Source organism: Tauraco erythrolophus, chromosome 12 (assembly GCF_009769465.1).
Source record: "Tauraco erythrolophus isolate bTauEry1 chromosome 12, bTauEry1.pri, whole genome shotgun sequence".
Classification (NCBI taxonomy): Eukaryota; Metazoa; Chordata; class Aves; order Musophagiformes; family Musophagidae; genus Tauraco; species Tauraco erythrolophus.
In genome coordinates, this window is record NC_141476.1 from 16,540,857 (window position 1) to 16,681,805 (window position 140,949).

The window sequence follows — 140,949 nt, forward strand, 5'->3', positions numbered from 1 at the left end:
AGGTGGTGGCCCCAGCACAGTTTTGAGGGGGCTGCACCCCACCTTGGATGTGTTTCTGGTGGCTGGTGGCCCTGCAGGGCTGGGTGGGACCAGGCTGGTTTGGAGGGGCTTGATGCTGGCTGGTGGAGCTGAACCAGCACCCAGGGCCTCCCCAAACGCCAGGGTCGGGAGTTGGTTGTGGAGAGCACCCGCGGGCTGCCGGCACTGTCCCAGGCTGCCGGCAAGGTGCTCGCTAGCTTTCCTCGCCTGACATGAGCTCACTCGCCTGTTCGGTCTGGGGCGATAAGGATCTCCCCCTTCCTGAGGCAGGGCGGCCCCACACAATGGTGTGAACCGCAGCCCTGCCGGGACGGGCATTGTTTGAAGGCAGAGGAACGGGAAAGTAAAATAATAATAATTAAACCCCCTAAATAGCTCGAGCAAAGCCAGGTCATGATATCATCGCTCCTGCCTGTGTGTGTGTGTTTGTGCTGCTGCAGTGGAGCACCACAGCTCGCCACGGTGCCTTTGATGGGAGCAAAGTCCCCCGGCAGTGCTGCCCTGTCCCACAGTGCCCCTGTGGAGATGAGCTGTGGGTCCCAACTCCCTTCTCCCCGTCCCACCTCTCCTGCAAACTCAGGCTCTGGGAGCACTGATTTACAGGCCAGACTGGAGCCAACTATGGGGATTAAGTTAATGGCAGGCCTGGGGGGCACAGGAGAACGATATGCAAGTAGAGACAAGGACATGGATGTAAAGCCAGAAAAAACGGACAAAAGTCTAATTCCTCAGGGCCTGGATTTAATGGCTCTGAAGTGCCTGCAATCAATCAGCCATGCTGCTGAAATGCCTGCGCCCCGTTGGCTCCAAGGGAGCCCCAGTGCTCAGCAGAGCAGGGGCTGGGCTGCCCATCCCGGGACGGGCAGCAAGAGGGGACCCCTGGGGTGCGTGGGGCCTGGCCCTGAGGTGAGCTGCGGCAGAGGCTGGAGGTGGCACCGGGGCCAGCAATGTTTCAACTGAGCAGGAACAAAGACCAGAAGAAACCAGTGCCTGAAAGGGCTTCCTCCTCCTGGTAAATCTCCTTAAATCTTTGCAGCAGCTGAGCTGGCCCTCCTGAGTGGATTTACATCAGGAAGGCTGGAGTAGGAGAGCATTTGTCGGGTGCAAGCAGGGTTCTGCACGGCTCACGTTGCAGCTTGTCTCTCATGACAACCAGCCAAGAGGCAACCTGGGCCCCTGATCTCCAGGGGCTGAATGACACCTCCTCAGCCACCCTGCGGGGTGGAAGGAGACGGCTTCGGTGGGCAGCTACAGCGCTGCTGCCCCTGGTCTCCTCTGCGTCAGGGGAACAAACCCCACCTGGGTCCTGGCGCTGCCAGCCAAACCCTGTCCCAGGGGCAGGAGCTGGACGAGGGGAGCGCCGGGGGACGGGGCGTGCGTGGGAACAACGGCTGAACAAAGCCACGGCGGGGGGACGGGCGCAGCCGCGGATCCAGCTCCTATTTTTAGCCCACTTCCTAAGGAAGCGCAGCGCAGGGGCGCCCGCTCGCACTGGGAGCCTTCCCGCCTCTGGGGCGGTACGAGGGGGGCCGCTGGCAGGGCCGGGGCTGGCACGGCGGGCCCCAGCCTCGCCGGGAGCCCCCGCACGTCAGCGCGGGGCGCCCAGCCGCTGGCGGCGGGGACACGGACGGGGACGGGGACACGGACCCGTCCCTCGCCACGGGCCGCTCGGGGCGGCCCAGCCTCTCGAGCCCCAGCCCCGGCCCGAGGCCCTGCTGCCCTCCGGTACGGGGGACAAAGCCCCGGAGCCCCCCCAGGCCTCTGCCGCCGCCGTCGTCACCCACAACCGGCGCGGTGCGGCGCGCGATAACGTCACGCGGCGTCGCGCCGCGATGACGCGCAGGGGCGGGCGAGGACGACGACGACAGCAGCGGTGGTGGCGGCGGCGGGGCCCGGAGTCGCGGCCGGACATGGCGGCGCGGCCCGGCCCGCGGGAAGATGAATAAAGGCTGGCTGGAGCTGGAGAGCGACCCCGGTGAGCGGCGGGGGGCTCGGCTCGGCTCTGAGGGGCGGGCCGGGGGTCGGGCCTGGGCCGGCGGGCTCCGGGAGGCGGGCCGGGGGTGTGGGGGAAGCTTTCGGGGGGTGGCGTGGCAGGGTTACGGGGTCCGGGGCTAGAGCAGGGGGGCGGGGGGTGTGGGGGTGCGTGGGGCGGGAGCAAGGGAGGGGAGGGGGCGCGGGAGAAGGGGGCCTGGGGAAGGAGAGCTGACGAGGGAGCCCGGGGGGTGCCTGGGGGTGCAGGCGGAGGGGCGGGAGGGCAGGCGGGCAGGCGCGGGGGTAGAGGTGTGTGGGGTGGGAGTAGCGTGGGTCCTGGGGGGCAAACGAGGCGGTGCAGGGTTGTGGTGCCTGGGGTATAGCCCCTGGGGGGTAGGGAGAGGTTGCGGGGTGTAGGGCAGGCAGAAGAGGGAATGGCAGGAGGTTGGACATAGGGGCGCTGGTGAGGAATGAGGGCAGGGATGGGGTGAACAGGGCTGCAGGAGCATCGTGATGGCTCAGAACGAGGCCGGGGCTCTGGTAGCAGCCCCAGGCAGCTGTGTGTGAGTGGTCTGATAAACCCAGGGGTCTCTGTGTAAAACATCTGAAATGCCACGATGGTGTAGCATGAAGCGTTCCTGTCGTTTGCAAATGCACCCCAAAATACCACGGAAATATAGGGAGAGGTGTGCGTATGGGATGTCCTTTGCTACAGAAACAGTTCTGGCTGGTGGTTGCCCCAGAGCTTAGCACGCAGTTGAGGAGAACCTGTGTCACTTGGGAGCATGCAAGGGTGATGTCTGTCCCTGGGTGTCAGATCCTGTCATCACTTTGCAGCTGAGCAGGTGGATCAGACCCTCTCCCCCGGGTAGCCCACGAAAGGTGCTGAAGAACCTGGTGTGGTGCCTGAGCAGCTGGGAGCAGGACAGTCATGGGCGTCCCCTTACCGCTGCATCGGAGAAGGTGGTTTCTGTGATGGGGTCCTGAGTTTGTTTTGTGAGTTAGGATTTGGGGACCAAAGCTGGCATCAGCTGGGGCACTAGCTGAGCGCTGTTTTAACATCTCCGAGTTGCTGTAGTGTGATGTGGGGTTGTCCTCTGAGAGACTGAGAGCTGATCTTTAGGATGTGGTGGTGTGTTTTTGAGGCTGTGGGTGAGGAAATTGGACTCGTGGCATTATACTTGTCTTCCTGCGCTCAGCAAAGGATTCTGTCTGCTGTTGGTCTCCCAGTCAGTCCAGGTTTTGCCACTCTTTATCTTCCTTTTACTGGTGCTTGGGAATTGCTGAAATTGTTAAGGTCCTTCCCCTTCTTCTTCACCATGGCCACGCTGAAGACAGGACATGGTTTGGATTCTCAGTCCTGGGAGGGAAGGTTATTTACTTGGAAGATAATCTGTCTGGGCAGAGGCACCGCAGCTGCGCTCCTTTGGATGTGTGGAGGTTCGGATGCAGAGGTGGCAGCTGGGACAGCGGCTAGGAATGGCCCGTGTGCTGCCCTTGGCCTTCAGCATATCACATGAGCTGCCCGGCCCTCACCACGGGGCTTGGGATTGAAAGCTCTCAGTGCTTTACTGGTCATGAAAGGTTGGTAATCCAGACTTGGGCTGTCCACTGCGGCTGCTGGGCCAAGAGGGGAGCCTTGGGGTCTCCAGGCTGCTGGCGTAGTGTTGCATATGCTTGGGGATACCAGAGTGTTTCCTCCAGCTGACATAAATAATTTGGGATGAGGGTTTTGGGTGTCCCAGGAGTGACGGCAGCAGCAGGACTACGCGTTTTGTGGATGCTGAAGAAATACAAAATATTGACTTGAACTGTAGAAAAAAACACAGTTGGAAGGGACCTCTGGAAGTCTTTGGCCCAAAGCAGAGCTAACTTCAGAGGCAGTTCAGGTCGCTTGTGGCTGTGTTCCGTTGAGTATGACCAGGAAGCAGATTTCTGCACCCCGGTCCCAGGGCCGACCACACTGATAGCGAAGGGTTGTTTTTGATCCAGGTCTGTAGTCAGAATTTCTCTTGCTGCGGGTTGTTACCATCACTTCTTGTCCTTTCACGTTGCTCTTGGAGAAGTTTGGCTTCTGAGTTCTCTGGGTGCCCAGCAATGTTGATCAGATGGGAGGAGAACACACGTCGGCTGACTTCCCATCTCCTTTGGCAGAGCCCTGCTGGTCTGATGCACGCTCCTGGAGAGCTGCTGCGGAGACATCGGAGTGCTCTGGGCTGAGCCACAGTGAGCTCAGAAGTGCTGCTTGGTCGTGTCCGCTGGTGGTACATGCGGGAGCAGCGCTGCTTTTGGTGTTCATGGTGGGTCGTGTTTGCGAAGCCTTGCTCTGATGCGAGGCAGAGCTCGTGATACGGTTCGCATCTCGCGTCGCACGTGTTCTGCTGTGGTCAGTAGACTGGAACTGTTGAAATTGGAGAGTCAGTGAGGCGTTCGACTTTTGCGGAAGCTTTTACAGTTGAAAGACTCTATGTGTAAACAGCTGCCACTCCGGCTTCCGTAACGGACCCTGTCTGAAGAGGGAACAAGGAGCGTGGCTGTAATGAGCATCTGAAGACCCCGATGGTCTGCAGGGACCGCTTGCCCTAAGGGGGTGGCTGCAGAGAAGGCAGCGAGGCAGCGGCGCTGCCTGAAGTCCCTGTGGATGTCACCCGTATGACGCAGCCCTCCGCGACGTCGAGCGTTCTGAGCAAAAACTTCTCTGCCAGAAAGGTGCCGGGGTTTGGTGTCATGGCGTTGCGCGGCAAGGAGGCCGGGGTTTGGCCGTCATGGTTCGAAGCATGTTATTTTCATTGTCTGTTTCTTCCCACTGGCAATTTTGTAAGAAATAAGATGTTTTCTGCTAAATTAATGAAGACTTTTTGCTCCCAGAAGTTTCCTCCCTGTTTTAGTCATTTTAACTTTGGTGTGGAAGCCCCATGGGCTCTTCCCTTCTTGATTGAGCCACTGACATTGGGTTCCTTAAATCCGTTGCTTACAGGGATGTTTCTCGGGATAGAATCCTTCTTATTGATGTTCCCTGGCCTTCCTCCCAGGCTTTCAGCAGCCTTTACAGGGGAGCGAAAGAAGCAGATTTGTTATTCCAGTCTTGAGCTCACTAACTCCCCATGCAGGGGGCCCGCCTGAAACTTGGGCCGACTGCCTTTGCTACAGCATTGTAGTGGGAGCTGCTGCTCAGTTGCCGATGTCTAAAAATCCTTCAGTCTCTTTGCTGTTGTCTCTGTATCCCTGATTATGGCCTTCTGTAATGGGAATTTTGTAGCCACTGAAGACAGGCTCTTGGATTTGGTCCCCCAGGAGAGACGGCGATGAAGATGAGCCTTTTGCCCCTCAGACTTCCCACAGCTCTGCTGCTGTGAGCTGGTTTTCTCCTCACTGGTTGTCTTTCACTAACAAGAACATAAATTATCTTCTTTTAAAATATCCTGTGATCTATTCAGCAGCGTTTCCCTCCAGTTAGAAGCATTAGTGCGTGTGGTTTAGGTGCTCCCTGCTGCTGTTCATCCCTGTGGGGATATGTTTCTTGGCAGGTCATCTGCAGTGGGTCAGGATGCTGAAGGTGGGTCCAGCTTCATCGAGCTCTGACAAAAGAGGGTTGGTTCAGGTCCTCTTGAGGAAGAGGATGATGAATGGGGATGAAGGGAGCCAGAGCACCTGTCGCAAGCCAGGGCTCAACAGCTCTGCTGCTGGGGAGTCAGCGTGATCCCAGTGCCACTCTGCTGTGGTTTTCTGGCTGCACCTTGGCCTGGAACCACATGGGACCTTCAGGGGCCAGTGGCAGCAGGTTTCCTCTGCTCTCTTCAGTCAGAAGTAACCTGTTGGTTTTCTTCCTTTCCAGGTCTCTTCACACTCCTGGTCGAAGATTTTGGTGAGTGCCAGAAACCTTCCTGGGAAGTCGGTTTCGTGCTTGATGTCACCCCTAGTCCTTTCTGGTGGGCTTTACACCAGCTTCTGCCCTTTGTTTGCAGGGGTCAAGGGAGTGCAGGTTGAAGAGATTTATGATCTGCAGAGCAAGTGCCAAGGGTAAGTCACAGGCGTGAAAGTATGAGTTTTATTAAGCAGAATGCCTCTGCGGGCCTGGGAACTCATCGCCAGGCGTTCAGAAAGGCCCGTGTGAGCTCATGGTTGTGGAGGTCAGCATTATAAGTGGTGAACCAGGAGTTTTTTCATCAGGTTTGGGGCAGATGGGCAGTCTCGTGCCTTGAGAAAGACCTCCTGGAGCAGGTGGAGGTCATACTTAGAGGGATTCATCTCCCTTTCCCCAGGGAGAGGGGCAGTGCCAAACAGCATGCGTGCAGTGTGGGCTTTCTCCCTGTCTCTGTTTTGAAATGGCTTTGAGGCTGTTGCTTTCCTAAAAGCCGTTTTCCGAACTCTTCCTGAAAATGAGTGCAACGTATATGTAAAAGGAGGGGTCGTTTGGTGGTCAGGTACTATTCTGCAGGTCAGTCAGTGTCCAGAGGTGAATTTCACCTCCTGTTTCCTTGTCTTGAGTCTCTTAAGACCTGTCAAACCCCAAAGTTTTCAAGCTTGATTGTTGTCTGAGCCTAGAGCATCAGTGCAGGAGAGTGTCCTTGGTAATGTGGGGCCGGGAGGACTTGTGGCAGGGATGGCCACTTCCAGAAAGATGGGGCTGGTGGTTCTGCTTTTCCTCTCTATCTTCGCTCTGCTTGTGGTTTGAAACGGAAGGTTTCTGGTGCTGGGCAGAGCAGCCCCACTGGTGTGGTCCATCCGAAACGACGCAACTGCTGACTTCTCTCCACAGCCCTGTGTATGGGTTCATCTTCCTGTCAAGTGGATTGAGGAGCGCAGATCACGCCGGAAGGTCTCTACCCTGGTGGATGAAACATCGGTGATCGATGATGACATCGTTAATAACATGTTCTTTGCTCACCAGGTAGGCTGGAGGTGAGGGGAAAGAGGGGGATGTCTCATGTGACACCTCAGGGAAGCAACAGGGAACTGAGAGGCTGCACTGCTCTTGCTGGTCCTGAGGCCAGCTCCTCTTTCCTGGGAGTCTCTGCCCTGAGCTCCAGGTTGGAGGGAATCCATTGAGGGCTGTGAGCCTGTCCATGGCCTGCACTGTGAGCAGATGCTCACGGGGCCATGGTGTGGCTCACTAAACGAGACTGACTTCCTCCCTCCTTTGAGAGCTGAGGTCAAGTCGCTGCTCTCACAAGTGCTTCTTGCGTCAGTGCTTTTCAACTGATTATTGTCAACTCAGAGGTTGTTGAAGGGTTGCCTTGTTCCTGCTGGTTAAGATGGTCCTTGTGTCACCCTCCAGCTGATCCCCAATTCCTGTGCCACCCATGCTCTGCTGAGCGTCCTCCTGAACTGCAACAATGTTGATCTGGGCCCCACGCTGAGCCGCATGAAGGATTTCACCAAAGGATTCAGCCCTGAGGTAGGGGTGGGGGCGTGCGGGGCTCTGCATGCGTGGCGTGTGTCCATCTGCCTCTCGCTTCTTGCTCAAGATGATGCTCTCATGAGCTGGCTCCTTTCTGGTCCTTTGTGGCTTCTGGCTACATCAGCGTTGCTTCTTCTCTCTCATCTTCCACCTTGCCTTGCTCAGCGCCTCAGTCCCCTTCCACAGCACAGCTCTGGGCCTTCTGTCATGCTATTCCCTAGCCCAGATGCATTCTAAGTCTGTGATCAAGAGTCTTCTCTCCTGCCTTCAGACCTGTCTTGAAGTCTGTGTTTCTGACTGTAATTTCTTTAGCAGAAATTGTGTGTTCTTTTCATCCTGGCTTTTACCTGAAACTTGGCAGAGCAGAGGGCGTGCCTGAAGGTTGCTCTCCTGGTCCTGTGTATGGATGGAGGGAGCGGGGAGCTGGTGGGTGAAGCATTTTGTTTGTTTCCTGTCACTTCTCAGTTGTTTTGCTCTTTGCTGCAGAGTAAAGGCTATGCCATCGGCAATGCCCCCGAGCTGGCCAAGGCCCACAACAGCCATGCCAGGTGGGTGAGGGGGTCTGTCGCAGCTCGCTCGTGCCGAAGGAGGCAGGCTCTCTGCTGACCTCTCGCCTCTCTTGCCCTCGCAGGCCGGAGCCACGGCACTTGCCGGAGAAGCAGAACGGTATCAGCGCCGTGCGAACCATGGAGGCTTTTCATTTTGTCAGTTATGTCCCCATCAAGGGACGGCTCTTTGAGCTGGACGGGCTCAAGGTCTATCCCATTGACCATGGTAAGAGCCTACCTGCCCCTGCTCATTGGCACAGTCGGATAGACACCCTGGTATGGCTGAATGTATGTGTTATTTTTCATCGCCACTGAGCGTTAGCTGATGTTTGTGGAGAATCACTCCAGTGCTTTTTCTAGCCTTGCCATTTTCCTCCCCAGTTGCTCAGGGTCATGAGAGCCCTCTGCAGCTCTGAAATAACTCGTTATCACAAGCAGAATTTTGTCTCCTTACCCTCTCCTTGCACCAAATAACTGCTGCGTGTTGAGGCACAAGATCCTAACGTAGATCCCAGCAGGCTGCTCACATTACTCCCTTCTCTTACAACTTGAGCGCTAGTTCTGTCTTTCAGACACTTTTTTTATCCCCACTAGGACTTTGCTTCTGTCTGTCAGGCCTTTGGTAAGGTACCCACTTCATGTACTTGGGTTTCGTAAGCATGGCACCAGATCCAGTGGCAGGTGGATCCCTTGGACTTTGTGAGCCCAGAGCCTGTGAATTGCTTGTGGTCCGTAGAATTCAAACCTCACCTTTCCACCTAGCAGATAACTCATGTTTTCCATTTGGAAGGCCGGGGCAGGGGGTTCCACGTATGGGCTGAGAGTGTGGGCCTTCTGCGTCCTGGCCCCTTTCTTGACTTGCTCCCTGGTATGTAAGGGAGCTGTGAAATTGCCTCTCGTGGGGATGGCAGGATCCCCTCTGTGAGTCTGAAGCAGGAGCCTTGGCCTGCTTTGCTAATTCCAGCTTGTATCGTTATCACAGGGCCATGGGCTGACGATGAGGAATGGACGGACAAAGCCAGGAGAGTAATCATGGAGCGCATCGGCCTGGCCACTGCAGGGTAATGTCCCAGGCCATGGTGCAGGCGCTGGCCTCCTCGCCGTTCTTCTCTGGATTACTTCTACTGTGGTCTCTGTGTGAAGTTGTGGAAGTGGGGGTGGAGAATGTTGCTTGGGAGGGATGCAGGTGCACTACTTCCTTGCCTTCTACTTGCGTGCACTTTGCCTGTCTTCAGAGCACGTGGAGAAGCTGTGCTCTCTGTGCAATGCAGAGTCCCTGCAAATGGCTGCACAGGATAAGAGCGGCCAAACTAGGTCCCTGTTAGCTCGAGTCCGTAGGAGAAGGAATGGTGCTTCTGGTCCTAAGCTGGGTCTTTTGGATGCTTGGGCATGAAGGTGACCAAACAGTGGCACAGGTTGCCCAAAGAGGTTTTGGAGTCTTCATCCTTGGAGATAATCGAAAGCCATCTGGATGTGGTCCTGGGCAACCAGCTCTGGGTGACCCTGCTGGAGCAGGGGCTTGGAGCAGATGACCTCTGCAGGTCTCTTCCCACCTCAACCAACCTGTGACTCTTGTGAAGGGTATTTTGTGTTGTGGCTGAAGTAACTTTGCTCTGCTTGTTCGGCCAGTGTGAGGTTGATGAGATTTTTGGGAGAAAAGCCTCCTGTGTTTTGGTGTTAACCACCAGGGCAGGGGAGGTGCTGCCTGGAAAGAGCCTGCAGGAGGTGTTCGGGGTATGGCGGGCAGCCTGCTGACCCCCCCTGCTGGGAGATGGGCTTTCCACTGCCACCGCCACACATCCCCTGTCCCTTCCTGCAGGGAGCCGTACCATGATATCCGCTTCAACCTGATGGCGGTGGTGCCTGATCGGAGGATGAAGTACGAGTCCAAACTGCACATCCTGAAGATGAACCGCCAGACTGTGCTGGAGGCCTTGCAGCAGGTAGGACAGCCCAAGCCCTGAGGGAGCATGAGCCTGGGGTGGGAATAGGCTCTGTTTTCAGGGCATCTCTCTTTGCTGTGAGGGCCCTGGATTTTGAGGGTTTTTTTTGGTCTTGAGAAATATCTTCTGGGAAGAGGAGATAAGCAGCCTCCCTTGGCCTTTTGCTGCTCACCTGGGAGGTTGTCAGTGGCATTGTCAGTTGCTTGTGCACATGGATGCTTGGCAGTTGGCTCAGCCTCACGAGTTCTGCAGTGCTTGAATGGGAGGGATGTGGTTTGGGTCACACCGGTCCAGCACTCAGTTTCTATCTGTCGTTGGCCTTCAAGCTTATCCGAGTAACTCAGCCTGAGCTGATCCAGACCCAGAAGTCTCAGGAGTCTCAGCCTTCCGAAGAGGCAAAGCCAGCCAGCAGCAGACCGTGACCCCAGAGAGCACCCATCCAGGTAGACCCTGTACCAGTGGTGTTGCCAGCCAGCCACCCTGGCCTACCGTGGAGTGAACACAGGCTGATGACAAGAGCTGACTGACCTGGAGCTTGAGGCAGTTTTATGGTCAGCTTTGCTTTGTTTTCTCCAAGCCCAGCTCTGTGTGCACTGTGCTGGGGTGTGGTAGATGCCTCTGTGCCTGGGAGGAGTGTTGGAGGGATGCAGAGCTTGAAAATGGGAAGGCTTAAGCTTGGGGACACTGGTGACAGCTGGAGGTGAAATGGGAGGTGGGTGGGATGTTCTGGTGGGGCGTAAGATCTCTCCTCTTATGTGGGGTGGGCAAGAAGTGGCAGAAGACATTGAGTAAAAAGCGTGGTGGTGCTGGTCATGAAAGGCTGTGCTGTGCTTTATGGCAGATGACACCGATGAGCCCACCAGCCAGGGCCACCCTGCAGCCACGCAGAGCCCGCCCAACAAATCCAAACCGGTGGCAAAGATGTCAGCGAGCGGTATCAATGGGGCGCCTCCAACAAACCCCAACCCCATCGTGCAGAGGTTGCCAGCCTTCCTGGATAATCACAACTACGCCAAATCCCCCATGCAGGTAGGCTGGAGCCTCAGGCCAGCAGCACACCTGACTCGAGCTGAGCTTTTCCCTTCCAGTCCCTCACCTCCTTGGGAGTCTCTTGGTCAGCCAGTCTAAGCCCTTCCCCTGCCTCGCAGCCTGCCCACCCTTGTGCTGACCCAGGCTGGAAGGTGAGAGGGTAAAGACTGACCTGGCAAAAGTGGTCAGTGTTAACGTGGGTCAGCTGAGCCAGCGTAGGGAAGAGTCCCCTGTCCCCTCTTGAAGGGGCAAGCCCTGGTGCTTGGCTGGACGGAGGATGTGTCCGCTGAGTTCTTCCTCCTTGCCCGCTGCCAGCAGGCCATCAGCAGTGGTGTTTTGCAGGAGGAGGAAGACCTCGCGGCAGGAGTGGGTCGCAGCCGGGTCCCAGTCCGACAACACCAGCAGTACTCGGACGATGAGGATGACTACGATGATGATGAGGAGGAGGAAGTTCGTAACACCAACTCTGCCATCAGGTGACAGCTTGAGCCGAGGGTAGAGCACAGGGAACAGACATTTACAGAGCTGCCAGCAGGGACTCCCAGATCTCTTTCCTGAGCACCGTTAGCTGTGTTAGAGCCTGCACCTGTGCATGCAATTAGGGCTGTTTTCCTCTTCCCCTGCTGTTTTGCTGTTCATTCACTGGATTTTGTAAAGCCCTTCTGTAGCTCTTCACAATCAACCCTGAATTTTGGCTGTCCTGAGTATAACTGTATTGGCAGCAGGCTTCGGGGAACCTCAGTTCCCCAGTGCTGACTGCCACATCAGCTCCTGGTGACAGTGTTGGTGTGCTTGGACTGCTGTGAAGGTCGGGAAGGTGGGGTCACAGCAAGGCTGCTTTTGGGGCTTCTGGAAGAAGAGCAGGGGTACACAGCACCCCTGGCTGCATAGGGGTACCTGCAGCTGAGCGGTTCAGTGGGGTGGGATGCTGCCAGAGAAGCTGCTGGCAGTGAGGGTGACCTAGAAATGTTTCAGGCCTTGCTTCATCCCAGCAGACAGCCTGGAGTGCTGAGTGCGGAGCCGGCAGTGCCTGCGCTGGGCCCCCACCTCCTTCCACCAGATACTCACCTTCCCTGCTGTGTTCCTGGGCAGGTACAAAAGGAAAGGGCAGGTAAAGCAAGAGCACGTGGCGGGGACTGCGGACGGCCAGCTCTCTGTCCTCCAGCCCAACACCATCAACGTCCTGGCTGAGAAACTGAAGGAATCACAAAAGGATCTTTCCATTCCCCTGTCCATCAAGACGAGCAGCGGGGGTGCCGCCGTGGCAGTGGTCACCCACTCCCAGCCCTCCCCCACCCCCAGCAACGAGAGCACAGACACCGCCTCCGAGATCGCAGCGCCTTCAACTCCCCGCTGCGCTCTCCCATCCGCTCGGCCAACCCCACCCGCCCCTCCAGCCCCGTCACGTCCCACATCTCCAAGGTGCTCTTCGGCGAGGAGGACGGCCTGCTGCGCGTTGACTGCATGCGCTACAACCGGGCCGTCAGGGACCTGGGGCCCGTCATCAGCACCGGGCTGCTGCACCTCTCGGAGGACGGTGTCTTCTGCCCGCTGGCTGTTGCAGGTAGGTGCCTGCCAGCTTTTGAGAGGGTGGCACCTCTCCTGCAGTGACAGGACAGTGTCCTTTGGCTTCGGGAGTGGATATCGGTCCTTTGCGATGGCTCCTAATAATGCTTCCTTCCCCTGTGCGCAGATGGGGGGAAAAGCTCCCCCCTTCCATCAAACCCGGTGAAGAGGCCCCGGTCGCAATCAAACTGGACGAGAAGGAGGGCAGTGAGGCCAGTGACAGCAAAGAGAAGGTGGGACTTGGCAGGACCAGTGATCACCCTGGGGGGGAAAAGTATTCTCCCAAGGTGAGTTTTGTGCTGCGGCAGCCCTGGGAACGTGGAGCTCCCTGCTCTCGCCCAGAGACGCAGCAGCGCTGGCAGCGACTGAACCGCATGTGCACGCTGTCCCGCGCGCGTCGCCGCAGCCGTCCCTCGAGGCACAGGGCAGCGCAGGTTTTGTGCTGTGCATCATCTCAGGACCTTTGCCTCGGCAGTGGGCAGAGCCGGGACGTTCGGTGTGCTGCGCTCTCCTTTGGGCCAGAGGCTGGTGGCACCCTGCACCCCTAAATCCCAGCCTGCTCTTCACCGCCTGTGTCGGCCCTCCAGCCAGAGACAGGACCAGGCTCAGGCAGCGCAAGGACATCAAGGGCTCCCTGGAGGAGAGCTGGCTAGAAACTTTTACTCAAAAGGGAAGTCTTCAAATTTTGAGAAGAACCAGGCCCTGGGGTGTTTCTCAGGCCTGCATGCAACACTTCCCCCTGTCCCAGAGAACCAGGTACACGGGGCTGCGCCAGGCTCGGGCAGAACCCAGCTCCCCTGGGGCTGACCGTAGTGCTCGCTGATTGATCACCCTTTGACTCAGAAATTGCCTACAATGAACTGACCTTTTTTTCCCCTGGCAAGTGTTTTTTGCTTTGATGATCATCCCTTTCCCAGCACAGAGAGGAACACCCATCAGCTCACCCTGCTGGCTCCTGGGCTGTGACAGGGGTTCGTCTGCTCACGTTTGCGTTTGCTCTGCTTGATCCTGGCAGGAGCTGCTGGCACTGCTGAAGTGCGTGGAGGCAGAGATTGCGAACTATGAGGCCTGTCTGAAGGAAGAGGTGGAGAAGAGGAAGAAATTCAAGGTGTGTTTGTTGAAGGCTTGTTTGCGTTGCTGATTGAGCTTTCTGAAGGCTTCTGTCTGGGTTGTCTTTATGTCAAAAGTGGAGGGAGAGTGGTGCAGCTGAGAACGGTGATGGGGAGTGTTTGGGGTCCCTTTCCCGCTACCGAACAGCCCTACAAGGCAGAGCTCCCGGCGGGACAGACTGAGTCCCCTGGGCAGCAGTAACTAGCTTGAGGAGGATGGTGACCACTGTAACAGATGAATATCAGCACTGCCAGGAGTCCTTCCCTCCCCACCCTCGCCTCTTTCCATCTGCTCTTTGTGGAAAATGCTGGCATCTGAACTGGGACGGAGACTGTCCCAGTTGTGCACTGGCCTGAGCTGTGCTGGGAAGTGGGTTCCTTCCTGCTCGGGTCTCCTTGGCCTGTGGGTTGGGCCAGGCATGCTGGTTCTTTGCCTCCTGTTAGCTTTGGGCTCTCCTTTCTCCCTGCCACCCATTTGTGGATTATTTATGGATTTGTCACCTCTTTGTAGATTGATGATCAGAGGAGAACCCACAACTACGACGAGTTCATCTGTACCTTCATCTCCATGCTGGCCCAGGAAGGTGAGCTGTGCTGTGCGGCCCAGGGGACGGAGCGTGGGGTTCAGATTCAGCTGCGGGAGCTGCACCGAGCATGGCAGAGCAGCAGCTGGGAGCCTGGGAAGCTCACCCTGCCCTGCCTCCTGTTTCTGCCAGGCCTGGGGCACGAGGTAGCGCTCTGTCTGGGGAGCCACACATCTCTGCTCCATGTCCTTCTCATTTATAGTCCCAGGAGGAGCCCACTGATGGGTTTGGGGCGAGGGAGGGAGGGCTGCGCTCTGGCATGAACAATACCAGCACTCCAGCACGGGATGTGTCTGTGCCTCTTCCCATGCAGGCATGCTGGCCAGCCTCGTGGAGCAGAACATCTCCGTCCGCAGGCGGCAAGGAGTCAGCATCGGCCGTCTGCACAAGCAGAGGAAGCCGGACCGCCGGAAACGCTCCCGCCCGTACAAAGCCAAGCGGCAGTAGCCTAAGGGTCAAGACTGTGAGAAGCAGCAGCTGGGCTTTGTGGCTTCGGGCAGTGGCACTTGGAGCTATGTTACCCTTTGCCCGAGGAAGAGGGACCACAGCGACAAGCCCTTGGCCGAGGTAGAGCCTGGGGACAAAGAGATACCAGGTTTTCCTCTGAGCCCGAGCTGTGAAAGGCGGGAACATGTCTTGAGGGGAGTCCCTGCAGCTGCAGCAGAAGGCAAGCGACTGCCCAGCTGCCTGACTGTGCCACAGCAGCACCCACATGCCGTGGGCCCGTGTCTCGACACTGTGGCTGAAGACTGCAGCAGGAGATGGAGAGCCCACCCGGATGGTGACGGGTCTGGCGTTGGGAGAACGCCAGCGATGCTGATGCGAGACTGTGCTGGCCACAGCTGGGTGTGGCTTGTGTCCTGTGTCCAGGCCTTCAGCTCTGTGCTTCCCCAGGGCATTAGTGTCTGTGTTTTGTATCCCTCTCCCTCCCTTCCCTAAATTTTTGGTTCTGACCTATGCTTTGGCCGTTGCTGAGCGAGGTGGCTCCAGGACAGAGCCTGTCCTCCTGCATCCACCCCTGCTGCACTGCCCAGCTCCCAGACCTAGCCAACACTTGGCCAGGCAGGTCCTGCCTTGCCCTGCTCTGGGGATGGCAGCACCCCCTGCCAGCACAGCTGGGCTCCCTGGTGGGCCTTGGCAGCTCTGTTGCTGGGTGAGGACAGGGGGGCTCGTCCCTGGAGTTGGGCCTTGTGCCCAGTGCTCCACAGTGGTGCTAGGGGTGGTGCGTGGCTCTTTTGCCACGGCTGCTCTCCTAGGGACCAGCTTTGTGGCCCTGGCAGTTCCTGTGGCTCACATGGGGTTGCTCCAGGCCCAGTCCTCAGCAACCCCATTGATTACGAACAAACCAAGTTTGTAGGGTGGCCTCAGTGCTGCTGGGCACCACGCAGGGGCAGGCGGTGGATGGGCAGTCACTGGGTGCCCTTGGAAAAGCCTTTCAGTGTGGGGAGAGGCGACTGGTTGCTGTAACGCTCAAGGTGGGACAAGGGCTGCAGGGGGGGGTGGAAGCAGTGAAAGGAGCCCAAAGCTGCTGCTCCTGACCACACTGTCCACTAGGCCAGAGCTGGCTGGTGCGGGCAGCAGCCTGATCCCTGCTGAGAGCCGGCCTTGTGCCTGCTGCCTCCGACTAGCCCTGCCATGCTCCTGCACACGGTCCGCTGCCTGTCCCCAGCAGCCTGGCAGAAATCTCAGAAGCCAGAGGCCAGCACCTTTCTCCCGAGGTGTCCTAAGGTGCAGCTGGGCCAGGGGAAGCTGCCACAGGAGAGGACTCGAGTTTTGCAAATGTGCAAATTTGTACAGATCTTGACTATGGAATGAAACTGTTCTTTTGGTATTTGTTGAAGAGAAGAAAATCCTTCTGTCTCTTGCTGTGTCTGATAACAAGTTCTGTAAATAATGGATCTGTCTGAAGGAATAAAGCTATCCTGTAACAGCCAGCCACGGGAGAGGGCGGCTGTGTGGCTGGGAGCACCGAGCGCCTGCGCTGGGTCATACTGTCCTCGCCGGCAGCTCTTCTGTGGTGCTAAAAACTTGAGGTGATTGTGGGGATTGCAACAACACGAGGTGAATGTGGTGCTGTGGAGTTGAGCTCAATTTATTGACACAGCTCCGAGGGCAGGAGGAGAGGGGGAGCAGCTCCCTGCCTGTGCTGCCTACCTCTGTGCACCGCGGAGGCCCCGGCTCAGGCCCTCAGCTGGGATGGTTTCCTGGGCTGGGTGGGTTTTTCTGGCTAGAAGTCCAGGGCACAGATCAAGGCTGTGCCCCGTTTGATCCAGTGCTTCTGCGGCTTGTCCGTAGGGATCTCCACAGCCATCACGTAGTTTGTGGAGTGGCCTGTTGTTGATAGCGTGCCTGGCATGGGGGAAGCAAGGGTGAGAGGGTGGTACTGCAGCCCTGGCTGCTGCATGCTGACCGGGCAGTCCCATACAAGTGACCCCATGTGAGAGCTCCTGTCCCATCCCCATGCCAAGTGACAGGTTGAGTGGGGCTAGGGGAAACAGGCTTGTTTATTTTGGGGTGTGGGCCTGAGGAGAGCTTGGCCAGGGGCACTGCTCCATCTCCATGACCACAGCAGGAGAAACCTTTTTCTCCCTGGATGGTCTCAGCTAACAGTGCCTCGCTCCACACCAGTATGTGGCAGGAGGAACTTCTGCAGCCTCTCCTGGGCTGCCCTTCCTAGCTGCTTCTACAGTATACCTTGCTCCTGGGGACCTGTCTTGAGAGCACCTACCTGCACGACTGAGAGTCTTATAGATGGGGCACAGGTAGGTGCCGGTGGCTGGAGGCTTGTGGTGGGGGACAGGAAGCAGCCAGATGATGGCCATCTCTGTGTAAAGCTCCTTGGGGCGCGACTCTGCCAGCTGAAACGCAGCAGGGTCCCAGCGAGCGCCTTCCAGAAACAAGCCGTGGATATAGCAGCCTTCGTCGGGATGGCGAGTGAGCTCGCTCACCGACTCCTTCATTACCTGTGGAGGAGAGCGGGTCGAGGCATGTCCCTGGAGGCTCAGCCCCAAGGACCCCCTTAAGCTGCTCTTAGTGAAGTCAACGCTGCCCAAGGGGAGCCTGCCCCAGCTCTCAGATGTGCTGGGATGGGTTTTCTGGCATCTCACATCTTGAGGCTGTGGGGCAGCCTGTGGCAAAGCCTGGGGAGGGGGATGTGAGCAGGTCTGGTGAGGCAGAGAAGCCTCCGCTTGCCTTGAGGAGGTGTCCGGCAGCGTGGGTGGGTGTATTGGAGCGCAAAGTGGATGATGGGGTCCATGGGCAGCTGTGCAGCTAGTGGCTTCAGCTCTTGGGCAGGTCAGGGCTAGAACTGCTGCCTTTGTGGCCTTCTAGCAGCAGATTCAAAAAAAAATCCAGAAAAATCCAGCTGACTTACTGACCTTGAAGCTGAATGAGATGGTGTCGATGGAGATGACAGACTTCCTGGCGAAGTTCTGCAGAGTCCCGGTGAGGAAGGCCTGGGGGAAGAAGAACCCGCTGATCCAGAACACGGAGGGGATCCCGTGGCTGATCCATTTCTGCAGGAATTCAATCCGCTGCACCAAGTCATTCACCCAGGATGCCAGGGGCTTCAGTGATGGGTAGGCCTGTAGGGCACCCACAGAAGAAGGTGTTGAACACAATCGAGGTCACCTTAGACCTTGTGCCCCAGTTGCTGACAGCTGCCCAGAGTCCAGCGATTCATCCAGGCTGGGGCTGGGAACAACTGTGAGCTGCACTAGGCAGGAGACATTTCCATGCCAGAGGAGCAAGAGCTCCATGTCGGACAGCCCAGTCCAGCTGCGGTGGCTGACGACCTGTTCCCCTGATTTGAGTGCGCTCCTGTGGGCAGGTGGACTGGCCGGGGCACGCACCTTGGCATTCCACATCTCGGGGACAGTGTTGTTGTACAAGCTGCTGGCCATCAGCTCCAGCTGAGAGGACATCACGACCAGGCCCTTGAGCGCTTTCAGCAAATCCTTCAGTGTCTGAGCAATCACCTCCAGGAGCTTGTTGTACCTACGGAGAAAGAGCAGAGGGATCAGAGCGACTCGGTGCAGTGGTTTGTCGCCTGCGTCTGTCCACAGAGGGTCTGGATCTCTGCACAAAGCTCCTCCATGTAACCCCCAGCCCCATTCCTCTTTAACAGGGTCTCATAGGTGCCTGCTGCCCGCCCTGGATTGCTGGCAGCAGACGGAGACACTGATCAGTCTGGGCAGGACAGGCAACAGCTGAGGGCTCTGGCTGGGACAACACAGTTGTTACTGTGGCTGCCAACTCCACTGCCACGCTCAGCAATGAGGTTCTTCAAGAGTGGGTGGGAGCAGGGGCCTGCACATCTCAGCTGCTCCCCAAAGGACCAGCCGGTCACTGGCCCGGGACCCCCCGCAGGGCTTTTACCTGATCACCTCCTGCACCAGCACTGTGTTCATGGACTCTTCGTAGAGCAGCGGGTATTTGTGCATCACCTCCTGCAGGTTCATGGGGGCAGGCAGCTTTGCCAGGATGTCTTTGGAGGTCTCTTCCACAAGCTGGAAGGAAGATAGCAAGTGGGTGAGGATCCTCCTGGCAATGGCTGATGAGAAAGGGGAGAGCTAACACCTGGATGGCAGTGCCATTGCTGGCACCTGGCAGGCAAGGTGGCACAAGCATTGGTGACACCCGCTGAGAACTGGTGTTTGTGCTCGCTGCCCATGCCAGGCACTGGCTGCCAGAGCACTGACAGGATTGGGGCACCGATGGGATGTGGGTACCCACCTCTTCCCTGCTGCGTCCTCCCACCGTGAAGGTCTTGGGTTGCAGCTGCAGAATGGCCCCCAGCAGAGCAAAGGTCTCGTTCTGAGCGAAGGTGATGTTGGCATTGTCGTGTAAACCAAAGAACTCTGGGCTGTCGTTGAGTGGCAGGCTCTGGATGTACTGGAGGTAACCCTGGAGAGGAATCCACAGAGGTTGTGAGACCAAGAGCACAGCCATAAAGCTGTGGTGCCCCTTCGGGCTGCTGTGGGCCTTGCCTGAAAGAAGTGCCCAAGTCAGGGTTGCTGGATAAGCTAAACCCAGCAGATCGCAGATCTGCAGGTCGGTTGGGAGGGATTCCTTGTCTTGGTGTTTGAAATTCCTTCATCTGAGTTTTACACAGCTCCTTGTCTCCTGTCACAGCCAGGAGACCTAACTCGCAGCTTTGACTTAGGGGCAGCTTCTGTGTGCCCTGAGCAATGCTGGCTGACGCAGGACGGGCTGCTGGGGGGGCTGAGGGGGTGGCAGCTCCTCTGAGCCAGGTTTGGTGGCTGAGCAGAGGCCATGCCTATGGTTTGTGCTCTGCCTGAGGAGTGAAATTGCGTTTGTGTGGAAGCAAGCACGTGCTGCGAGAACAGGCAGCTTGGCAGTGAGCTTCCTGCTGTGTCTCCTGCAGAGCTCCTCGGGTACTTTAGGGATGTGATATTAGAACAATTCAGAGTACAAAAGCTTTCAGCTGTGGAATTCGATGATAGCTGCTACCACCTCCCGTGCACAGGGACAAGACTTCCCTCCCGTTGCTTGAAACAGGTGCAGCTTCCTGAAAGCAGCTGAACATCCCCAGGTTCTTACCAACTTATATTCCCCCAGTGAACTGGAAATGCAGTGGGTTTCAGGGAGGAGTAGATCCCCTTTGCTCTATAATGATCCCCCTGAATCTGTGAACTGCAGTTCGGTACTTGAGCACTTACGTTGAGGTCAGAAGAGGTACTGATCTGCTTGTAGATCCCCGATTCAGAATAAGCAAACTCAGGAATCAGAACCTCAGGCTTGTAGAAATCTTCCAAAATGCTCAGGATGCAGCGCCTGTCCCAGTCGTCAGTCACGCGGCCGCCGTAGTTGATGTCCCCAGCGGTGTACTGCAGAACCTGGGAGGGACCCAGCCATGGCTTTCTGATCCACACGCGCGTAAGGAGCCTGTTCCTTCCGCGGGAGGGGCTGGCTCATGCACTTACCTTGTACGGAACGTCTGTGTATTCACTCAAGAACATCTGTAGCTGACTGATGCAGATGCGGAGGTCTCCATCTGTGAACTCATAGGGGATGTTGAACCCCAGAGGCCCAAACTTTCTCCTCTCCAGCATGTTCGCATGGAAGAAGCAAAGCGACAGCAACAAGGATTTAAACTCTGTGACCTGTGGGTGGGGGAGCAGGGAGAAGAGGCGCTCAGTTTGGGAGAAGACATCCTTGGATGGGGTAAGTTCCTGCTGGGACCTGGCAGAGAGGTGCCAATTCAGCAGTGCCAACAGGAGCCTGGAGAGGTGGAAACCTTCATCAGGCTGCTGTGCTGGGGTAGACTGCAGCCCGCTCCCTTCCTTAAAGAGAGCTGCAAGTGTCTTACACCAGGCCTCTGCAATCCTGTTGCTTCTGTTTGTCAAAGTGAAACTTCTAATTCGCTCATCACAGCGTAGATGTAAGGTTATGAGAAACACCAGCCCACCTCTAGCACGTGAGAGCTCTAGCAGAGAGGAAGATCTATGCCTGGAGAGGAGCAACATCCAGGTGGAGAGAGTACCTTGGAGCAGGCACAGGCTGGGGACAGCAAACCAAAGCATGACTTAGGTCTTACCTTGGGGCAAGAATTCAAGAAGTCATCACTGAAACTAGTGTAGGATTTGAGCAGGTTGGCCTTGACCCCATGGGGGGCTCTATAGTCATCTTGGAGCCATTCTGGAGGATGGACACAGGGAAGTGGTTGCTTGGTAGACTGGTGAGCCAGAGGCGAAAGTCCTGATGCACCTGGAAATACAGAAGGCAGCAAGTGCTCAGAGGGTGCAGGCACAGCCACTGCAGCTGCTCCTGCACTGTTTTTACAGGGAACTTGTGGATGGAACGGAACTAGATCTGGGCTCCTCCCAGGGCTCCAGCCTCCTGCCTGTCCTCCTCCAAGCAGGCAGGCTGTTCAGCAAAATAGCTCACCTTGCTGGGGTCAATGCCCTCGACGAGTCTCTCCAGCAAAGGCATCCAACTGGGGGCCAGGTGGCAATTCTGGAAGAAGATCCAGTTGCCCTGCTCCATGGCACTGTGCATCATGGCCTCAGCACGGGGGCCCTGAGGAAGTAGATGAGAAGAGCTCAGAGACCCTGGTCCATTGTGGGTTTTGCCCTGCTGAGCTGGACAGCGAGACAGCTGCTGGGTGGAAGGACCACTTCCCAGAGCTACAGCCTGGCTTGGTCCCCATGGCTCAACTGGATCTTCACTGTCTGATGGCACAGCAAGGGTCTGTGCGGCTTTTCAAGCCTATGGGTCACAGTGTGGGAGGGTTGAGGGAACAGAAGAAATAGGGATGGATTCGGGAGAGGGTCCTGAGGCAAGAGGGTGTTTGACCTCCTTGGAGCTAGGTGGGATCGCTGGGAGTGCCAGCAGGACAGTCCTGCCCCAGGTCAGCACCGGCAGCTTACCTGGCCCTGGCCCAGAGAAATGGCAGAGAGTTTTTGGGAGAACTTCATTTCTTCAGCAAACTTGTAGAGGTCAGCAGCTGGGTCAGTGCCCGGGGACAGCACAAACACCAGGGGGGTGGTGGCAGTGGACTCCCTGAAGACGAGTGAGAGGTCAGTGGTCTGCAACACAGAAAGTTGATCAGAGTGGAGGGGCCACAGTGGCACTACGCACAGCCCCACCTCACCCCGCCTGGCCTCAGCTCCTCTCCAAGGCACCAGCGTGCTCTTGAGTGCTGAGGCCGGAAAACATGTTCAACAGGGCCTAGTACAGCTCTCCTCTGGCAGAATTGGGATCAGGGCTGTAATCACTATCCCATTTGTCATTCAAACTCTTCCCTCACATGCCTGCACTATCTGCCCCCTCCCAGTGTGGTTTAACTGGTGGACATTATGTAGGATATCCCTCATTTGAGACGTGAGTGTTTCCCCAGCAGTGGGAGCACAGCCGTTGCAGAGGCAGGAGCACTCCCACTGCACTTGGAAAATGCTGACTGCCCATTTGCAGCAAGCTCCAGGCCTCCTGCTCCACTCCTGACCCCACCAGAGCCTTCTTTTGGCTGGTTACCTGCGGCTCAATGAAGCGCCGGTCCAGGTTCAGTGCCACAAAGTCCTGCATGGCGTTGGTCATCTTATCTCCCCGCAGACACCGCAGAACCAGCAGCTTCTGGAAGGCATCAAGCTCAGCCTCCCACTTCCCAGGCAGGGGCTCTCTGCAAAGCAATTAGGTGCATTTTGAAGGGATGTGCCAGATCCTGCAGATCCCCAAGAAGCCCCCAAGTTTCCTGCAGGCAGCCACTGGGGTTTCAGACGGGTCAGGGACCTTTCAGTCACTTGGCTGAGGTTGTTGTCTGTAGCTTGGAAACCATTAGCAGGCAAGCCAGAGCTGCTTCCACTGGGGAAGCACCAAATACTGCTGGGCTAAGGCATCATGTGTCTCTGCATTGGGCAAGCAACGGGCACAGGCAAGGGCCACCCTTGAGAAGACAAGGCAATGCCTCATCCTCTCCCTTGCGTGGTACTACACTGGGAGCAGAGCTGGCACTGTAGCTTTATCAACTCCTCTTGCTCTCCCAGAGATGCCGTTACCTGCCAGGTGCAGTTCAGCTAAGAGGACAAAGCAGAGGGCACTTGCCTGTGAGGTTTGGGGCTGTCAAAAATGGCCCTGAAAGCTTCAAGGTTGGCTGCAAAATCATCAGCGAAGCCAGAGAAGTTCTTCAGGCTGCTCAAGGCCAGGATGTCTCCCCATGCTCTCTCGTACAGCCAGGCCGGAGCTGGGTTCTCCCTCATCTCCTTTATGGTCCCTCCTGACAGCAGGTACTGCCACTCGTCCTGGGAACACGATAGGACATGGTGATGGATTATAGCCTACCTGCCTAGGCCTGAGGCACGTGGGTTTGTGCCACATCCAGGCAAAAGCCTGTAGTAACTTTGCGGCTGCCTCTCCTGGCAGGTGTGTGTGTCGAGGAGTAAGTGAACTGGAGGGTTTGGTGAGATCAACATCAGTGTTCAGCTGCCACTAGCTTTTCTCTGTCTTCTAATCCCTACTCCTCCCTCTGAACTTGCTAACCTTTGCAGCAGTCTGGCGGCAAAGTCACAAAAGCTGCAGGTGATTCAGGCTAGGCAGCGCTGCACAGGCACAGGGAAAGGTCTGAGAGGCCCTGGATTTCACCGACAAGCCTGCCCCCATCCCCAGGGAACACTATTCTAGGGGGCTGAACAGGCTAGGCTTGAGTTGCCCTGATGGGATTCCATCAAAACCAAGGTGACTTGCTCACCGTATCGATCTGCCCATCATTCATCAGAATCCGGATGCAAACCAGGAAGGCAAACATGAGCTTGTGCTTCTCAAAGAGGCTACGGCACACGTTGCTGTAGAGACTGAAGGTGATGTAGTTGTTGATGTTCACGATCCGGTCCTTCAGGGTGTCTGAAAAAAAGGCAACAACCAGACAAGGGTGGTGGGTGCTATGGGTGACATGGAGGGTGCTCTGCACGTCAGCTGTTGGTTCCTGGTCACAGGGGCACGCCTGCACCCTGCCCAGGAAGAACAGACGCTGCTCTCAGGTAGAGACTTGGCACAGAAACCCCTGTGAAAGCACCAGGCTGCGAGACTCAGCACAGAGAAGAAAACATTGCCCCAGCACCCCAGGAGCCCACACTGCACCAGGGCAGCATCCACAGCTCCAGCCACCACCCTCCTGGCTAACACACACCACTGGGTGGGAAGAGCTGCCCCAGCCTGGCGGCAGCAGCCAGAACCCATGCGTGGGGGTGGCTCTGTGAGGAGCAGAGCCACACCATTACCAGGATGGCATGTTCCTTGCCTGTGCCCTGGCACTCACATGCCTCCCGCCTGGTCAGACAGGGCAGCAGAGAAGTAGCAGGGAAGAGAACGGAGGGCAGGCTGCCCTGTGTGGACCCAACCAGGGGCAGCTCTGGACCATGCCGAGAGCCAACGCAAGTGGCCATGTTTGCCTTGACTCTGCAGGTGTCCTTGCTTCTGCTGCCGCTAGACCAGGAATGTGGGGTGAGGAAGAGGGCAGGAGGGGGCTGTTCTGGGCAGGCACCTGATCTCTCGGAGTTACTGATCCCCATTAGGAAGATGTTGAGGAACCACTCAAGTGAGTACTGGTACATGGGGTCCACGTTGCACAGGTCTGAGACGCAGAAGTAGAGGATCTGCGAGCGGATGGCCACAGGCACGTACTGCAAGCGGGTGATGTTGATGTCCTTCTCTGTCTGCTCTGCTACCTTTACCTTGGCCTGGAGGGCAGCAGAGATGTCATGGTTAGTGCAGTGCTGGCAGGGGATGCCCAGCTGCAGGGGAGAGAGCACCTCCATGTCTGACCTGGATCTCTCCTGCCTTGAGCTTGGACGCCTCCAGCGCTTTGATGAGCTCCAAGTCATCTACAGGGTTTCCTTCAGAAGTGCTGAGCCGATACAGGATCTGGTCTTCTATCTCCTTCAGCTCCTGATGCATTTTGGCGTTGCTAACAATCAGCTGGTTTCTAGCTGCTTCTAAGTCAGGCCGCTCCACAGCCACCACTTCTCCCAGCAGTTGGTCTTCCAAGCCACTACAACAAAAGCCATGGAGGTGAAGGTGGGGACAACAGGCCCCAGGGTTTGAGGACTGTGAGGAATGAGGCTGCATGGGCAGCTAATGGGGTAAGCAGGTACCTGGGTGAGAGGGTGAAGTTGATGAGGGTGAGCTTTGTGGAGACCTCGGGGCTGTAGTGAGGGTTGGGCAGGTTGGTGGTGATGTACATCTTGAAATCCTCATGGTAGGGGATCACCGCATCCCCCAGCTTCAGCATGGTGTTGCCTTGCTGTTTGTAGGTCTGTACCAGAGAGGGACAAATACAGGAAGGCTGGGACAGCTGCCTCTTGTGCGGGAAGGCATCCTGCTATGCCCTGGGCTCTGCAGTGAGAAGACAGTCTCAAGGCTCTCTCAAAGCTGCCCAGCAGACCTGAAGGCCTGAACCTGGGTAGAGCAGCTGTATTCCACGGCCCTGCCTCCCAGGCAAAGCTGTCTGCTAGCAGGAGACTGGGGTGTGCAGGAAGCTGCCAACATGTTGGAGCCCTGGCCGAGACACGTGAGCACAGAACGGGCAGCATCCATATGAGTGCTGCCTGCCCAGAGACCTACAAACCCACCACGTCCCACTACATCCCAGCCAGATGCCCCCTTACAGCCCAGCCAGGTACCCGCTGCCCCTCCTTGCCAAGGACCTGTTTCAGCAGGACAGGCTCGAGGGCCGGATCCAGCTCCTCGCCTACATTCTCCAGCAGGAATGGCTTCCCGAAGGTAATGGCATTTTCCAGACTGCAGAGGAAGTCCCGGTCGCTCTGCTTGGCCACCTCCAGACTGTTCACCCTCTCCTGAAAGGCAGCAGGGGAGAGCAGAGTCCCTGCAGTGTCCTGCCCACCTCCACACCTCTCACTGCACCGATTTAGCTCCCCAGAGCAGCAGAAATAATCTATTTTCTTGCTTGGCTAGTTTTTGGCTATTTTGGCAAGCTTAGTCCATGTCACCAGGTACTAGAGACAGTTCAATGAGGCAACAGGAAAGGAGAGCAACAGGGAGAATCTCCTTCAAAGAGCAGGAGTATCCCTGCAGAGCCCCACACTGGTAACTGAGCTCGTGTTCCTGCGAAGTGAGAGCAGGTGGGTGGGAAAAGCCCTCGGGGAGCAAAGCAGGAGCAGCTGCCTGAGCCTCCCACCTGACCCTTCAAAAGGGCAGGGGGTGGCTCTCTTGGAGGAAGAGAAGAGGTGGTGGTTTGTTTGCCCAGTGCTCTGGCAGCAGGGACTGTGCTTACTAGCCAGGTAGCGCTACCCTGATCCCTTCGGTTCTAGGGACCCTAAAGGCAGTTATGGAAGATGCCAGGTGGTGTGTGAGTTTTAGGGTGTGGTGAAGGATGTAAAGCCTCCAGAACATTGGTGGAGAGCCAGACTGGGAATCTGATGCCTTGCTTCCTTACAGCAGGGCCCCTCCTGTCCCGATTTCCCCAAGCAGGGAAATCTACCTGGGATGAATATGGATGTAGGGTCTGTGTGGTGCTGGGGAGGCTGGGCTGGGACAGTGTGGGGTCTTGCAGCTCTGGAGCCCAAAGCCTTAGGCTGCTCTGCACTGCTCCTAACAGAAAGCTGCTTCCCCTATCCCAGCAGACCTGGCTTTCCTCCCCACAGCTCTTACCAGATTCTTGATCCACTTGTTTGCTTGTCCTTGGGGATCTATATAGTGAGTCCAGCGCTGGGAGAATTGTGTTATTACACCGTTCTCCACAGACAGGGTGTCGTTGGGTAACCCAGCAACCTAAGGGGGTACAAAAAGCTGTTTGGAACACCTGGTAGCACTTGCTGCCCTGGTCCCTGTGTGGTCCTGGTGTGGTGGGCAGGGCACATCTAACAGCAGCTGAGCCCAGAGCTGCAGCTCTGCCTGGAACAGCTGAGCCATGGGACAGAACTGTGCTGGCAGAGCTCGGCTCGGGCAGGCTATGGCCAGGGCTTTGCTCTGAGCCTGTGGTTTGTAAAGGGGAAGGCTGATGCCCTCAGTGCTGCCGCCCTGGCTGCTGCCAAGTCTTCTCTTGCTCATTGAGCAAGAAGGCTTGGCAGCAATTCCAGCTCTGCAGTGCTTGGCTGCTACTGAGCTGTTTGGTCTGGGGCCTGTCCCTCACTACAGGTGACCTTAGTGAGCGGTGAGCTGAGTGTTTTAGCCTTTGCCTGAGGCACCTTCAGCCTGAAGTGTTGGGTTTTTCTGCAACTTGCCTGCCAGGAGCGGATTTTCACAGGGTCTCCAAGGGTGCTGATGAGATTCGGCTCCTTGGTGTGAGGAATGTTGTTCTCTGACAGCTGCCTCAGCCACTCCTTGCACAGCGCTACACGGTAGTGTCCCTGCCATGAGAAGCACCATCATAGCCTTTCTTTTGGTTGCAGCTAGTCTGCTCTGAGTGTCTAAACCCTCCTGTTTCCATTCAAATGGGACCCTGTGCAGCCTCTGGCACAAACAGAGAGATCCAGGAGGGATCTTGCACCCTTTTGCCCTATCCCTTTCTCCCAGTGGATCCAGCCAGCAACAGCAAGAGGCCAGGAAAGCAGAGCAGCTACCCGAGCCCCTCACAGGGAGCACTGCACGCTTACCGTGAAAGGGCCCAGGTAGGCTACAAAGCCAGCTGCAACCAGCATGTCCCCAGTGATGTTGCTGATCTTGTAATCCAGGTTCTCCACAGTGTCCTGCCAGCGCACCTTCTCATCAGCCAAGCTGTTAATGAGCTGTGGGATAAGTTGAACATGTGAGAGCTGCTGTGTGGGCTGACTTTGTAGCCTGGACCTGCTGCTCTATGGGTAATGCTGCAGGTGACCAGAGGTTGCAGGGTAGTCCCTGCCATATCCTGAATTCTGTCCCCAGCATTGAGCACTTTAATATTGGGATTACTGGGCTGCCCTCAGCTGTCCTGGAGACCCATTGCTGGCTGAAGAAGCTGTGTGCAGGAGGACAGCAGCTTTTCACACCAGTGCCTGGCTAGCTTAGCTTTGCCAGTCCTGTTGTGCTGCTGAGATCTGGCCAGGCAGCTTCAACCCAGGGTTGTCGTGGGTTGCAGACCCATAGAAGCTTTCACCACTGTGCTCCTTGACCTGAAATCAGGTTGTCTCATGTGAGCACGCAGAACCCATCTTCGTCCCTTACCGTATCAGCACGGCCCAGTCTCTGCTGACACTGCTCACACTTCATCTCCAACTCTTCCTTCTTGGCTATGCAGAACTTGTACTTGGCTTGCAGCGTGGCAATGCCACCTTCAACCTCCTTCAGGCGTTCCTTAGCTTCCTCAAGGACCTGCTGAGTGGCACGCAGGTCCTGTTCTGCCTCCCGCCAGGCTTGCTGGGGAGATGCACAAGGAAATGGTGGGTATGTTGGGCATGTAGCAAGGCTCTTCCCCAAAAAGCCAGAGACCTTAGAGCAAGAGTTGGTTGTCCATAAAAGCACTAGCTGATACTGAGATCCTTCCCTGTATGACAAAGGTTGACCTGCCTAACTCCAGGAGGGACATTCTGCAAACTCAGGAATAAAGTTAAGGGTAAGGAAGGCATTTTTGCACAGCTCCAAAAAGCCAAGAGCCTGTGTCAGCTTACCCAAGCTCAGGATGTTGCCCACTGGTGAAGAGGAAGAGAAGCTCCTCTGCTTGCCCCAAAATAATAAAAAGAAACAGCAAGGCTTGGAGAGGATTAAGGCTGAAACGCTAGTGAGATATGGGAATGCTTCTGTAAGTACTGTTTCTGCTAAGGTTCCTACAAGATATCACTTCTGTCCCAGCATATTTAAGGCTGATTTTTTCTACTTTATTAGGTTAATGGGTTTTGGGGCTTTGGCTCTGCTAAGACTTGGTCTGAAAGTTACATCCTGCCCTGCGGATGTGACTCAGCATCTCCTGCAGAAGGGGGCTGCTAATACTGTCTTCCCTAACACGTAGAGCAACCGGGTCACGCTGCCTCTTACCCGCTTGGGCTCCACAACCTTGGCCACAAAGTGGTACTTGTGCATGGCACGCACCCACTGGCAGATGGAGGTGCAAGCTTTCGAGACCTTGGAGATGGCAGCTGGCTGAAACTCCTCACTGTCAATGTAGGGCTGGATGGCCCTGATCACGGTGTCTGCAATATTGTCCTGCAAGGAATGGTGGGAGAGAAAGGAGATCGGTGTTGAGGGTGCTAGAGATCTGACTGAGGAGGGTCTCAAAGGGCTTCCCCCAGTGGCTGCAGCCTGCCCCAGGACCTGGCAGGGTGGTTAAGGCATCGCACTGGAGCGAGAGGAATCCAATTGCTGCATGGTGAGGCCTGGGAGGCATGGCTGTGGGATTGGGAAAATCCTTCCCCATACCACTTCCATCCAGCTCCATGGAAAGAGCACAGAAACAGAAGGGGAAGACCTGTGCATCTGAGTCCCACTGCCCAAGGCAATGGAGTGCTGCCAGCTGACATGAGGACTTCCAGGCCAAGTATGTCCTCGTCTTCCATGCTGCTGAAGGGTATTGACCACAAAGAGCTTTAAGCTTTATTGCTGCCGGAAGGATCTCTATGAGGCAATACCTGATTTCTGGTCACAGCCTCCCCCTGCCACCGCTTACCTTATCGTACTTAAACAGGCTGTCCAGGAACTTCCCTGGGTCCTGGAGAAGGCCCCTGCCTGGCTCCCAGTAGTCATCCACCTTGGAGCCTAGCTTTTCTCCTGCCACCTTTTTGGGCTTGATTCCTTTCATAATGCAGACGGCTTCAATCACCATCTTCACACCGAGGGGAGGCCGCTGCATTGCTCGTACCTTCAAAACCCAAATCGAGACTGCAGGTTGGCCTGGTTAGTGAGATGGGGTGCTCGTCCCTCAGCGGGACCAGAAGCAGGATGTTTAGAGGATGCAATGCACAGGATAAAGGACAGAGGCATTTGAAGGGAAAGCTGTTTATCAGAAAGGGCATGGAGCAAACTGTAGGTAGGCTGAAAAGCCTGTCCAGATGCTATGATAGGTGTATCTTACAGGCTGAAGATGTCTTAGGAAAGGAGCTAGATCTGTATGGCCCTGGGGAGGAGGCCATATGGAAATGGGGCATGGGCAGACTTTCTCCCCTGACCTGCGGGCTCTTGTTTGTCTTGTACTCCACTGCAGCAATGCTGCACCCCCATGAGCTGGTCTGCAGCACTTGTGGAGGGACTGCTTGAGTCTCTCCTCAAGAAAGCAGCTAGGAGTGCTGCTGTGGCACCCTTGAGATGGCTGTGGGTGTCAGGGCCCTTAAGGATGACTCTTGCTTTTTCCCTTCTAGAGCTGACCATCCTTGCCATGTTCAGCCAGAGCTACTCCCAGGTTTTCCCACTGGACACAATCAACAGAGGAGCACAGTTTATGGCAACACTGAGGCTGGTCTACCCCCATGCACAGAGCCTTTGCAAGAAGGATTTTGACTGGCTCTTTGACTGCCCTCAGACAAAGCAGTTCCTTGAGTGCTTCTGCAGCATGGTGGGTGAAGAGTGTGCTGAGACCAGCTGAGTTGGAGGCCTACGATGCCCTGCTGGCTGCAGGCAAGCCCATCCTGGAAGGCGATGCCCTTGAGCAGGCATTGCAGATGTGCCACCAGGTTCTGAAGCTCTCAAGCACAATATCGGATGATGAGGGTCCTTCTCTGGAGGCCCTGCAGCAGGAGCTTCAGGAGCTGAAGGACTATCATGACCGTCAGCTCTGGCAGTACAGAAAGCTGCAGGTTTGGGCAGCCAATCTGCAGTAGGAGCTGAAGTATTTGGAGGAAGAGGAGGAAGCAGTGAAGTGAGACTTGAGGAAGGCTCAGATGGACTTGGAAGCGGAGATCATCCAAACCAGCGCTGTCCTGAGCCAGATCAGCAAGGCTGCGAAACAGCTAGCAGAGTGGCATGGGGACATGGGGAAAGACAGGCCGCTGGCACTGCTGTGTGAGATGGATCTTGGCCCTTACATGGAGCTAGAACAACAGGCCACTGACGTGTTTGAGAGGTTCATCCAGCAGGTCCTACCAGGGAGTGTCCAGGCTCCTGTCTCAGGGAGCAAGTGTACAGACAGCGAGAAGCCTGAAGGAAAGGCTGGAGGCCAGGACACAGATGGACTCAGACTGGGAAATACCAGAAAGAAGAAAAAGAGTTCCTTATCAAGACTGTGCAAAGACACCATAGAGGGTGGCACCAGCAAGTCAGGGAATACTGGCCCAAGGCTCAAGGGCAGAGCTGCTGGTGGAGAGGAGGAATGAGAGAGAGGTGTTGAGCAGGGAGGATGAAGAGGAGAGAGATGGCAGCCAGGAAGCCACACAGAGAATGGATGTCAAGCAAACAACAATGCTGAAAAGTCTTGGGCCTGATGGAGATGAGCTACTGGAGGACCAAGACAGCTACTAGAAGGAGCTGAGCCGAATAGAAAAAGCACATATCTGTGCCCAGAGGGAGGTTATAGTCATGTCAGCAAAAGTGGGAGGCAACTGTGCTGCACTGGAGTGGGCCCAGAGGGCTCCGGAAGCTCTCGAGAAGAACCAGGTAGGGCCAGTGCTCCCTTTCCTTCACCCCACTTTGTGGCGGGGTCTGCCTGTGCTGTAGGCAGTTCCTCCTGCTGAAGGCTGGAGCACAGCTGGCCTGTCAGGAGGGGCTGGCAGAGCCTGACACCAGCCTGTCTTGTCTTCCCCCTGCACAGCACGTAGTCAAGGTGGAGCTCCAGAGTCAGGCTGTCACGTATCAAAGATGCCAGCTCCTCTCAGAAGTGTCATCCACGCACATGGACAGACCCCAAAGACCTCTCTGCTATGTGGTAAGGGCCCTGGGGGTGTGTGTGCACAAGGAACAGGCTAGGTATGGAGTAGGTGGCATGGGAATGGGAGAGGCATGTGGCAGACCCAAGCTACCAGGCAGTCTAGCAGTGCTCTTCTGCCAGTGCAAAGCCACGCTGATTCCATGGTGGTGTGAAATTTCCCAGATGATGACATCTGCTTCTTCCTGGCTAGCTAGGGCTGATGCAGCAAGGCATGAGGTTGGAGAAGGGAATAAGTAGGGGGAATAGAGGTTTTTCTAGGATGTGAAGGTGGAGAGTGTAGAGGCAAGTCTTTAGCCATGGAGAAAGAGAGCTGGGCCAGAAAGAAGCACAAGCTGCTTGGAGCAAGAACTTTCTCTAGTTGGGTGTTCTGCATTAACGGGCTTCTCAGTCCTCCCTGCACAGCTCTGGAGTATCTGGTGCTGGTGTTTGCCAGCAAGGAGTCCCTGTCTGGCTCTTGAGCCAGCTGCCTGGTCCTTTATGGTGCTCTTCCCAAACCTCCAGGCCATGGCCTGCTCACCAGAAGGTGGCTGCCCTCTCATCGCTGCCCCACAGCTGCTTGCATCCCAGTCCCACAGTGCACAATGCCCCGAGATCTATTCTTCCTCAGCGCTGGCACACTGCTCACACCTGTGGCTGGCTGTCCCCTCTTGCAGGCTCTGGGACATGTTGGCAGGGCAAGATCAGGAGGAGCAGCTCTTCTGCAGCTATGAGGCCATAGCAGCTCAGTGCTCCCAGTTGGTTCAGGACCAGAGGGTGCTGGAAGCACAGATGGCAGCTCCTCTGTCCCAGCTCCCTGCCCTGGAGTCCTCCATAGAAGTGCTCTACAAGCTGCTGTACAACAGCTCCAACCATCTGCAGCTCTTCTCTCCAGTAAGCAAGCACTCCTGCTTTGCCAGGCCTCACTGGGTGGCACAGGGCTGTGAGTCAGAGCCCTCTGCCATCATCCCTGGGGGCAGAGGGGAGAAGTTACTGCCTCTCAGCCCACAGAGGGAGAGGAAGTTGGCCTGATACTTGCCTTGTCCCAAAAGCTATCTGAGGAGGCAGTGGCTAGCTGAGGGGCCAAGGTGGTTCTCACTGTGCTTCTCATGTGTTGTTAAGTATAGAGGCTGGGGTGTCTTAGCCAAGGTAGCCCAGTAAGCCACCTCTGTCCTTGGACTGGATGTGTTGGAGGCCAGAGCCAGGTGGGTAGTTTGTTTCTAGTGGGCTGAGCCATTTCATTGGTGGGAGGAAACTCCCCTCTTTGTGCATGTTCACATGTGTTTGGGCTCTGCCCCTCAGGAGATGACTGAGCTGATGGAGGAACTGATCACCATGAAGGACAACCTCTACCAAATGCTGACAGACCTCCTGAATGACTTGAAGGTCAAGCGCAGATCTCTAGAGAGCCCTATCCTGCACACAGAGTGCAACCTTTATGTGTATTTTTACTGCAATGAGGATTGGCTGAGAGAGGTGGTGGAGAAGCTGGAGAAGCAGGTGCCAGTTTTCTCCAAGGGACCACTGATAGAGCCACCCTATGCAAAGGAGTAGGTGGAAGAGATGCTTGCTCCCTGCTATAGAATGCGGTGTCCTCTTTTGGTTGGGCTGAGTCACTAATCCTCGTCTGGGAGAGAACTCTGGTGGTCCTGGTTGCAGTGACAGGTTACTTGGGTCATGGCCCAGCAGCTGGGCTTAAAAGAAGCAGAGAGTTTATTCCTTACATGAAGAGTTTCCCAAAGCTGGTGGGTGGGTTAGATGATGTATAAGAAATTGATGCATCTTGTGAGTTGGCATTGGAAGCCTGGTATAGAAAGGAGATTTTTCATGCCAACTCGACAAGAGGATGGGTGCTGGGGGCAAGTGGACTGATACTGTCTGTGTATTTCCCTGCCTTCTGGGGAAAGGAGTCTTGTATGTTTCTTTGAGAATAAAAAGGTCTGTTATTCACGATTGCAGAGCAATAAGCCTGTCCCTCCCCTCCACAGCTGTTACACCCTGTGTGGTGAAATCTTGTACTTGCTGAGTTTCCTCTCTGGGCTACAGGCTGTGACACTTGCCAGGCCCAGGATCCTTTCTCTGACCATCCTATTTTAAGCCAGTATTTCTTGAAGTCAGCCCACCAGCCATTGCCTCTTCCTCCTCTCTGCCTGTGGTGGATCCCCTCTCAAAAGAGCCTGCTGGTTCAGACAGTGCTGCCAGATCTGTCCCTGTGCTGGCTGCTCAATACTCGAGGTCACATTGTGGTACTGCTGCTGCTCATGGTGCACAGGCACCATGGGGTGAGCCCTCCTCACTGGCACTCTCTCTGGCACAAGTTGGAAACAACATGCAAGAACATGCAGGAGCCAGTTGCTGCCTCTCTGCCCTTCAAAACTTTTTGCTTCTGAAGGAGTGAAGCTGAAGCTGCATGCGCAGCTGCCCAGACTGCGAGCCCAGGGAGATGGATGGAGATGCTGGAAAAGGCTGGAGATGTTGCAAGTCTACAAAAGGGGAATTGCTGCGAAACGAGAGGCTGCCTAGGACCAGACCCAGCTCTGTCACCCTCCCCCTTGATACAGTTACCTCTGTAACATCGCTTTTGTTGAGGTTCCTCAGGCTGGCAAGAGCAGCGTCCAAGGCTGGGAGTGCTTCAGCCAAGTCTTTCTGAGCATCATCAGCAATGGCTTGGGCTGTCTGAGCTTTCACTTTGGCCTTCATCTCCTCGGCCTGCACAGCACTTCTTGTTTCTTCAGCCACAGCTGTGTCCACCTGCAACACCAGAGATGGCCTCAGAAGCATGCTGGAGCCAGAGCACCCCTTTGGCTTGGCTCAGCACTTCTAGGTAAGGATCAGAGCTGTCCTGGCAGGTCATGTGTTTTCTTCCAGCAGGGACATGCTGGAGCCTAACTTCCCACATCACACTGGCACGAGGTTTCTGTCAGCCTGTAGAGATCATCCACAAGCTCCAGCTCTGGCTGTGCCTGCAATGGTGTTAGTCCTGCAGGAATTAGCTGCTCTACCCCTTTTTCCTATTGGTATAGAGAGAGGATGCACAGGGATGTAAACGTGTAGGGAGATGGAGGAATAAGAAGATAAGCTGAGGGTTTTGTTTCTCAAACTGTCACTTCTGCCTACTTGCAGGGTTAAAACACTACCAGCAGGTGTAAAGGGAATGTGGAATACAGCCAAATCTTTATCTGCTATGTGGAAACATGGGAGACTGTAGACTCTTTCCCCTTTGCATGCAGAGCTGTGTGACGTTAATGTCTCTGTTCCCTGTCTCAGTCTGGCATTCCACAGCAGGAGGCAGGCAAGGAGGAACACAAGGAGGAGGGAAGGTAGTGACAGCCAATACAGGGCAGTTCCCTCTTCTGCAGTGGCATGAGTGACTGTGTGTCATGGTCCCGGAGGTTTGGGCTAGCAGGGGCAGGCTGCTGCTGGATCAGTTCCCTGGGGATGCGATGTGGGAGAACGATCCCTTTCAGCAATAACTGTGTGGGCTTAGAGCTGCTCAGGCCACCTGAGGATTGTGTTAGTAGTGTTGCTTGTCTCTGCGTGCAAGGATCTAAACCAGTGAGGAAAGGGAGCTGATAACTTTGGCCGTCTGACCCCTGGGTTGTGGTTTCAGACAGGGACATGTGAGCCATCACTTCTCCTAGCACCTGGCTAGCAGGTTGTGAGTGGTCCCCACGAACAACAGAGCAGGCACCCCAGCAGAAGGCCATTCTTGCTGGCAGCGCTGCTCTGCATAAATACCTGCTGTGCTAATCTGAGGCCTTTTTACTTTCAGATCAAGCAGGATTTCATACAATTCCTACAAGGCTTCCCCAAGCCCTGTCTCTGGTCTGATCAGACTTGGAAAGCGCAGGGCTGTCCAGCAGCGGTACCTGCAGTTGCTCCATGGTTGCCAGCGTGTCCTTGGCTGCCTGTGCCAGGAGAGGGCGGGCAGACTCCAGCTCCTCCTGCATCCTTGCTACATCGTCTGCTGTTTGCAGGAGCTGTGGGAGCAGAGCAGAGTGAGAGCACAGGCAGCAGGCACGGAAATTCCCAGGAAAGGGCTGTGCTGTCCTGGTGGGTGCTCCCTGTCCAGTGTCAGGCTCTACAAAGCAGGTCTTGCCCTGGTCCCTGTGGTGTGTTTATAAACAGTAGTGCCTAACAGTGCCTGCACATGATGGGCATTACTTCACAAGCTCCTGGCAAGCAGTCAGCAGAACAATGTTGCTGTTATAGCACTTTCAATTAAAAGGTCAATAAGGAGCATCTTGAGACAGGATGAGCTACAGGGAGGTCTGTGGTCCCCAAAGACTGGGGAGCATCATTCTTTTAGAGCTGTTACAGACTCAGACCTTCAGAAAGACTAGCTCTGGCAGAAGGCATAGTTCTTATTTGCTTTAGCATGAGTTTTATCCTGTTACACAGGTGATGCATAGGGCATCTCACTGCATCTCTGCAGCTATAAATACATTGCTCAGAGCAGGTAAGGGGGACCCAAAATTCTCCTGAGTGTGAGGGACCAACCTTGTCCAGGCCACTTTTCATCCTGATCTTGGCTGTCTTCAGTTCCTGCTGCTTCTTTCCAATGAGGGAACTGAAGATGCTGAGAAACTCGAGGTAGCTCTTGGGAGTGACATAATTATGTCTGGCCAGCTCTGCCAGGTACACTTGGCACTTCTTTGCTACGCTCTGATGGATTTCTACACACACTTGAATCTACCAGGAGAAAGGAAAGAAACAATTTATTCAGTATTGAACATGTAGTCCATGTGATGCCCACAGAGAGCATAAGGGGCTTACAAAGAGCCTAAGTACCCGGTCACAGCAGAGCTTATATAGGCATTTAGGCTTCAGTGCCGTAGACAGGGTGACAAATGGATACGCCTGTTTCAAGGCACACAAAAGCTAACCAGTTCTGTATTTGAATGACCCTGTCATGAAACATTCCTGCTTCAGAGTAGGACCTTTCTGCAGGTGTATCCTGCACCCAGTGTCTATGTGTATCTAGAGACAGGGCATGCTGAGCATACAGGACCTGTGTTTTGTGTGTAGCACCTACCATCCCATCGACATCTTCAGTACTGGCACCAAGATGTGGGATCTCATGCAAGAAGGAGGAGGCAACACACTGAAGGGCTTCAGCAGGCCACTCATTAAACCAGTTGATGGTACAGCAGTTCACAAGAGAGGGGAACTGTCTTAAGCGTGCGCGGAAGACTTCTCCAATAGGGCTGAAGGAAAGATATGCGGAAAAGAGATGTTACAACTAGCTATAAATACATGGATAAAATAGCTTTCCTACTTCCCTAGAACCATCCTGAACTCTTATAAAGGAGGAAGGGAATATACTCAAGGAAGAAGGAGGGAGGGAAGTAGGGAATGAAAGTTCAGTGAGCTGCGTGTCCTAAGGTGCATGTCACAGCTCACTCCTTGGAAGTCCTGGCTATGTTCTAGAAGTTTTAAGATGGTAGTGGGGTCATGTTTTATGGGACCCTCCCTAGGGAGAACACTTAAGGGGTAAGAAAGAAATGTGATCCGAAATCTATTTCAAGCAGGTAAGTGCAGAGATTACATCACCAGACCAAAATCACAGCCCCGAATCTTCCACTTGTATTTGCACTGAGAATGCCTTCTACCTTCTGGCAGCTCTCCTGCAAGCAAGCAAGCTGCTCATGGACTATGCACTAGATTAATGAATAAACATGGTGCAACTGAGCCCCAAATTCAAGCATGATATTTTTGTAACAAACAGCTCAATGGTGCATGAAGGAGAAGGAAGCTTATATTTAATCTGGATCACATATAATCATATTTTTAAACTTTTCAAACTTCATCTTAAAGCCAAAGTGTAAAAAAAGAAAAAAAAAAAAAAAGAGTATCCAGTCATATGGGAAGGTGGTACGCAAACCTCATCCTCCTCCAAAGTCAGGGGCTTGGAAACAAAGGTCTCATCACAAAGTGATGCAAGGCAAAGGACAAGAAGGGAATAATTAACATTGACAGCATGGAATCCTACCCCTGAACTGTACCTCATGCACAGGACCATGTGGATATTGCTGCGGACCCGTCCTGTGTACGCAGCCATCAAATTGGCCTTGGTGGGCTGCTGCCCTAGATCTCGAACAACAGGCTTCATAGCCGTCATGATCTGTTGTTCATCATCGAGGCTGTAAATGTTGGGAACGTCACCTGAGTTGAGCAGGTTGTTGATATCCTCAAGGAAGGATTCATTTTTAATCTAAGCAGAGGATAGGGGAAAAAAAAAAGCAGTTTCCTAAGTCATAAGACAGTCATGTCTCCACATGCCACAGAGATCACTTCAGGATAAATGTAGCTCTCAGCCTCTGTTATAAGAAATCATTTCTGTGATCACTGGGCTCCAGTAAAGCATACTCTGACCCTTGTCCGGCACTTCCAATTGAACAGTCATGTTCAGCCATTTCAGGGGTGGGAGAGTGTGCCTGAGAACAAACCTCCTTCTGCCCATTCACTGTCTCCTTACAGACAAGCTGAGCTCAGGGCCTTGCTCCTTGCCTCACAGTGACTGCAACCAGACTCCAGACCCCAGGCTGCTCCGAGTCTCTGTTCCTCCAGCACAGAACACCTCACTATTAGGATAAAGCTCATTGATGTGGGAGACAGAGTAACTGCAGGGATGTGTCACAGTCTGTGGGACGATCTCCCTCCAGAGCTTACACTCACCTTTCCACCTTTGCTAAATCAGACATACACAGCATCCATATACCCGACTAAATGCACCCTCCCGTGCCCCCTTTTCTCCCACATGTTTCCCCCTGCAGGCAAAAGGATGCAGGAACAAGCAGCATTTGAAAGATACTCATCTCACTGCTTAGGGCACTGCCAGAAGGGACTTGGTTCCTATGATAATGAAGGCAGTAGAAAAGCCTATGAGGAACATAACAGTGAATTCCAGAATTTGGCCTAGTCATTAGCAAGTTGCAGATTACAGTAACAAGCCAACATTATCCTATGGAACCAGCAGGCATAAGGCCTTAAATCTACTGGTATCTTTGAAAAGAAAGAGAATGATGTTACTTAGGACTTCTAGTTTCAGTGACCAGCATAGTGCTTAGCTTCAGGCAGCGGGGTCTAAAATCCTTGATCCCACAAATCCTTGGCTGAAAGAGGCTTTCCTGAGCAACAGAAGAATCAGCCTACTCACACACAGCTCTACAGTCCCTCTAGCAACAAACACTCCACCTTTAGTTTTCCTGGGGCTTTTTTGTAAGACAAAAAAGGTGGGCTACTTAAGAAGGACAAGTTGTACTTTGTTTCTATCAAGTTCCTCTATCCTCTTTAGGGGGATTTATTGAGCTTAGAGATGTGTTTCTGACTCCTTCTGAGATGGAGTCCACCATGCTAATACTCCTGTACCTGTGTGTCTACGAACAGGAATGTCTTGGGTAGACTTTGAAGGCCTGCCTTCATCATGATTTTCCTCACGTCATCTCGCCATTCAGTCATGCCATAATTTTTTGACAGTTCAATCTGGAAACACTCATAGTCTGCCCTAAAGGAAAGAGAAGCCTGTGGAGTTACATCCAATTAAATTACAATCCTCTTTTGTCAGTCCTGAGTATGTGTTGTGGACTCAGTGGGACAGGATTCAAGCAAGTTGTTTTCCTGCAATGAGTCCTGAGCACACGCCTGTCCTTGTGCATGTTCAGCTACCAACCCAAAAGCATGTTTTGCTCAAAGCAGAGATACCCGAGCAAGCTAGAAACCAGGAGAAGTACAACTCCATGAGCTAACAGAAACACCACTTCTTGGGCCCAGTGCCTCAGAGTGCAGAGGGAGCAACTCAATGTGGATTTTTTTTGTGCTGCTGCCCTCAGAGGCTGGTGACCCTGGGAACCATGGCTGTGTTCCCCTAAGATCACACCCTGTATTCAGAGCTGGAAGAATTTGCTTCACCAGCCTAGTTCTCTGGCTCTTCATGTTTCTCCCTTGAGGACCCTTTGCTCCCAAGGCTCATGGGTCCTCCTTGCCAGGCTACCAGTGTCACTTGATCACTTGTCACTAGTAACTCCTGTCTTTGTACTCCTCCTACCCAGCTCCCAGGAAGGATATTTTTAGTGTAGATGTGCATGTTAACTAAGCCCTAGCTCTTGAATGTTAAATTTGAAGAGTCAGCGACCAGAAAAATGTGTAGCCAGTAGCAGGAAGGGTAGGAAAAGAGATTGTCTGGAGGCAGCCCTGATGGATCTGCTCCACATTGTATGCATAAGAGAGCATTACTTACATATGAGATGCCAGTCTGGTGAGAGACTGTCTCCCACTTCCCCCAACACCCAGGAGAAGAGCGTTCCCCGGAGCCTGCCGCAGGATCCGGCTGATTCGGCAGATGTGCTGTATCGCATCCCCGAAAAGCACAAGCTTCAGCTCTGGGGTGTTGGTTTGATTATACTCCTCCAGGTAATCCTCAATCACAACCTTCAGCTGTGGGCAGAAACAGTCAATTGTGGCTACCAGATAAATGCAATCGTGAGGGGGTGGGTGGGTGTCTGTAAGCACAGCCAGGGCTCTGGGAGGGCAGAGCCTGGTGCTCGGCAGGGTCCGGGAGCAACTGCTTCCCTAGGAGCTGCTCGTGGGGAGGTGATGGCTCTCTGCTCCACGCTCCTAGGGGAACTTCCATTGGACTGGCCTGAATTTAGCTAGTGGTGGTGGGAGCAACTGCTGAATGGTCGCCTTAAACTAAGGTCTGCCCTTCCCAATGGTGCTGTTTGCTGGAGAAATAACAAGGCACATTTCGAAATAAAATAGCTTATGGCTGTCTGACCCATACTGTTCCAGGGCCTCTCTCTGGGAGAGCTTCCTTGCTTTATAGCTGACCACTGCCTGCTGCTGCATCCTGTGGTTAGGGATCCTAGCTGGAAAGGGCAGATGCTGGAAGAAAATACCACTGTACAAAGACGGGTAGAGAAGCACGCTCCTCTCCCAGTCCAGCCATCGGCACAGAACAGCTGCAGGAGCTGCCTCTCCTGCCCTTTCCAGGGCTCTCTTCAACGGCACCCTCAGGCCAGAGCAGGAGATGAAGCATGAAGACATCTGGGATTTGGTTCTACCCCCTCAGCAATTTCACTGTGAGCCTCGGCGAGCAACGTCAGCTGGAATTCACAGGGTGCTGAGATCCCTGCCTAGATGCCAGAGCCCTGTGCACATTGGTGGACTGTGCGGCAGCTCGGGAAGTGTGTGTCTGTCTCAGCTGCACTCACCTCGGTGGGGGACAGTTCTACCTACTTTGCAAAAGAGACTGGAAAGCTCAGTTAATTACCAGTCCTTGTCACACAGCTTTCACAAGAGGAGAGACGACAGGATAATCATCTGTTTCTGATAATGAGTGCAAAATGCACTGCTCATTGCCTGCGCTTAATTATCACTACCAAAGTACTCGCAGTATCTTCTCCAACAGGGAATCTGGCAGTAACATTAATTACTTGTAAAGGTCAATTGTGAAGTCTTTAATGGCAAAAGTAGTATTGTTTGGGGGTAATGTGCCATTTCTTTCCAGCAAATTTCACTTTTGAGTCCCAAGTGCAGCTCATTTGGGAGATCTGGCATAGCAGGCTGCCCCCAGGATGGCAATACAGAGACAGCTTGTTCCACCTCAACTTCCTGTCACACCAAAAGCAGCCACTATCCATATCTGGGGCAGGATTTCACAGGAGAGCCCTGGAAGGGTTTGTGATTCCAGACACCTTCAATTCAAGCAGCCCCATGGTTACTACTACTTGTTTTCTTTTGTTTCCAGAAGACTTGGAAGATGTGATCATAGTTCACATCATCATAATTCCCAGGGTCCTTACCTTTTCCTGGCTGTCGATTGCTTTGTACAGTTTGATGTTGGCATCTGGCTCCATGAAGTCCCCAAAAAGAACTGGCTGGGAGGGGACGACCTCCTCAAAAGTGGTGCCTAACTCCTCCATCATACTCTTCATCAGGCTGTCAAACCAGGTCTGGTCCTCTTTGTTAACCAGGCGATCGCAGAAGACTCGGCAGCTCTCATGGTACCACAGTCTCAGCAGGTGCACTTTATTCTGGTGGGAAATCCCAGTAAAACACCCCCATGAGAGAAGCAGAGAAATATTAAGAGCCTTGCTGTCAGGAAAGCTGTTTCCTGCCCGGCATGTGACCAGCTCCACTCCTGCTAGAAGGCAGCTGGAGTGGAGAATGAACTGGGTGGAGGAAGCTGCCTTCCCTTCTCCTCTCAAAATCAACTCTTGTCAAGACAGCTGCTTTGCAGAGAGCTCGTTACAGCTCGTTACAGCTAATCCACCCTGTTTGTCCATGTATCAGCCTTTCTTTGAGAGATTTAAATTTTGTGTTGTTTGTCCTTATCTTTCCCCCAGTTTAATTTTTACTGTTTTCAGAAGTTCTTGTGGGTTTTGGAAAGATCCTTTTAATTGGGTATAGCACAGAACCAGGGTCCCAAGTGCTTCCTGTGATACATCAATCTCTATGGGCTAGGCTGGAGCCACAGCAAGGTCCTCAGGAGAGCTGAAGGGGCAGAAGCCTCCACTGCTACAAGCTGGTGACAGGACAATACCTCTGCCCCTGTGTGGTCCCTGTCTGGTCCCCTATGGCTCCATCCAGCCTTGAATGGCTGGGCTGTGTCGTGCTGACTCCCTGTGGCCACCCACCTACTTCTACACCAAGGAAGGGCTCTGGGATGGCAGGGAGGGGTCTGTTTACTACTGGTACCAGGCAAAGGGAAGGTCATCACGTTCATGGAACAGTACCAAAATGCAGCTTTAACAAGAAATCAAGGACTGTTTCAGGCCTGTCAATGACCATTTCTGGTCCTCCCCTGGGTGGTATGGCTGTGCTGATGAGAGGACTCACCTCAATCTTGCTGGGCTCAGCCATGAGCATGCCCTGGAACACCTTGGAGAGGTCTCTCAGGTTGAAGGTGTAATGAGACTTTGCTGGTGTGGGGAGCAGCTGGGATGTGATGGTCAAATACACGCAGATAGTGGCATCAACCAAGGGCTCGTTCAAGTCTTTGACTGCAAGTGCTCCTGCTGCAGGGACAGAGGAAGGTGGAGATGATGCCAAGGTGGTGATTCCGGGTTGAGAAGGTCCTATCACTGCAGACAGGTGGCACTGAGTGGCAGAGGTGTTGCTAGGACTTTGCCAGGAGCATGTTTCCTCTGCTTTTTTATGCAGAGAGTGCATGAGGACCTGACCAAGCACCTGCTCACTGCAGTGGACAGGTGTCAATGAGTTTCCCAACCAAAGGGAATCAGGTTTGAGGAGAGAAGAATGCACCACAACAATTCTGTGGTGTTAAGGCTTCATGCACCCCAGGGAGAGAGGAGACACTGCCAGAGAGGTAATTGGTGCCTACCTGAAATACTCCAGACAGGTTTTCCTTATCCCTCCTTGTACTCCCACAGCAGAATCTCAGTTACTTTTAAGCTCAAAGGTGTGAGTGCCCTCTTGGCTAAACCGCCTTGCAATTTGTTTTGCTTAGCAAATGCAAAGCCACTGAGGAATAATTTCTTATGCAACAGTCTAGCAAGACTTAAACACAGCTACCAGTTTTAGAGCACAGAATGCTTTTTTTTTATTCCTAATTAAGTTCTTTACAAACAGTCCTGAGGAAGTAGAGCCCTGTGACACCCTACTATTTTGTACTTTTTGCATTATTTCCAAAATTCTTTAATTTCTTTTAAATCACAGCTAGACGCTTCAGTGTGCTCCTGAGCCCATAGTCAGGTACTGACACTTGTGAATATTGCAAGCACTGGAAAGCTCTGCTTTGCTTCTCTCATAGCTCACTATTCTCACTCCTTCCTACTGGCAGATTTGCAGATGAGGGCACATTTGCAAGGACGATCCCAAATTCCCACCCTGTCAAATATAAGAGGACTCATTTCACTTCAAATGAACCCTTTTTTCTGGTGGCTGTAGCTCCATGCTTAGATCCACCCTGCTCAGCTGTCCACAGGCTGCAGCAGATGGAGAGTAACAGAAGGCTCTGCTTCCACAGAAGGCTGTTGTCTGGGCAAGTGTCTGTCTGCCGAAAGCACAGGTAAGCTATGCCATGCTGTGCCCATCAGCTTGTTTGTTCACAGTCTCTCTCTCTCTCATCTTTCTGCTCTTACTTACGCACTGGATCTCTGTAACTTCTTTCTCCTAGGAGTCCAGCTAGAAAAAGACAAAGAAACCTGAGTTACCACTTTACCTGCTGAGGTGAAATCACCCATCACAAACAAAACCCTCTTTGAACGGTCTAGGCCATAGGATACCTTATGAAACTGTGAGAGCCAAACTTGAAGTTTGCTGATTTGCACCAGCAGAGTTTGGCCCTGAGACTAAACAGTGTATGAGCTCTCTGTTTGCTAAGATTCAAGCAACGCTTTCCCAAAAGCATCTTCAAGCAACTAACGCAAGTTCCAGCTTCCAACACTTAGATCAGATCATCGATATCAATTCCTCCCCCTCCAACCTCCATTATCATCGGGTTGACTTGCAACATGAGAAGGTGGCAGTTGTCTGCAGAACTTACCCATCCAGCTGCCAAGGATGGTGGAAAAGATAGTCTTCTTGCTGCTTTCCTCCATCTCAGTGAAGGAGAGGTAGTTGAAATGGCGAGTGAGGCGTGGAGTGACAGCATTCCTTCCCCCTCCAGGAGGTCCCATGGCACAGACAAAATTAATATCTACCAGCTTCTTAAAAGTACCTTGAAGAGTGCAAAACCAGGAATGAATGCTAAGTTGTCTCCACCGCAGGTACGCACACCTATCAACAGGCCAACCTGTGCCAAGAGTACTGGGCAAAGGATCTGGGTCGTACCGATCTGTTTCCTGTCGTACCAGCCCTGGTGGTCCATCCACTGCCGCAGCAGCTCGATGGGTGGCTGAGCACCATACTTCTCCAACATGGGCATGTTCAAGTCATCAATAAAAAATATGAAGTACCGCCCAACTGGAGGCCCGAACACACCCTTCCGCCTGCAAGGACAGATGCCATGTAAGGCCACAGAACAACTCCTATTGGAAAGGGACTCCTAACTTGATCCAAAAGCAGTTTTTCTCTAGAGATGTTCTGGATCAGCAGTTTCAGCTATCCTTATATTTACATTCCATACGGGCCTTTGCATGGAAAAGAACTGGAGCAATGTTTGAGGCACCTTCCAAACACAAGTGAAATTTTGTCTATTTATGCACAATGTCGATGAATAAATGGGTGCAAATAAAAATAAAGCTTGAACCCATGAATCTGTTAGAAACGTCAAACCAGTAGCTGACCAGGGAGGCAAAAGGGAAGCTGTTAACCATGGGAGTGGGATTGGAGGTCAGCAGCCACGTTTTCTACTCTCATCAGTTTCTATAAAGATCCCACACAAGAGTTTGCATATACCTGTGCTGTGAAACATAGTATTTCTGGAATAACTAGAATTGGAGCAACTTTTACCAACCCTCACCAATCCTCGCTTTCTTGCCCTTGTATCAAGTTATAACTGGCTCTCACAATCCCAGCTCAGATGTGCTGTGTGTCCTATTTGTTATCCACAGCTGTATGTGCTTGGGGCCCCTTCAGGTCTTGGGATGAAAATAAATGGCCAAATTGTTAGAAACACTGAGCTCAGGGATTCTGCCTTTGCAAACACAGAAAGGAAACTTGCCTCTTCTCCAGTTTGCTGTCAATGAGATCCTGGGTTTGGTTAGCAGAGGTGCGTGCTGAAAAGATCAGGAAGTGGGTGATGTATCTGAGAGGCAAGTTCTTCAAAAGCTTGTCCATAATTGTGAGAGTCTTTCCTGAGCCAGTGGGACCAATGCAGAGAACCTAGAAGTACAATCAGTGATGCAACATAATTGTAGGCAGATGGGCTGTGTTTCCCAGCTCTCTGACCTTTGCTGGAGGAAACGCAGGTTACTGCTCACTTAGGCATTCGAAGGCTGGGAGAGGACGGAAGGCTCACTTCAGTAACGAGAGCTGTTCAACACACTTCTTGGTGTGGAAGGAATCCAGCCAGAGAAGTGTGGAACGGAACTATAGGAAATAGGTAAAGAGGGATGGTGATGGTCTATCTAGCTATTGCTGCATTTTGATTGAACAGCTGAGTGTTGATATTCCTTTGGGGCACTGGCATGGTGCCTGCAGACTAAACGGAGAACTCTCGTTGCTTAGGCACAGCTTTTGAGCAGAGAAACGCAAATCCACGAGAGTGGGAAATAATCTCAAAGTATCAGGTAGCTGTTAGGTTCCGACTGCACAGGGAAAGGAAAAGGTGCCCCTGTTGATGAGAACAAGGTTGAATCAAAAAATCAAAGACAAGGCTGGGCACGTACTGGCTTATGGTTAGTGAGCAACAGGTCCAGCAGATAGGCCGTTCGGACTGTGTTCATCGTGGGCACAATAACGTCACAGAAGTTGGTATCAGGAACCATAGTGAACCTTGCTGTAGTGTCCAGCCACTTCTCCCAGCGCACCTGAAAGGTATGGGTGTGTTTAGAGGGGGCAATTGCATCTATCCCCTACAGGAATAGAAAAACTATTTCTGCTGTGTTTTCCCTGTCACAGCTCCTTGTGTAGTAGCTCAGATTCCGACAAGGAATTTGGGTTTCCAGCCCCTCTGTCTAGTCTTGCCATCTATACCTTTCTTTATGGCAATGCTGTGAGCACCTAACTCATTTCCTTTGGGAGGGAGGTAGCCCAAGCAGCAACACATTTGCCCCCTGTTCTGAAAACTGGGATCACAGGGTGATGGAACACTTGTGATACTTGCAAGAATGGAAATTTTGTCCAAAGCTGACCTACCCTGTCGTGCCCCCACAGCAGAGGGCCAAAGAGGGCTTAGCTGGGATCCTCTCTTTACGTTTGATGCTATTGCCTGTGTTGCACTTAGAGGCACATGGAGGTTTTGCACTTGTATAAGACATAAACGACTTGTGCTAGAATCAAGTAACAGACTAACCTCCCAGAGGCCACTATATGAGTGAGATAGAGGTTTTATCAGGGGTGTGCCAGAGAACACCGAGAAAATGTGCATTCCTGACCACTCCAGGTGGCCTTCCCACAGAGATTACACCGGCAGCTTCTGCTAAGCATCTGATGCTTGTGTAGGGCTCTTTAATTTGCTTTGATTTCAGAAAGGGGAAGCATTTTTCCTCTTTTTATTTTTTTTAAATTTTCTTTCAGCCTAAGGGCTGGTGACCGTCAGTCAGATGGGCCTTACATGCCCTACTGTTTTACTGTCTCCCGTGAAAAAGATGGCGTATTTGTCTGACTTGCTCCTCCTCCAGAGTCAGCTGCACACAGCTCTTCTGCTGTTGTACACTGCTGTCTAACACAGACAGACCTTTCCATCCAAGCTCCTCCCTGTCCTCCTCCAGCAGCCACACTTGTAGAGCCCTCTCACTTTCCTGAGCACTGGCAGAGGTACTCAGGTCTGAAATGACCACCCCTTGGCTCAGATTCCAAAGATCTGCTCCACAACCCTGAGGGCAAGAAACTGCCTTCTTCCTTTAATGAAAAGCTTCATTTCACTTTAAACATTCTCACTTGGTTCCTACAGGCCTTTCTTATTTGCTTTTGATGAGAAAATCCTACCAAATCCAGCAAGACTGTGTTGCTTCCTGCTCCCTCCCTCCACATTTCCTAGCTTGGAGTTGAAAGTGAAACATTTTACCTCTCTAATGACCTCCTCATCCAGACCATCTTCAGCACTGCTAAGCCCAGCATCATACAGTTTATAGTCATAAACCAGCCCTTCTTCTGGGAAAAGTAACTGGATCTGTGGGAATAAAGCTGGGGTGAACCTGGCTGCCACTCAGCTGAATTCACACGAGGATCTACGCTACTGCAAGGAAGACTTTACTAATGGGGTGCTGCCCCGGCCAGGGGGGTCAGGTCTCTCTCCCAGATCTTCCAGCTCCAGGGATCCCTTGGAGTTTGAGGCAGATGTGGTATACCAGATCCCAAGAGGAAGACCATCCGAAGCAGTTCAGACCTCCATTCCTCATTACCTGTTCCTCTATAATGAGAGAGGATCTGCTTTTCCTTTACTCACCTTTTCCTTTGCCATCTTCTCCCTCAGCCACAAGCTGAAGGCCATGCGACCTTGGGAATCTCCAGTAGCACCCACACTCCAGATCAAGGCAAATATAAACCAAGGTTCAATCAGTTCTTCAATATGAGCTGCCTTCTCTTTGGGAATCATCCTAATTCCCTGAGAACCAGAGGACAGCAGAAGTAAAATTCTCAGGCACGGTTAAGGTACACAAAAGCCAAACTCTTCTTCATATGTTTGTAATTCTATTCAGCTTCTATGCAGCTTTTTCTAGCTAGCTTTTCACAGGCCTCGTTAACGTATTCTGTGGATTAAAACTTGTGGTTTCATTGGTGTACTTGAGAGACTTCCCTTGCTGAACTAATGTCACTCAACAGCAGCTTGGAGAAGAATTTAGTCTTTGTTTTTTAATTGAAAGTTGTCCAGCCTTCTTCAATACTAATTCTCAAAGGATCTGCAATGTGAAGTGCCTTGCTGCTTAGCTCTGATCTCTGCTTTCCACTCATTCTCCAATTCCCTCTGCTATAAATAAAGGTGAACCTCTTCCCTCCAGCCTGGCAGGCATGGAGCTTGTCTTTTGCTATTTCAGTAGGCAAAGCATAATCCTTCCAGGTTTACCTGTGCTTTGCAGGATGTTGTATTACCTTCTGCCACGTAGATGAGCTACATCATGACCTTTCTGCACCAACACTGCGTTCTCTGGCGACTAACTCTCTGCATGACTAGCACCCGTAGGAATTACAGGCACACACAATGATAGCGATAGAGGCAGCAAAATCCTACCTCAGTGGGAATGAAAGGCTGAAACAAACATTCCAAGAGCACGAGGAGGCTCCTTGTGAGGTTACTGTCTGTTGAGGCAATTATCTCCTTCACAAACCTCCGGACAAAACCGATGGCCTCCTGTAAGGAGAGGCAGGTACAGCTCACTGTCACCACCCAACACATTTGGCTTTGCTTTTACCTTCTAAGGTTCTAGTTTCTCCTCGCCTCAACGCAGTCATACCCAGGGAGGGTATGGCTGAGAATGCTGCCGTTTCCCATTGTGTCCCAAGTACCGCCGTTTTGACTGGAGAGAAACAAGCCAAACCCCTTGGTTCAGTCTTAATCCCAAGAAACCTCTGGGCCTGCCTTTTGTTTATGTGCAACAATGCCATCACTGCTGTTAAATGTTTTGCTCCCCTTCAGAGCTTTCTTTTGCAGCTCCAGGTTATTCATTAAAATTGTGGCTTAGGAGCAGAGCAAAAATAACAAGAACTTGCTCTTACAACTTTCTCCCTGGAGTTACTCCACTGTAAGCAATGGAGCTGCACCAGGGATGATTTTGTCCAGAAGATAATTTTAAAATGAAATAAAACAAATGATAGTGACCAATAAGACTAAGTCATATCTAGAGAGATCAGCGAATAACCTCTATTAAACCCAGGAAATTCACAGAGCAGTTTATATACTGGTAGTCTGAAGTGTTCCCACAACAGCATTTGAATCCAGGTCTTGACAAGTCTGGGCTGGCTGATATCTGAGCTGACAAGCTCAAAGCCATGGAAAGGCTGGAATGGCATGGTAGCTTACCTTGAGGAATCTCCTGAAGAGAGATGCTAGCTGCTGTGAGAAAGGCTGCATGATGCCTGGGATTTTTTGCAGCCAGCACTTGATGAAGGGCTCAAGCCCCAAGATGCTGGGTTCCAGGTAAACCATTCCACACCGGGAGACAGTGGCAGGGGAAGCAACAGCCAGATCTTGGACTTCAAACATCAAGGTCATGTTCTGGCAATTGCAAAAGGAAAGAAAGGAGGATAAGGATTTGATCACTTCTGATATATCTTCAGCATAATTTGGTGAAGCTGAACTCTTTCCCTTTGTTGCAGAAGCCCTCTTTTTGTTGTGTTTGTGCAGGACAGCAGAGGTCTGGCCAACACAGGGCTGCTACTGAGACATCAATTTCCATACAAGTCCATCGCAGACATCACGTGGAAAGTAAAAGGCAAGTCTGTTCCAAGAGGGAGGAAGGAAAACACACAACAAGCAGCAAAAGCGAGAGGGATGTTACCTCTGTCAGCTTGATGATTTCCCCTGAGCTGAGACACAGCTTCTTATTGTCATCTAGCACCGTGTTCATGTTCTCAATCCACAAAGCATCAACTGGCCCATCAAACATGTACCACTTCTTGTTGCTGTCGGTGGCCGCGGCTCCCTGACGGATGAGTGAGGAAAGGATCCCATCTGTCCTGAAAGGAGGAAGGCAGGGCTTGGTCCATTCTGCTTTTGCTGAAATCAATGGCAAAGCTTCCACCATATAAGGCAACAGAGCCAGAATCTTACCCCGATTCATGTGCACAAGGATACCTGTGCCTCACTTGTTGATGAGCTGCATAAAGGTCCATCTCATTCTTTCTTTTACTGAGACATACATCTCAGCCTGAGTGGCACCACGAGACAATTTCTTTGGGCATTAGGATCTGGACTTCATGTCATTTAACTACAAAATGACAAGTTTCTCTTTCACATTTCTGTCCTCAGTGAAAAGCAGAGGCCTTGCTAGCATCCATTCATCTATACTTCATAGGCGCATTATCTGCTCTCTGGAGGTGCCTCTTTCTCCACCAAGTGTAAAGGGAGACTCAGGACAGCTACCCTGCTAATTCGGATGTTTCGGCTGGTAACTATAGGTTAGGAGGATGAATCCAGGCTAAAGTGCATGACTCTACCCTCCTTATAACTGAAGTTCCCCATTCTCAGCTGCCTGTGAACCCAGGTGGTGCTGAAGCTGGTGAACAGGAGAGTAGACACACAAGGAACGCTGGCTGTTGACAGCGGGAACTTAATCTGTACATGGAAACCTGGAGAGCAATTTCTGCTCAGGCCCTGGACTCTACTCCCATTATTAAATAATTATTTGTTATTTTTATAGTGCTAGTGATTTCCAGGGTATTGTTACTCAGATCAAGGGAAAACAGTCTGTTCTAAAGCTCAGCTGATTAAAACAGATGGATTTGTCTGCAAATACATTTTACACGGCTGCTGTATTTTTCTTTTTGTCATGTTGACGTGTCTGTGTGCTGCCCTTGGGTAAAGTCACATCATAAATAAACTGTCAAGCTTAACTGGAATATCCTATAAAATGTCCTTCAGTAAAGATGCGCCAGAGTCCAGGTTGGGAAGCTCTGGGTCTCAGCATCAGTAATACTTGCTGCTTGCACTTCTGTTTTGTTAGTTTTGTATTTATTTAGTTTCCCTTGTTTTACAGAACAGAGTCTTTAGCTTTGCCCCTAAGCAAGCGGTGGATGACAGGGCCAAAGGGAGATTCACACTGCTTCTAACACCTTAGTTTCTGGACAAAGTGAGCTGCAAAGTCAATCTCAGGTCACATATGGAACATAAGCAAATGTCAAAAGGGCAAACGGGCTATGGGTTCTTGCCTCCAAACCATGTAAGCACGCAGGAGCCCTGGTAACGGGAATGAAATGCCCCTTTATGTCTGAAAGTCATCCCTCATCATTCAAGGCCACCAGCGTATTTATACAGAACAATTCAAGTGCGCAGTACAGAGGTCACTTTTCTTCTGAAGCAAAGCAAGTGTTTTTAAGCTGCTGTATCTTAGAGAAGGGCATGTGCTCCAAAGCAATTGAACTGTTCCTTGTTATGCAGTTAATGCTGCGAGCTGAGCTGCAGTAACTGTCTGGGCATGTGCTGGCAGCCAGGCCAAGCGCACAATAAAAGATGTCAGCTTAAATCGCCGTGACTGGCTATTGTAGCTTGGTGAGGATAAGGACTTGATCGCTTCTGGTTTTATGCCACTACCCTAAATAGTTCTCAGCCTTGAAGAGAAGACGCTCAAGACCAGAAGAAAAGCGTTTCCCGTCTGGAAGGAAGGAAAGCGGGTTTTGTACTTTACCACTCATGCGTTAGCAAGTTGAACTCTCCGTAAAGCTGGCCCATTGTGATGGATTTGGGATTCAGTACAAAGTAGCTGACTGCTTCGTAATCCCCACCACTGGCTGCAGGCTGACCTTTCAGTGATGTCATTGCAGCTGCCAGGACTTCATAACTCTGCAAAAGCAGGAGAGTAAGAGAGTTAACTGCCATGGCTCCACAACAACAAAGCCACTTGCTGTCACAGCAACTGCATTCAAAAGGCAGTGAGAAAGGAGACAGTGAAGGATAGTATCACAGTAAGGAGATGCCTAGCTGTATTCACAGAAATAAAGCATTCCAGATGCAGGGAAGGAGACGTTAGATCTGTGCAAGAGGCCTGAAGCATCTCAAGATGTCAGAGTATGTCTCAGCCTAGGAAATCTGCAGTAGAGCTATTAAGCCTCAATCTAATTTCCCAACTCAAAAGAGTGAGGTACTAATATATTACCCCATGGCTATAAATCAATACTAAAAGGTAGCATCTTGGTCTCCTGACTTGTATCTGAGAGAAGCTGTAAATGCTGGAGAGTCAGCCTTCTGTGAAGCTTAACTCTCTGCATCCCTAGGTAGACGATGGTGTGCTGGGGCCAGTACAGTGTCTAAACCATACCTTTGTCTTCCCAGAGCCTGTTGGCCCCACTAGCATAAGGCCATGACGAACCACAGTGGTTTCATAGAGCTGGATGCACTTGGTCACAAAACCTGTAGAGGAAGATGATGCAGAGTGGGTCTGGGACCAGCTGTCTCTTTCCTTGGACAGAACACTAAACTAAAAGCCCAGGCCCAGAGGGAGCTTGTGAAGAGCCTTTCCCCTCACCGTCAACATCCATCAGATTCTTTTTGATGCAGGATTTGCGGATGGCTTCTTCCAGGATGCCATAATCAACAGGCTCTTCTCTGATCTTGGGAAATAAATCTGAGACAATACCATTGAAAAGCTTGAGGTCGTCCTGCAGGAATTTGGGTATGTTGGCATCCCTGACAGCCCGCAGGGAGATCAGCTCCTGCAAAGATTTAAGAACTCAAAGACCCTGCCTCTCTTGTGTGGCTAGAGAAAAGGCCACACAAGTCTATGACAGTGCAAAGTATAAGCACATTTACCTCATTCATAGTGGGATTCTCTCTTTTGAGGTTGCCAGCTGTTGAGATGACAGTCTTCACAGCTCTCATCCCAAAGTCATAGTGATCCTGGAAAAGGTACAGAGGAGACAATGTCATCAGATACAGGAGCATCACCTAAAAGAGTGAACCTATGCATACATTCAGTTAGCAGGTAAGAAAAGCGAGGGAGTTATGCCTTCAGAACAACTGCTCCTTCATCCAAGTCTGCTCTCAGAATCCTTCAAACAACTAACTAGTTCTCAGCTGTACAGACTATACGTGAGGAAGATGAGAATAATTGGATGATGAAAAATCCTAGACTGAGGGAGAAGTAGGCAGGGCTGCTTGACTCAACTGTCCCGCCACTGCAATCCTAACGAGGACTGAAGGTGAATGCAAGCCCAGCCACAGAAGAAGAAACAAGAATTAGAAAGAAGGAAGGTAGATGCAGAATGGGTATTGTGACCTTTTTGTAATATGCTATCGCAAGGCACCAAGAGAACCATCCAGGTACTTTATGCCTAGGCTGAGAAAGCCTCACATTTAAAAAGCATTCATGGACATTAAGGCATCTACCTGGGTGCTGAGCTGCTCTGACAATAGTTTGAACGTTGTGGTGATCTTCTTTGCAAGGACTTTGGCTTCATTAAACCCAAAGGAGTAGAGTGAGATCTCAGCAATCATGGAGTAATCTGGGACCATCATAGCCACAGGACGAAAGAGAGCCTGAAACATACAGGTCCAACACAAGATCAAAACACTGTTGTTTCTTGCTTTTTCCAGAAAACCGAAAAGGCTGAGTTTAGAGGACACAGCATGAGCAGGCCTGGCCCCTGTCAGGGTGGCATCTCTGCAGACTGCAATCTGAGGAGGACCATTTGCTTGCAGATGTGATTCAAATTTCAAAATAATCCTAGAAACTTTCCAAAAGCATGACATCCTAATCCTTGTCATAAAGACACTAGTGGTCTGAGTAGCATCCAGCACCTGTATCGCATCTCTTCGTTCCATCTATGCAGTCTGCCCTCCTTACCTTCAGGTTATCGGGCAGTTCAGTACGCCCAGCATACCCTGGGTTCATTGTGATGAAGGACTGCGCAGGACGGGACCAGTGGGATCTCCGTGCCTTCAAACATGAAGTGATCCACCTAGAAAATTAAAAATATGATCATCCTCAGAGATCAAAGCCTGACCTGCAAATTAAATAATGTAGCAGAATCTTCCAAGAGGAAAACAATGGCTTTCGGTAGCTAAATTATCGAGCACAGACACACACAGCTGCTCACAACTACAGTGACTAAATCTGGTCCCACTGCAGGAATCCAGTATTAACAGCAATATTTTTCCCTGTTTAAGAAACTGGGCTTATAGAAGATTTACTGATAAGGATACAATTTTTTTTTTGGCTCTTGAACAGACTTCTATTCCTCCAGCTGTAAACAAACATCTTTCCATTATTCTGCAGTAGAGTTTCGACCTGAATTAATTCGTGGCAGAGAGGGCAAAGCGAAACCTAATCCTTTTTAAAGCTGTGTAGGTAGTAATTTCAGATGGGGGATAAAGTAATGCAGAAGAATTCACAGAGAGCAAGTTTCTAATTCCAAGCCAAAGTCAAGGAGATTCAGGTCTTAACCCTTCTGAGTCTCCAGAGAACAAAGCAGAGGTTGGCTGCTAGACTGGCTGACAGCTGAGTCTCCACATAGAGCAAACAATTCACTTTATGTTGCAACTCTGTGTGTGCATGAGTACGCATTTTTCTGCACATATCAGGTTTTGTGAATCCACTAAAGCTCGGATAACGCGTTTAGACAAATGTGGTGCTGAGCAACTCAAGGCAGAACACTGGCTGCCTTTATCACAGCTCCTGTTTGTATCAGCTCTGTAGATCCGTATCGGAGTGTCTTGCACACCAAAGTCTGCTGGCACTGCAGCTCAAGCTGAGGCATACTTCAGCCTGTGAGGGTGTGGGCAACTGTGGCAGCACAGACTAGGGTGAAGTTACAAAACCCATCCAGGACGCTGACTGTGTAATGGCCTGATACGATGGCCACAGCTAGGGCATTACTCATGCCTCTTTGGGCCCAAGTATGTCTGTCTGAGTTGCCCCTGAGCAGTGAAGCTGGTTCACCATGAAGAAGCATGCAAAGACAAGGACTTGCCTAGGCTAGCTCAAGTGGGAATTTTTTTGTCTGCTTTTGCATCCACGTGTTCATTACGTACCCTCTGCTGCTGTGCTTTCTGAATGGTTGTGATCTGCTGGGCCACCACAGACAGCACCTCGATATCAATGCGGTTGAACTCATCGAAGCAAGCCCATGCACCAGAGCTGGGCAAGGAAGGGAAAACGAGGAGAGTCAGAAGCATCACACAGGAGCAAACTTGCAGTCAAAAGTTCAGCTAGATCTAGAAATTATAAACCTACATTCTGGGGAGTCAGCACAGAGATCAAAATGTCCCTAACGTCCCACGGCAGGCAGTGACACAGCCATAGCATACTGACATAGTGGAAGGGGCTGTAGCCCCTCACCCTGACTATGCATCCCAGGCCATGTGATAAGTAAGAAGGTGCACGGTCCCTGCAAGACCATGGCAATGTCTGTTACTACAGCCTGGGACAAATTCTGCATGTTGCAGATTTGGGCTTGAAGGAGAAGTCATATTGAATTTAGGCATCTCTGAAGTCCGTTTTTCAGAGCTTGGAAGACTATGTATCAAGCTGGAAGCATGTGTATGAGGAAGGTGACCTTCCCACACGGCATGGTTTAAGAAAGAAGTTAAATTACTTACAAAGAAAACATCTGAGCAAAAAGTATCAGCTTTTGTTGGAGTAACTAATTCAGATTCACCAGTGTGCAACAGACTAATTGGACCAGCTCTGTTTGAAATGTAGAGAAAAGGGTAGCTTCTCTGAGAGGATCCCTCAGAGCTTAGAGCAGTCTTCTCTTGGCTGCTCAGTTTTGGATACACTCAGCAGATTCTCTCCTTAAGATTAAGCAGCTTGCGTGCTGAATCTCAGTTCAATGTGTATGATATTAAAACAAAGGCCAGAGCTGCAAACATTTGCACAGGTGTCTAATAGTGGATTGGTGCAAAGCATTTTAATTTTGCCTTAAATGAACAGAATCTTTTTTTTTTTTTTTTTTTTTTAATTAGCTCAACTGTCCTTTCCTTCCTTCCTTCCTTCCAGCAAGAATTTGCAACTTTGCCCATTCTGGAACACAGTAACCCCTTAACTAGGGCTTTGCTTGTTCTTCTGGGCTGCTATGAAAAATACCCACCAATTCCCAGTGGCCAGCATCCTGTATCCTACCCACTCCTCAATAATGACACCCAGCATTTCATTGTACCTGGCTAGTCCCTTGAAAAACTTTCCCATTGCCATAAAGTCAAGCTGGTCGGAGCAGTTGAACACAACAGTTTGGATTGCTAGGGCTTTCCCCAGGTCTTTTGTTGTTTCTGTTTTGCCTGTTCCTGCTGGTCCTGCAGGTGCTCCTCCAAATTTCAGGTGCAGAGCTCCTGTAAGCGTCAGATAACACCTACAACAAAGAAGAGACCAGATGATGAAAGGCATTTCTGCTACTGATTCCAGAAAGGAAGATACATGATCTGTCCAGCTGGAGACAGGTAGGAATTCATCCTTTATTATTCTGCAGAACTGCTTAGATATGCAGCAAAGGAGGTAGCTATGTGGCCTTGATTAGTATCCATGGGGGCCTGCATGGATAAATCCTTCTGCCACTGGCTACAGATTCACATCTCCAGAAAAACGACAGTTATAAAAGGGTACAACTATTATTGCTGCTGCATATTCTAGAGCATTAGATGTCCCTATCTACTGGTTTGTAGAAGAGCTCCTTAGCTATCAGGTAAGCATTTATATGAGTCAGAATTAAGAATCACGAGGGGGAAAGCAATCAGTCTGAGCACTGGTCACTAGGACAGCAGAACCAATGTTCCTATGCCCTCGTCTCAGGTAGTACTTTACTGTACAAATGTTTTCTATTTACATACATTAAGCAGTAAGACCAGCATGGTCAGATCCTTGGTTTAATCCCCAATGAGGCTTGTTCATCCAGGAAAAAAAACCCAAACAAAACCACGCTTATTACCCAGAAAACAATCTCCTTACCTGTCAGTGAGGGGTGTGATAACCAGACGGCCACTGTTCCCCAGATATTCATAGCCATAGATAAATTCAGCGTTGACAGCTCTGATGTACAGGTCTCCCCTTGTCCAGTAGTATCTAATCATGAGTGAACATGACTTTAGAAAGATAAACACTGGCTGGCAGACAATACAGCAGCTCATAAGACTAGAGCCTGCAGGTTTGGAGACCTGCATGTTATGGGGTTTCCCTCTCAAGAGAAGAAAGGATAAAGTAACACAACAGGGAGTTCTCACAGGACCTGAAATTAGGTGTTGTATACATCACACTCCTTCTTGGGCAGGAGCACGCCCTTTCACAGTGAGGCTGTGAAACACCACGGTATGTCTTAGTCTATATTGCCAAAGCGGATGTAATCAAACTACGTCTGTCTCAGATGCCCTAGAACTGGCTTCTTTAGCAGAATTCAACTTCACTCCTCACAGGGATGTTAGAGGCAACTCGGGAATACTGCCTGCAGACCATGCGAACTCATGTTTCCATTTGTCACAGATATGGCGGAAGGGTAAAGAGAATGAAGACTGGCCAGGGAGGCCAGATGAGGTTCAACAGCTGTGGTCTCTACCTGAGCTGGGAGATCCACTCGAAATCATTCATGCTTGTCACATTCTCTTCAATCAGCTTTGCTGCAACATCCTTGGCATGGACCTCAATCACAATAAGAGCTGACAACACTGCTCGCTGCATCTTAGACAATTCTCCACGGACCAGGGCAACCAGATTGCCCAGCTGGTTAAGGAAAAGAAAGTACTCTGAAGCAATGCATATCCCAAAGACTCAAGCTGTATTAACACAATGCAATAAAAGTTATGGCATGCTAAGCCCAGATCACAGGCTGCATCTAGGCAACTTCTGCCTCTTCTATTGTCAGAGATACAAATGACTGCTCAGAAAGCAAATACTGCTCAGGGCCGGCTCAGAGCTGACTTTTGCCTATACCATTACCACGTTCAGCTGAAAAGAGTTAGAGCTGCCATGAGGCCCAGGGCTGAGGACACCATATCTCCCAGGTATCAGGTGTGATTAGATGCACGAACAGATATGAAGAATGCAGTTTCATCTTGCTATCTATTGTCCATCACTTCAATTCTCCCCCACCTTGACTTCTTGGGTGGCCCTGGAGAAGTTAGATATCTTTCACCTTCTTTCTGTCTTCAGGTAATGATCATATTATCAGTCCCTGTACATTATTTGAGGCTTATGATGATAAATATCCTAATGATTAGATGATAAGAACCTGATTTTTACCTGATTTTGAGCTATGCTATGCAGGACTGTGTCTGTTTCTCCTACAGGATTGTCCTCGCTGTATGTGTAAGTTATCTAAGGTCTGATGATTGAAAAGTCTCCATCTGGCAAATCTAACCCTTACATTCATTTTCATACCTGAGTACTCAGCTGTGGGAAAATCCTGCTGGACAAATCTCCAGCTTCCAGAGCTTCAGATACTTCCTTTGTCCAGAAGATCTGGCAGCCAGCAATGACTACTTGGCCAGGCCATTGCAAGACCCATGTAGTACGTGGAGTCTTAAAAAAGGAAAGAAAAAAATGAGTGCTAAGACAATGATTTTTTTTTTTATCTCTCTGCTTTGAGATGAATCTGTGAGACCCAAAAGTATGTTTCCCCTTCTCTAGCCTGTTCTAACTTTCCTAGTTTCAAATGTCAGACTCAGTAGAAAACAGTAACAGAAATATGAGGCCTTTTCTTTTTGCAGCCTTTCTCCCTCCCCAGTTCCAAACAACCCAAAACTTAGATTTTCTACCAGCATAGCTTTTACACAGAAATCAGAGCCAAGATACGTCTCCTGATACATTGACTGGAACCAATTAGCTCACAGTGTCTTGGTTGCCTTTACCAGCCCCCAGCATACTGTGTGAGACATGAGAGCTGAAGAAGACAAAAGAGGGTAGATCCTTAAAAAGAGGAAGTTGCCTGGAGAGAAGAATAGAAATGGATTCATACAGGATTAATCTATGATATTGGGAAGTGTTCTGTGGCTGATAAGTGAGTGTTCAGGGTTTGCATTCTTCTGGACCATTAGCTTCTTGCTCAACTGCACATTCTGCACTTGACCAACAGACAGTTGGATTAAAGTTGTATTTTAAAACTAGCAGAACATCACAAATTCATCAGCCCCATCGCTGGTGACTTCCATGGCCAGCCTGGAACGAAGACATCAGAGACCTGCCAGTCTGTGGTAAAACTCTTACCTCTGGATAAACCCGAATTGATCTTTCTATGTTATCCCGTACACTGGCCTTCATGGATTTCTCAACTTCCAGCAGCCAGTCCTCCACATTGTCAGTGGGATAGATGGGAACAAACAGCTTCACCTCCTCTCCTTCAGCAGAGTACATGTGTGTGATCTGTAGGTCCTCCTGGAACAGCAGCTAATGGAAGAAGCACAACAGGAGATGTGAGCAGATTTCCTTTCTATCCCTGCCTTCCTGCCACTGGGGGACAGGCAGGCTGGTTGTCAACGGTGTTAAGGTGTGCGACAGATGTGCAAAATAGCCTCTTCAAAAATGGAGGATGATCGTATGGAAACAAGAGATTCACATTGTTGGTTTCACTCGAGTGAAGCAAATCAAGCTATAGGTAAGATGAACGTTTCTCATTGCCTGTCTAGAATTCAAACCCTTGATTTCTGTTCAATTCTGTAGATTCAAACGATTTCCCTTGAGGTCACAGCGCCTGCTTTTAAGAGTAAAATTTTAACAGCTTCTCCAATGCCCTCTTATTTATTCCAATGGCTTTGCACCAGGCTTCAAGTTCAATTTCCTTTCTATTTTCCCAAGCTAATGACTAGGAGATTGGTTTAGTGTCTGAGTATTGTGGTGGTGTGAGCTGTGACTAGTCATGGAATCTGAAGTCTATTAGGCATACTAAAGAGGAAAAATAGCCAGCTTAACCCCAGCTCCTAAGTAGGGATGAAGGCAGAAACTCAGCTCAGTTCAGGCTTGTTCTCTCCTTGTCCCTCCTGAGGCTGTCAGCAAGAGTGGAACTCCATCCTAATCAAGTGCCTTCGAGTAGACAGCTACACCTGACCTACTTTCTCTTAGCCTCCATGGTGGGACAGACAGACGCCTCCAGAGGGAGTGTCCTCTTCTCCTAAGGTGGGTATCTAAGTGAATTTCTGTAAGTTGCCCTTTCCAGACACCTATTTCCCCCTCATTGTCTGAAAGGCAATTGAGGGTGCCACCTCGCAATGCCTACGTACAGTTACAGGTTCCTAGGAGAACATGAACACTCCTCCACATCTCGACATGCCTCCAAGTTCCCACGACACGAGCTTTCCAAAGGTGGGCCAAGCCACTTAAGTACTTGCTTTGCCTACCTGTGCAATGTTCTCAAAGCATTTGCGGAGGTGAGGTTGTACAGCAGTGGGGTCTTTTGTCTGAGACAGTATTTCCAGCAGCTCATCATCTGAAAGGAAATAGAACCTAGAAACACAGAGGGAGGCATGAGGGGAGACTCTCTTTACTGCAGCATCAGGGGTTAAGTCCTAGCAAGATGAGGAACAAGGCTATTGCTAGAGACACTGTTTCTGACTGCTCACTGATCTCTTTGTATTTGCACAGGAAAGTAGCAGCCACGGTCCAGCCATCTACCTTTCTGTAGAGACAGACTTCTCCATCTGCAGAAGTCAGTTATTCCCATGGAAAGCGGGTTTAAGTGAGTATCAAATAATATAAGCATTCCTTCAGGAATAAGGCATGGAGTTACATGGAGGTTTTCATTTCACCCCATCCTTTCTAGCCAAATCACGAGGCACAGATATGCAGTGATCCTACCAGACTGCCCTTAACTCACATTTGTGTTTGCTGTTTTCTCCCCATCAGATGGCAGCATCGAAAGGCGCAGCCTTGCTTATGTTTGCAGTCTCATGACAATATCGTAAGCTTAGATTGTTTTGCTCTTTCTTGGCAGAGTGAACTGGAGTGAGCCTCGCCTTTCATGATTTCCGAACCAGAGAGTGTGATCCAGCTCACTGAAATTTGTGGTTACCTGGGAAAAGCGCCTCTCTTGGTCTCCAGATATTCACTCAGCCCTTTCTGCACAAGTTGAAGTAATTTGTTACATTTTCGCAGGTTCTCTAGTAGCGTAGGATCAGGGCACAAAGAAATCACCTATAAACAGAATGGAGAACGGAGGAAGCATCAGTATTCTGAGCATGTGGGAGACAGGCAGTGGAGATAATTGGGTTGCCCAGTGATGTTACTGATAGGATTTAAATGACTCATTCAGAGGAGTACTTTCACAGGGATCTGGAGAGGTGTGAGCTTTGTGGGCAAGGAGGGGAAACTGTGCTTAGGGACGTGACAAGCACATTTCTGGGTTCCCCTAGATACCAACATTGTAGTATGGAACACCAGTGGCGATGAAGGCCTAGGAAGTGGAGACTGGAGAACAGAGGAGTGCAGAGCACTGCTACCAGGACACAGAAACAGGTGAAGGGCAGCAGAATGGCTCTAAACACTTCAGAGAGTCAGTCTTGAGGAACTGAAGGAGTTATCTTATGGATTAGGGTTATAGCAGGCCTGGTTTCAAGAGTCATAACAGGCAGGGAGTCTGTGTGCTGGAGAGAAGGTATGTGGTGGGGTAGACAGCTTGGTGCAAGTCATCGTGGGGAATGACTGTCCGTTTTGACACTAGAATGAAAGGCCACATTCCAAGAGAAGAAAGCTAGCACACCACACTGGGAAAGGTCGCATGGCTTATGCAGCACTGCTCGTGCCCACACCATTACAAAAGCAACAACTGAAATGCAGTCCTTGTGTGAGCACAGCTCCAAGGAATTTTGGATACCTGCATCGGCTTTCATCAAGGCACACACCTCAGGGTTTTCATTAGCATTCTTCATGATGTTTCTCCAGTCCCTATCCATGGCCTGGTAGCACTGGCTTTCCAATGGGAGCTGTCTTTTGATGTCCTCTGACCTAAAGATGGGCTCCAAGTAAAGCCAAGAGCGCTGGCAGTTCAGCCATTCCTCTAGGACATCCTAGTGGGAAGCAAGAACAACATATCAGGACGCCATGCTACAAACCTGTTTTATCAAACCATTCAAACTGTGCACCAGAACAGGTTTTAAAAAAAGAGAACAAAAACAAAAAGGAAAAAAAAAAAAGAAAAAAAGAGGTGATGCTGCACTTAGACCTTCCAGAATTCTAAATCTACCTGCAGCATCAGGAGCTGGAATTTCCCTCCCAAATAATTAACAATTTCCTAGTAATCCCTTTTGCTGATTGTTGTCAGCAAGCACCTGAACCAACACCCGCTAGTTTAATGGGGTGTAGTTTAGAAATATGAATTATTTAGAATTCAGAATATTGAAGCTCAAACGGACTTTGTGGTGCTAGGCTGAATTTCTGTGGCAACGTTTCTGTATTTTACAGAAGATAGCACTATGTGAGCACACAGTAAGATGGAGATTTATTTGTGAAGAGAGATTTTCTGAGGAAGAAGAATGACAAATAAAATACGCCAGACTCTGCAATTCTGTCATATCCTCTCTCCTGCCTGATATACCTCAGCCCCAGCCTTGCCTACAGAATAATCCATGCAAGTATCTTTGAACAACACCCTGAATTAAGAGAATGAAAGAAAAGCTCAACATTTCAATTAGACACCAGAAGGAAACCCTGTTTGTCAGGCATTCAAAGGAGCAAGAATAAGTAAGTAACCAGATTTCCCCACGTCACCTACCGCCTTAGGGCTTAGAGTAGCATTCTGTATCCTCATGAGACAAGGCTAGCACTCTGGGAGCCCATGGCCCAAGCACACCCACCAATAAATAGGATAAGGTAGTTATGAATAACAGATAACAATGCTGCCAACATATCAAACAACAGCATTTACACAGAGTTCTCCAGATATTTGTATTGGAATTTTTCTCCTGCAGCAAAATGCTGTTCTGCTGGCTGAGTCCTGCTGGGTGCTATGCATTCAGGCTATGGTTTGATGAAGTGCTGGCACAGTTTGCCAGATACTGCTCTAAATAGCAGTCTTCCACATGCTTTTGTACACTGAGATGTGAATGATTAGCATGGATTTCACAGGGCCTGTAAGAATCCGTGAGGTCCACTTAGTATAATATGATTAGAGATGCCGGTAGGACTATTCACAGCAACGGGAGAGTCCTGGCCCCACCAAAAAGTGTTGCAATAGGCAGCAAAAGAGCTGTAATTTCATCACTGCTGTTTACAGAATAAAGCTCTGAGTTCATCCCCTCTTGCTACAGTCAGAGGCTTTGACAAGCCCTCTTCTTCCCTGAAGACTGATATTCTCTTAATAGTTGTTCTCCCAGGTCCCTCGCAGCATCTACACTGTGTCCATGTTCAAGCATGACACCACAGCTCAGCTGTCTGCCTTCATCACATGTCTGTGGGTAAGAAACCAATACCTGTGTCATCTTCAGCTTATTTTCCCATGTGTTCATCCTTTCCTCAAAAGGTTTCTTGAATGGTGAGAAGGACATGCTCTGAATCATGACAATGTGATCATCTAGGAGCTGAGAAGCTTCATCGGTGTTTTTCAGAATAAAGGTATCTGTGTCTTTGTAAAGCATCACAGTAAATAAAACAGAGTTCCATTCACTCTCCATCTTATTGAGTGCCTGGAACAGAGGGACAAGCAATTTAACTTTCAGATACAACCTGTGCAATGGTTATCTCAGCTTCCACTTAATGCCCCTCTCTGGAGAAAGTGACAGAATTTTGCTTTTGGGTTCCACTGCAAACTGCAGCTGTGTATTTAACACGACACACTCAGCAATGGCACATTTTCTCTGCATTGCCCAGTGCTTCAACACCTCGACTGTCCTGAAAGGAACACCTTGAGGGGGCAAAAAGGACAATTTCATCTCCAGGCCCATTTAAGCTACTAGCTGCACAGAGGCTGTCAGCAAAGTGCCTGTTAATGATTATAGTTAATGATGGCTTTGTGAAAGGGGTAGCTCTCCATTGGGAACTCACCTGCGATTTCAGAGAACAAAAGCTGCCAGAAGGTAATGACATTCAGTCAAGACCATCTTAGGTCACATCAGAAACTGGTGAACTGAAGCTGAAAGACTATCTAACCCATGAATCTCCAGAGCCAGCAAGTCTTCCCTGCACCTTTACTGCTTAAAGGATTTGCCACCTTCTTTTCAAGTCACGGCTAATCTCCCTGACATAACATTTGAATGGCAGAATGCAGACAATCAACTTATTTTATCTTAAACAGTCACTAACCCACAGTGAGGTGTGAGACCCAACCAGTGGACCAGCATAACCATCAGGCAGCGCTGTTATGTTACAGCTGAAATTCTACGCCCGGCAAATGACTTCTGATGTGTGAGCTCAGTTGCGTGGCCATTGCTCCCCTCTCTAAGGGCAGCAGCCTTTTTATTTGTGCTGCAGAATGTGTATAATGCTCTGGGAAAACAGGAACGTCACCCAAGGCAATGACTGCCTGCTAACAGAAATGTATTTGAGAAGCAACCAAAGACACAGCAAGTCTCCCTCTCCTCACATTCTCAATGGCGTATTCCTTGCCAGCTATCTCAGCTACTTTGGTAATGCTCTCGATATGGTCCAGCAGGTGCATGTCCAAGCAGCGACCAACTGTCAGACTGGGTTCTAGCTTGATATCGATGTTAATATCTTCTGACAGCATCTCCCAGTGCCGGTTTCTCATACCGGGATTGTTCAGCCCTTGAATTAAGGGGACGTATAGTCTGAATTCGTCAATCCTGTCTCGAAACTCCATTGCCACACCCTGGCAGGCTGTTGGGGAGAAAAATAGAACAACATCAGCAACAACACTGTGCGATGAAGTTGCCTTAAGGATCTTCCTAGAAGTTGTCTAAAGCCTGCTGTGCTTGTGGACACACGGTATGAGGTAGGTAAGCAGAAGGACAGCGCACTGGAAAATGCAGGTTGAAGTAATGAGGATACAAAGGCTCTCTCTACATGGCCACTAAGCAAGGATTCAAGCCCAATTCCAGAAGCAGACCTATTAGCCAAAAATCTGTTACAGGCCAGTCCATGCTAAGCAGAAGCATGCCTTTGTCTAGAGCTCACCAGAACATGAGAAGTAAACAAATTAATTCCTTAATATGGGACCAAGCACGACAAAGCCCCATCTGCCAATAGGTATTTTAGAAGCTCTGGTCATTGTTCCAAGATCTTCACTTCCTTAACAAGACCAGATTGCACGTTATCCCACACCTCAGCTCAGGCCATCCTAAATAGAAGTTGGGCACTACATATACAAGCTAGAAGTAGGCTAGGATCACAGCCAGCTATGGAAACGGAAAGCATGCAGGAGAGGCCAAAGGTATTTCTGCCTCATAGGAGGGACAAAGTCAAGGAAAGGGTTTTACCCTCTGGGGCCATCCTGGAAGCCCACGTCTCTGCACTATTCACATCCTGCCCTTTTTCAGCTTGTGCTATTGAGAGTAAAGCAATGGACAGGCAAAGAACATGGGACTTACTTCCTTTCCAAAATCTGGCTACGGCATGTGCCTCCTTTTATTGCACCCTGCATGGCTGCACTGCACCCTCACAGCAAGGATGTGACCCATCTCAAAACTCCCTGCTGGGTGGTAGGCAAAGACAAGGCAGACTCAAGGACGAAGCCTATATCTTACCAGGTGCCAGGGAATATTGCAATGAACATGAGCAGGTATTCTTAGTATTTCTGTTTACCATAATGATTCATAGTTACTCACGCATCCACTCATCACCTCCTCCATTGGGGCTGATTCATGGCATTGTTTAAGAGTGAGTTCAAGTTAAAAAGGATGAATCAAAAATCTCCCACTGCAAATATATTTCAATCTAAGCCATCTGGCAGGAGATTTTAGAATTAGCTCTAAAGAATGACCAACACATCTCTGAGAATCATGGAATGGGAAGTTAAGCTACAACTGAAGTCTCAATTCCAGCTTTACTAGGAGACATGATTAAAAGACCTTCACGTGAATTGTAAGGGCTGGATGCGATCATCTAAACTTCATACACACTCAGGCAGCAAGGAAAACTGTTATTACATTCCACAGATCGTTTCCAGATCTTGCAATTTTGTTTTATTCATAAAAAAAATCAAGATCTCTTCTGGCTTTCCATTAAGTTCATTGGCCAATAGAGAAAACAAGATTGGTCAAGAAAACAGCATCTGGAAGACCCAGATTCAAGCTCCCTTGCTGCCTGACTTGAGTAAGAGCTTAAACCCACACGTCTAGCCACTGGGCTATATAGGAATTCTCTATGACTAGTCTGGATTATTTTACTTCATATAAATGAGTAAATATTAACTACAACATAAGAGGGTGGCTTTTATTTCAGTAGTCTCTTGGGAATCAGGTATAAAAAGGATTTGCAGCCTGGTTGTTTCCATGCCAAACTGGTACTTCAAGCAGCAAACTAGCATCTAGATGTGAATCATCATAGTTCCAGAAAAAAAGTAGAAAATAACTTTGCTAGCATTTTCTCCGCTGGCTCTAATACACACAACACATCCACATGACATCCTGACAATCCCTGTTGAGAGCACTCTGTGACATGCCTCACATCAAAATGCTGATATGCACCAACCTACTTTCCCCAGACTGCTTATCTACCTGGTGAATCTTTGAAGTGCTTCACGCATCTCTGCATTTTCTTAAAAGAGTCACTGACATTCTTTTCCAGCTGCTCAGCCTCGACTTCCACGAGAGGATCGTTCATCCATCTCTCATGCCACTGCATCCAGTCTGACACTGTAGTCCAGAGATCACAGTACGGCTGGAAGTCCTTAACCATCCTGGATAGCTTACTGTACTTTGGAAAGAGAGAAAAAGCAAGTATAAGCAACAAGTGTGCTTTCCTCTGGGTGACAGCTTGGGTGTTAAAAGGCAAAAAAAGGCGCATTTTTTTTGCATCTCAAGCAAGCAATGAGAAAACACGTACTTCAAGAGGATGTATCAGACTACCTTCTCCTGGGACTATAGATTCCACGGGAGAGCAGCCAGCAGAGCTGGGCTTTACACAGAGGCCAAAACACATCCAGTGGAGCTGTGCCTGCACCATGTGTCTGGCATGGAGGGCACTCTCTCCACTTGCCTCTACAAATGCTCTGCTGCAGAACGAGAAGATTTTGATGGGCGGTCCACACACAATTGGTGAAAGCACACGCTGCACATTGTATCAAAACTTGGCTCCTTACCGTGAAGGAGAAGTAACCATAGACTGAGAGGTAGGAAAGGATCACACGAATTCCACTTTTACTCTGCAACCAGACTAGGCTGGACGTGGATGACAATGATTCATTGGCAGCTGAACAGCTACAGGCAAAACGAGCGTTTGCAACTATATAAACTGTTGTCTTAGGAGAACATGCTACCCTCTGAGCCCAGTCAGCTGCCTGCACACCACTATGCAGCCATTGTCAATCACGTCTATATAACTGCAGTAACAGCCCTACAGAAACTGATGCATCTTAACTGCTGCTTCAAGACCTTCTTCGTCCAATTCCTCCTCAGACCTGAGCGTGGGCACCCAGTCTCTCACAGAAGTGGCAATATCAGGCACATGAACAGCCTACCACATTCGCCTGGGATCAGCTCTTCTGCAGCATAGTGGAGTGATGGAGCAGTGTGGTCACTCTACAGGACCGCAGAGCAGTTCATCAGATAAACCAGAAGAGCATGAAGGATTCCTTCCTGAGGAACCGTGTCTCATTATGTGCTCTACACACCACCTAGAAGGCCCAACAAAGATTAGGGACCTGTAGGTACAGGACCTGACACTTACATTTGTAACTTTCATCCCAAACATTCTTTCCCTGTTGTTGTAGAGAATTGCCAAGTTCTGAAGCTCCTTCAGTTGCTTCCTGACCTCTCTTGCATTGTTAGCCAACTCATGAGCTTGGTTAACGTCTGCCTGGATGGAAAATCCACCTACAGTCAGCTGGAAGAGAAAAGGCAGGCGTGAGGTGTGACTCTGAAGCTGAGTGCTGCCTCTGGAGATCTCAGCTTCCTGGTGTGCAATTTGTTACATTCGAGAATAAGATTTTTGTGCCCACAATTTCACCTCCCCTAATCCAATTCCACCTCTGTTTAGGACCACAATGAAAGCAGCGAGGAGAAGCAACAACCACTGGTCAGGTGGTTGAAAGTGCAAATGTGATAACCAGCTGCTTTTTGTCTTTGTGACAAGAGTTAATCCCTGAGGAGTAGGAGCAATGAGTGTGTGCCCAAATTTCCTGCTACTGAATTTATACTGTCATTAGTTACAGAATCAGTGAAGTGAAAACGATAGCTCTACTAGGTCACTCAGCTTCCAAGAATTGTTTAACAACACATATCCAGAGCTTCCCTAATAACTTCTCTGTTTTGTTTTGGTGGTTTGGTTTTGTTTTGTTTGTTTTCCATTTTGGTGTTTGTTTTGTTTTGGTTGTGTGTTTGTTTTTTTTTTTTTGGTGGTGTTTTTGTTTTGTTTTTTTTTTAATCCCGTGTTGAGGCATTATCATTTTGGGAGGCTATTTCCAAGACAATCTAGGTCACTGACTACAGTCTTTCCCAGATGGTGTTTTTTTTTCTGTATTTAAGAGTTTCTGGTGAAAAATAAATTCAAACTGTTTCAGCAGAAACCAAAGGCATCTCAGCTCCAAAACTCTGCTACTGTTTCAGGGTTTTTCAAGAGAAGTAAGTTCCATGACCGAATGCTGTATTTTCCCCCTTGATAGCAGCACATCATGGGAGATGCTCTGCAGGGAACTGAGTACACAAGAAGGAAAAAGGAGGTGCATGAGTTGCCCGAGCACCAAGAATCATAATATTGTATCTTGATGAACACCTTCCCAGTGAAAAATCTGTATTTCTGCAAAGAGTATTCTCTTTCACACGAAAATGAAACTCATAATCAAAAGCTCAACTTCCAGTAAAAAAAAAAAAAAACAGAAGGCTGTGATAATTTTTGGTCCAACAGTACATTGACCTAAAAACTCATTTGACTAAAATCTCATCTGAAAGCTTCCCATCTGGATGACCACGAGACCTTCAAGGCCACCTTCTCTGGACAGTTTATCATCAGGGGCTTAATACCTGCATCTCCTCCAGTTTGTCTTGAAAACCATTCTGGTCTATGAGCTGGATTTTTCGAAATTTGTCTTCATGCTCCAGGTGCTGGAGTTGAATGGACTCAGCTTGCATAGTTATTTTCAGCGGCCAGTGACTTGCAGCCCACCTGCATTCACATGATATAACAAAACAAACAACAGAAAGAAAAAAAAGAGGAGAGAGAGAAAAGCTTTTTGAGCATATGTTTGAAATGCTGAAAATAACAGAATGAGAAAGCCAAATCCCACCAAACAAGGAAGCTTTACAACAACAGAAACACATGCGGTTTCAACAAAACATTTTTTTCCAGCTTGTCTTGTTGATATGCAGTCCTTGTGACTAGGCTATTCAATTAGAGAGGGCTGGGGAGAAGTGGAGGGCCTTTTTAAAAGGAACAAATCCACTACGTTACTGAAAAGCTAGGAGACAGCAAAATAACAGTTGGCATCCAAAAGGAATGTCTGTCTTTGAACGTACCCATAAGGAACTGAAAAAAAAAAATGGGGTCAGAGTCTTGGCTTGTGGCTTTTCAGGGCTACTGAAAAAGCCAGTCTCCTGGTAAGCAGGGCAGTGAGGGGCCAGGGTAACCCAGCTACAGTGAAGCCCCGGGGAGCTGGGCTGCTGCAGAGCGCCCTGGGGAGCACAACGCAGATACAGTGAAGGCTGCACAAAGCGGCTGCTTGTGCCAAGGCAGGTTTCTTGGCTCTCGCTCAGCCGTAGCCCACCCATTACTCCTTTTGGACTTGTTAGCTTGTGTGCAATGCCAGACACAAGCTTTGCAGCATTATGCTCGAGGTCACACCCCTCCCAGCGCCTGGGGATGCAGCAATCTCCTACTAGCTCTGCATATGCCAGGTCTGGTCAGTGGGCATAGAGCTACGTCTGTGCTAAGCTGTTCTAGAGCTGAGCTGCTTTCCTGCAGTTTCTGTGGGATTTTTGCACTGTGCATCCCATGTTTCTAGTTTTAGGAGCGCTCTGCAGAGACTCGCTCAGGTTGCGGACACATTGGACCAAGTCCACATCATATGAGAGGTGCTTCCAGGGCTGAGCTGACTTTAGCAGCTGTGTAGCTGTATCTGTCAGCTGGTCCCACTACTGGGCATAGTCAAGCCCCAATCTGAACAATATACCCAAAGACAAAACTAAGAGGAGATTGCATGGAAAAAAAAATGCAGTAATAATACAGGGTTCATGTTCCTTCCTAGTCCTAAGAAAACCCTGGGAGTGTTGCTACTTCAGAAGCGTTCATTCAGTTTCAGACACAGACTAAACTGTGCACTTTGAGACCTTGCAAAGTCTCCAAAAAAACATGAGAAAAGAGCTTTAATATGTTGAACAGGTTAATAGCTATCTGTTTGCCTTGCCCCAGGCCAGAAGGCAGCATGAGCCCACGCTTCTCTATAAACTTCAAGAATTCAGTGCTCATATAGCCTCAGAGGCACTTAAAAGTTCTGCTGGAGCCCTTGATAGACACATAGCCCCTGAAGCACTGAGAATGGTAATTGCTGCAAAGTGTCCCACTTTGACAGTGGAAGAAATGCCTTGTGCTCACTTGTCATCAAAATCTTCATCGGTAAGATTATAAAGGAATTCCTCCATGACCTTGTAATCTTCCATGACTTCGCAAATCAGTTCCTGCACAGGGTGAGAGAAAGAGACAAAAAAATAGACACCTTAAGACCATACTGATTCCAGCTCTCTGGTGTATGCCTCATTTTCATGAAGTGCCTTTGAAGGGCGTTAGTCACACAAGCTTAATGTGATGTAGGCTGCTTCTCTGCTGTGTGAACAGTGGGAATGGATTTACAAGCCCTTGTTCTGCAAATGATCACGCCAGCATCGCCCTCTGTTCTATATGAATGAAAAGAAGTGTGACCTAGTGGATAAAGTGCTGGACAGAAATTGAGTGCTTTGAGTTATCCTGCAGGTTCTTTCCTTGGCATGGACAAGGCAGCTTACAGCTTGATGCCTTTGTTCAGCTAGGAGAAGATCTACACTTCAACTAACTTTGAAATAACTCAGCACTAGAATGTCCTATTAGAAGACATACATTAACAGCAATATGAGCATTTGGTAGCAGAAATATTTTCCTGAAAACAACATTCATTTTTAGAAGACAGCTATTCAGTACACAAATGCAGAATGGATCATAATGGTAGCAAAAAGTATACATAAGTCTTTTAGGCAAGATTTTTAACTGCTATTTTTTTTGCATAGATATTTAAATTCACAATACGTGTATTTAAAAATACAAATCTTAGGAATTACAAAAATACAAAGCCAGGAAATTTATGGCATTGCATGCAAAGACATCCAAGCAAAGAAAAAAAACGAGAGTTCTGCTTCTGAGACACCACACATTGCATTGACAAATTTCCTTCTCACTTGCCCTGGTGTCCCCTGTCAATAAGGAGAGCATGCCCTACCTCCTGCACAGCCAGCTGCTCGGGGACTCCCTTCATCCACTCCCGCAGCTCAGTCAGCTCCTCGATGCTGTTTGGTTCCTCATGCATTTTGCAGCTGACAGCTTTATACGCATCACAGATCTGCAGGAGGATGAAGCAGAGAACAGACCATCAAAAAGTCATCAATTGCTAATGGGCAAACTGGAAAACCTGCCATGATCCACCCACTTCCCATTCTGAAGGTGGTCTGAAGTGATGAGTACATAGTTCTATTCTGCCTTTTTCTTTCCACAGTCTTTCCCTATCCATCTCATTTGAGCTCAAATGGAATGAGACTGACAAAAAAGAGGATGAGGAACTGTAGGTATGTGGCTGAAATGATGACAATAACAGATTCAGACAACCCTCTGGCAGATGCAACTGTCTATATTTCAGTTATCCTCACAGCAAGCAGAAGGACCTTCCAGTTGTCTGTTAGGTGTATCTTTTCAATCCACTAACACGTTTTTATAAGAAGGCAGGGTCTTGAAGAATTTAATATCCCAAGGGATACAGCTTCCAGGCCCATAATTTATTAAGCATATTTAATAGTTGATTTGGTTGAGTCTGCATATTTCCCCTCTAGTCATTTTTTAAAATAATCACTGCAATGCAATCTTTAAAATGTCCTCATTAATATGGCCTCAGTTGCTGCCTTTTGGCCATCTCACAAACACTGTTACTTCAAAAGCAGAAGGACAAGACAAGACACTGAAAGACAATGTATTGAATCAGGTAACTTACATTCTCCACCCGCAAATGGAGGTTTTTAGCCAGTATGTCCAACATGGAAGTGGCTAGTGCTTTGTATTTTTCAGACAGATTTTGCTTAACACCTTCTATGTTGACATGGAAGGGACCAATGACAATAGAACTAGGTAGAGTGTTGTTCATGTTCTCCTTTTCAGACAAGTGCATGTTTACTATATTCATCACCTCCTGGGCAGATGGACATTGCTCATCGTAGTCTCTGTAAATAAAAATACCAACAAAAAAAGGCAACATAGACCGTAAGATTATTTGAGCATCCAGGCTGTTTGTAGGATGTCCAGACACGTCCGCCCAAAGGATCAAGACATTAAATTAATAATGAGCATGTTTACTGTTATTAAAACATGCATCTATTCAAACGTATACAACCTTCTGCAAGCACAGACTGAGGAGGTATCAATACCTTCTAGACCTTACAACCAAGGATATGCCTATATAGGACGCGGGGAATGTTTGTATCACAGTCAAGTACATAAGTGCTAGCTTTAAGTGAGCATGGGAAGCTATAGTAGCAAAGATGACCCGTGTGAAGTCCATCTACTTGAGTGACCAGCCTGCACTAAAGGCTCTGCTCGAGTGCCGTCACTGCTATGGTTACCAACACCAAGCAGAGGAAGCCAGGCTGCCTACGCCTACCTGCACTGCAGCTACACCTGCAGAGCGATGTAGACAGGCTGCCGGTTTCAGACGTGTATACGAGAAGACATGGAACTGTACATATGGTATATCATTGGAGAGCAAGGGAAGGGACAGACTCAAATATATAATGAGTTTTAGAACACAATAGGTGTGGAGTGGAATAAGAGCACAAAATATTTCAGCTGCAGGAAAGGAGTGGAAGAGAGAGATGAAAGAGGTAATAAGGCAAGAGGAGAGGGAGAGACGAAAGCACTAGTGTAAACAGGGCAAGATCAGGAGGCACCCTGGGGTAGTGCAGGCACTTCAATGCGTTCTGGGAAGAGACAGGAATTTGTCAGATGGGATTTGTAAATTGCTTAAGCTGGAATAACAAAAGAGAAAAAGGGCTTCATTCCCACTGTTTGGAGAAAACATGAGGTCTAAAAAGACCATTAAAGTAACAGAGGCTAAAGGACAGCACAGGTGCAAAGAGTTTTGGCAGTGAAAACAATGAGGCTGAAACAGAAGAAACCATTACTTCCTACAGAACTTATCAACCTGAACAGACGCTGTTTGAAGGAGGACAGAGTCAAGTATGCTAACTGGATTTTCAAACAGGATGAGTCATTTCTAGGGCCATTAGTATCTCCAATTACACTTGCAAACATGACAGGAATGTGACTGCTGTCAGACACAGGAAGAAATTGTCACTGCCACCACCAACGTCCTCTAAAAGCACGGACCATTGCCCATGGCTGAAGGCTGCCTCTGATGGATGCCTGATCACACATCTGAAGCATGTCACACACATTCGTGGTCTCAGAACAGGTCCCGCATTCTCATGCATATCCACACAACAGCTTCTGAAAAAGCTTGCTGTTTTGGTTAGAGGTGTCTGTCAGAAGCCACTCACCTTAGGAAGTACTGGATGTCATTGTTATTTAGCTCTAAGAACTTCTCGTATGTCTTGGCGTAGGCTTGGAGAGGGATCAGCGCCTTTTGAACAGCAGACCGCATAGCCCTGCGTAGTTCTTCCACTTCTGGTTCGTGCAAGCCCACTGAGTCCAGCAAGGGCGTGCCTGTGATAAGTATGTTCTCCAGCACATACTGGAAGAGGAAGGAGAGGTCTTTCAGGACTAGCAGAGCTAACCACACCTCCTCAGGAGAGGGGCGAGACAATCACTAGTGGCACCTTTGGGAAGTCATGCAGTCCATCCTTCTACATTGTGTCAGGAATTGCTTTATCAGTTTTACATCACCTCCGCAGAGGATCTAGGGAGACAGGTCTTTCACAGTAACAGGCAGAAGGATGCATAGGCAGAAGAGATCTGCACCAGATTGATAGCACTGGAAAAGGTGCTATTTCCTTTACGAGTGCTTTTACCAGCTGCCATGCACTTAGGGCAACCAGACCACATAGGACATGTCTCCATAGAACCTGCAGCACCAAAGTAGAGATAGCAACCAGATAAAATAGCTAGAGGGTTGGGGAGCTTGAAGAAATTCTGTCTGAACAGAACTGCATTAACACAGTGCTGTGCCCAAACTAATTTAACTGGAGTCCTAACTACCTACTTCTGCAATTCTCTCCCTCAGTACAAGCTCAGGGGTGTCTATGCCAAGCTGCAGTGCACTGAGACTTGTGTAGCTATATCATTGTTGGTGCAGAAGAGTTCACCTTCTCCAGCTGTGGGACAGTGTGAGTCACCAGGATTCCCTTGTCGAACAGGGAAATGAGGGACTTCTCAAAGCTCTCCACAGGGGGGTTGAAGTGGACGCCACTGCTGTCTAGCACAAGGTCTGTTACAAAGAGTGGGTGCCTTTGAGGCCTGCAGTGGGACGAGATAAGGAAGAACAGGGATGCTTTTTGAGACAGTGGCACACAATCATATTGCTCTGGTGCTGATACTAAAATGCCTACTGGGCAGGAAAGGAAAGCAGAGGAGAGGAGGACTGTTTCATGCAGCTGAAGATAGGAAACACTATGTTCTGAATTTACCAGTAAAAACATTGAGAAATCTCGTCTATTAAAGGCAAAGGAAGTGTCAGGCATGACATACCAGGATCCCCAAAAGTCATAACCTTATGTGGAGAATTGGAGCTGCTTTACAGAAAAACTGTGGGTGCTCTTCAAACCAGGCATTCAGCATCTCCAATATACTCCAAAAACGCACCTTCCAGAAGTCATCTTCAGTATCTCCCAATCCTGTATGTTACCAGCATGGCTCAGGATCAGCTGAAGTCAGAGTCAAGACTTCCACTGACTTGAAGGTAAAAGGCCTCATGGGAGTGGCAGGGTTTTTTTCTTCTCTTCCTGTTCTCAATTTCTAAACCTTCCTTTTTTAATACCATGAAGGAAGAAATCCTTAAATCAATACCCAATGAAAGACAATTCTAGGAACTGCGACAACCCGAATTTGGTATTCTTTAGAGATCCCAGGCCAGATCCTACTCCTGAGGTTTAATTCAAGAATGGAATTAAGCAGCCATGCCTCCTGGTATTCTTCCTCCTGACCTCCAGAAAAAAGCTAGTAGTAATTATTTGCTCCCCCGCGAATGCTGGAAGTGGCTAACCTTTAGAACAGTATGTCGAACTAGCAGATCTTGGTTCTGATGGGCTGCCTCACATCACTAATAGCAACTCGAAATCTGTATGTACCTACAGAGCAGCCAGCTCTGCACCATTCTTCCATTCTCAGGTAAATGTGTCAAGTGGAGGACTGGGGAAAACAGCCCAGACTAAAGCCCCCATGAAGTGCAAAGCCTCCTTGAAAAAATAGTTAGAAAGACAATGGCACTACACTTTTCTGCTCTTTCCACTCTTTTTTCTCTCCCTTCCTTACCTGTAGGGACTATTGATGAGGTCATCTCCCCATTCCATGTCCTCTGAGCAATTCAGAATACCATGGCAAGCATCCAGAAAAAGCTGGGTGAAGCTGATCAGCGAGTTCTGGACCAGATATCGCACAGAGTCCTGAAGCATGAATTTGATGCGCTTCATCAGCTTACACAGTTTGGATGTCTGGTAGACATCCCAGTGGCTCTCTTCCAGGTTACACCAGTCTTTGCCTGCATCTGTCAGGTTGCTCTTTACTGCAGTCTTTAGAGTATCGATCCAAGTATCCTTGAGAAACATCTGAACCTAGGGCAAAAAAAAAAAAGCAAGCTGTGTAATCCTCCAAGGGCAGATGGGAAAGCAGTAAGGCGATGTTAGCTGCTAGCTGGGAAGGCTGGACCCTCCTCTGCTGTGAAATGCAACTGTTCTCTCAGAGTTGTGGCAGCTAAAGAGTAGCTCTCAAATCCATGCACACACACGTGGCATCTGAACCTGGTCATACATCTCCTTCACTGACAAAAGACCTACAAAAAGAAAGCCTGATCATAAAATAAAAGCACACATAAATAGAGTGCTCTTTTCTTCCTTTTTATACAGAGTTTCCTTTTTGTTCTCTTTTCTATGCAGTATCCCTGGAGCTGCCCATGTCAGGGTCCCTCATAAAAAGTTGTGTAGACACTATGAGGAACATGTAAAGGACAGAATGTTGTCTTCTCTTGACAAGCAAGGAGAAAGAAGGGGAAGAAGCCAAGGGCAGCAGCACTCTGCAGTGTTTTAATTTATTAAAATACCACCAAGTGTCACTTCTGCTCCACAGGCAGCTGCTGTTTGTGTGCAATAAAACAAACTCAGCCACTGAGTGGATGACAGCACTGCCTAACTGAAACAGCATGGGACTGGGAAGGACCAGCACATGCCCTCTGCCACTGATTTACTGTGTAACCCTGTGCAAGCTACTCCGTGTGGCCACATCCAGGGTGCAATGTGCTACCCCCATTTAGAGGGTATGAAGATCTTCTGGCGAGAGTTACCGTGGAATTGCAAATTTTTGTCCTAGCCTGTCTGCTGGCATTGCAAGCGGAGTAATTCAATCAAGTACACAAAGAACACAGAATGTAGAAAAGCATCATCCATGAGCACTTCAGGAGGAAGCAAAGCTCTTGTACGTTGCAGTTGGAGGGATGGGGAAACAAAAACACTGGAAACTTTTGAGTGCTAACCAGGACTGTTCTTTGCATGGAGACCAGGAGGAGGAAAGAAGGGCTGTAGCCCTATGTGGCCACTTGTTCAACACATGACGAAGAGCACGGTCATGTGTTAGCTGATGCTAACTAGGGGTCATGTGTTAGCTGATGCTAACTAGGGGGGCTAGGAATCTTTCAGCCCATTCTCCCCATATCCCAGTGAATTTGACACACACATGCAAATTCCCCCCTGCCCCACCCACAACGTCTCCTTTGAAAGTTCATCTATTCCCAGGGAATCGACCTGCAGCTGCTGCATCTGTCTAATACACACTGACAGCTGGGCTGGCTGCTCCATGTGCTCACCTCCTGCGCTTCCTTCGCTCACCTGAGTGAAGGTCTGGGTCTGGATCTGTTCAAACTCCTCCAAGCAGACAGGCTTGGCTACAGCTGAGTTAAACAGAGACATGGTGGCTGCCTTGTTGCACTCATCTTGCACCTGTGTAAGGAGAAGGACGACTTCTGGCCTGGTCAGGAGTGAGACAAAGTTGAAATCTGCTCGTCGTTCATCAAAAGGATAGTCTGGGATCCGGATGAGCCCTGGCACCAAAAAAAACCAAGTTATTGCCTGCAAAGGCCATCCCAGGTTCTGGTTTAGAGGAAGAGTACAGTTCCCTTTGGGACAGTGCTTGTGAAGAGGACTCTCCTCTGATGCACTGGCCTTATCACGCAGCAGTGTCAGCAGATGGCTGGATGAGAGTCTCTGCTCTGCAGCAGAGACTTTCTGCAGCCTCCCATTAGAGCCTGAGGGACTGTCTTGGTGCCTGACTTTCCTGAGGGTTTGGCTCACGACATTTCCATGAGAAAGAACATTGGACTTGAAAAACCTTCCCACTGAGGCTTCAAGGCACAGCTGAGTCATCTCATCTGTGAGAGGCCCCTTGTGAACACCTCAAGATATTCCAACCTTTGGAAGACTGAAGTGCACAAAATACGCTCCTCCATCTTCTACTGTGGTCATTTTCCTCCAGTTCAGGACTCTAAAAGAGCTGGAGCCCTCTTTCACACTTGAGGTATGCCACAGCTGAGCACAACAAACTGAAGGCAGCCAGCCCCAGCTCAGTGCAGAGCAGAAGGCAGTTAAGCTAATTACACTGCCATGCATTTGGTGCCATTAAGGGTATACTTGCAATCGCTGCGGCTTAGCTGATGGATGGTAATGTGTTATACCAAAGTAACATGAACATGCAAATACACCCTAAAAAAGAGCAGACATACTCAAAAGTCTCATATAATCTCCTGCTGCTGCCCCTTATGAGCCCTAATCATTAACATGAACCTGAGAGTTTCTACAACAAAGCATGAATCCTGTCAAAGACAAGAGGTCCTATAATCATGCCAAATTCAAACTGCTTCACTGTGTCTCGTACCTTTCTCTGGTACTTTCTTCTCCTCTTTATCTGGAAGGGTGACATAAAAAAACGTCTGAGGTTTGGAAGTGACGACTCTGTCAAAGCTGATCCTGTTCATGGTGCGCTCGTAGTCTAATGTCACTTCTTTCTCCAGGCAGCACATATGGTCTAATACCCTGTTACAACACACAGAAACAATGATAATCCATGGTGTTTGAGCAGAAGCATGTCTGTAGCTTTACTGCAAAACCCACCGTTCACTCCCTCCCTCCCGGATTCGCTAAGCCAGAAGCTCACCTACTACTGAATGCATTAGGAGAGCTGTGCAGAGAATGGAGCAGCCAGCAAAGCTATCGACTGGACATTTAAGGACAGAAGCAAGTGGGGACCTGGGACTAGTACTGCAGACTTCTCAAGTGTCTTTTCAGATCAAAGCAAAATCTCCACTGGGGAGAAGCATTACAGAAGGAAGGGGAAAAACCAAGAAAAGAGGAAGCTAGCTGGCAGTTCTGGAAAAGTTGGGCTAACCAAGCTGTCCTCCCAGCTGCCTGCTGCTGAACACCACTTGACATTAGTTTCCTCAGCCAGAACATGCATATAAGTGCTGAAACCTTGTTCTGTTTGCCCTAGGAAATCATCGTTCTTCACCTCAAGCAGGCATAATACTTTTCTTCATGCCTATATTTCTGCTCACAAACAGAGACCAATTACTCTCCTGCTCTCTAGTTCAGGCTGGCAGACCCTGCAGCCCTTCACACCTTCCTGTCTCTGAGCAGGGCAATCAGTCATGGCTGATTCCCAGTGACACCACCAATGGCTCATGATTCATCAGCCCAGGGACTCTTAAAAGGCCTTCCTGATATGAACTGCATCTCCAAGAGACACTCGATTATATCCAGGCAGAGATATCCTGTTCTGTTTGCTGCACCCTGCGCAGATCTTCTTTTGATTTGTTTTAGCAGCTGTTACTAGGTAGAATAGTCACTAGCAGACAACAGCCAACTCTCTGGGGACAGCTGGTTGTCTGCAGATCAACTCAGCAATGTCTGATCTGTTCCATGAAAGCACCAGGGAAACAGCAAGGTCAGCCATGCCATTTCTGTCCAACCTTCCTGCTGTTGAAGGCCATTTAACTGCAGGTGTAAGCATGTCTCAGAAGATCTGCATATGAAGAACATCTGCTTCATCTGGGAACACTGACAGATCACCCATCCTGTACATGTGTCCCTAGGGCTCTTGTCCTACCTGCTTCTGATGACACTCTGGCAACAGCACAGTGTGCATGTGCACAGGCTGGAAGGCAGATGAGAGCCACGGTCCATGAGTTGGATGCTCAAGATCTACCTCCATTGCCACCTGTTTTGTAACCCAATGAAGTCCTACAACGTTAATGAACTGAAAGCTGAGACCCCAGACATATACTTGATGCTTTACCTCTGCTCATTCTTCAGTTTGGGAGTATGCATAGCCAACAGCTTCATTCTCTGCAGGCTCTTCTCGCTGATGCTATTTAGTCCATCTGTGGGCATGCAGTCCACATACAGGTGATACAGGAGCAGCGCCTGTGTCTTCTTACGCAAGCTGTTGGCAGAAGCTACCCGCTGTGCAAACACCTGGGGATCTTCGGCCAGGAACAGTAGGCAAATTCGTGGCACCCAGTACTGACATGACAACAATAGGGCTCTTCCTGGGAAATGAAAATAAAGCTTACCAAAGTCTACAGAGAAAACAAATCTCAGAGCAGCCTGCAAAGCTGACAGCAGCTTTTTGATGGACAATATAATTGGGCTGGCTTACTGGAAATCAAAATGAAGGACCAAAGCTGAGGACTGCAAGAGACAAGGAGCATAGAATTAGCAGCATCTCCAAACCTTTCAAGAGAGGGGTACTTCATTTTAATCTGTCCACGTTCCCCCTCAAAATGTCATTGGCCCAGCAAGTACATCAGTTAACTTTTCTTGAAGGCAGGGAAGACGGAAGATAAAGAAAGAAGAAAGGTATCTCCAAAAGGGAAGCCTCAAATAGCTTGTCAAATTAAGGTGTGGAGTTCTCTCCCTTGGAGGTTTTCCCAAACAGGTTAAACAGACATGTGTCAAGGGTGACAACAGGGAGAGGAACTAAATGACTTTGCGACGTCCTTCTCATCTCTACCTAGGACCAGCATGGGTAATGAACTGGCTCTCAGAGTATATGCCAGGTGCCAAAAAAGGCCCTACTCAAAACACACCTTCTGGAGTTATTCCTCCATTGAGGATGAGTCTCCCTTCTTCATCCCGCACCAGCCCATTCTGATCTGCTTTATGGACCAAGTAGAGCTCTGTCTCCTTGTCATAATCCAGAACACCAACATCAATCCACTTGTAGATTAACTTCTGGCTTTTGGGGTCCTCTGAGGGAAATAAGGATTAAAACAGGGTTAGTCCATTGTCTTAGAGGCTATAGCAAAGAGACTTGCCTGATCAGAATAATGATGCTATGGTCAAATCCATTTACTAGTTTGAATTTCAGTCAATCTCACATAATTTCTGCCGTGATCAACAAAATAATGAACTCAGGTTTTACAGCTTAGCATTGCCAACTGTTCACACACACCAGAGCCCTCCATTTTCCTCCTCTTACCTCTGTGGGTTCCCTGGGGACCACCTTCACACCTCCTGCTTCAAGCACTCCCACTCACTCTTTGCAGCCATAGTCTCATATTTGGGTCCCATATGCCCCTATATCCTCTTTCAGCCCATCCCTGGGGACCCCTCTGTCTCCCAATTCCTTCACCCCTTGATCCAGGACCCCTGTACCCACATGGGCTCTGTGGGGATCCCAGTCTCCTTTCCCATGTGAGGCTCTAGCTCTATGCTGCCCTCCACATGCATCCTCATTTTTTTAATTGGGAGTGGGCATAAAACCCTGTGCCTCCAATCTATTATTTCTCTAGGCCATTCCCAGGGCATCTAACTCTTAAATGTTCGGATCCTCTTAAATGCTGGGAAGTGCTACCCAGATAGATATATATTCATATTGCTATCAATATAGATACAGGTCAGGACAGCGTTATACTGAAGTTGAGAACAGATGCTGTTAACCATGGGTCTGAGCTATAGGAATTTGCAAGAGTGCTGGCACTATATGGATGCCAGTGGTCTCACTTCCCCCAGGGCCCAAAGAGGCTGACTACTTGCGTGCAGATCAGTCCATTCAACCTGGGCAGTGATCAGGTGTGGTGTTCCCCACACCAGCTGCAATCAGAACTCAGCCATCACATGCTAGCTGCTGGAGGATTCACGCAGCTTTCGTTTTATGCTTAGGTTTTGCAGACAGCCAGGCCTCTGGAGGCTGCCCCAAAGCTGCAGTCAGTATGCATGCCAGTTCCTACGCTTTAAAGCTAGTGCAGATGTGTTGATACGAGCTGCAGTCACAAATGGACACCAGTACAGCTGTACCTAGTGACGTCTTCTCATTGGGAAGGCTCTGAGTGACAGGAAAAAAACAGACATCCACATCACTTAATTAGCCCCAGGTTTACTACTTGGATTTCACTGCAGTCTGAACTTGACTTCTGATCCCGCACTCACAGGGAAATCCAGGCAGAACATACTGTGCTCAAGCTAGCTAACTGACTTCATGATGATACCTACATATCAATAAATCAAAATTTTGACTGTACTGAATTCCAGGCACAGAAAGGAGGACAAAAAGCAGAGGCTACTTCTAAAAAAGTGGAAACAGTCAGTCCAGGGCAGGACTGACAGCCGTTGAGATCTCTGGTCTTTTGCTCTGTCTGCCTGAGCCTGGTCAGAATAAGTTATCACTTTTCTGCTATTCAGAGCTGCATTTATCAGAATCTACATGCTCCCTTCTTCTGAATGGGCCTGTAATTGTTAGCGTTGCCTCACTTGAGCAGTAACTCATTCAAGTTTTACCGTGTCCCAGTATATCATCTGTAGGTAAAAGTGCTTTTCCAGGCACTGGCTTTCTGTCATGAGATCCTGGCTCCAAGCCCAGTGAGATCCACTCTTCTGGAGTTCGACAGTCATACTCGTCATTGTCAAATATCTAAAAAGCCAGGACATGAGTGAAATAAAGTCTTACTTCAGAGAGAAGAAAACACTTGAAACAAAATTCCATGTGAGGAAAATTAACATGCGGTTCCTAAATGGGCTACAAAACCAGAAAACAGTCCAGGTGCAAAAGCTGTGCTGATCTTTGGTCAATAATCTTCTCCCAAACAGCAATATCCGTACCTCTCGCCCTTTCCTAGGGAGCAGACACTTGGAGAGGTCTCACGCAGTAATACTGCTGACTACTGCATTCAGAAAGAAACATGAAACAACACTTTTTCTTTGGACACACAAATGACAGTGAGGAGCACCCTCAAGGACTATTAGTTCTAATGGAAGTTGCAGGCACCCTGTAGAAGATGCTCAGCATCTTGTAGAGATCCTTCAGGGCCCAAATCTGCTCTAAAGCATTTCCTTGTTTTATCACTTGTTGAATCAACAATGGCTAAGTGTCCTGCAATTCTCAGAAATGTCCTGTGGTATAAGCAATGAGATAGATCACAAGTGCCAAATACTCTCTCTTACCTCTAATGGGAGGTAGATGGGAAAGAAAGGATCTTTCTTCTCCTCAATGGTTGGCATATTGTTAGGATCGTGGTGCCTTGGAATCAGCTCATTGGACTCTATCCCCTTGCTGGCTAAGAGCTGAGCAATATCGAAGGTGAGATATAGCCGCCTTCTCCTGTTTTGAATCAGAGGGGGAAATAAACACTTAATATGCCTAGAAGGGCTCCCATGCTTGTAAATCCACTTTTTGATCAGGCACCTCTATCAGTTTTTGAGCACACACCACAGACATGTATATTTCTTCATCTGTAGAATAGAATAGTTGAGTTGGAAGGAACCTACAATGATCACCTAGTCCAATTTACAAATTTTATGCAGGTACTACTCTACTATTATGTACATTATAGAGCATATACAAGAATAGAAATCAAAAAGCATGAGAAAAAGATGAAATAAACAATATTTAAAAAAAATATTTCTTCCCACATCCCAGGGAATTGTCTTGTGCACTCCCTACACTACGCACACCCCAGTTTGGAGATCACTGCCTTACAGCATAGTATTTTCCCAAGATTTTTGACATGTCCTGTCTTGAAAGCAAAAATCAACACCCTAATCTGCTGTGACCATTCTGTAATGATTTCTCTAGCCACCTTCTGGTTACTTACCGCTCTACCTCAACCCTCCGAGGGCACTGCCCTGGAAGCCCTCGGAAGGCAATCTGCACTTTAGGCTTAAACGATTGTACTGGGAAATCTGACTTGATGAGGTTCTCAGTGGTTGGTCCAATCACTTGCTTATCCAGGACACTTCCAAAGTCCTCAGGCATCTTGAAGGTTGTGACTAAGAGACAAAGAGAAACACACGCCTGAAACCACCAGACATTACTCTGCTTTACGTTCACACATACAGGAGGACTGTGCTGTCTCCTGGGTTGTCTGCAGAAGTCACTTCACTAAGATTTGTGAGAGAGATCAAGCAGACATCAAATGGGAAACAGAAAGGAAGACCTTTTCTCCTGCTGCAATATGTCATTACAGTTTTCCAGTATCAAAGTGATGGCATAGAAGAAGCCTCCACTGAGAATTACTGTTGTGCACTTTATTAGGAGGTAGGGCACTGACCTGGCTCTAAGGAACTCTGTTCTGTTCCCACTTTTGCTACAGACTCTCTACAGGATCGTGGGCAAGTTACTGTCTCTAGTATGCAGCTTCCCTCACTGTCAGAAAAGGGTGGGATTCCTCTGCCTCCCTGGAGTACTGTCTCTAGTGCACAGCCTCCCTCGCTCTCAGAAAAGGGTGGGATTCTCCTGGGATGGAGTTCTCCTGCTTCCCTGGGGTGCCCTGAGACCAAGAATCAGTCGTAGATGAGAGGAACTCGGTCAAGATGGTGATACAGGACTTATGAATACTGCAGGAGAGAACAAGCCGCTCAGGTCATCTTTATGTGCTGAAGTCCCTATTCACACCGTACTTGGGACAAACCTCTCCTCAGTTTTTGCTCAAGCAAACCTCCCACTCATATCAGCAGTGGTGTGAGAAAAAAACTGAGTTAAACAGCTAACAATCTCACAATTTGGTCAAATGTTTTCAATGGAAATCTGGACTGAGCAAAAAGTATGCATTTACAAGAACCATCTGAAATTAAACCATGTCATTTACTCCATAAATAAACTAAACTGTTTATATTGCTAAACAAGCCACAAATAATAGAACAGCAGCAAACTGGGAATTTGAAGCTTAATCTAAATTAAGTAATTGCATGCAAGCTTTAAAAAGCACTATTCCCTAGATAGAGCTAAGCATTGAGCTAAAAATAGATTTTAGTGGAGTGAAAGCTCTTCTTTTGATAAACTTTCACACTTTACCAAGGGGAAACTTGAGGTTCTAGCTTGTAAGTAGGTATTTTGGACATCAAGCTTTGGACCCAATCCTTCACCCTGCTCCATGTGCTTCTGCTTGTGTCATGGATGTGACCCCCTGATTTCAAAGCAATTGTGCAGAGCAGATAATAATGCTGAAGCCAGACACGTTTCAGGATGATCAGGTATAGAAAGAGTCCTCTAAGAGGTCACTCCCTCACCCTTCTTAAATGGCCCTGACAGAACCCCTGTAGTTCTACCTTGTCTGCTTAGGGACTAAAGGAAACAGCCTCTGAACTGGATACTCTCTCTCTACTCTCCTGTCTTAGGAAGGGCGCCTAGCCTGGAATAAATATGATCTTAAACATCCCCATTGTCCATACCAACAAGCATGCTTACAATAGTTTCGAGGAATCCCTAAAATGCAGAGGGTTTACTACAGCTCCTTTAGCCTCATGCATATGTCTTGCTTGGGGTCTTTACAGAACAGCCCTGATTTATATTTGTTGTCAGGGAGCACAGCTGTTTCAATTTTGTCACTTCATTGTTGCAAAATCCATGGCGCCATCCATTATGGCACTTTGTGCACTATCAACTATTTATGTCAATACTTAGCATTTCATTTGCATTTACATTTCCAGCTTGATAGCTTCTTCCCCCTTGAAGCAGCAGCAGATCATAAATAGAGATCTGTCTCCACTTGTTAGGGCTGAGTCTAGCTTGTCAAGATTCACTTGAGGATGCAGTCATTTGTCCTCACTCATGAAAATAAATGTCACTTCTAAGCACAGGAAGGTGGTATATATAGTTACCATCTTTCTTTAAGAGTAAAATCCTCTCACATGCACACTTTCTCCCTACCCACTGCCAGCCTATGATCCATATCCCCAAGAGTACTCCAGGGGCCAGGAGAGTGCTGGCAAACCTTCCAACCATGCTCTGTTCCTATATTTCAGCATCCATGATACAACAACCTCTTGTAAGCAGGTGGGACCAGTAGCTCTGTATACATGAAGACCTCTTCCATCTAGGGAGAAGAAGCTGCTCCAAGGCACAGCTGGATGCAGAATGAATAAATGACAGAACCATGACTTTGGCTATGGGTACTTAGATCCTGAATATAGCTCTCACGAGCAGGTTCCATTTTCACAGGAAAGGGGCACCGCTGGCTCCATCCACAATGATAACCCATGTGCTCTCCTGGCACATGGCCCATGGAACTGAACTCCCAAAGGCAGCAGCGCGGTCTACCCTGAACCCTGGGGGGATATATCCAGGAGAAAAGGCAGCATGGTTCTACCACCCAGTCACATCACTTTGCTCCACCTCTAAATGAAATTCGCTTTTCACAGGACATTCAAGCAGCTCAGCACCATTCCTGGCACTGACAGGAGAATGAAAGCAGAGCACTAACCTAGAGCCATCAGCCTAGTTCCCGGCATGCTCACTGTAAGCAACCATGAGTTATGGCCCCATTTTTACCACGTCACGTTTCCTCTCACAGTATTTACCTTCAGGGGTGTGCTGCTCCAGGTCCGCCTGTCTTAGCAAAGAGTGGTACATACGGGGGCCAGAACAAACATCCTGAAATGCAGCATGTGAGGGAAGCGTCAGAGATAACAAGGCACAGTTGTAGCACAGTGGGAGGGTGGGAGATAGAGGTCCAGAGAGAAAGTGAGACTGTAAGACTGACTTTACCAGAGCTTTAGGGACAATTGAGACTGTGAGTAACAGTCAGCAAAGGCTCAAAGAGGCACAAATACCTGGAAACTTCAACCCAATGCACAGAGAGGCAGGGGATTTGACAGCAGAGCGCAGCCTGATATCAGATTAAGATGTGGATTGGGGGCTGATTAGGCAGGCAATCATTAGGGTTTTACTTCCAAACATCATCTGCAGTCACAACCACATGCCTGCCCTGCCACGCTGGCATCCTGAACCCAGGCAACGTGACCGTGACAGCACTGGCCACTGAGGAAGGCAGCACAACTATGATCAGGGAGAGCCTTATGGCTTCACTTTGTAAGGGTCAAGGTCTTGCACGAAGACCTCTGACCAAAATGAAGGGCTAGGACCTGGGCTGAAAGCTGTATTTCTCCATACCAGGCGTACTATAGGTCTTCCCATTTTAGAAAGATAGTAGTAGGAAAAGTATTGGTCTTTCTACTTACCCCCGAGATGCTGGAGGCTCCTGGAGTGAGGACATCAGTATAAAATGTCTTTTGTCTAAAGACTGAGTATTTTTTTGGCCCCTGGTTGTAGCTATCGGGAAACAACAAACTCGCTCCTGGACTGTAGTCCCAGCATGAAGCCTCATTGCCAGTATCGGGAGGGTTGGAGCTCCTACCCAGAGAATTCGTCAAATCCTCCTTTGCTTTATCCATCTTCTTAGGAGAGCAATGCCGTGATGCAAACCTGAGCTTTGCTAGAGTGGAAAGACATTTTGCCTGTTAAAGACCATATCCTTGGCACTCCTCCACACCCTCCCACCACGCTGGATATCGTTGACTTGCAAAGATGAGTGGGTAACAAGGTAGGTACGATCCCCTGCTTCGATACCAAGCGCTGCCTTCATAACCTGGGAGCCATTGGTCTCACGTGGCTGACTCGATGGCTCACTAACCCTAGGGAAAGAGACTGCTTTGTTATTCCAGATGGATTTTGGGGAGGGAAAAGCAGAAGCATACACATGAAAAACTGCTTTCCCGAAGCAGCAGGGGCTTCCCGGATCTGTGGCAGCATTCAAAAGGCTGCCAGGAGAATTTGAGTAAACTGGGACTACAAGAGAAGCGTGACTTTTGCGGTACCCAAATCCCCTGAAAACCTTGTCACATTTGACTCCAGTGGGAGGAAGCTACAGCCTAGATAGCAACACAGCTACTCCCAGGTGTAAAGTCTGACTCTTTCATTTAAATAATTCAGGAGAGATGTTTAAGCATCGCCTAACGAATATTAAAATATAGCCAGAAGCTCCCCTGTCTCTCCTCCTGCAGGGGATATTTTTGCTGGTGATCTCAGCTCAGCTCACAAATAATTTCTACTTTTCCACCTTGGGAGACGCAAGCCCAGGCAAATATCGCAGCTGTACAGCTTTATTTTATAAAAACCTTGGCACACTGAGAGTTACTAATTAAGAGCAACCCTTGGACTTCTGGGACGATGATAATGCAACCCTTGATTTTAGGCTTGTCTAAACACAGAGATGACTACTGTAACTAATTAGTACAGCTAAAGTGACACAAGCCCCTCCAGCCTGCACACACATGCGTCGATATAACGATGTACACATACCCGCATAGTTTATTCCTATAAATTATGAGACAAAGCTCTCCATGATGTCTCCTAAGGCTACTCCGAGTGCAATATGGCTTATTTATGAGTTTCTGCTCAGGGCTAGACCCAGGACTCCTCACCCAGCCCTACCTGACTTAACGGTTTGTGTCTTGCACCCTTGCTAGGACCCACACGTCTTGCCTCTGCAACAGGCTGCTACGCTGGAGTCTTCCAGCTTGCCATAGCTAAGCGTCAGAAAGACCTCGCCTGGTCTTGTAGGCAACAGCAGTACCTGTCGGGAGTGTCATCCTGACATGGAGACAACAGCGTCCCTTCCTGCCATGCCCTCTCTCCTCTGCTGCTGAACAAAGTGAAAACTCTGCCCATCCTATATTCTCGATCGGAGAGCGCAATTTTTCTAAATTTCACCTTGCTGCCTGTCTGCAGGAATGAATCGGGTACACACAGCAGAGAAAGCATTACATGCATGCCAGAGATAAGAGGGAGTAACTGTGCTGGTTTATTACTGCAGGTTCAAGACAGTGCACAATTTTGAGAGGTTGAATCAAAAAAGAAATCAGATAATAAATCAAGGTTACCACGATGCGAATCCTTTAAGCGAAACAGAGTAAACGAACAGATTGGAAAGACCTGGGAGATGAGATCAATAATACCCCCTCCCTTCCTTCAAGCTAGAAAATCTCAAATCTTTCTCCTCTCAGCTTCTCTTTGGCGTAGCAACTGGAACCTCATACCCTGAAGAATGAATTTTCCATGGAGGATTTTGTTTTTATTAGCTATTTTACGCTCTGGCCATATCTATTTTAGCAGCCCAGCAGGACTGATTGGTATCAGCCAAGATCCAAGGATTCCTGATGAATCACTGCTGGAGTCTTTCGTGCCTGCTGCACCGGCACAGAAAACAGCAGCAAGGTGGAACAACCCCACAGTGGTTCTCCTGATATATCACCTGAGCATCCTCTTCCTGGGAGCAGGGGCTAGCTGTACTTTTACCTCTTAGGACCAGAATCCTAAACCCATTCAATTCATAAAAGCTAACGCCAGGATGCAAGGTTCATCTGAACTTTTAGTAGAAGAGCAATTGAGCCCACTCCCAGCTTAGCAGGACTGGCTAAACTGGTTCTGCCTAGAACCAAAGTAATGTGGCTGCTGCCGATAACGGCTGAGTTCCTGTGATGAGGGAGGCGTGTACCAAGCCTGCCCACAGCAGGCCCAATTTTTCACTGCTTTGCTCCCTCCGCACTCACTCACACCTCCGTAAAGCCCTTCCTGAGCACTTATCTCAAAATAAAACAAACCCCTACTCAGTGTCCAGCTCAAACACATCCATCTGTCATGCTCTCTCAGCTGCACAGAGGGAGGGTCTGGTGTTTGTAACTGCAAGAAAACCTGACACCACCCGAAATAAAGAACAAAACCAGGCTTCCAAAGTTTTCCCAGCAATTCCCCAGAGAGATGAGCAAAACAGCTTGTCTGAGCGTGCTAAAGCTGATATAGAGATGGGAGAACTGCTAAGCACAAAGGGAACCCTACTCTCCTGCTACCCCAGCTGCTGGGATGTGGCCAGGGTTTCCAGCAAGGAGGCTTCCTAGACCGTGGTGGGGAGCTCACTCCGGTGCCAGCCTCCAGCGAGTGGGTGGTTTGGTGCTCCCACCCAGCCCTCAGGAACGGTCCCTGGGTTGGTTTAAAAGACAAAAAGAGAGACCCTCTCTCTTTTATTCAGCCTAGCTGCTGAGACAGGAGTTTACTGCAAAGCAGTTCACTCTTCCCCAGCCTCCAACTCTGCCAATGGCACCTTCCACCTCCTCACTCCCCACAAAACGATGAGCAGCAAGCAGACTCCAGGGCTGTCCTCCCCAACCTCTACCAAGGGTGACCGTGGACCTTCATCCCTGGGAAGCTTGGCACAGATTGCCGAGGCTGTCACTGCTTGGGCTGCAAGGGGAAGGGAAGACCTTCCATCTTGCAGGGAGCACACAATGGCAGCTCAAGCTTTCAGCCAGCCCTGCTAGAGGCTGCGGATGGTGTGAAATAGCTCGTGCTGGAGGATTTCTTGGTCGTCTGGGGGATCCTGAAGAAAAGCAGTGAAACTGCCCTGAGCCTTGTTAGTGTCACACTCTGGCAGGAGGCCGGCTGAACACCACGTTCGCAGCCTTCAATCCTTTCCTACTCAGAGCACTTTCCTCAGGGCTGGAGAGCCCCTTCGATGAGGAGAGGTTAAAACGTGGGGGGAAAAGAGGAGTTCAGCTCATTGCAAGTAGATGAGACATCTTCCTGAAAGCAGATCCTCTGCCCGCCTCAGTAACCTTTCACTCTCCGCTGTCCCTATGCATCCAGGAGCACCTCCCCGTGCTTCAACAGCAAACATCTGCCTGGCACCAAGCCATTCCAGCTTTAGCTATAATAAGCTTTTAAAATCTTTTGTGACTGCTGAAACACCTGTCTTTCCAGCAGCTCAGTCATGCTCTCTCACACCTGAAAAGCATGCTTCCTAGATACACCAGGTACGTTGTAGTACGCTAAATTGAACTATTCAAAACGAGAGCATATTCTAATGGCATTGCTGACACAACATAAGCTACAGCGTCTGTATGTCATCGTGGCAAAACTATAATTACAATTTCTCAGTAAATCCAGGCTTTACATATCCAAGAAGTCAAACTCCCACGCATCTTGCTCAGTGTCTGGTATGAGCTTTTTTATCTGTTGCCTCTACTTCTTTGATCCAAAGCTTTGACAAAATGGACTCTTTTCTTTCAACGAAGGTTCAAAACGGCTAAAAATTGCAACAGAAAAAGAGAAAAGTACTTTAAAAATAATCTAACCCCTAAGCAAAACTGCAAATTGAAATCTAGTAGTCATTTATCTGAAATCTATTGATCTGTGCATTAGCCAGAACCCCAACTACTACACCATCCAGACACCAACATGTAGAAATTCCTTCTTCCTATAATTTAAGGCATACAATATAAGCCTAGACAAGGTGATGTGCTCTCAACAAACTGCTTTAAACATTATCCTCTACTTCAAATCTCTTCTACTTGAGAAAAGGAGATGAAAGTAATTTTGAATTTTATAGCAGCCCATTCCCTCCAACAATTTGCGCGGTTTTAAAATGGATTTTTCTCCGGGTTTTTAAACGCATTCCTTTCTCCACGGGAAAACACCACCACACCACCACCAGAACCTGAGGACGCAGTGGGGACCGATGGGGAACGGTGTTCCCTTGTTACTCGGTGCCTTAACGACCAGGTTACCCCGCACACTGGGAGGCTGCAGCCACAGCACCACACGAAGTATTGGGGTGGTGACTCCAACAACGCTTGTTTCGTTTATGAAGCACAACAGCCTCCATTGCTGCCCGAGTGTGGCACAAGCAACACAGGGGCAGTAACTAATGGTGCCAACTGTGGAGAAGGAACAAGTGAGGCTCCCTGAGGGAAGGGGGAGCAGCTCCCCGCGCCCCCCGCTTTGCACCGGCAGCGGGGGAACACCCCGCTTCTGATGGCCTGAGCAATCCAAACCCTGCCCGGCATTTCCAGCGTCTTGGGAAGCACAAGGGGGACCCCCTCATCACCCGCACCTGCGCGTCCGTCCGTCCGTCCGCGCAGCCCTCCACCCTGCACCCGCCCTACCCTTCCGCAGCCCCCACGCGCCCGCCCAGGCGCCCTTCCCTGCCGCCCCGCTGGGCCCGGCCCGGCCCGGCCCGGCGGGGCCCCGTTCCCCCCCGAGCCCCTCCCCGGACCCCGAAGTTCCGGGCCCGCTCCCGGCCGAGGGCGCGGCGGCGCGGCGCTGCCCGGCCCGGAGGACGGCGGCCTGCCGACAGCACGGCGGCCCGTACGCACCGGCCGGCCCGCCGCGCCCCGCCTGCACGCGCCCGCCGCCGACCCCGTTGCTACGGCCGGAGGGGGCGGGCGCGGGCGGGGCCGGAGGAGGCACCGGGCAGCCGCGCGCCCCGCGCGGGGGGAGCGCTCTCCGCGGAGGGGGCGGGGCCTCGGCGGGCGCGTGCTGCCACGGCGGAGGCAGCCCCGGTACTGAGCCCCCGCGGAGCCCCCGCTGCCACCTCGGGGGCATCACCGCGGAGCTTCCGCTGCCGCCTCAGAGCTGCCACCACGGGGGCACCGTAAAGCCCCCAGTGCCACCTTAATGCCACCACCACTGAGCCACCACAGAGCCCCCACGAAGTCATCACTGAGCCACCACCATCAATGACCCCAGGGCCACCACGGACCTGCCGTAGGACAGCCAGGGAGCCACCACTGCCATAGAGCCACCACAGAACCACCACCAAGGGTGCAGGTGCTCAGCCATCCCACCAAGGAACCAGCCTCCACCAACGAGTGGGGACAGCCCCCATTCCCCATGTGAGGGAGGCGAGGGGCTGGTGCCTGCTGCTCCAGTGCCACCTTCCACGCCAGCTGGCTGCCAACCCCACTGGTGACTGTCCAGGAAGGTCCTGCAGATCCCTCCTACATCCCATCCCCAAAACCGTTGTAGACAGGCAGATTGTGGGATGTAGAGCTGCACGATGGCTTGTCTACGGTCAAGCTTATGTACTCATGGAAGTTTTCAGCAGTCACACTAGGGGTCATGTCAGGTGGGGATGGGTAACTACCACCATGTTCTATGACCCTTGAGAACACATCATGCCCTACAGAGGGAAAGACGGCACTGGGTCCTGCTGGGAGGGTGCCAACAAGCTGGTTCCTCAGGGAGGGGATGAGGAGGAAGGGACGAGCAGTGCCAGCCCCACGGGGGAGTGAGGAAGAACAGGTCTGGATTATTTTGGGAAAGAGGGAGGAGGTGAAATTAGCAGAGAGGAAAGGATTTAGAGGGAAAAAAAAGCCATAAAATTAAGATCTAGTGTGAGGGAGGGCAAAGGGCAGAGGAGGAGGAGGAAAGGATGAAGCGGGAGACCAAAGCGGAGGCTCCTGCAGGAGGGAACTGTGGGCAGGTAGCTTCATAGCTCCTTCGACTCCCCACTCCTGCTGACCCTGTCCAGGCAGGCAGAGAGCTGAGAGCAAGTCCTGCTGCTGCACAGCTCTGCACCGGGCAGAGGTACAAGGCCTAGAAAGCATGGCTGGGGAGCAGAGCTCTGCAGGTCTTCCTGAGGACCAAACAGCAGCAGGCTGGCCCAAGGGACATTTGCCTGGCCTTGCATGGGGGCAGAGGGTCAGGCAGGGTGGCACCAGGGTGGAGGAGCATGCCATGGGCAGGCAGCAGAGCCCAGGCAATGAGCACTGGCTCCTCTTCCTGCCTGGGCACCCACCCTGGCACTGGCTCCAGCAGCCAGGTTGGCACTGGGTGCAAAAGGCCTGGGAGTCAAGGGTGGAGGAGGCACTTGTGCTGTCCGAAAATTTGCAAGCCATAGGATGTGAGATTTGGGCAGAGAGGTGGAGGTTGTGGCTGTCAGAGCCCCAGGAAAGAAACATAAGCCTCTCCAGACAAGAAACCTCCCTTCCAGCAATGCTCAGCTCCTGCCAAGGCATTCTCCGGATCAGGCTGGCACAGCGGGGACGTCTCTGTGCGGATTTGCACCCTGGAACAAACTGTCTCTGCTCAAAGTGGCGGCAGCAGGAAAAGCTCCCAGGTGTAGGTTCTCCATCATGCCGCCAGCCTCGTCATTTTATTTAAGAAAGGAGCACATGCTGGCTTGCCTTGATTAGGTGTGATATAATTACAGCTCTTGCTGGAGCTCCCAGGAGTCACATCTCAGATGGTTCCTCTGACTGGGAGGAAGCAATGGTGAAGCCTCTTCACTCTTTGCATGGGAAAAATACCTGTCCGTTTCACGGCAGCTCCATCTCCTCTGCAGCTGGTTGGGATTCGCAGCAGGTCTTGCTGTCCCTGCGGTTAGCCGTGCTTCGTTTTTGACCGGGCTTTCAAAGTTTAACACAAAATGCTTCGGTGAGTCAGGAGATGAAAGCCGAGCTGTTCCAACCGGCTGGGCCTTCACGAACCCACCAGGCCAGAACAGAAAGCAGACAGGTGTGTGAGCCACCCTGCTCTCCATCCATGTGCTGCCACGACTGATCCATTTCCTGACCTGCCTTCCAAAGGGCCTTCTGGTTCCTCAGAGACTGGTTCCCAAGGCTTGCAGCAGGGTGCACTGACACCGTGTCCTGCTGCCGCGGGTGCTCCTTTAGCCCGGAATGGACGGGCAAGGGAGCGTGAGATCTGATCGCTCACACATCAGGTTCAGAGTGGCTGGTGGTGGGTGGTTGGCACAGCCAGCTGCAGCCTTGCGGAGCATCTCTGTGCTTTCTCCTTCTCGTACCCGTCTGTGATGCCGTCCCCAGCTGGGCCAGCACAAAAGATTTAGCTCTGTCTTTCTTCCGACGCTTTTTCTTGCTGCTCCTTTTCTGCCGCGGGCTTTTTTGAGGCCACAGATCTGTCCGTACTTACAGGTGATGCCAAGTGCCCAAGAAAACAGTTCTGCAAGAAGAGGTTCTCGAGCCCCTGCTGAATCAGCCTGATCAGTGACTTACCCAGGATTTTATCTAGTGCAAGGCTGTTTTGGGAGAAAAAACCACCGCTCTCCCTGTCCAACCAACCAGGCCACTGGCGTGGTGAAAGCACAGCAAGGGTTAGCAGAGTCTGAATGCACAGCAAGGGAGAGAGCTCTCCTCTCCCCAGTTACTGGGTGTGAGAATAAACCAGTTTCGGTAGGTTTTAGGATGTGAGCTGGCATTGGGAGGGGGAAATACATGAAACAAGCTAATGGTTCGTTCTGTCTCTGAGGCTTTTGTTTCTCTTTTTTTTGGCTGAAAAGCCCAGCTTCTGTCTTATATTGTCCATGAGCTGTTGGAGCGATGTTTCCTCCCCTCCACTTTCACCCCTTTGGCTCTCATGCATCTATCCCAAACCGATAATTCAGAAAATACCATTACCAGGACAGCATATTGAACCAAAGCTCACTTTTACAGAGAACAGTCATCCTCCAATTATGGGAGGAATAATAAAATATCAAAAAGCCTGACTTCTGCAGGCCTCAGAGATGATGCACTGGTTGTTTTGTTTCATTGCTTGCACCTACCCGATGTGGGTGGCAGGCCCCTTCTGATTTAGCAGTGCTTCCATACCCACCCCCCCACATTTTGCTGAAGGTGTAAATGATCCTCAAAGCACAAGGCCACTGAAGAATAAGGCCCCAGATTTCTCTGTCTCCACACCTACATGTGTTCCCACACACAAGACAGCCTTAATCTAGAGTAGAACACTGCGTGTTGACAATGCTAGCAGCACATTTGACAGAAACTCCTTAGATCAAACCCCAAAACGCAAACCCACGAGAAAGTCATAAAGCTTTCTGGACAGAAAAGAGTCAGGACAAGGTCTGGCTTCATGCTGCCTGTGCCCTTCTCCTGAAGAGGCAGTTTGATTCTGGGAAGGCAATAACAAGCCAGAATCACTTTATATTCGTGCTACTTTCAACACCTCTTTCAACGCAAGGCTGCTCCCTTGAATTCGGGCAGGCTGGGACTGGAGGAGCAGTTCATAGCAGCCAGCTGCAAATTCTGTGCTTTCCAACCACAGTTTTCACTGCAGTCTCAAAAAATGAGTACAATTTTGACCCCAACAGAGTGACAATTTTGTTGGTTAGCTTTCTCCTTCATCTCCACCACTGTGCTGCAGCAAATCGTCTCCCCAGGGTGCGTTCTTTCACATTCAGGATCGCACCGTCCACCCAGCCGGAAGACTTCCCCAGGGGATTTGCAGGCAGAGGTTTCTCCTCCAAGGAGGGTGTGCAAAAAACGTGGGGCTGGCCAGAAGGAGGAAGATGACAGTGAGGATTGCCAGGGCCAAGCCCAAGCAGGCAGAGAGTGGTGGTGATGCAGAAGCTAAGCAAGCCTCGATGATGAGAGCTCAGCAGCAGTGGGCAGAGAAGCTTGCAGAAGTCATCTTTTCTTTTACGTAACTGGTTCAGCTGAACTGACCAGCACTGTCTCTAACGCAACTCTGTCATCTTCTCCATAGGGCTGCAGGTAGAAAAAGCCTGTCAACCATCAGCAAGCTGGGAGATTTTTTCCCAAGGAAAGCCTAAATGTACTTTATGTAGACCTGGATTTCAGAGAGGGTTAGTGGCAAAGATGCTCCCAAGGATGCCACCCTCTGGCTTCTATATCCCTTGGGGTAAAACACTTAAGTTTCTTGGAAGCCCCAGCCAGATAAATGCCCAGATTTCATGCAACCTGAGATGACAGGCTGACAGGTCGTTTGTCAGGACATGCACAGAAGGTTTGGAGCTCTGTAGCTCCCCCAGCAAATATGGTGCAGGCACTTCCCCATCTTCCTAGGAGAAACCATCAAAATGGAGCTGTCAGTCTAACCACTGGCACCCATGAGCATAAAGGTTGGTGGCTGCAGCTTTGCTCTTGCTGAGGAGGAACTGTTGACAGCTGGGACACGAGTCATCCCAGGTAAGAGTACCAGGGTCTGCTTCAGGAGGAAGCTAACGTGCCCAGTCTGTACTGGGAAGGATGTAGCCTGAAAGGTGACATTTCCTGGCACCCTTCAGAAATTTCAGAGATTCACATATAAACACTCCTCAAGCATGCAAAACAGCACTCTGGAGGCTATAGATAGAGCCTGCTCTCTTCTAGGAAATTTATCACCCGCCCCCGGTGAAAACGATCCTAAAAGAACTGCAAGCCATTTCTGAAGAGCTACTAGCAGTCTTACAACTCAGACATTCCCAGACAACATACAGAGATCAGGTCCTCAGCCAATTGATTTTGAATGCTCAAGGGAGTTCAGGGGGACATTTTTTTTTTTTTTTTTTTTCCTGTTAGGATCAGGAGAAATGACTTGCTTGCTTTTAGAAAGGCTGGAAATTTTCCCTGAAGGTTCCAAAGGAACAGCAAGATTTTCGTGAGAGGCAGAGACATCTTGGCTCCCTACCATAAGGATACTTGCTGGGGGTGTGAGGAGCTCTGGTTCAAATCTATGGTCTGGACTGGACCCACCAAGCTCAATATTATATCTTCTCTCAGCAGGTGAGCATCGAAATCATCTGATTTTGAGCAAAAATTCCATCCTTTGCTGACAAACAGTAACAGATTCCTGTGAAAAGCCTTACTTTCAATCAACTGGCATTTGATCAAGAAACTCCAACCTGTTCAGACTTTTTCCCCCACTTGAAAGCATGTGCCGAAAGCTGGGATAGATCCTCACCTGAACACCACCATTTCAGAAGCTGTAGAGCAGGGCCTGAGCCGATGGGCTGAATGGAGCAACAAAAATCGGTGCATTTCATTGCACCAGACCTTAGAAGGAATATAACACCACCAGAAGCAGAGGTTCAAGCTCTGACACTGCCAATGTGTCAGAGCAGTCTCTCTCCACATGAGAGGACAACCCAACATTTTTGGATTTAGAATGGCTTCAAAACATACCTTCCTGACACTTGTTCACCAGCTGATTTATTGCACCAGGTGCCAGCCTGAGCTCCTGCCATTAGAAACACAGCGCTGTCAATATCTGGGCGTTCATATCATTTATCTGGCTGGTTCATCTACTCTTGAAGTACCTTCTCACTTCACAGAGAATATTCTCATAAAGAGCCCTCTCCAACACAGAAACCATTCAAAGCTATTGGTAGAAAACAAAAAAAACCCCCGAGTGGTTTTTGCTGTTTTCTGTCTGATTTTTGTATGCAACTGATTATTGTAGCAACGTAAATATGATTGTGAATACAAATATGAAACCCAGAGGAGAATGGAAGTTGAGTTTGAGTGTGATCTGTTGTTGCAAGTCTGCTTGCCTGCCCTGTGCTTGGTGCAAAGGGAGTTACTGGCATGTCCGTCCTGCAGAGCAGTCTCATGCTTCTGGGGATATCAGTGGGTAGGAGATTCCTGAAGCTTCAGATTGAGCTGCTTCTGCCCAAAGGAAGCATCACCCACTTAGTGAGTGCCAAATGTTTTGCCTCAATGCCGAGAGCAGAGCTCAGAGCAGGCAAAATCCAAAGGAAGCCATGGTTGCGGTGTTGCTTGAGAGAGATGTAACTGGGAAAAACCGGGCAATCAAGTCAGAAGAATTATAGCTTCCAAATGCATATCGTCATCTGCTAATTCCTAGCTCTCCCCCTGCTCCCTCCTCTGCTGATGCTCCAGTCCCCACTTCAATACCTGCCAGGTCCTTTTAGAGAGCTGACATTTCCATTCCTGACATTTTCTGCAGCTCCATCTGGGAATTAATGGCCGGATATTAACAGCGATGGGGCCGTTTATCATAATTAGTCTCATGAAGCTACTAAGCATCCAACTATTTTTCATCAGCGCCGAGGAAATAAACTGCAGAATCCAGTAGACGAGACGGACGATTTATTTATTGATTGATTTATTTCGGTCTGTCAGGATGCGGCTTTAAAGTTTGCCGAGATGAGCGATGCTTCTCGGAGGCGATGACGACGGTTGGGCTGGCTCGCCTGGGGTGCACGAGCTGCGGAGAAGAGGCTCCCAAACCCCCTGAGGCAGGGAGGAGGCATTTGCTACCCTACATCTGCTCCAGCCTCCTGCTGATATAAAATGACAAGTTGCGATGGGTTGAGCCCTGGCTGGACGAGCTCAGGAAGAGACAGCCACCAGCCACACGATGGCATCGTGACAGAAAGCCACCTCCAGGCGTGCCTTTTCTTCTCCATCAGAAAAAGGAAACCAGAGGTGCCATGTACCTTACGGGAGGTGACACATGGACAAGCAGCTCCAGGACTGCCATTTGGCTGGGTGTGCCAGGTTGTCCTCAGACCTTAATGCCAAAAAAGGTGGATGGTGCAGACAGCACGTCTGTCACCTTCCAGAGGTGCCTGGGAATGGATAAAGCTCTTTTCTTACTTGTCATCCCACTCAGAGCCGGGTGAAGTACTATCTTGTTGTTTTCCATCCCCAGAGGATCCAGTAGTGAAGGGCAGGAAGGCAACGTCTCGTACACAAGAGAGATCAGACTGAGGCCCCTTGGAAGGGCTGAGGCTCACCATGAGCCACCTTCTCTGGCATAGGTAAGGTCCACCCTGTAGTTGCTAACACCTGCTGTGCTCTCAGTCTTACTTTTTAGGGGCTGGTGCAATACATGGACCTCAGCAGCTCAGTGACCAGGTATCCCCAGAGAGGAGCGTGGGCTCTGGTGTGTTTCTTGAGTACTCAAGCTCACAGAAACACACCAGAGCCCACACTCCTCTCTGGGGATAGCTGGTCACTGAGCTGCTGAGGTCCACCAGATGTTGCTCTCCATCCTGATGGCTACTGCACTGGGCAAGGTAGCTGGTAGGAAACCAGCCTGTGCTGGTTTCAGTAGCTCCTTTACCATCTTGCAAGTTTTGATGACCACCGCACAAGTATTGAATAGGAGGAGATGGCAGACCTCTGCCAGGGTCAGCTGCCTCACCCCGCACTTCTTGGCATGGCAATTCAACAGTGGTTGGAGCTCCTTTGCCTGCAGCTCCTCTCTAAGCAAGAAACAAAGATTGCAAAGCTGTGTGGAGTTTCTGCCTGGACCAAGGCATGAAGGGCTCCTGGACTCAGTGCTGCTCTTCCCTCTATCCCCATGAATACCCACAAAAAGTCTTGCTACAACCCATGCCCCTCGGTGCTCACCTGCAGCAGGCCCACCTCCTCTCCCGCAGCTGATTATCAAGAGCTTTCCATCCTGAGGTTTGCTATGCAAACATCGAACGTTTGTGTTTAAATATTACACTCTTCTGCTGATGTGAAGCTAGTAATTACAGCCAGATGGGACCTGGCTCACAGGCACACACAGGGCCCACACACTGCTGGGTGGTGGCTTTTTTTTTTTTTTTTTCAAAATCATGTGGCCGACCACCAACAGGAATATCAGAAAAGCTGAATGCAATTAAAAACAATGAAAAAAAAGTTTTCTATAAATATCATGCAACATATTCCAGGTGAGCACTGTGTTCCTGGCTGCAGTGCCTGGCAGCCTCAGTCCTATACCTGGGACATGATCCAAGCCAGCGTGCTCCAGCCATACATCCCTCCAGGCACAGCCTGACAACAGCGCACAATGATTTGGTATTAGCACCTCCTGTAGCACCAACAGGGCCTGATCCTGCAAAGCCTCCTGAGCTGAGTTAGAGCCCTTTGTGCAAGCACCTGATCCAGCCCATGCTCCAGTCCGCCAAAGCATGCCCTACCAAACAAGTCACAGTACCAGGGCCACCACGCTGCCAGCGTGAGCTTACATCCGCTGCCCCCTTGCCTGTGAAGTTGAGAGATCGACGTCGCTTTGCATGGCTGCACGTTTCTGCCTTGCACAAGCTTCCCAGGGTAGGAAACACTTCATTTTCTACCAGCTCCAGGATTTCAGGTCTAATTCTGTTCAAGGCAAAACAAAGGCACTGTAGTGAGCAGTGGATTTTTTTTCCCCTGAGTGATAGTCCATAGCCACGTTCAACATCTGATTGTATTTTTAATAGACAATCCTCTCCCCCTTTGCCTCTCCCCTACACGTCAAACAGACCCAAAAGGTGAGCAGGAACATACCAGTTCAAGCAAATGCCTCAACATTTGTCCTACCCAACCTCTGTGTTGTGTGTACACACACCACCAAGTGCCAGACAGCAATCCCTCTCCTTGCCCACAGACCTGACTGAGCTCTAGCAGCTACAGCAATGCAGACAATAACCTCCATTTTCAACCTGAAAGAAGAGCTAGATCAAGCTCCTCATGCACCATTTAAGTAGCCTGGTAGAGAAACCATTGCAGGTGCCACCACTCCAGGGGAAATGGGCTATAAAGGCTACAGCCCTTCCTCTGCAAATCAATCTAGCTCTTTTAACCTCCATTTTCCCATAAGCCAGTGGCTCCCTGTCTTTCTAGCAAATACTCTGGCATACTCTGAAGATGCTTCCAAGCCAAGAGGTGCAGAGCCAGAGCCCAGTCTCCTGCCCAAACAGCCAGGGATGTTTAATTCCCTGGGACAGCTGCTGGGATGGATCCTCGGTGTTTTAAGTCAGGATTTCACAGCTCACCCACCCAGATGTAAGAGATGTCCTGCAGCCAGCCTGCCAAGCGGCAGCCAGCACCTCTGGTTGCAAGGGGAAGAAAGAGAAAGCAGCAAACAGAAAAAAGCTCTTGGACCTCATCCTCTAAGGCTGGCCCACCAGAAGCTTATGGCCATCCGATTCACGTTCATGCTCCCTTTGCTTCTCTGCTACCCTGATCTCACTTGACCGCTGCCTCTCTGGGGAGCTGCTGCTCTTTCTCCCTGTGCTGCATGGACTTCTAACTTCCCAAGTCTTCCTTCAAAGGACCACGAGTAGAGCTTTCCAAGGAAGCTTATTTCTACTGTTATATACCCCAGGAGAGTGAGAAGGGAAGGGAAGGAAAGGAGGGGAAGGGCTCGGCTCCTCTCTGCTTTCTGCACCCAAGAGGCAGAGCTTTGGCATGCCGTTACCAACCCTTGTTTCTGCAGTAACCTTATCCGACGCTGCATGGGTCTGTGGAGGCTGTGTTGTACTACTGTTGCCTTCATGAATAATGAATCCTTGTCCACCTTGCCTCTCCTCTTCCCTGTTAGATCTTATTTCATGTTGGGCATGTCTGCTATGTTTGCTGCATCCCTGGGGCTGAGCTGAACTCTCTGGTTCTCAGCTCCACGTCTCCCATTTCTCAAGATGCAAGTGACATGCAGGAGGGCACCAGGAAAAATTTCAGTTTTTATTAGCAGAGGCAGGACCTACCTGTTGGGGTTTGTAGGGGTTTAAGGTTTTTCTATTGCTTCCTGTGAGACTATGAAGCTCATATTGGGCTGACCAGCCTCGCCTAGGGTGTCTCCCCACATGCTCTGCTCCAGCAGCACCATTTAAGCTCAGACCTGAACCCCCAGTTCTTGCCTGAGCTACGATATACATGAATCCATCTCCAGTCCCATCTCTGGCCCTGCCTCCCAGATGGAATTTAGACCCACGTTGTAGCCTTGTCTCCAGTTCTGTCCCTGGCCCTTGTGCTCCTAACAGGACTCTTTGGATGGACACTGGAGCTGGTTCATCATTTTACCTTGCCTGGGACTGTCTGTGGCCCTTGTTGCCAGCACTTATCTCTGCCTGCCAGGTTCAGATGCTGTGGAACCATGCCTTGACTGGTGAGGGCAATGCCTGTACTGGGGTCACCTTTGGCTCCTGGCTTGCCTTCCATTAGGAAACAGTTGATCTTTGCTGTTTCTAGAAACCTATAAGCTCTCCTTCTCTTCTGGAATTCCACATTTTAAAGATAAAAAGTATAGGTTCACAAAAAGAATGCCCATCATTCTGCTTCTAAAAAGTCAAGTCTCTATGGCTAGAAGAAGCATATCTACATTTCTACGTGTTTTGGGGCCAGAGAACATTGGGTACCACTTCTACAATGCAGTCTGGAGAATGTAATTCCTGGAAATACCCTGCTTTATTCAGCTTTATCTGGTAAAGACCAGTATTTTAGCTTTATTCCTCTTCAGAAGCCACAGGCTCAGCAGTGAGATAGCCCTGATTTTAGCAGGGAATATGCTGTGGTGTTTAGCAGCATCATGAGTGTCTCTTTCCTTAGGTCCTGCTGCAGTAGCACCATGATCCAAGATGAGGACTCGGTTGAGTGCAGCCAGATCTCTTTTGAATGGTTTTTCAGAGTTTGTAGGTATGAAGGCCAGGCAACGCTGTGTGCTGATCCCAGTCCATGGTCCTTCTCCTTTAGTCTAATCACGCCAGGCTATGAGAAGCACCAAGCTTACATGCCCTTATGTGGGGCTATACTTTACCACTGTGTCTTCTTCTACCAACCTCACCAGCCTAGTTCTTTAATCTCTACGATCCTTGCTTTGTGTTGCTGCCCCTGCAGATCTACCCTCTTTGGGGGTTTCTGTGAGGAGAGCCCACGTTGGTGGATATTCCAGAAAACAACTGTGAGGATCTGAAAATCAAAGCCAAGGAATGGGAAAAAACCTGCAGCCAGGAGAGTGGAATCTGTGTAATTTGGGTGAAAGTGTAATGCTTACAAAGGAAAGGGAAGAAAACAGGGTCCTCAGTGTGAAACCCCACTGCCAGAGGCCCTTGGAAAGCCACAAAATCAGTTGCCTGGAAACTAATGATTCCCCTCATTATTGTCAGCAACAGGAAGAAGCCACAAGTGCCATAATTCAGGCCACCACCACTGTCTTTTACTCTTGACTGAATAGAAGAAGCAAAAGGAAGAGACTTTTCGTGTTCTGTGGGTAGCAAGGTGTCACCTTGCCCTCAGCTCACAAGGGGTCGCAGGCTCAGTGCCATTGCATCTGGACGGTCAGTTCCCAGGGCAAACCTCACATCCTGAAGGTTAGAGGCTAAACCATCTTCTCCGGACCTGCTGACATCCTAAAACTGCTGATTGTCAGGAGCCTGCAGGAAGGGTCACACACCATCTCTCTTCCGAGCCTCCACCTGTGGCTGCCAGCAGGAACAGTGCTAGGGGAGGTGAGCCTTCACTCTGACCCAATATGATGAATAAACCCAATTAAGATGTTCTGAAAAAGGACTGGAAAAACTAGTTTCTTCACATTCCCTGTCAAAATTCAAGCTTCTGTTGTGCCTATCTTCTTATAGCAGATAGCAGCTCCAAACATCTAAAGTAGCCTTAGAGTTTGCAGAAGATAATTAAAAGAGGAGACGCAACCCCATTGTCAGCAGGGTCAGAAGTATCAGTTAGAGCTGCTCAGCATTTCCCACTATAAGCCAAATTCTTCAGCTGCTTAGAATTTTGCCCAACTTAATTGTTTCCACTGAGTTTTCTCTATAGGGCATCTACTTCTTAAGTTTGGGGAAGTGTGTGTATATATTTACTCTGTCACCTTCGACAGCTTCTTAAAAATAGAATAGTTGAGGTTGGCAGGAACCTCTGGAGACCATGTAGTCCAACCTCCTGGCTCAAAGAAGAGTCAGCTCGAGCAGATTTGTCGCAACCGCATCTCATCAGGTTTTGAGTATCGCCAAGGATGGAGACTCCACTATCTCTCTGGGCAGCCAGTTCCAGTATTCGATCACCTTTATGGTAAAGTTTTTGTTTAATGTTTAAACAGAAGTTCTTGTTCATCCCAGCTCTTGCCAACCCTGTGAAATACACCCAAATTTGGCCAAAATAAAAAATTCTTTGGCAATAAAGACTGTATAGGTGACAATTACAGAACAAAACATGTCTGCATGTACACATGCAAATTGCCCAAAGACCAACCTGGTTGCGGCATGAGCAATGCTAGGTCAAAGTCATTTGCACAGACCTTATTTTTATTTATTGTACAGATTTTTAAATTTTAATATTAATTACACAGTGGAGCTATTTTCCAGAGAACCCCGGCTCATCCTGTGCACAGGACAAACATTGCATGGTTTAGCAAAAAGTCTCACAATGCTTCGTTTCCACCACGTTGTTCAGTTCAGGAAGCCTTAGGCAAGATTTACTGCACATTATTCAGTCTCTGCTAGGGAGGTAAGATTAGGAGTCTCCTAAAAAGCTTTTCAACCGAGTTCACTAAAATAGCTGAATGTTTCAAAACTGTTAATGATTTTAGCTTTGCTACTCCCCTGCCAGAGGATGGGTCTGTGTTATGGCTGTTCTATGGAGGACAAAAGTTGAGCTCAGAAGGGCCAAAGTGATCGGATTTCTGGGGTGCTGCATGGACACACCTCAGGTGAGACATTCCAGAGCACTTAGGAAGGTGTAGCAGCTCCCCTTCAGGACAGGAGTCTTTCTGAAAGCCATCTGCCCCACAGCAGAAACCTGGAAAATGAAGCGCACACCAGCATGGAAGGAGTTGCTTAACTGAGCTGCTGGACGAAGAGCAGCTCCGTGCCTGGGTGGCAGTGGAGGGGTCTGTGCCAGCACCATACCCAGGCATGGCACCACCTTAGCGTGCTCATCGGTGCCAAATTGTTTCCTACAGCCCAGAACCAAAAAGGGTGTCGGTCATTTCAGATGAAAAGAGACTGAGATTGTCCAACCCTGAGTCTAGGAAAGTCTGGCTCATCCTAGACTGGGTGCTTTGCATTTAGGGTGGTGAGTTGAAAATAAAGAAAACAATTTGAGGGTCAAGCTTGGGCAGACAGGTAGCATAAAGCATCTGGCATGTGTCCTCCTGGCCCTGGGACTGGAGCCATGTAGCCTTCATCACACGGGTGGTGGCTAATCCCTCCTGTCCACAGCTGTTTCTGTAATCCATGGCGGCACTAACCTGCTTGTCTATAGTCCAAGGAATCTTTTGTCATCAGAGCAGAGACCACTGCAGGCACCTCTTTTCCTGATTGCCCCTAGGAGAGGGATTTGGCTTTTGTTTGGGTGAATGTTTTCCTGATTCCGCATGGGAGTGAGGGAACAGGACACACGGTTCAGGAATTAAATCCATTGCAGGAGCTAGGATTTAGGTCCCCAAAATGCTGATCTACAGTGTCAAGCAGGGGGAAAAAGAGAAAGGAAGGTGGGCAAAAAAGAGTTTGCATGGAGCAGACCAAAGGCAGGTCTGAGTTTCCCCAGCTGCAATGAGAGCTGAGTTTCCCGTCCCTCCCTCCCTTTCCCAGCCCTTCCCTCTTCTAAACACAAGCTGCAAGTCCCTGGGAGGCCCCTAATCTGCTTTGCTGTACAAAAGGACCAGTCTACTGGCTTTCCTTTTCTTTTTCCCTCTTTAAAGTTGAAGTGGGGATCAGTTTCCAGACATGAAGGCAGAGGGGGGGAAGGAGCAGGGCTCAAGCGGTCGCTCTGCAAAAGAGGCAAGAGCCCAGGTGGCTTAAGGTGGGCTGGAGACGCAGGGACACAGGGCCTTTGGGGTTGTCAGGATCTTTGTTTCCTAATTACTGAGTTTTTCTGGTGTGATTTGATATCACTCATTCTGGTGCCAACATCACCTACTATTTTATACAGCGTTTCATCCTCCTGTGTACTCTTTCTACCACCCCAGCTAGCGAAACAATGGAGAAGATAACTCCTTCCAGCCTTTGTTTTACTTATCAAATAGGGTTTCCAGTCTCTTGATCATACCCAGAGAATTTTTCTGCACTGCTTCCAGTGCGAATTCACCTCACCTGCCCAGGACTCCTACCTGATGCTAGACGAGGTTTTGTCAGTACTTTGCAAGTGCTATTAATAATTCTCTGCTTCTTCTGGAAATATCCCAAGCCCCTCGGGTCGCGTTCACCTTGTTGTGCCTTTAGCTCATTGGTGGCTGGTAATCACCCATGACTGCTACAACTAAGTGTGCCTCCTCCTCAGTCATGTCCAGCTGACACACTCCCTGTCTCGCACAAAAAACCCCAACCCTGTGATTAGTCTTGCATTTCGTGCTGTTGAATTTCAACTCGTTCCTGCGTCTCCGCGCTCAAGGTTGTCTGCTGCTTTCTGTTTGATCTCCCACCTCCTCTGCATTCACAATGCCTTCCCGTTCTGCGTCATCAGCTGGCTGAACCTAAGCGCTTCCACTTCTTATGACAACATCATTCATGGAGAGAATAAACAAGATCAATCCCAGGATCGATTACACAGAAACTCTGGTGGTGAATTCTGTCTAGCTTGCTACTGCCTCTGTCCAGAGGTACAGCTTCTGTACCTCGCTTCTCTTTCTTCAACTAATCCCATCATCTTCAGTTTAATTAGTAATTTCCCTGTTACTCCATTGAGCACAGCTTGCGGCATTCGTCTAGAAATTCGTCTAGATAAATTGAGATGAGCAGGCTGTCTCGGCCGAATGCTTTCCATGGTGTGCTGAGCTGGTTTTCCTCCAGCCATTTAACCATGCTGGTCTGCAAGTTTTGTTCCAGGTCTTTGCATGCTACTGACTTGTCCTACAAACTCCCCAAGACCCACAGTAAAAAAATAAAGCAAAGGAGGAATGGGTATCACATTCACAATCTTCAGCGTGATTCTCTCTCTTCTGCGAGAGGTTCTGCCTTTGAAAACCTTGCTACCACACCTGCAGTTTGGTACATGAATTTGTTTGGAAACCACAAAAACCTGCTTGTCCTGGCTGCAGCGCGCTGACATATCTGACTTTTGTCTCTTATTTTGTTATACTGTTCAGTCTTTATACTGTCATTGTCTACTTTGCAAGTTGACCCTACAGCCAGCACTATCATCTCCTTCAGACTCGTTGGGGCCACTTTGCGAACATCCTTGCCGTCCAACAGACCTGCTATGTTGAACTGATGCCTGAACAGAATTTTCCCGTGTGTTATAACACCCTTGTAAGATTTATCTCAGCTCAGCTTGTCATGTTACCCTTACTGCTCCCAGGTCTCTAGAGTATCACCTCTCTTGTCACCAAAGCTGGTAGGGAAGGACATTGGTCCAGCTGGAACTGGATTTTTCATAGCTGGACTCTTCTTTGTCAATGCAAGGCCAACACATCCCAGATCCAGTCCTCAGTTAGGGGTTCAGGGAGCTTTAACGTCTTACATTAGCTTTGCTAAATGCCAGGGGACCTGGTAGACCTGCTTCTTCTGACCCTGAGGCATTGGGACCCAGATGTTCCCACTGCAATCCAGGCCTGCCAGAGGCAACTTTGATGCTCTCTGGGGACAGACCAGATCCTCTTTAATGGGGACAGCACTAGACCTGAGAGTCTTCATCCGGAAGGAAAATATTGAAGTACATCCTGGTTAAATTGTAAAACCCTCTCCATCAAGCCACTGAAAGCCAGCTTTTACCAATTTAATCCAACCTGCTGGGGCACTGGGCTCCCCGAGCAGTGAGAAAGGGGTAAATCCATCCTCAGTGAACGGAGATGAACAGACTCAGTGAACAGAGGGATGAGCCAACTTCATGTGTTGTAGAGGAGGCTGGGACAGAGCCCATGTCCTGTAACAGACAGGTGGGACGAATCCGCCGGAGGGTCACCGTTCCATGTTAACCTTTGCCGGAGACAGCCTGGGCATTGCCTTTCTCCCCGCGCCACCTGGGATGCTGCTGGCTATCTGGGTACCCGGCTTCCCCAGCGACCGTGCCGGCTGCTCCCACCTCACCTGCCCTGCTGCGAACACCAAAAGCGAAGCCGGAGCCTCGCCGCGCCTGCCCTCTAAAGCCTCTGTCTTGCGGTGGAAATAAATTGCCTCAGATTCCTGTAACTCAGGCAGAAAACCCAGGCCCCTTGCTGATAAAACCAGGCAGCCTGGACAGCGTTGCCCTGGCAACCTGCACTTTCTTCCCCATCCTTTTGTTCCGCTTCGGACCCAGACTTTTGTACCCAGCCATAATGGGGCCAGACTCTCGGGATGTTTATGGAGTGAGGTGAGAGGAATTTCATTCAGCTGCGTCTTGCTTGGCCCGTCTCCTTCCGCAGGGCGAGGGAGGAATGTTATTGACCGAGGCCCCATGCAGCGACGGAGGCACTAAAGAAAGGCACTTTAGACTTTTGGGCAAAGAAAAGAAATTCCTGCCCTCCCCCATGCAAACATACTCCCCTCCCTGCCCCAACGTGCCTTTTGTGTCCATATTTCTCTTTTTGTAACTGCCCTGCTCACCCACTCCTGCCTACAGCTGCTCTCACCGGGCACAAACAAAACCCTTTAGCGTGTCCTGTGTGCCCACCAGCTCTGAGTCGCGGGACGTTCAGCCTTCCTGGATCCCTACCCTCCCAGTCACCTTGCCGATAAAACGAAGCCATACATGCTCTGAGTTTGTGGGAGCAGAAGTGCCGCGGAGCTGAGGCCGGGGCACGGAGCAGCCAAGCACGGGAGAGAGCCAGAGCAGGACCCCCAGCCCGTCCCTTGCCCTCTGGTTCAGGCTGGAAAGGGTTAAGCACATCAGGTCCGACTGCCTGCTGAGAAGACAAAAGGCTGCCTTGACATCCAATATTGAAGCTCCCAGGGACACCAGTGAGGAATTCCCATTAGCTGGTGTTTGTGGAAAGCCTTATATCAATCGCGGAGGACAGCCAGTTTGCTTTCCTCGTGCCAGTCGCTGGGAGGGCAGCAGCACCTTCCCGGCACTGTGTTGCCCAGGAGAAGCGATGCAGTCACTGTCTGAGTTGTGCCTTTGTGGAGGGAAGGTGGGCAAGTCTTTCAGCTTGTTACTCTGTGCTGCTGAGCAGCTCCAGCAGCAGCCAAAACCCCCTGGAGAAACTCAACCTGACTTCACCAGACCTGTGCCTGGGTTCAGGTCGTTCGTTTCAGAGGTGGACCCCATAGCATCGTTCTCTTCCCAGCCTTCAGATCTCATAGTATCTTAGGAGAAGGCAAAGAAGTCCACAGTTTGGACAGAAGACTTTCAGGACCTGCTACTGGCAAGGCAGTGCTGTTTTGGATGCACCCTGCCCATGCTGCTCTGGTTTTGGGGCAACTGGGCGAAGCAAAGGGTGCAGGCAGAGATGGCATGCTGGGCAGGGTGCGCGTTGGGTTTTCTTCAGTTCTGCTGGGGGCATAAAGAGAAAATAAAGCCCAAGTCAATGTTGTTTGGCTGGGCAAGGACCTATCGAGAAGCGAGTGGCTCCTGCTGTGGGCAGCATCCCATGGCTGTCCTCCTTCCCCCAGTGCTCAGCCATCCCAGAGGACTCTGCCCACGCTGATCTGGGGGCAGAGAAGAGCCTGCAGCTCTTGGCAGAGACACTGAGTGTCTTAATGATGGTGAGAGGCACTGGTGGAAGCTTTTCTTTAGCCCCAAATGGATTTATATCGTATTGCTCTCTCCCAGCTGGATTATCTGATGTCTAATCAAAGGCAAGTTTATACATCGTAGCCTTTGCCTTCAGTTGGTGCTGCAGGAAGATGGAGGAAGAAGACCTGGACACTTGTTTTCATAACACTTGTCTTTGAGACTCCTACTCTTCCGTCACATCTAGCTTAAAAATACCAGCTAGCAGATATAAAAAGTGATTAGTGAGATGGGCAGGGAAGAGGAGAGGCAACACAGACAATGGAGGACCACAGAAACCTTCTCCTGGGACTATCGCCAATGAAAACCAAAGCCCAGGGCATGCCCAGTCGGCTCTTGGCAAAGGACTATCGCTCTGGCACCATGTCAATGCTGCTTGCCTCAAAGGCATGAAAACCCAGCTATAAAGTAAGCTGGGAACCAAGTGGAAGCCAAACGCACGCCAGCCGTGAATAACAGGGCAAACGTGTCAATGCAAACAGACCCACGTGGCAGCCCTTCCTTCCCGTTGTCCCGTCTCGGCGAGGCCCTTCCAAAAACTGCTGCTACGGTGAGCCCTCCCACATTGAACAGGCTGTGTCCACAGGTGCAATCCCCGGGCTGGGTTTGATATATGTGTTTCAGGGGTTAATGATTTGGCTGCAGTGAGGGGTCACGCTGCCTGAGGCACTCTTCCATTGCTCCTCCATCACCTGCACCTCCCTCCCGCCAGCCAGCTGACCCCTCATTTTCGGCCGGGTTACCTGAGCATTGATTTTTCCTTTTCAACAGGTACAGAGCTGCCAATTTCATCGTGTGATTCGAAGCGCTTGAAAACAGCTTCGGAGCAGCCCCTGAGACATGAAGCCACACTAAAACGGTCCCTTTTCTTGCATTTGTAGGAGCCTTAGAGTTCATGCTTCTTAGGTTTCCTCCTCGTGGGACTGAGTAGGGCTCAGGGCAGGCAGGAGGAAGCAGGCTCAGGTGCACTCACAAACAGATCTCCATTAGAAAGTGCAGCAGGATAAACCTGCTTCTAGATGAGAAGAAGGAATGAGGACGAAAGTTCTCAGCACTGATGGGAACAGGGCTCTTGGGAGGCTGGGAGGAGGCAAGACCAGCTCAGGAGGAAGAGCAAAGGCTGAGACAGGGATCCTTAACGCACAGGAGGGAGGGGAAAAAGCAGAAAGCAGTTCTGCTAGGGAAGATTTTGAGACAGAGGGGGAACTGACATAGTGCGCAATCTGGTAAGTGGCCCTGTGAGCTGCCCTCCAACTCTTCATCCCATAGTAGCACAGCAGCCAGGACCATGATAGAGAGAAGGGTGTCAACTTCCAGCTCCCCCTTTTCTTCCATGTGCCACACAGCCCAGCAGAAAGGCTCCCCAGTGACCATCTAGAGACATCCAGAGAGGGCATTCCTCTTTGGGAACGTGGAGCGTCTGATCTGAGGCTTTCTCTGAATGGGAAGTTTGCTTCACCCTGAGACGTGTTTGAGCAGGGGGACACTCATCTTCTGTAGCAGCCCCTGTCTCTCCTCTGACGATAGGAAGAGCCTAGCTGGTGAGTTCAGCACTAGGTTCCTAATCCTTTAAACAGCAGAAATCACAGGAGATTGACTTCCCCCAAAGTGACCGGTCAAAAGTTGCTTGCTCCTATACCTGCAAACATAGCAGAGGAGTTGATCCTAGATCTTCCAGCCGCAGGTTACAGCCCCAGGCTACTCTGGGGAAGGACACTATGTGGCCACTGCGTTTGGAACCTGCAGCCTTAAGGCAAGACTGTCAGAGCCCTATGGAAAAGACCCCCTCCAGACCCCATCCCAGCCCTTTCAGGTGTCTTGTGGGTTGCTCCTCACCTTCACAAAGAGGTGAGATGACCAGCTTCACTTCTGAGAGAGGGTCTGTGAAGCAGGGATGCCTCAGGGAGGAGGGACCTCTGTGCACATTGGGACTTGGGCAATGAGAAGCCAAATGCTCAAAGCTGCAGAACAGGCAGCAAATCTCTGATCAGATGCCCCTGCACCCCCACGCTGTCTCAGTCACTCATGGCATCCACCTCACCTCAAAGAAACCAATTTTGTTCCTACACAGTTCACAGCCCTCTTCAGAGGGCTACGGGATCTGTTTGAGGTCTCAGTGAGGAGATGTGGTACAGCAACTTCAAATGCTGCCTTCAGCAGCGGCTGATCACTGGACATCTGAATTGTAGGAGTGAGAATCGCAGCGGGCTGACACGAGAAGTTCTGCCTTTAACATCCCATCAAGCCAACGTGGGCTTAACCTGTCAGGCAAAATAAGAAGTGGTCGAGACAGAGTACCAGTTAGTTACTAGGCTTTAAGACATACAAAGAAGTAGGAAACCCATTTTTCTCCAACCACCCGCGTCCCATACTGATATAGCCTTGGGTTTGGGGTTTTTTTTTCAGCTTTGTGTTGGTGGAAAACAAAAGCAAGTCCCTTCTGCAACCTATTTGAGCAAGAAAAATGAGATACAGTAGAGGCTCTTGGGGAGGCTTGTTTTATCAGAGATGCTGGTGTCGAGGGGATAGAAAAGAGGCCAATGAGGTATGAATGTTGCAGTGGATTTTGGGCTGTCAGGAATGTCTCAGATGGGACAGGGACATCATTGCGTTCCCTCTTGTCTCGGTCCAGGTGGGTTTGTCCTGTCAGTGCCATGAGGGTTGACGAGTTGTTAGCTATAATGCTGACCCCCCGCCTCTTCAGAGGGTAAATTAGAGATAGTTTGTCAGAGCTGCAGCCTTTCTGCAACCAGCCATGCCCAGGGGTCCCCAGGAGAGGTTTAGGAGCAGAGGTAGAAGACAGGTCCTCTCCATGGGGCATGCAGCTGATGTTCAGTGGAGCCAAAGAGAAACTGTTTGTAAATCAGACGAAGTCAAAGGTGGTTTGTCTTCTGTTTCAAGTATGAGGTACTTTGATGTGCATAAAACACCTCAGATGGTCTGTAAGTCAGAGACTTTTGCATGAAAATGTTTCCTTGGGATCACTCCTAGCAGAGAGAGAGAGATTTTATCTGAAGTTCCCTTTAAAAAAAAAAATAAATCCATATCCTCAGTTTCCAGATCAATGGAAAAAAAAAAAATCTATCAAATTATTTTCTTCCTGCTTTCTTGTGACACTGCTTTTCTCAGCACTCTCCTCCTCCCAGCCTGTTAACCGGAGGAGCATTACAAATTGCTCTGAGGTGACAGGAGACAATTCGATTACAGTGGTGCTGAGCTCCAAGCGCCGTCGGTTCCTGCCTTAGGCTGCTGTTTGCAGGGAGCACGGCAGCTGTCCCGTGCTGCCACCCCAAAGGTGAGCATCCATTGCTTCAGTGGGTGGCAGGAGATGGAGGTGCTTCTAGTTTAAAAGGTTCATCATTAATGAACTTGAGTTGTGTCGCTGCAGCAACAGAAAAAGATAAGAAAGAAAAGAGAGAGAAGCTGAAGAAATTCCTAGATTTGCTTTTTCTGTCTGAAGAATGGCGATAAAAATGTAAAGGGGATCAAATAAACTGGAAACGCATTAAGACGAAGCAGAAACATGTCAACTTTCCAGCAAATTACACACTCACCATTTAGAGACCACAACTTTGATTTCCAGTCCTCTGGGATATTCCAGTGCATCATCTTCAAGTTGACTTTCTCCTTCAGCCGCGGTTGGGTCCCACTACTGGCGTGGGCTCTAAAACCATGAGAGAGCAGTGTTAATAAAGGCGACAACCCCCCCACCCCCTTGCTTTATTTTAAGAATGGCCTTGCTCTGGAGATGGCACTTTGTTTCCCTTCTACAACCATCCATCAAGGACGATTCATCTTGGCCTCCGATAAATCCCATTATTTCAGCTGCACGTTTCCACTGCCTCCAAATCAGCAGCTGATGATACGCAGAGCATTGCAATAAATGTTTATGGCTCTGCCTCTCCTCAGCCTTTAATTTCAATGGTTTGATGTTGATCAGCGTGTTGAACGGCAGCCTGCTCACATCGTTACTGGTGTGTGCAAACAGCTTGCACTGGGGACCAGTGCCAGCTCAGCCGCCGCACTGATCTTGGCTCGTTAGAGGCGTTTCCAGATAGGATCTTATAACTCATGAAAACGAACGGTTTCCTCCAGCCCTGAGCTAGCACCCTCTGCTCTACAAAGACCGTACGCTATGGATGTATTTATGTGTGGGTGAATGCCCTGGGTATATATGTAGCTTGGGATTTTGTTAAAACATATACCCACCCCGGTGCTTCTGGGCAAATTCACAGCTGAAACACACCATCAGTTTAGGAGCTCCACGCTGGCTGTGAAAGCCAGCAGTTAAACATTTGCCCAAAACAGTGAGAGGCCATTTCCCTGCCTGCCTCCTGCCTTTGCCCGTGGAGCAGACAGATGCAGGCAAGGATGCCGCTGCTCTCCCCTGCCCGAGGTGTTGCAAAGGCCAGAGGATGCCGCTGTGGAGGTCAGGACTTGGTGGCGCGAGGTCCTGTGCACTTATTTTCAGCCACGTTTTGGACCCAGCAAGACCAGCTATCAAGTCTTGGTGCAGATTTTGGGCAAGCAGCCTGTGCAGGGAGTCCATGGCAGAGCTCAGCCTGCGTCTGTCAGGTCCTCATCCAAGGCAACCATCCTTCTACAGATCCCAGGGTGGACTGAAATCCTGGTACTGACCATGTCTTTTGTCCCAAAAGATGTTTTGGCTTTCTCAGCCAAACATCTTACCAAGATACACAAGCCAAACTACTAGACCACTGTGGTGGCCAAGTTGAAGGACAGCTCCATGAAGACAACTGCTCAGAAGCCCAGAACAACTGCAAAAGCAGTGGGATGCAAACTGGAGGCTCCTCCAGGCTGCCCAGGACCTAGAAAGCACTTACGGGGAGAAGGACACAAAAGGCACATCATCAAATTTGCAGATGACACCAAACTGGGATGTGTTTGCATGAAGGGTGCTGGCTCCAGCTCCCAGCAGGGTGGTTCCTGTGTGACTGAGATGTATAATTTCCTTAAAGATGCTCCAATTCTGACAAAATTGGAGGTGTCACTGTGCAGATGTCATGGCTGGAGGTCTTGCTTGGAGGTGCTGCAGGGAGTAAGTGGAGATGGACCTGTCCTCTCTATGCCAGCCTCAAGGCCATGGATGATGGACAAGGGAGACAGGAGAGGAAATAGTGGTTTCTCTATGCTGTAGCTCTTTGCAGGTGTCACTGCAGGAGAAGACACAAACCCACGGAGCTCAGTGTGCTGGGACTCATCCCCTGCACGGACACAGTGATGTCAGGTGGCTGCGGCTGGGGGACCATGCATGTCCCACATCCCCACTGTGGGACACAGACTTACACCTAGAGCTGTGGCAAAGCAATGCTGGGAGGCTCGGGCACAGCGGGAGGACACGAGGAAGGACCAAGAGACAGGGATGGGTGACACCACCATGGGTGGGGAGCGAAGCCCTCACAGGAGCAAGAGGAAGGCTCAGGTCAGTAATAGCTGCTGGCCCAAGCCCAGGGAAGGGGGAAAGGAAGATGAGCTGGGGCTCTGCTTTCCAGAAAAAAATTAAGTTCACAGCTCGTTTGTCAACACGAGAAGGAGAAGGGGGGGCTTCCTGGGAGAGGAACGGAGCTGGGGAGCGCGGGTCGTTAGCCTTCTGCTCACATCGGCGGGGGAAAGCAGTTTCATTTGCTGGCCTGATTGGACTGATGAGATTTCCATATTCTTCATTAAGGGGCTGCCAGCGAGCGCGGCTGGGCTGCCATTTCCCATTACTCACAGCCTATCCATTATGCAAAAGGCGAAGGGGAGAGGGACGAGCCGATGAGCCCAGATAGCGGCTGTAATGATCCTGTCAGCCTCGGCGCCCGGCTCCAGCTCCGGGGAGAGGGCAGCCAGGGTGCTGCCGAGCTGCCTCCACACATGCTTCCTTGCCTGCCCCTGCCTGGGCACATGCTTGCTCCCATGGGAGCCGAGCCGGTGGCATCACACTCCACGTCTCATCCTGGCCTCTCCGTGCCCACTGCACAGCTCTCCTGCCCTGTCCCGCTCCCACCACCGGAGCAAGGGGACGGGCAAGTGAAGCCCCGCTGCAGAAAGCGTATTGCAGTGGGTGGGCCCCAGGACATGCCCACCAACCTCTCGGCTGTCCAAGGGGGCTGCAGAACCCCCCCTCCCCAGCCTCTTCCCCAGGGCGGATGAAGCGGGGCTGCCTGGTGCTCCATGCAACTCTGGTGTGTCTGGATGGGGTGGTGGAAAAGCCTTCTTTGATCACGGAGGGACAAAGGGCAGGAGCAGGTCCATCCGTGCCCCGCTGACCCCCAAGGTGAGTGCTGCTCCTGCCTGGGTGCTCTTACTGCATCCCGTGGGAGTGCCAGGGCTTCAAGCTTGGTAACCTCATCCCTCCTCGGGGGTCATGGCCCGTATGTTGGGCTGTTTGATGGGGCTCTGTGTGGTTTGAAGGCAGGGATATCTGAAGGGTCACTGCCTGGACCCTGATCCACCCTGAGAGACCCTGTGCTGGGAGAGATCGGGAAAATTGCTTCTCCACCCCAGTATTGAACTGGGTTGCTGCAGGGAGATCTCGGAGCCAGGAGCCCTTCCCGAGGTATCCGTCATGCCTGACCTCAGCTGTCACCGGCAGGCAATTATCTCGGCTCTGAGAGATCGCGGCGGGGATGCAAGGACCCAGCTCTCCTCCTGCCTCCCCTCCAGCCCCCTTTTCCCCATCCCACTTGCTGCGGCAGTAACTTTCCATCGGCTGGAGGGCACAGGCAGGGCAGCCCCCCAGGATGCCGGCTCTGCTGCCTGGCAGCTATCCTGGGTTACGGACGGGGCTCTCTGCCCGGCTCCTGCCTCAGTGGGGGCTGATTCATGGCATGGGGAGCGGGATGTGGGGAGAGCTGTTGGTGCCTATGCGGCCTCTCCGGCCCCTCTGCGGCTGCCAGCCATATTTCATGGGATTGTTTCCGTGTCTTGCCTCTCCGGAGGGAGCGCGGGTCAGCTCCGAGTGAGGCTGCGCTGGGAGAAGGACGCCAAATGCCCAGACGCTGGAGGAAGCAGGAACACATGGCAAGGGACAGTCTCCATTTATTAGTGACAGTAACCTCAGCGAAAAATAACTGGGTCTTTATCACATCTGCATCCCTCCGGTGTCTCCGCAGGGCACAGGCGGAGTAGCTCTAATTGCTCCCGGGTGCGGAGAGCAGCTCCCTCACCCTTTCTCATGCTTTCTTCTTGCCTTTTTCTCATCCTCTCCATCTTTTTCCCTGCCTTCCCTCTTTCATCTGCCAGCACCGATAGGACCAGCACACTCAACTCACTCCGCTGCTGCATCCTGCCCATATTCGCCCTCCAGTGCCCTCAGAGATCTCAGTCTCGGTGAGCTGGCCGGTCACCTGCTGCTGTCCCCTGCCTTCCTGGCTGCTTTTGGTCACTGCTATGGCAAACACTCTCGTCCTTTTCCTGCATCCAAGCAGGCAGACCACAGCAAGAGGGACAGGCAGGGGTTGCGCATGCTGCCCCATGGCCACCCTGGTGGGGCTAGGGAGTGAGAAGGGCTAATTGCCCACAGAGCAGTACCGTCACTGGGTGCCCATCAGCTGCTCCACTCCCTCGGTGCTGCACCACTGGCGAGGCACTGAATACCTTCCTTGTTGGCCGCGCTCCAGCCCCGCGGAGGAAGCTGCTGAGAAAATGCAATTACAGCAAACAACAGCCACACGCGCAAGCGCTGCAATCCACACCTGGCACTAATTAACTTAATTAGCCCTTAATGAGCTACACTGGTCGGAAGGCCTATTTTTACTTAATTATCCCCTAATGCACTTGGCAGAAAGTGGGGGCCCTGATGGATGGAGAGGTTTTGCCTGGCTTCCTCTGCTCCAGCAGTATACTCCATCATCCCGGCACCCTTAATGAGCTGAGCTGCCTGTGAGTGGAGCGGGGATGAGCCTGGGATGGGTGGGAGCCTGGCACCCAGTAGGCACCAGCCTGGCAAGCAGTGGGTTTGGCTACTCTCATGGGGGACCCTGTGTGGCTCGTCACTATGTCACACCTGCCCCAGGTCTGGGTGACATTTAGAAGACCCTGTAGTGGTGCACTGGGTGGGTGAAGTCTTGGTGCCAGTGCATCAGGCTTTCCAGGGGTCATGATGGCCTGAAGGCACCAAGCTGTGCCATGCGGTGCCTGGTGGGATGGCAGGATCTGGCCCCTCGGGTGGCTGGGAGGAGAGGTGGTGGCTGAGGTCCAGTGCATTGTCTCCCATCCCCATGAGAGGAAATGTCCCACACATGACACAGGTGGGCTGGGACAGGGAGACCCTGCCAGTCCCTGGGGAAGATGGGACTGGAACAGGCTGGGGACAGGGATGACCCAATGCCACCAGAATCACTCTCCCACGTCCTGTGCTCTCCAGCGCAAACTGGCCGAGAGGAGCTGGTTCCAGGCACAGGGAGGATGCTGCAGTCTCCGGATCTGGCCCTGCTGTTTCCACAGCAACCAGCATCATCTGGCCTGGCCCTGGCAGATGTGACATCTCTTTGATGGCTTCCCAAGAAAGTATGTCCCGATGGCCTGAGTTAAAGATGCAGGAGCCAGCACCTCTGAACTGTGCCCCAGGGAGGCTAAAAGCAGGGGTGCGCTGTGGCAAGGCAAGGGGGTGGTGGTGGCACCTGTCACCAGCCCTTATTGATACTGTCCTTTGATGTAAAGATTTTTTTTTTAAATTAGAAGAAAAGTAAGAGCCAAGAGGGCAGCGCCACTCTCCCAGGCTCGTTGAGCCACTCCCCGGATGGACGCGTCTATAAATCAGAGATCAAATTGGCTGTGCTTTCCAGTGGCAGCAGAGCAGTTGGACTCATGACCTGCTGGTGAATGGAGCGGCTGTCCCCCACGGCACGGCTGGACACCTTGGGGCTGGTGCTCATCTCTCACCTGCTCTGCCACCACCGTCACTGCGCAGCCAAGCCCGTCCTCGACAGCTAGTGACACTGGGCTGCACTGAGGCGGTCGGGCAGCCCTTCTTCCTCACCCTCCTCCTCTTCCTCCCCTGAGCAAATTCAATGAACGATGCCACATCAGGTATCACCTTCCCTTGGGTTTTGTCCCTACACCCACCATCGCTCCTCATCCTGTTGCTTTGGTGGAATGATGTCCTAACGCTATTTTAATAGAGTTTCTATTTCTAATTTGTTCTTTATTAAGTTATCACTGCCCAAACAGCAGAAAACACCTGCCTTTTGCTATCCTGGTGTGGAGCTGCCGTGGGTCTCTGGCTGCTGGGGCCACTGTCCCTGCACCTCAACCATGGGATGCCCTGCATTCCTTTCTGGGCTGACAGATGCTTTTGCACCTCTGGCTCATTTGTTTAATGGGTTTAGGACCAATAAATTGGTCTTTATTGCCTTCCCTGGGTCTCAAAGGATTTTGCTGGGTGCAGGGAAAATGTACAGGGTTTTGGGAGGTTTCTCCTGATCCAGAATTTGGTGAATTCACTCTGTTGTCCCCAACAACTCGAATCAGAAGCGTGAGGCCCTTCATTCACATATTAAAGTGTGTTGAGGGTTTAAAGAAGGATTTAGAAGGCAGTGGTAGGAGTGGGGAGGGGTGCCCAGCTCCCCCAGCAGCAAAGGGGCTGGCCTGTCCCCAGAGGGTGGTCTTGTCCCAGGCAAGTCCCCCGAGGGCAGCTCATGCCAAAGCTTTGCTGCAGGAAAAAGGAGTCTGGGGTCTCTCAGGGGAGCCTGGCCGGTGGGGGCTGGCAGCCGTTTCCAAAACCAGGGCTGTTATTTTGTTGTTGTGGAGAGAAAATAGGGCACGGAAGTACGTTTGAAGGTGAGCTGATACGGATTTATGGGTGGCCGGGTCTCTTTGGGAGAGACATTTAAGTAGCGCTAAGAGGATGCTGGAAAAGCATTTCCAGCGGTGAAATCTGTCATTTCTCCTTGAGGGAGAGTGGGCGGGTTCCAGCCTTGCAGCCCACCCGAAAAGCACCCGCTGCTGTAGTAATGTGGCTATTTTAACTCTGGGCTGAAGCCCTAGCCGGGTCCCCATCCCCTCCGTCAGCTCTGGCTTCCCCACCTTTGACCCCCACCAAGCAGCATTTTAGCATCTAAATTCAACTGAAAGAAGCTTTTTTTCCCAAAGACACCTTGCTCCTGGTGACCCAGTGGTGCTCTCTGGGGCCGGTATCCACGTCAGCCAGGCACTGCCGCCTCCCTGAGACCGAAACCCCAGGGCAGGGCACAGGCATCGCCCTCTGCACGGGCTTTAGGGCTGAGATTTTTTAATCTCTCGTTGGAAATGGATACAAGGTGGTGGAGATATTTTAGCTCCTTTCTTCTGGGAAGGATGAAGTGACCCTGCAAGGGGCGAGGGGTGAGGGAGGGTGGGCCCACCCCACCAGCCCAAGCAGAAATGCTAATTTTGCCTTTCCTCCCCCAAAATGCTGGAGCAAAAAATGCTAATGGGGTTGACGGCGAGCTGGAGATAAAAGTGTGTGTGTCTGCCTGAGCACACGCAGATGGGTTTGAGCGGCGCGATAAGCTGGCAAACAAGGCAATTAAAATAATTAAAATGCTAAACAAAGGGGAGGATGGAGGCGAGTGGTACAAAGGGCTTGGGGGGGTGGGGGGGGGGGGTGCGGCAAGCGGCAACTGGGAAATGGCAACGGGGTGCGGACAAGGAAGAGGAGGGCAGAGGGATGGAGGTGGGTGGTGGGTGGGCTGGGTCTCCCATGGGGGTCGGGGGGGTTGCTGGTGCATCTGGTAACCTGCCCCAGGCTGCAGTTGGCTCCAGCTACGGAGACGTTGCCCCTTCCCCATCCACTGCCAGTCCCTGCCTGCTGCAGTGTCCCATGCAAAGGTGTTTTGGGCGTGGGGGTCCCTGTCCCAGGCAGGCACCCCCCAGCCGGAGGGGAACCTTGTGCAAAGGGAGCACAGGCAAATTCCCACCTGTTTGGCAAATTTCTCTGGTTTAAAATAAACTGCCCCCAAAACAGGCATGTTCTGCTGCTCGAAATGACTCTCAAAGTCTTCCTTTTATTAACATCATCCATTAAAATAATAAAAAAAAAGGCAGCTTGAAATTAGAATTAGTTTTTGTTTGAGGCCAAGAGAAATGTTTCATTTGAGCAAAGCAAAGTTTGATTTAAACCTTCGCCTCGTGCTGTCCCCGGGCCTGGCACAAGGGACGGTGCCACCCAAGGTGCCTGTGTCACCCTGCTTGTCACTCCTCCCCACCTGCACGACACCCACCGTGCAACATGGGACGGGGACATACATCCCTGACGGGCTGCCCCCGCCATGCAAGGTGCAATATGCGAGGTGTGAGGTGCAAGGTGCAATGTGCAAGGTGCGAGGCGCAATAGAGACATCTGTGCTGCGCTGCCCTCTCCATGCAACATGCGATCTGTGACATGGAACAGGCATGTCCCTGCCAGGCTGTGTTGCCCCATGCCAGGCTTCTGGACACCCCAAAGGAGCACGATCCTCCATCCCTGGGGCTGTGCATCCACAGCTGGTGCTTGCTGGGAGACCATGCCCCTGGACATCCGCCGGAGCAAGAAGCCCGCGAGACAGTTTTAGCAGAAGCTGTGGAGGGTGGAGGGGAAAAAGCAGATGCCCTGTGAGATGTGTGTGTGGGGGTCAGGGCCAAGATCCCCCCACTGTGCCCCGAGCTTCCTGCTGCAGAGAAGTCATTGCCAAAAAGCAGGCCGGCGGCTGGCAGGCTGCCCGCCGGCGAGCCGAATCTCCGGCTGCAGTTTGAAGCTCGCAGACAGCTATTTAACGCAAACAGCCAAGCTGTTATCTTTTCCCTTAGGGCCACCATCCCTTTCACTTCTCAAATGCCAAATTACAGCCTACATTTAATTTCGATGCCATGGGGAGATGCGTGTCAAGGGAGGGCAGCTTCATTTAAAATTAGCCACGTTTGATTAGCGGTGATATGGCGGGGAGGAGGGTTTCAGAGAGAGGAACCACGTCCCCATGAACTTTGGGGGAATTCCCCCAGGCATGTCGAGGATTCAGCATTTGGCAGAGCCAGATCTGCCCCATCTGCTGCATCCCCAGCTCCTGCAGGGATTCTGGCTCCGGCTGGGGGTGTCCCACGCTGCAGGGGCCAGGGAAGGTATGTAGGGCATGGGAGGCAGGACACGGAGCTGCTGCAGACAGACGCAGGGCGCGAAGCGTGTTTCCAGCCACCAGCTGTTATTTATTTAACCAAGGGAAATTCATAAGGATCTTCAATAAAAATAGTGTATTTTTTTCCCCCAGCAGCGCTCACAGGATCAGGGTGCGAGGTGGTGTTGACTCCCTGGCCGCAGCATTGGCATCGGTGGGATTCCTGTGAGGTTTTTGGCTGCAGGTGCACAGGTTGAGCAAGTGAGAGGGAAAAGAGCAATTAGCCCCTGCTAGTGCACAGCTACGTCCTGCTCCAGTGTGAGCCCCCAAAATGATGTTTCTTTTAGGGAGACACAATCAGAGGAGTTTGAAACCAGCCATGCACATGTGAAAAGCTTCGGCCCAAATCTCAAGATTTTTTTTCGTTTTTTACATTGAAATGCAGAAATGCTAAAATTGTGGGCAATGTATTCATGGGGAATAGTGGTGACAGACGGAAAAAAAAAGAGAGAGCCAGTAATTGCAGGCTTTCACTGACAGCAAAACAACCCTTTAATAATAACTAAATACAAGGAGAGCGCAGAGAGCAATCTTCTCCAAAAGAAACAAACACTGATTTCTCTTTTTTTTTTTCCTCCTCACCAGAAGCATCTCTGCTACAAAGCCCAGCCAGCATTGCCCCGCACCTCCTCCAGCCCCAGGGTCTCAGCTTGCCCCACCAAGGATGTCCAGGCTTGCTGGCATGTTGCAGGGGAGGATGAGCCCCAGTGATGCTCCTGCTCCTCCACACAGGTACCCAGCAATGCTGGCCGCTCGCAGGACGTATGATGGGTTCACGGCACAGCAGGGTCCACCATTCCCTGTGCACTGGGAATCAGCCTGGATAATAAAACTACTGCAGCCTCAAAATCCCCTGAGGTAGGCCTATGGGGGTGGGGAAATGGGCACAGGACACTGGGAGTGAGGCAGAAGAAGTATCATAGAATCATCAAATGGTTTGAGTTGGAAGGGACCTTAAAGATCATCTAGTTCCAATCCCCCTGCCATGGGCAGGGACACCTTCCACTAGATACGGAGGAGAAGGTCTCCAGGGAGGTCCCTGATGGGGATGGGGGCAGCAGTGCCATAGGACAGAGCCCTTCAGGCAGGTGGCAGTGGGAACCTGGGCAGCCCCATGGCACAGGGATGCTGCTGCACATCCCTGTCACAGGTGTATTCCCAAATGTCCCTGTTGCAGGGCTGCTCCTGCATGTCCCCGTCGCAGGGATGCTCCTCTGTGTGCCCATCTCAGGGCTGCTCCCGCATGTCCCCGTGGGGGGGATCTTTCTGTGCAGCACCAGTGCGGGCTGGCCCCACCCCTCCGGGCGATCACCCCAGCCCACCCCAGCAGGAGCAGAGGAGATGCTGACAGGGCCACGGCTGGTCCCATTGGGACTCCAGCAGCTCCTCTGATGACATGCCACCACCCTCCCGCAGCACTCCCAGCTTCAAGGGACCACACCGTCCAGCTCTGCCTTACAGAATCCCTCTCCCCCAGCACAGCTAATCCAACTCCCTCATTGTGGGCAGCTCTTCCTCACCCCGAAACCACCCAAACTCCAGTTTCCCTTCCCATGCAATTCCCTTCCCAGGCAGCTATTTTTCCAGCAGGTGAGAAAGCGGCCTTGGAGGCAGCAGGGAGCGAGGTCGGGCAGAGCCGCGCCGAGCCGCGAGGACGCCACATCAACATGCAGAGTGATGCACCAGCTCGACGGCAGCCGGACGGCGTCTCGCTCACCCAGACACACCGCCACGGGGAAAGGTGGCAAATTCAGCCCCGAAAATAATGGTGGAGAAGGAGCCCCCTCGCCTTGAGATGGGGACGGTGGGTGGAATCCCACCCATTGGGAGCCGCCTGCGGGAGCTCCTTGTGGCCCCGTCTGTAATTAGGCTGTAATTTAGGCACTAGCTCCAATTAGAGAAGTGAAGCCACGTCCTCAGCTCGTATAAATCACAGGCGTAACCCCAGTGCCAAAGCCATCCCACCTGTCCCCTCCCGCTCCCTGGGAGTGGCATTCGGGTGGGAAGCTGCCGTGCCCGGTCCGGGCTGGTGCTTGGGAATCTGCCGCCTCATGGGGCTTCAACTAATGTGACTTGCATCTGTAATTTATTTTTAAAAGGGGATTCTTGCTTTCTCTCTCTCCAAGCTGCCTGCTGGCTGCTCCTGTATTTTCCAAGCAAAGGGAAGAGGGGTATGAATAAAATATCATCGTGACAGCTTTTATATATATATACATGAACCCGCTCCACCAGGCTGCAAGCTTCGTTTTTAAATAAGAAGCTCGACTCCATTCCCAAGAGGCCGGGAGAACGTGGCGGGCTTTTAAGAGAAGGGACCAAAACAGAAGAGCATTTTCCTTTTCCATCACATCAGACTGGAGCTGGGTTAATTACGCTTCTCTGTCCTGATTTAAGCACGGGAGCTTATTCAGTACAACTCTTCCTTTATTAATGAATTGCAACCCAATTTTAACCGGAGGAAGCTGGCGAGGAGGAGAAAAAAAAAAAGAGACTAGGAAACCTTTTGCCAGTGTGCTCCGTTTGCTGCTGCCTTTCATTTACATAACTTCAAAGTGATGCATTTTTTAAACCAACCTATTTTCGGGCCCGGCTGGACTGCAAGGGTGCACCCGGCATCTCTCCGCACGTCACGGTGAGCTTACTACTCGGTGCTCGTGGGTCCCTGCAAAAGCATCCTGGGGTCCCTGGTCCTGCCCTGGCCTGGCCCGCCCTGGGCTGGACCAAGGAGACTTTGGACCAAGGGGCCCGTGGATGGTGCCTAGGAGGCCAGGGACACGCTGCCCCGCTCCTGCGCTGGTCCTGCAGGGCGTCACTGGCACCCTAGGGTCCTGCTCTGCCTCTCCGCAGCGTTGGGGGAGCCGCGGGCATTGCCGCCCGCCGCCGCGCGCTGGGGAACCGGGGACATATGCTGCTGCTTCACGCCACAGAAACACCACCTGCTCGGCTCCCTGCTCAGCCCCAGGCAGGCGGGTGGGGAGCCTGTCGCCCCGGTGGCCCCCGGGACATCCCCATCAGCCCCTGCCTCCAACAGGGCTCTAGTCTCCCACTTCCAGCCACAGGCACTCATGGGTGGCCTGAGCTCCGGAGCCTCACGGGACGGCACAGCCGCTCCCCAACGCCGTGTGAGCGGAGAGAGCCGAGAGCAGCTTCCCAGCCCCACCATGTGCCAGGACCCAGCCCAGCACCAGCACCCGCCGTTGGCTCGCTCGGCACACGGGAGAGGTGCTGAGGTGGAGGGGAGCCTCATGGATATTCATGAGCAGAGAGTTCGCTGATCAAAAGGCGCAATCCTGTTTTCCTTTATAATATATCTGGTTAATACGGACTTAATGAACGAATGAATAATAAATTAGTCCAATTTTGTTTTCTTTCTTCTCGGGAAGGCGGGCGCAAAGGGGGACTCTGCGCGGGTTTGATTGATAGCAGGGGCTTGCTGGGAGATCTGCTCCTCGAGCCCCTGTTACATACGAAACAAATAATGGTGCAATTGGTTTAATCTTGTTGTGGCGGCAGACGCTGGCTCGGCGGGAGGGAGAGGAGGAGGAGGAATATCAGGAGGCAGGGGGACCCTCCATTGCCTTCGCCCCACACTGAGGCAGGGCAGGAGGTTCCCGGGCAGGATGCTGGGCCGCTCGGCATGATGGAGTGCTCTCGTTGCACCATTAACCTAAGCAGGTTGTGGGCGTGCGGCTGCAGGAAGCAACCAGCACGGCACAGCACGGCACGGTGTGGCACAGCACATGGCCTGCGGTGATGCAAAAGGCAGCACAGGAGGACGGATGGAGTCTGTGCAACAGCATTGCTGCACTGGCTGGATCAATACAGGGTCTTCTGGGCTCAGTGGGGTGATGTCTGAGGAGCTTTCAGCAGAAGAAGTACGAGATGATGAGCTCCATCAGGGAGATGAGTTGTGGCCACCCCCCATCATGGCCACAGTCCTGGGATGGCAAGGGGATGTGGGACCCTGCGTGGCAGCACAGCTCGCTGAGCTGGTGCCACCTCCACCTGCACGGCTCATTACAGCCTTTGGGCCCGTTTCACATCCCACCTGCTGATACAAAGCGCTGGGAGGAGGTGTGGAGCCTGTGGATCCATGGGCCCCCAGCGCATCCTCCACCCAGCTGGACCGTGGGAAGGCGGCCGCTCAGGGCGAAGCCCACCCTGGCCCAGGGTGTTTTGCCGGGGAGGACCGGGGCTGGCGTGCAGGTCTCTGGGGACACAAATCCCTTCGGAAGCACCCTCCTGGCCTCCAACAGGCTTAGAGGTCTGGGCTCCATCCCGGTTCATCCCCAAAATACCCTGCTGAGGTGCCTGAACTGGCAACGGAGCATCCTCCTGCCCTGGGACCACAGCATCTGCCTCTTCCCACACAAGGGTGTTGGGCTCCCTGGGACGTCATGGATAGGGGTGTCTTGGGGGGCTTCCCCCACCCCCAGCACCCCTCTGCCCTGCTGGAATGGGCAGCGAGTGCCACCCAAAGCAGTGATCAGGCCCAGCTGTGCACTGCAAAGCACCCCACTAGTGCCAGGGAGGCCCCTGTCCCCCGACCTTTCCAGGCAGGAGGAGGTGGTGGGTGCACCCTGCTCTGCCCCCAGCCAGTGCCAGCACCCTGAACCACCCGGCCATGCCTTATGGCACCCGCCTCTGCCGGTGCAGTAGGCATTTGGTGTGAAAGCTGCTTGTCTCCAGGTAGCTTTCCACTACCATCACTTCAATTAAAGAAAATAAACTATTCCCAGCTGCTGTGAGCTCCGCGCCACTCCGGCTGCCTTGGCCCAGTCGCGCCGCTTCCTTCAGAGGCTCAAAGCCCCTTGCCGGAGTCCCGGCCGTGGTGGGAAGCTGGGCTGGAGATGGATGAAAGCACCGCTTACCTGCTTACTTCTGCTCCAGCGCCCAACCAGCAGCAACGCGCGGATTACCAAAAATAATTCCTCCTAGAAAAGGAAGGAGGGGGGGGAAAAAGAAAGAGGAAAAAAAAAAAGAGAGAAAAGAAAGAAAAAAGCCTGTGCTGTGGGAACGGCTGGCTGACCTCGAAAGCCTCTTACCTGGTGAGATTTAACTGCCTTTGTTGCTGCATCAGCCTGAAAAATCCCCTCTTGCAGCGTGTCGGTGTCACTGGCAGCTCCGAGCCACTTCCCAGCCCTCAGCAGGGAAAGGCGGCTGTGTGCGGCGCGGCGGCCGCGCTCCTCTGCTCCTGCTCGGGCTCCTCTCCTGGGAAACTCAGCTCATCTGTTGTGCTTTTTGTCCTGGCGGGCCTGTGCTCGGTGCGTGTGCCGGGAGTTCGGGAGCGACCGGAGCAGGGTTTGGCTTGCTGAACAGCCGCCCCGGCGTTAACACGTCTTCTGCCTCCCTGAGCTCATCGCCCCGATCCCAACTGAGGTGCTTCCAGCCCACTTGCAAAGTGATGTTTCGGAGCACTGTCTCCAACTTATTAATTAATTAGTGGTTTTATTAATACTATAGGAATGGCAGTGGGTTGCCCCTTCCCTGGATCTGCCAGGAATGGCAGTGGGTTGCACCCAGGGCCTGTGGACATGGGGAGCGAGGGAGTTTGGGTGAAGCCAGGGTGTGAGGGCGAAGCCTGGGGCTGTCCCGAGGGGTCGGCACCGGTGGGATGCAGCTGACCACCCGCTCCCTGTTCCCATCCTTCATCAGGGACAGCCCCAGGGCCACCTCTGCCATCGCAGCTCAGAGCCCTGCAGCTCTGCCCCCCTGCAGCCAGCAGCACTGTGGGGCTGGGAGGGGGCGGGACACTGCGAAAGGGCAAAGCGGAGCTTTTGGGGAAGGGGCTGAGGGGGGACATTGGTCCAAAGCACTGGCATCCTTCAGCCGTGCCCCAGTCCCAAGAGCCACCTCTGCTCATGGTTTTGGGGTGAAGTTGCTGCCCTTAGACTGGTGCAGGCAAAAGGGAAGCCAGGGTCTGTGTTTTGCAGCCTGGTGTCCCCCTCTCACTGTTCCCTCTCTGCCTGGCATGAGGGGGACCCCTCTGGGTTGGTGTGCCTGAGCCTGGGTGCCATCTGTGCTTTCCCTTTGATTTTCTGCCGGCTTGGACCCAGCCGTGGGAGATGAAGAGGGAGACGAATTGGTCATGAGGCATCAATGCCGGAGGCATGCGTGTGGACAAGGAACACCACCAGCCCCCATGTCCCCTCTGAGCTGGTGTTACCCAGCGCGTGTGTGGCAGCTGCTTCGCCTGGGAGCATGAGGCAGAGGCGGTGGTGTCCAGCGTGAGGACACGGAGGGGTGCCCATGTGTGCGTGGTATTGGGGGACCTGTGTGTGTGGTTCTGGGAGACCTGTGTGCACCCCAGTGCCTGGGGCCGCGGTGCTGGTGTGTGGTGTACCTGCAGTGCCCCATTGCCACGTGCGTGGGGACAGTCATGGCCCCTTCCCTGGATCTGCCACCTCTCCATGGGGAGTGAGCGAGGAAGAGGCCGGTGATGATACTCCGTTCTGACTGAGACGGTTTTGGACTTTCTCCCAGGGTGAGCACCACTGTCCCAGGCTGTGCTTTCCCCATGCCCCCCATCCCGGATTGTACCCCCTATCCCGAGCTGTGATGCCCCTGTGCCCCCATCCCAGGTTGTGTCCCCCATCCTGAGCTGTGACCCCTATCCGGGCTGCTCTCCTTTTGTGCCTCCCATCCCGGGCTGTGCCCCCCCATCCCGGACCGGGCTCCCCTTTTGCCCCCATCCGGGCTGTGCTTCCCCTGTGCCCCCGCCCGGGCCCGGTGCAGCCCCGGGGCTGGGGGTCCCGGAGGGATGTGGGGCAGTGCGGGGGGGCCGGGGGAAGCTGCGGAGGGGGCGGGAGCACCGGCCGGCGCTGCCGGGGCTGGGGCCGGGGCCGAGCAGGGCCGGGCAGGGCAGGGCGGACCGGCGGTGCCGGGGGGAGGCCGGGGGCGGGGAGGGGGCGCTCGCCCCCCCCCTTTTCCGCTGCCCGCCCCCGCGGCAGCGCGACTCGGCGGCGGCTGCAGACGGGGACGGCGGCGGCGGTGGCAGGTAGGACCGGCACCGGGCGATGGGGACCTCGCTGCGGGGGCGGGAGCGGGCAGCGGGGCGGGTGCGCCCCGGCTCATCTCGCTGGCTGCTGGGTGAGGGCGGGGAGCCGGGCCGGATCCTGCTCGACCGGTACCGGCCCTGCCGGGAGCATCCTCGGGGATGGGGAGCGGAGGAGACCGGTCGCCCCGTTCCCCCCACGCTCCGGCTGCCGCTGCCCGGTAGCGCTGGGCTGGAACCGGGGCCGGATCCTGCCGCCGGAGAGTGCCCGGAGCCGGCGGGGAGGGAGGCGGGTGCCTCGCTGGCCGGAGAGAAAAGACTCCCGGGATGGAGGATTGGTGGTCCCGGGGACCTGTCGGGGCGGTGGTGGGGTTCTCGGGTGCCCCAGGAAAGCCTGGCTGGAGGGTGCTGGGGGCTCCGTGGGCGTGGGGCCGGGGCGCTGGCAGCCCAGGGGCAGGTGGATCCGAGGGACGGCTCGGTGGGACTCCTCGGCCGCTCCCTATGTCCCCCCACGTCCTCAGCGGTCACTGTGGCCGCTGCGGGCGGCACGGGGGCCTGGTGGCAAGCCCACCCGGATGGGCAGCACCTTGGGGACGCAGGGGCTGTGCCCTGGGGGGCCGAGCCCTCGGCTTCCCTGCACCCTCTTCTCCCCACAGAGCCCTGCCCCACGGGGACCAACTCCCTGCGGGGGCACAGCATCCCCCCGGGTGGCCTCGGAGCGCTGTCGGGGTGGCCGGTGGCTCCCCGGGGGTGCGATACGTGTGACATGGCCGAGCTCCTCACTTGGCTCCCGGCTGCTGCCTCTTCCCTCTGCAATTTTTTACCCTCCCATCTCCGCGTCTACCTCTGCAGCCTCCGGTTTCTTTTTCATCCTTCCCTCTTGTTTCAAGATCCGTGGGTTTGTATGGGCTTTTTTTTTCCCAGCCCCCCCCCCCCCCCCCCCCGCCTGTTTTCTCATCCCTGCTCTCGCTCGCTCTAGCCCTCATCTTTGTTTCAGCTGGGGGTGAAAAAAAAGAAAAAAAGAAAAAAGAAATAATTGCTTCCCTGGTAAAGTTGGCCCTGGCAGAGCGAGCCCCTGGAGAGCGATGCTGCCTGGGTGGCGCAGGAGCCAATGGCAGCCCCTGCCACCCTCCAGCCACGGTCCCCAGCGCAGCTGCTTGCCCCAATAAATACCTGTCACCTCCCAGAGAGGGCGGCTTTGGGATGCCCCGTGGCTGGGGGGCACTGGCAGTTTGCTTGGGGATCGCACAGGTACCTCCCCAGCGCTGCTTTTCCCGGGGTGGGCTCTTCCCCTGGTATGATTTTCATCGTGGACCCCGTGTCTCGGTTTGGGCATCTCCGTCACTCGGGTCTGTGCGTGGTGTCAGTCTCAGGGGTCCCGCGGGGCTGGGTGGTGGCCTTGGCCAGCCTGGGGTCTCGGGAGGGTTTTGCATTTCACATGTGCGCTGCTATGCCCAGGTTTGCCTTTGTCTGGAGCGGGGATGAGGAATGGGGGGTGTTGGTCTTTTATTTTCCCTTTTGCATGTGTCTGTGATACCGTTCCCCGGAGGGGATCTCCTTTCCCCAAGCCGCCTTTGCTTCCCATCGCTCCTTCTGCGCCGCCGGGATTCACGCCGGCCCCAGGTAAAAGGAGAAGCTGGGACTGCTCCGCTCTTCCTGCTCCCTGTAGCGCGGGCAGGCTGCTGGATCCCGGTTGCGATCCCCACACGGAGCTGCTTCGTGGCTGGGTTTGGCCTCGCCGGCTCGGCTATTGCCTGCCAGATGCTGGCAGCAGAATCTGGCCCGTTGTTTATAAGCAAGGGAGTAGTTTTGTCCTTATCTCCATCCCCTACGGAGGCTGGAGCTAGAATTTCAACAGAATGCTGTGGATCGCTCTGGGTGGCAGCCGGCGTGGGTGCTACCCCCAGGGGACGAGGTGCCCAGGGGAAGGTGTGGGCACCCTGAGTGGGCTGTCGAGGACCGTGGGTTTAGCCATGGTTTTATTGTCTGGTGCCTCTATGGAGATAGAGGCACCCCTGCTCCATCTGGTCCCTGCTCTGTCTCGGGGCTGGCTCTAAAGGGCAGGAAAGAAGTGATGCTCAGGATGGGTGGCACACAGAGGGCACACGGGGTGTTTCGGGGGATACGTACACACTAGGGTCTACAAAATGCCCATGCAGGTGCCTCAGGCCCAGGAAGTTTCTTTGGAGGATGGTGTTGGGACCTTGGGCACCTGATGGTTTCGATGAACTAAATAAACCTAGGCTGGGCGGGAGTGGAGCACGACGGCACCGAGCCCCACACCATGGGGTGCACCAGCTGGGGCCCCTCTGGTTCACCGGTGTCGGCACTGTCGTGCCAGCTACGTGGGCTGTGTTTGGAGGAATGACGTGTGTGGTGACGGGAGGGAAGGAGGGAAGGAGAGCAGGGGACGAGCAGGAGTCGGAGCCTGGCCGCGACCTGGGGCTGGCGTGGGCAGCCACAGCGCGGACAGAGAGCTGGGGAGAGGGATGCACAAGGGATGGCATCTTCCTCCGATCTGCCCCTCTGCCTGCACCTGCATGCTGAGTGCTGGCACAGGGTGCTGCCAGCCCCTGCCAGCCCTCTCGAAGCTGTTTGAACTCGGCCATGGGGAACGAAGGCCGGGCATAGGGCTTCCTCCCACCTCACTTTTTTTTTTTTTAAGCTTTTAGACATGAGACATTCCTGAGCGGATATTTGTTGCCGGGGCTGGGACGCCTCCTGCCAGACCAAACTAATGGGAAATGAGAGAATTGGCTTGGGATTTTTTTTCTCCTGTGTCTTGACCCTTTGAGGTACTGAAAAGCCAGCTGTGGCTCAGCCCCGTACGGCGATGCCGGCACGTCTCCAGGCAGTCGTTTCGGGTCCGTAGGTGGTTTGCAAACAAGTCATCGTGAGTACAGGAGTGGCAGCTCGCGCTGTCGCGGTTACTGCGGCGGGTTACATGGTTTTGTCTCTGTTCCACCCCACCCCCCCTGCCAGATCAGACGCGTAATTCTCAGAATCGGTGAAGTGTAAATTATAAATCAAAAAGCCTCCGTGAAATATTTGTAACTCTGCCCTCAGCAAAGGGTCAGCCTTCGGAGCTGGGAAGCCCGGAGGAGCGCTCTGCCACCGTCCCATCGCCCACTGTCCCATCACCTGCCATTCCATGGTCTGCCTGTGCCAGGGGAAGGCGAGGGGCGATGCAGTTAGGCAGGCAGGGAGTGGGTGACCTTGTGATGTCCCTGCCGTCCCGCTCTGCTCCACCACCTCTCATTTTTGTCCAGGCACCGTAGACATCTCTGAAAGCTGTAATCTGCAAAGCCCTGGGGGGCTCCACACTGCACCGCTGCTATTATCCCCGAGACAAAGAGGGACAGGCAGGCAGATTACCTTGGCCTTTATTTTTTCAGCTGGGAGCAAAGAAAAGCCTTAAATGAGCTTGCTGTCGGGGAGGGATTGAATGGGCAGAGCCCGGAGCGCCCCGTGCTCCTTCCCTCCCCAGAAGCCACACACTCCGGCTCGTGCTGCCCCGTTGCTCCTTCCCTGGGCTGGTTCCGACGGTGGATGCTCCCCCCAGCCCCCACGGCCAGGCAAGGTTTTGGCTCAGGGCTGGGGCTCCCCTGCAGCACCCCACAACACCCTCATCTTCTCCTGGGGTGGCCAGGAACAACCTGAGGATCGTACCCATCTTGCACCCATCACCTCTGTGCCCAGCAGTTGTGTTTCCAAGCTGGACTGGCGACGGGTGGACGTAGGACTCGCACGGCCCCATCCTGCACTGCTCAGCACCCAGGCTCCTTTCTGTGCTGGGGAGGCCGCATCACCAGCCAGGCTGGCCCCATGACAAGACGGCACCGCGGCGGCGAGGGGCAGGTCCCCTCCATATGGTGCCCCTGGCCGGTTCCCAGCGCCGGGGCAGGTGCTCTCGTCTGGGCAACACAAAACCCTATTGTTGGCACCCGCGGGGTTTCCCTCCCCAGGCAGGAACCTGCGCCAGCCCCTGCTGCTCCCCTCGCCCCAGCACCACTGGGGAAATGGCTTCTCCTGGCTGGAGGCGGCTGTGTCCTCCCCAGGGCTCCACACAGAAGATGCTCTCCATGCAGCCGGCGTCCTCCTGCACTCCGCTCCACCCAGAGCCTTCCTGGGTAGCCCCGCTGCCGACAGCCGCGCTGGGTGGGTTTTGTCAAGCGGCCACTGAAGTGCTGACGGGTTTATGCCTGGCACTTCATTATTGCCCCGATTGCCACCGCCATGTGCCGGCGGTGACCCCGCCAAGCCCGACTCCGCTGCTGCAGCCTGGGGAGGTAATGGCAGAAGCACGTCCCACGTGGAGTTTAATTATTGGCTTTCTTCCTTAACAGAGTACATTGGCTGACCTTAATGCAATTAATTAGGGCTTAATCAACTTCTGGTGGCTCAGTACAGCACACAGTGATTCCTGCCTTTCCAGGAGGGTTTATAAGAGGTTAAAGCGACTGAGGAAGGATGGGATGTAGCCTGTGGGTTCAGTGATGCTGTGCTGAGGCCAGCAACTGGGCACTGGGACAAGATTTGTGTGTTATTCCAGGCTGGGCTTGTTGCTGGAGATGCTGGTGAAGGCAGGTGAGAGATGAGCTGGGCCCAAGGGCTGTACCTGAGGTGATGCCCCTGCACAGAACTGTTTGTGCTGCTTGTTTTTGGCATCACCCTGAACTTGGGGCTGGCTTTCTGCAGGGCTAAACCCTGGAGCCTGTGCTGGGCCAGGACTCTCATGCTCTTTGGGTGCTTTCTCCTAGTGATGGGGCTGTGGCTGGGTTGGGCATCCAGCAGCTGCTGGTGGGTGTCTCCCAGCTTTGCAGGGTGCTGGGGGTGATGTGCAGGGAGCCCCTTCACCCCCCCCTTAGCAGGTGTTAGCCCTGGAAAGAAGAAAGAAGCTGTTGGTCACTGGCTCTCCCTGGGCAAGAGTAGCTCCTTCCCCTCCTTGCCCAGCAGCATTTAATAACTAATAGTGCTAATTAATATTGCATAATGTTCCCAGCACCTCTGGCATGGGGCCTTGGCTCTGCACCTCACAGCTGCATCCTGCCTTGCCTGCTGGATGCCCCGTAGGCTTTTGGAGCCCTTAAATAGAGACCAAGGTGTGGATGTGCAGCATAAGAATTTATTTGCATTACTTGTCTCTAGGTGCTGGCTTTTAGGTTTCCAAGCCAGCGGTCACCTGTTGGTGTGGTTGGTGATGGGGTGCCCCATCCCTGGGCTGCTGCTTTCATCTGAGGATGAAGTCACTCAGCCTTGGTCTTGCAGAAAGCCCCTGGCAAGGTGGATGTCTCTGTGCAAGCAGTGGCATCTCCCCGTGTCAGCTGTGGGGATGGGGACCAGGACCTCAGCATGTCCCACCATGTGTTCTTGTGTCCTGTGTGCCTTGCAGCCTCCCTGCCTGTGCCCATGTGGCTCCTCTCCCATGGTGCACGTCCCCCCCTGTTTCCTGGGGTCCTTGGCTGTCCCCCACCCTGGGGTTTGTGCCACTGAAACTCCTTGTGCGGGCAGCTCAGTGCCAGGATGGAGAGGTGGCGGCAGGAGCTGTGCCAGCTGCTGTCGCCAGCTTGTTTGCTTCAGTGCCAGTTCATTAATATCGAAGAGCTAATTAGAATTCTGCAGCCCTTCCCACCCAGCCCTCTCCTTCGGAGGCTGGAGGATACTTCTTGTCTGCAGGATTTCGCTGCAGCCCTGTGCTAAAAAGACTCAACCCTGGTCTGTCCCAGCCTGGCAGTTTGTGTCCCTCTCTCTATTCCTGGCTAATCCACATGGCTAAAGCCCCTCGAAGCCCAGCAAATGGGAAGGGATATTTGCCAATAATCCCTCTGCTCCCCCAGGCTGGCTTCTCGCATTACAGGTTATTAAAAAACCAAAACCCAGGTAGCAATAACTGCGGCCTGGGGAGAGCCCAAGCACAGATTGCTCCAGATCAGACCCCACCCAGCAGAAGAGTTGGAGGTAGCATGGCATGGCATGGCACAGCCAGGTCTTGTGGGGCATCTCCAGGCAGAGCCCAGCCCCTCTGGCAAGCAGTGAAGAGGTGAGCCACAATCTTCTTACTCTTTGGGGAATGAGTGGGAATTCCCACAAGTCACAAGCTAAATCCTGTTTCTCGCTGCAGGGAGCCCCAGAGGAGGTGGAATAAACCCTGCTATTGATCGCCAGGGCTCCTCACTGCGATGCCAGTATCCCCCAGCCTCAGCACCTGCCCTGTCACTGGGGCTGCTCTGGGCAGGGACAGCTCCTGCGCTGACGGCACAGAGCCAGCACCACTCGCCTGCCACCCCTCTAGGACAAAACCAACCTCTGCTCCCAATTTTTTGCTTTGCTTTGCAGGGCTTTTGAGAAAATTTGCCTAGAGTTGGGGATGCTGTTACCTCTGGAACAGGGCAATGATGCTGCTCCATCCTTTTCCATGAAAGTCTGGTAAAGAGCAGCCCAAAGTCTTGCTTCCTCAAGGATGGGTTTGTCCCGTGGGAAATTCAATTCATGAAAGAGCTGTAGTTACTTGCAATTTTATTTTTTTTATTTCTGCAAAATATCAGTTTCCCTGCAAGAAGTCTCAACTGCAGCTTGAAATGTTTCATAGCATGGGTTGGGGGGTTTCCTTCTGCTTTTAAGTCAACATTTCCCCTTAAAATGTCACTCAGGAAAGGCTGCTTTTTTTTAAAGCAAAAGTCTGTGATGACATTTTAAGTGGAGAAGAAAATTGCTGCTTCGTTTCAAAATGTCAACTTCGAGTGGGGTGGGTTTGGGGTTGGTGTTTTTTTTATTCCAGCATTTCCCAGGGGAAAAGTGAAATAGTTTCATTAGATTTGAGTAACTGTTGCCCCCCTGTTACCCCCAAAATATATCCTTTTTTTAACCTCATTGCATTTTTGCAGCAGAGAACTTTTCCCAGGAGAAGTCACACTCTGCTGGGACGCTGCCCTGGAACGGGACAACCCCAGACCTGAGCTCTCTATGCCAAATTCTCTGCCCCCAAGCTCTGGTGGGGACCTGCAGTGGAAACTCCGTTGCTGCTGTCCGGCTTTGACTGCTGCGGGAGGGATTAACGGCGTGTTCAGGTTTTGAAGCTCTCCTCCTTCTGCTCTCCCTCTGCTTCACACTCCTGGTTTTCTTTCATGCAGCTCACCCCGAAAATCGCTTGCGCTAGATTAGGCTCGAGACCGCAGTTATCTCCCTTTTATTTATTAGGGCAATTATACCTAATGATTCACATGCTCGTGGAGCGTAATTACTCCCAAATACGGCACCGGCGGTGTTCTTACCCAGCCTGGGTACAGTGATTCACAAACGCGTCTTTTTTTTTACAGATCATCAAATGACGATCCCTTAATTGCCAGTTTGGTTTGGAGGTGGGTAAGAAGTGACCGCGGACCCACTGGCAGACCACAGACCGTGCCCAGTTCGCTCCGGTGGTGTGGTCACACCGCCGTTGTGCTGATGGCTGTCACCGCTCGCGTCCTGTGTGGGTCTTGTGGGGGACTTTGGTTGGGTCGAGCCCCTCGAGCTGTGGGATTTGTGCCTTTTGAAGAGGCGCAACACCTGATCTGGCACTCGCCGTGGCACAGCCTGGCTGGGGGAGAGCTGGGGCTGCCTCCATCACAGCTGCCCCTCTCCAGGGTGGGGATGACCCCTCCATCCTCCCAAAATTCGGCAGTGACATGGCTCAACCCTCGCCTCTTTGCAGCTCTTGGAGCAGGTGGGTGAGAGCTCATGAAATACTGATGTAGAAAGCCAAACCCTCCAAGTTTAGCACCAAAAAAAGGCTCTTTGCTCCAAATTGTTCAGCATGGGGCAGCTGTAAGGGATGTCACCCCCTTCCCCACAGCCTGGCACCCCCTGCTTGCCCTGCCCCAGGGAGGGGACACCTGGGGACCCCCACCTGGGGACCCCTGCCTGTTCAAGGTGTGGGGTCTGGCTGGCCAGGAGTGTCCCACAAGGGATAACGGGCAGAATCCAACCTGCTGAGCTGCTCCAGCCTTGGGAGAAACCTCTACCCTGGGGATGGAGGAAAGTTTCTGGGGTGTTTTGAAGGGTGTTAATGTTTCCCAATGCTGCCATGTGGCTTTATGCAGCTTGGAAGGGCAGCCTGGAGCTTCAGGTCCCTCCTCGTGGGTTAAGGGGAGCCTGGGGTGATGGATCTGGGGTCACTCAGCCCCTGTGGCGCTGCCCAAGGCAACACCAGGGTGCTCAGCCACCGTCTCCTGGGCCAGTGAAAAGTGTTTTTTTTTCTGTGCCTTTAGTGAGCAAAGCACAGCCATGCTTTGGGTTTCCCATCCTGTGGATGCCAGAATCACTGCTGGGATGTGGGCAGCTTCCAGAGAAAGCCAGGAGGAGAGAAGGCAGCACAAAACCCCCTTTCTGCTGGCCACCACTTGGCTTTATCCCCAGCATTGCTTGGGTGGGCTCCTGCGGGGGCCTGCCCTGGTCACCCCCCCCCACCCCAGCACGTGGGGCTGCCTGCGGTGGCCATGCTGGTGCCACTCGGTTGAGTGTTCACCGGGGCAATGGCTCCCTGGTTTGATTCCACCCACGTCCACCTTCTTAGTGGAGGATCCATGCTTGCTTGTGCTGGTGCCTGGCCCCGTCAAGAGCTCCAGCAGGCAGCTGGGAGCTGCTCCTAATGGGCTGCCCAGGGATTTGTGCTCTGACAGCTCCCTGCAGCTGCTCACTCCACACGCTGGGCTCTCCTCTCCTCCCGTTGGATGAGGGAGGATGCTCTGACCACTGCTGGGAGGGGGCTGGCTCTTTTTTTCTCCCTCTGCCAAGTGTTTGTGATGGTGCTGGAGGGTCGTGGTACCCATTGCCTTGGCAGGGCTGATAAAGCCCTGGGGATGACAGTGGTGCAAACAGAGGGTCCCCAGGCTGGAGGACCCCCTGGAGGGTGATGCTCCAGGATGGGGATGGGCAGAGGGGAGGTGTGGGTGTACCAGAGGATGGGTCTTGTCTCAGCTCCAAGGCGGGGCCTGGGGTGGGATGCCCCTGAGAGCTGGGAGCAAGCGCTGATGCCCTGCAGGACTCCCTCGCCAGCGGCTCTGGGGCTTCCCACACTTCCTCCTGGCTAAAACGTCACCTCTCCTCTGTTTGATGCAGGGCTCCTCTGTCGCCCCACAGACCCTGTAAAAGGGCTGGGGGTGGGCTCCTGGGGGCTCCCTGGGGCCCAGCCCCATCCCAGCAGGGGCCATGGCAGCTGCTGCAGAGGGACTGGCCTGTCACCCGCCAGCACGGAGCAACTCGCAACCTGCTGTCTTGTATGGCTTTTTATTCCTATGTGATTATACATCCCACTTCATATAGGGATTGAAGCCGTGCAATACGCCGGGGTCCTACGGCAGAGAACAGCCCCTGCGCCAGGGGAGTCAGCCTCAGAGGAGCCACCAAAGCTATCCCCCGGGGTGCTGGAGGAGGGCTGCTGGCCTCAGCCTGGGCTCTGTCCTGAATCCTCTTGGGGGGGGGGGGGGGGGGGGCAGGTGAGGGGTGCCAAGCTGCTTTGGGGTGAGGTGAGCGCAAGCCCACGCCTGGCATTGCCATCTCCTTGCAAGGGCTGGCCTGATTCTGCACCATATCTGCTGTGGAGAGCCCCTGTGGCTGCACTGGTGGGCTCAGCCCCAGGGTTGGCAGGTCCCGGGGGAGCCCCTTGCCTTGCTTTTGCCCCCCACTATCCCAGGAGATGGGTGACAGCCTCCCGATGAGAGCACTGGAAGGAGGTGCTGCCGGCAGGACAGTGGAGAAGCAGAAAGAAGAGGAGGAGAAGGAAGGAGCTGGGGAATGATCACTGCACCAAGGGCTGCCCAAGCATGACGCTCTTCAAAGTTTCTCAAGAGACCTCAGCCATTCTTTCAAGGTTTGCATTAAATCTGTCACATTAGCAAAAATAGTGAAAATTACCCAGCTCGTGGAGGAGATGAAAGGCAGCCCCCTTCCGATCCCTCCACAAAGGAAGGGCCCCATTAACACCTAGTGAAATATTAGCCATTAATCAGGCTCTGTGCAAAATAAAACCATCCACATTTATCATTATTGGATCCTTAATGAAGTGATAATGGGAATGCTGGGGAGCTGTGATATTAATGTCTCCTAAGAGGCAAGAGCAGAGCCAAGGGCGGCAGCCAAGATTTTTAATTTACTGCCAAAAGCTCGTGCTGTTAATAACGCAGTTACTTCTGCCGGCCATTAGCACTGTTTGGCTACGAGCAGCCCGCTTAGGAGAGCAAATCGACCCCGAACACGCTTGGGCTTTGCTTGCCTGCTCTCTGCCCAGCAGCTGGGTGTGCTTTTCCCAGTGTCTGTCCCTGTGTCACCTGCCCGTGTACGGGGACGTGGCCAGGGAGCTGTCGTCCATCTCCTTCCTGGAGGCTGGCTGGTATAGAAAGAGTTTTGCTTTTCTGATGAGAAGGGCAGGGACTGTGAGCACCAAAACCAAGCAGCTCTTGTCTTCACTCTTTCTGAGAATTGTCTCTGTAGGCACAAGCGCCCCGGAGCCAGGATGGTGTGGAGCTGGATTCATAAATCTATGAATCTATGAGCTGGTCCCAGTATGGCTCGCACACTGGGATCAGTCAGTATGACCACAGTCCCACCCTGTGTTTCTCCACTTGCCCAGGTGCGTTCACATGATGCTAATATCCCATCCAGGACAGTGCTGGCAAACTGCAAAGCCCTGCTCAGCTGTGGTGACTCACTCAAGTTCCGCACGGGAAGTCATCATTCCTGGAAGGCTCCCACATCCCAGAGGCAAATCGGTACTTGGCAGGTAAGTGATGCTGTTGCGTCTTTAGGTGTGACAACTCACAAATCCTTGCAAAACCTGACCAGTGTGGCCCAAATGTATGCTGGCTCATGCATGGGGTCTTCTGCTATCGGCAAAGGGACCGCAGGTCAGCCTGGCTTTGGGCTGGAGCAGGAACAAACAACTCTGTGCTGAGTGTTGTCCAAAGGAATGAAATGATGCCTTGTTTGTAAGGGGTGCACACGCTCCAAAGCTCCTTTCCTCCATGGGCAGAAGATGCACAAGGTCCACCTAAGAAATCCATCAGAAATGAAGGTTCGATCTATCCAGGCAGAAGCATCTGAAGAGGAAAAGTGTTTCTGTAACCTGTGTGTCCTTGGTCAACCTCCTCCTGTCCTGTTATCTCCTCAGAAGAGAAGGGACAAGAACAAAAACCGTACATGGAGGCCAAGCAAATGTAGATGTGAAGTGCACTTCAAACAGCGCTAGCCTTTCAACAAACCTTTTATCAGCCTTCTCTCCCCCCAACACAAACTCTTTTTAATCTTTAGTGAAAAGCCACCGTTTAGAAAGCAAGGACACTGCTCAGGGTATGTGTAGTAGGCATTTCCCAGGAGAAGCCAGCCAGCACTAGCCCAAGGTCTTCTGAACTTGACTGTGACACAGCGCAAGCAGCAGCTCCAAGGACCAGCGCGGTGCTCGGTGACGTGGCAGGGCTGTGGGCAGAGCGCAGGGCTGTGGTGGGCCTGTGATGGTGTGCCTGAGCTGGCACGCCCGACCTGCTGCTGAAGGTGTCAGTGATCCTCCTGCCAGGCACCCCAGCCCGAAATTGGAGTCACTTTGGATTTCACTGGAGCAGAATTGGACAGGAAGCATTAATGTTTTGGAGCCAGGTTTAGCCAGTTATCCTGGCTGCAGCCCATACTTTTTGGCTGTATCACTGCTTGTGTTAGTGCCCCCACGGTGCTGGCATGCCAGGCATGCAGCAAAAGCCAAATGCTCGGAAACCTGCTGGCGACCTCCAGAGAAAAACGCACGGCACAAAGCAGCTTCTCCTGCACAACCGCCACCTGATGCTATAGGGGCACAGCAAGCTCTGTAATGCTTGGCAGGTTTCTCCCAGCAGATCCCAAAGCCGTTTGCCAGCATGAGCAAGTTCAGGCATGTTACCGAAGACCTTCAGATTCAGAGGACAAATGAGATGCCTGGATAAGTTTAAACCACTGGGGTAAGACCGGGGTTTTGAAATCCCCAGGCTTGCGCCTTGATGCTATGCCTGGGCTGTGGCCCAGACAGTCCAGCTGCCAGCCTGGCATTGATACCAGGCCCCGTGATGGTCCTGCTGATATCCCTACTTGTTAGATATTGGCTTCCAAACCAAAGCAGGAGGTGTCGCATCCTCCTCAAAAATCCACTCTCCGATCCATCTTGGAGCAGGGCGCAGAACGACTGTTCAGTGAGACACGACGACTCGTGGTGTTGGCAGGATGGTGTATTTATGTCACGAGATGAGATCAGCCACACGGAGTAGGTCTGTCTGCCTGGAAAGAGCCTGAGTCAAGCGGGTCCTATTAAATTAGGGCTGGATTTTTCAAAGGAGCTCAGCTCCCACTTAGGTTCTGTAACAAACAGGCAGCTATTCAAAAGGAGTTGGACATGTTGGGTCATACTGGCTGCTGAGCTGAAGTCCTTTGAATATCCAGCCAAAACCATCACCGTGCCTGTTACTACAGGCAGAGCCCTTCTGAAATCCAGCCCCGCCGTGGGCTCCACATCCTGGGAAACTCGGCTCATCTCTGCTCTCCCACATATTGCACTGCAGTACGTGAC

The 140,949-nt window shown here is 51.5% G+C and overlaps 2 protein-coding genes and 1 pseudogene across 2 annotated transcripts; 2 read left to right on the plus strand and 1 right to left on the minus strand.

Moving 5' to 3' along the window:
* The first annotated feature begins 1,936 nt into the window (after positions 1-1,936).
* BAP1 (BRCA1 associated deubiquitinase 1) lies at positions 1,937-16,162 on the plus strand. Its single transcript, XM_086619077.1, is given in 20 exon segments — positions 1,937-2,014; positions 5,846-5,875; positions 5,976-6,030; positions 6,770-6,792; positions 6,795-6,901; positions 7,289-7,408; positions 7,898-7,959; positions 8,043-8,185; positions 8,942-9,020; positions 9,779-9,902; positions 10,229-10,313; positions 10,316-10,345; positions 10,744-10,931; positions 11,274-11,407; positions 12,024-12,262; positions 12,265-12,499; positions 12,625-12,784; positions 13,513-13,605; positions 14,118-14,190; positions 14,504-16,162. Coding segments are annotated over 20 exon segments (2,151 nt in total). The 5' UTR covers positions 1,937-1,977; the 3' UTR covers positions 14,638-16,162.
* Positions 16,163-16,417: 255 nt separating this feature from the next.
* DNAH1 (dynein axonemal heavy chain 1) lies at positions 16,418-86,756 on the minus strand. The gene is given in 80 exon segments (XM_086619273.1): positions 16,418-16,539; positions 16,919-17,153; positions 17,568-17,774; positions 18,042-18,186; positions 18,568-18,698; positions 18,925-19,095; positions 19,872-20,048; positions 20,136-20,315; positions 20,750-20,820; positions 20,823-20,919; positions 21,100-21,231; positions 21,582-21,740; positions 22,186-22,326; positions 22,749-22,949; positions 23,396-23,547; positions 24,188-24,383; positions 24,469-24,694; positions 24,798-24,958; positions 25,350-25,499; positions 26,314-26,433; positions 26,886-27,011; positions 27,258-27,389; positions 27,805-27,996; positions 28,612-28,779; positions 29,240-29,431; positions 33,971-34,156; positions 35,275-35,385; positions 35,906-36,097; positions 36,441-36,612; positions 37,411-37,619; positions 38,777-38,912; positions 39,645-39,841; positions 41,209-41,439; positions 42,245-42,423; positions 43,514-43,552; positions 43,914-44,087; positions 44,201-44,358; positions 45,033-45,193; positions 45,700-45,840; positions 47,040-47,144; positions 47,421-47,579; positions 48,204-48,323; positions 48,993-49,187; positions 49,471-49,648; positions 51,316-51,470; positions 51,946-52,037; positions 52,153-52,339; positions 52,437-52,523; positions 53,013-53,162; positions 53,470-53,526; positions 53,528-53,584; positions 54,657-54,762; positions 55,784-55,972; positions 56,566-56,679; positions 57,167-57,330; positions 57,988-58,128; positions 58,813-58,992; positions 59,940-60,045; positions 60,611-60,732; positions 61,440-61,604; positions 63,006-63,218; positions 64,115-64,368; positions 66,207-66,405; positions 67,378-67,533; positions 68,670-68,811; positions 70,237-70,319; positions 71,111-71,230; positions 71,873-72,098; positions 73,431-73,624; positions 74,196-74,346; positions 75,361-75,659; positions 76,926-77,137; positions 77,968-78,125; positions 79,384-79,636; positions 80,177-80,338; positions 81,867-81,999; positions 82,530-82,686; positions 83,180-83,354; positions 85,884-85,956; positions 86,544-86,756. Coding segments are annotated over 80 exon segments (12,672 nt in total).
* Positions 29,945-32,959, plus strand: LOC147527990 (HAUS augmin-like complex subunit 3; annotated as a pseudogene).
* Positions 86,757-140,949: the final 54,193 nt, after the last annotated feature.